At 38.7% G+C, this 118,259-nt stretch overlaps 6 protein-coding genes across 14 annotated transcripts in view; 5 read left to right on the forward strand and 1 right to left on the reverse strand.

Annotated features, from left to right (window-relative positions):
- Positions 1-9,459: 9,459 nt before the first annotated feature.
- LOC121962122 (RNA polymerase II elongation factor ELL2-like) lies at positions 9,460-40,948 on the forward strand. Its single transcript, XM_042512350.1, has 12 exons — positions 9,460-9,624; positions 10,176-10,223; positions 25,662-25,789; positions 26,920-27,083; positions 29,921-30,165; positions 32,313-32,437; positions 32,790-32,904; positions 33,224-33,707; positions 34,990-35,041; positions 35,512-35,683; positions 35,814-35,858; positions 37,105-40,948. Exons 1-12 carry the CDS (start codon positions 9,487-9,489, stop codon positions 37,207-37,209), a joined length of 1,821 nt encoding a protein of 606 aa, XP_042368284.1. The 5' UTR covers positions 9,460-9,486; the 3' UTR covers positions 37,210-40,948.
- A 1,425-nt stretch (positions 40,949-42,373) lies between these two features.
- On the forward strand, positions 42,374-47,765 carry LOC121945452. Of its 2 annotated transcripts, none has more exons than XM_042489624.1 (7): positions 42,374-42,670; positions 44,193-44,315; positions 44,509-44,619; positions 44,786-44,842; positions 45,626-45,790; positions 47,190-47,303; positions 47,484-47,765. In XM_042489624.1, the coding sequence occupies exons 2-7, from the start codon at positions 44,193-44,195 to the stop codon at positions 47,532-47,534; spliced, it is 621 nt and encodes a 206-aa protein (XP_042345558.1). In that variant the 5' UTR covers positions 42,374-42,670; the 3' UTR covers positions 47,535-47,765. The 2 variants fall into 2 exon arrangements, with proteins under 2 accessions (XP_042345558.1, XP_042345568.1); XM_042489634.1 differs by having other exon boundaries at positions 42,374-42,536.
- Positions 47,766-51,534: 3,769 nt separating this feature from the next.
- wdr93 (WD repeat domain 93) lies at positions 51,535-57,578 on the forward strand. Its single transcript, XM_042487876.1, is given in 16 exon segments — positions 51,535-51,545; positions 51,734-51,845; positions 52,118-52,319; positions 52,574-52,638; positions 53,332-53,410; positions 53,504-53,589; positions 53,774-53,858; positions 54,108-54,264; positions 54,533-54,603; positions 55,368-55,454; positions 55,591-55,722; positions 56,140-56,350; positions 56,458-56,518; positions 56,646-56,802; positions 56,908-57,094; positions 57,273-57,578. Coding segments are annotated over 16 exon segments (1,803 nt in total). The 3' UTR covers positions 57,373-57,578.
- Positions 57,579-60,910: 3,332 nt separating this feature from the next.
- Positions 60,911-67,715, reverse strand: LOC121942778 (putative gonadotropin-releasing hormone II receptor). The gene is made up of 4 exons (XM_042486032.1): positions 67,617-67,715; positions 63,815-64,418; positions 62,083-62,287; positions 60,911-61,437 (listed from the first exon to the last, which is right to left on the reverse strand). Exons 2-4 carry the CDS (start codon positions 64,361-64,363, stop codon positions 60,911-60,913), a joined length of 1,281 nt encoding a protein of 426 aa, XP_042341966.1. The 5' UTR covers positions 64,364-64,418; positions 67,617-67,715.
- Positions 67,716-76,598: 8,883 nt separating this feature from the next.
- zgc:123258 (uncharacterized protein LOC641502 homolog) lies at positions 76,599-89,607 on the forward strand. Of its 4 annotated transcripts, XM_042512605.1 has the most exons (17): positions 76,599-76,791; positions 78,481-78,591; positions 79,009-79,191; positions 79,651-79,740; positions 79,876-80,009; positions 80,946-81,100; positions 81,201-81,297; positions 81,701-81,802; positions 82,722-82,803; positions 83,145-83,219; positions 83,508-83,564; positions 84,073-84,126; positions 85,244-85,343; positions 85,583-85,663; positions 86,125-86,285; positions 88,386-88,419; positions 89,118-89,607. In XM_042512605.1, the coding sequence occupies exons 1-17, from the start codon at positions 76,738-76,740 to the stop codon at positions 89,156-89,158; spliced, it is 1,611 nt and encodes a 536-aa protein (XP_042368539.1). In that variant the 5' UTR covers positions 76,599-76,737; the 3' UTR covers positions 89,159-89,607. The 4 variants fall into 4 exon arrangements, with proteins under 4 accessions (XP_042368539.1, XP_042368607.1, XP_042368400.1 ...); XM_042512673.1 differs by lacking the exon at positions 88,386-88,419; XM_042512466.1 differs by lacking the exon at positions 89,118-89,607 and having other exon boundaries at positions 88,386-89,094.
- Positions 89,608-91,683: 2,076 nt separating this feature from the next.
- The window catches only part of trpm7 (transient receptor potential cation channel, subfamily M, member 7), a 62,697-nt gene continuing 36,121 nt past the window's right edge, over positions 91,684-118,259 (forward strand). For 4 of the 5 annotated variants that reach the window (XM_042512780.1, XM_042512971.1, XM_042512817.1 and 1 more), the window contains exons 1-7: positions 99,869-99,998; positions 101,034-101,113; positions 103,499-103,537; positions 104,459-104,666; positions 105,795-106,008; positions 107,889-108,013; positions 108,227-108,398. In XM_042512780.1, coding sequence (XP_042368714.1) covers positions 99,948-99,998; positions 101,034-101,113; positions 103,499-103,537; positions 104,459-104,666; positions 105,795-106,008; positions 107,889-108,013; positions 108,227-108,398 — 889 coding nt within the window. In that variant the 5' untranslated portion in view covers positions 99,869-99,947. Of the gene's footprint in view, positions 91,834-99,868; positions 99,999-101,033; positions 101,114-103,498; positions 103,538-104,458; positions 104,667-105,794; positions 106,009-107,888; positions 108,014-108,226; positions 108,399-118,259 lie in introns of those variants that run through there. The other variant, XM_042512896.1, reaches the window with a different exon arrangement.

Consider the following 118,259-nt stretch of genomic DNA (forward strand, 5'->3'; position numbering starts at 1 on the left):
GCACCTCTGCTCAGTAGCGGCCCGGCTGCTAAGTACATAAGGCTCATAATGTAAGGATGAAATGTCCCTTTTTCGCACATGCAATCTATCCTTCATCACTTTCCTCTCTCTCACTCCTTTATGATAGTGTTGTGCGGCTGTGGCAATACAAATAAGATGATGTCTGTGGCCTGAGTGAATGTACCCCCCCCCCCAAAAGCTCAGGATGAGGCAGCTGAGATCATCCACTGGAAAAAGAGTCACAGGATGAGTCGTATTAAATTCAGAGATAAGACACTGTGCAACTCTTTTGTATGTTTCTAGTCCTTTCTCTTTCAAGAATGATTACCTGGTCGAAATACATATTACAGCTTTTGACAAGGCGACGACTTTAATCAAGCCTCAGAGGGAACAGCGTCTCACACACACACACACACACACACACACACGCACATACATACACAGACACGCACAAGATCACGCTGATCTCTTTCTTCTTGTTCTTAAAAACAGAAATGTGTGAGTCTGCCAGAAGGCTTTGCTAAGAAGTTTAACATATTGGCAGCATGCTAACACAGTTACCTAAGATGAGGACCATTGAACAAATTACCTACTAAGAATCCACATTTGAGCTTTGTCATGGTTAACTGCTTATACTCCTTTTCCACCAAAATTAGTGAATGTATGCAGGTTTTTAAAACATTAATACACCTGCTAAAGACAGGCTATAGGCTATTTTCCGATTGCCAGCAGAGCAGAGCTGTGTACACGCCTCACACAAGGCAAATAAGACTGAATTTTAGCTCAGAGCTTGCGTAAAGATTCAACCAGTTGATAACTTATTTCTGGGTTCCAATGTGTCCTGAAAAACAGGACCAATTTTCCATTCATGGAAAACATGAAAACTGAGAGAAAAAATAAAATTCACTGGAAAATCTTTTGTTGTTCCGGACAGTTATTTCAACATCAATTACATCATTATTATTTCAACATTTTCCTTCAGATGAGAGAAATCTACAAGGCTATCGATCAGAGCTCCTTAAAGGCTGCTCCCCGTTATGTCTCAATTGGTCACAATTTTTAAACACGTAAGAAATGATAGGGAAGATATAGCAATAGACTGCACATCTTTTAATTTTCTTACAGAGAGGAGCCATGGGCCCCTGGGCACAGATACGTAAAAGGCTCCACCACCTCACCACCAAGACAGACTTTGTGGTGGTATATTGTTGTCATGTTGTAATTTTTTCCTGTTTTTGTAGTGATTTTGTGTCTCTTTGCAATTCCTTTGCATTTCTTTGTAGTTGTTTTGAGCCTCTTACTGGTTAATTCATGTTAAATTGAGTGACACTGTGCAGGAAAGGGCCAGGTGGGCCCATGAAACTTTGGGTCCCTGGGCTTGTGCCCAGTAGGCCCATTCAATAATCCATCCATGAGAGGACCATATTAGTGTATGGCAGGATCTCTGTCTGTCATACCAGCTAGATCATTACTGAAAATGTCCTGTAAAAGGATCTCCAGAAAAGAGTGGAAAAACCCTGCATTTGAGACAATAAAATCCCAATAATGATATTGCAGATGTATTTTCAGGTTACGACCTAGATCCTGTTGGATTTTTAAGGCATTAGATTCATCAGAGTGTATAGTCGGGTCACTTTATTACCTTGCTCTGTCAAAACATGGTTTCAAAGACAAAGCCCCTTCCTGGTCCCTTGATATAAATGCCTCAGTAGTCTGGTGTAGTCTGATTTTTATTGGATTGCTTTGTCACTGTGCCCCTGTGGTCATGGGAAATTGGCTCCTACTCCCAATTACCCAATCCTGTTGCAGTGGTAGACGCCATTCATTGTTGTCTCTTGTGTAGTAGCAGAGCTGGTTATGCCAGACCAGACTGATATTTTTATCAGAAATTGTCCAATTATGCCAATTATGCTGTAAAGACATAGACATCAAACGTCCCGCCACTTCTGAGATTTTGCTGTAAGCAAAGTGTGGATGGTATTTCCTGCTGGAGCATTTGCACAAAACTATTTGAAGACAGGGAAGCAAAGAAAAACAAGGGATATGGATGAGAAGTTGAAGGAAGGCAATCGACAGGTAGACGTCTGTTTCGTGGCAGTTGTTCAAACCCAAACAATTAACAGCTTTATGCCAACAACTCTGTGAATACTTAAAAGCACTGACTACACAGAGACACAAAGAGCTCTTCAGAACGTTGATGTTGTAGGGATGTTTTCCACCACAGAGCAGCTCTTGTTTGACTGCTGTCTGTTCGTGCGTGGATTGATCAGTCACACCTGTACAGTCACAGTAAAAGTGGTGGCTGTAAAGGTCCTGTGATCTCAATAAAAACACCAAACACCTGGGTCTGCTTAGCAACGAGTGTGTACATGCATGTGTGTTAGTGATGGCACACACACACACGCATGCACGCACACACACACACACACACACACACACACACACACACACACACACATACACACACACACACACACACACACACACACACACTCCATTCAGAGGGAATGAAAAGCTGGATCCAGTCTTTGTGACTGTGTTTCTTTGTGGGAAAGTTTGCGCCCACCTTCACTTTGAAGACAGTGAAAACAAATATGCAAATCTCAGATGTGAACATAATCCACAGACTTTGCTGAACAAACCTCGGTCTTTGTCCTTGGACCCAAGTTGAAGAAAGCATGAAAACACAATTTTGTTATGCTTAACCAAGCAAAAGATAAAGTCTCATCACATTCCTTTAAAAAGTAGTTTGAAATTTTGGGAAGAAGGCTTATTCTCTGTCTTAGATAGATTAGAGGATCAATACCACTTTCTGTATGGTAAATATGAAGCAAAAAAAGAATAGTTGGAAAATTCTGGGAGGTACTTAATTTTATATTTGCTTTGCGAGATTTTGTGAGAAAACATAGGATTTTTATGACTAAACGGTAGCCTGAGAGAGATATTTGGTTCTGAAATACTCAGAGCGTCAGAGCGCATTTTGGCACAAACTTGACTGTTCATAAATTCGTAGCGCTGTTGGAATATACCGTTCCATTAATGAGAACACCACCCTCTCAGCTGAGCACCAAGCGGATTAATGTTTAATTAACTTAAAAGCTTATTAATTCATGTAGAAATAGTATGCTCTGTTTCTTTCAGCAACAGTGCTCTAATTTTTGTGCAGGTTGTCTGATTGGATTTACAAATGCACCTTAAATATAAAGCCAGAGAAAGAAGCTAGTTAGCTTAGCTTAGCATAAAAAGGTGGGAAACAGAGAAAAAGATAGCAAATAGCCCCTGGTAGAAATATTTTTACACTTTGGTTCATGTGAACACTAAACAAACAAAAAGTAATTGAAAAAATGAGTGATAGGTTTTAAAGCAAGTCTAGCTGCTTTTCCCTGTTTCTTGTCTTTTTTCTAAGCTAAGCTAACCGGCTGCTAGCTCCAGCTTCATATTTACTTTTTAAAAAGTACTTTCAAGTACATTCCAGAATGCAAAACTATTTTTTAAGACAACAGATTGACTATTGATTAAGTTTTTTTTTTCATTTTGTTCTGTTTACAGATTGCATAGGAAGGCACCCTGACTACTAACAGCTGCCTCAGTGAGACATGAAGACGTCCAGGGTGAGTCTGTTGCCAACATGCCTTGCAAGTAACACACAGTCTTGAAATTCCTCCACCTCTGACACACAGACGCCTTCAGTTTGGCTTTATGCAACAATGTTAGGATTCCTAACTCTTTTTATTTACTCTCGGGCTTTGCTAACACAGCCTGTTCAGGTCAAATCGATCACTATGCAGTTTATTATAACTAATTTTTTTTTTCCTACAGTCAGCCTACTTGAAAGGGGCAGTGTCACCACAGGTGCCATTTGTTACATACGTGACATTTGTTTTCTGTCTCCATCACTAGACCACAAGATAGCCTGAGGAACATTTAGTTTTGCCACTACATTTTGTTGGTCAATTTTTGGCAGTTTGTCAAATACTTAATTTTTTCATTGAGAGAAAATTTTTTTTTTTCTCTCGTCATGATTTTAATGCAGCTCAGCCACCTGGAAGCAGACAGGCTACCAAAAGGCAAAGTATTGTTTCAAAGGTTAAAAAAACAAAGAATTGCTGTGTGTTGTCATATATGAGAAGAGCCAAAGTAAATATGTTAGTGGACTACTTGATCAAGATAAACAAATTATTTAAATAGCATTTCTATCGAAAAGATTCTGTCCCAAACTTTTTGATCCTTATAAGCAGTTTATCACTGTATCCTTGATCACTGTAAGAATTTTCCACTGTATGGACCAGTGTTACAATGTTACATATAGCACAGTTACCAGTCACCTTTTTTTACTTGCTCAGTGAAAATTAAATATATATTTTATTTTTGTTTTTTGCTGATATTTTAACATATTTTTCTTATTGTGGAATTGCAACTCACCCTAAAACATTGGATGAGACCTGTGATATATTTTTTCTTTTCTAATGTTGAAAATGTATTTTTTTATATAAAATTTAGTGCACATACATTCTGGAAAAAGTAGTAATCAGCAAATCAGTAAACTCAAAGGATAGTAGTAGTTTTAAACGCATCAGAGGCAATGGCTTATTACCCTGTCCCCCATTACAAAATTCTGACTAAAATGTGGTGTTAAATACACAGTACACAAATGGGTGTGTCACATGTCTTGACACATTTGATAATGTTTGTCAGCTTTTTTGCCCGCATCTTAGTCCTTCATGTTTATATTCAGATAGTGAAAAGAAATCGAGTGTGTCCGCAGGACACATTTAAATGTCTCAAATGTCAAGTTTCAGAGTACACAATGACCTTTCTATTACAGCTCAGTCAGCACCTACATCTCCCATAGTGTTTGTGTTTTAAGCAGGGAGAAGCAAAAGCACGTCAACATTTCAGAAAGTGTCTGAACTGAAATCTAATTCACTGAAAGAACATGCTAACTCTGCTGCCTCTTTACATCAATATTCAAGAAGTCATAAAAATAAATGATTGCTCTATAGGATTTTATAAATTGAACAATATATTGACTTTATGCATGTTTCCTGGACTTTTTTATGTTGGCCCTCATGATGCACAACTCAAAACAATGGTTAATTCTCACCACCCCCACCCCACCCCAAAATCTAAATTTTCAGCCTGTGAAAGTGTTAGCGTTAGTCTCACACAAAAGGCGTTAGTGTGTCTAACCCGATACCTTTCCCAAATTCATAAGCACTTCCTCACTCTGCCAGATACACCATCTCCAGCTGAAATAACAGTGTGTGTGTGTGTGTGTGTGTGTGTGTGTGTGTGTGTGTGTGTGTGTGTGTGTGTGTGTGTGTGTGTTTGTGTGTATGTGTGTGTGTGTGTGTGTGTGTGTGTGTGTGTGTGTACACACACACTGGAATATAAATGTGCACATGACACATCCACTCAAAGCCTCAGCCTTTGAGTCATTTGCACCAACTTTGTGAAAATCGAACTGTTTTCACAGTAAAATTTGCAGTGCTGCATATTTCAAGCATCCTGTGTGTGCATGTGTGTTTTTTATGTGTATCATTTAATTCAGAAAAACACGTCATCTGTTTTTACATTAGTATGTGTGTGAAGTCAGCCTATTTTATAATATAAATGTACACTTCAGATATAAAGTTCTTGAGCTGAAATCTGTGACATTTCTAGTGAATACAGTACACCTCTGTGCATTTGGAGGTGAGCGATGGGGACCGCACATTTACTTTGCGCTCCACACTGTCAGCTAATAAGGATTGCTGATCAGGTTTTTCAGGTCAAACCTATCTGGCAGACAATGCCTTTTAATTTATCACTTCATGAAATGATACATTTGCACACACTTTACATACTTTTTTACTCTGTGCTTTTGCTTCAGTTCAATCTGTACCAGTCATCACGGAATATGTGTACCTTAGATAAAGCTGCCAATGTGTTACAGCCGTCTGTTAAACTTTGGACAACTAACATATTAATTGTGCAAAAACTTGGTGATGTTCAGTGTCTTAATCTTTTAAGGCCTGGATTAAAATCAGTTTTCTTGTGCTGCACTCAGACACCCTTACTAGCATGCAGACCTCTAAAACATGAGAAAATTGGTTTGACTTCTTTCAAAAACACAGGAAAAAAACAAACCAAGCAACTTGACAAGAAATATCCTGCAAATGCCTTGCAAAAATAGTAAAAGGTGAGAAGGAAAAGGTCTGAAAATTAGCTGGGAGGTTATTAGTTATCAAAAAACTAGGAAAAAAAATTACAGAATTAATTATATATTTAAAATGATGTTGCATAAATAAATATATTTTTCGTACTTTCTTGAGGCTATTTTCCTTTGGTTTTTTTTACTTTTTCTCACTAATTTCTTGCAATTTTTTTGCCATTGCTTGTTAAGTTGCTTAACCTCCTCTTCCCGTCTTTGAAAGAAATCAAGCCAATTTGCAAAGCAAAGCATGCTGCTAACAACCATCTCCAGATGTGACCTGGACATGGTGATGGGCTGAAACTATAACATAGACTACAGCAGCTTTCACTGGAATTGTTTTATTTTACTACTGACAAAAATTAATCTACTCATCCTACACATAAGGGCTTTACAGTTACAAAAAACTGCCGCTTGTTTTATCCAGTTTTTGTTTATTAAGAACACCTGAGTAGATGAACCTCACTTGGAACTCCCTTGAATAAACTCCATTGTGTCTGTGATTCAGAGATACACTATAAAATACCGCACGTTCTCTGTTCCAAACTAAACCCAAAATTAATGGATGTAACATATCGAGTAATAAATAAGGAGTTCTGTATGCACACTAATTGCATTTACGCTGACTCTGCATGTCATAAAACTAATAATGGACCTCACATTTTCTTCACAAAGGTGTTTTATCTTTCCCATACAAAGCCTAATGCATACAAAATGTCTTGGTAGATCTCAATGTTTTATTTTACATCTGTTCTCTCTCCCACTCAAAACAGAGCTACATGTAGACGTGTACGTACATATCATGTTTCATAGACCATTATATTCTCCTCCTGAGACTGTGATGTAACCTTTATGTATTTCACCCTGATGTTATGGAACGGTTGCAGTTTGACCCACGCAGCTCTGAACTAAAAGAGAGGAAACATGAGGGACAATAGCACAATATCAACAAGCTGCATCCTACAGGTGCAGGTGTCCTGGGAGTCACTGACCTCAGGTGTGAAACGTCACTCCCAGGGGATCGCTGTGCATTAGCGGTCTCACATGCAGCAGATGGCAAGTCACAGACAATGAGTGGATGAGACAGATGAGGCAGGTAAAGAAGAGGGAGGGGCTGACAGGGGTTAATCTCGCACTGCTTGGCTGCTGAAGAAGCGACTTCAAACCTACAGGCATGGGTGGGGGACAGGACTGTTGTTTTAGGTATGCAGTGACTTATGGAGCCAGATTTTCATATTTAGTTTCATAATAGTTATTACAAAGGGTTTATTGGATTGTATAGAACTATGTGTTCAGAAAATACAGAGTTTTTCCAAATCTCTGATTCAGCACCACCTGTTGTCTGTTGACCTCCAGTAACCCTCCCCCTCCTGTTATGTACTTTCATTCAGGGAGAGGCTAAGCAATTTAACTAAATAGGCTTACATGTCAGACTCATCTGCTTTGCCAACCTCCACCATCACTTGTGCGCTCTTTCACAGTTATGCAAACACTTAAGTTGCTTAGATTTGCCGCCATTCAGCTCAGTCATGCTGGCTGAGCTGTTAGACACATAAATTCAACATGTGGATTTTCTTAACAGATAACAGGTCCAGCCCTGCATTTGATTCAGTTTCAGTTTTACTGTTTCTGTTGGTTCACTGTTGGGCTTTAAGCCAACAAGAGAAATGAAAGTTGGACACTGCCAAAAATGACGATAACTAAGCCCATTAACTCATCAGGATAAGCTTCTTTCCTGTCAAGGATTATTTGCAAACTGACCCACATTGTGATTGACACTTGGTTTGCTTTTCTCTCCTTTTAATTTTATTTTTTTTCACAATGTATATTTGCTGCAATAATGCATCTCTTAAAAATATTATTTAATATTATTATTTCATGGCTGCTCCCATAAGCTCCTCTGTAAAATCAGTTCACCTTTTACATTTGGTGATCACTGTTAACTCAGTAAGACTTCTAACACTCATCATACTAGGTTTAAATAATGTCTCTTTTTTTCCCTGGGATCCAGTATTTGATAAGGTTTACAGGCAGTGTGGCCTATGGCAGTAAATGTCTTTCACTTTGTGATTGATGCACATTGTTGTAAAGCACGTGCATGACAACTAAAGGTAATGAACTCGACACCTTTAAAGCTACAAACAAACCTTGCCAACATCCGAATAAAGTTATGGCCGATAGATGTCTCTGCTTTGAGAGAAAGGTTACGTGAAAATGGTCATAGAAATATAAGAACTTTTTACTCTGTGGTGTCTGAAAATAAGCTAAATTCTACTTTTATAAATTGGATGGATGTGTTGGCATAGCCCACATATTTGGCCACACTGTCTTAATTATAATTGCAGAATTGATTTTTACTACTTAATGTTCTATTTAACATTGAGTGGTAAAAAGTAAATCTAACCAATTAAACCACTGTTTGTAAATCCACAGTGTAGTAAAACTGCATGGTTTGTAATTAGTGGTTAGCACTTTAACTGGCCCAACCTGCAGTTTTTTAGGATTTTTATTTAACCTATGTCAAAAAAAATAATTTCATACTGATAGAGGGTAACATTTACTAAATATAACTTTTGTGCTATGACTATAAGATAAAAACAGCCTCTTGAACCAGGCTGTAAACATGTTTTTTATTGCTGAAAAGTTGAGCATTTTAACGTGGTGGTATAGGGATTGAACCACTTCAATCGAGCCAGCTTCAAGTGGCCTTTAGAGGAACTGCAGTTTTTGGCACTTCCACACTAGCTACTTTTTTCTGCCTCCAAGGCTGCCACTTTGTGTTCAAATTTTGAAAAATAATAGTAACAGTGCAGCTTTAACGTCAAAGAAAGTTGGTATAAATCCAGTACACTAACCCTACAGATGATCTCTCATTTGACTTATTTTGGATTTCATGTAGTGTGCATGCCCTAACGTGCATGCAGCCTGTTACAGTTGCTCCTGTTCATTTTCTTACTTTTTGCTGCTTGTAGTTTGTTTTTTTTTTTCTTCTTTTTATTACAAAACTTTCCCCTGGGGATCAATAAAGTATTTCTGTTTCTGATTTGTTTGGGGACGAATAAAACGATCTGATAAACAAGTTGGAATTATCATTATTTTTCTAGGCTTATAAAGAAAAAACACCGAAAACACTTAATATGCAATTATACAAATAAAAGTAAATCTTGTGTAGAAATGCAATGTCTGCAGGGCTCACGAGCCTGCAGCTCCGCCCACACAGTGACGTATCGGGGAGAGTGTTGAGCAGACAGAGGAAAGCAGCTTTAATTGCAGGGCAGAGAGAAAAGCCAGCGATGGCTTCGCTCAGGCAGGAGCACCACTACGGGCTCTCCTGTGGAAAAAATAACAAAAACAGCCCCAACAGGACGCTGTACCATGTCAAGCTCACGGACACGGCTATCAGGGCGTTGGAGGCTTACCAAAACCTCAAGGTACCTTTTCCTCGTGTGTTTTAAATGTGTGCGCGTGTAGATGAATGGACTCTTGTCAAAGTTGTCGGCTGGGTTGACTGTGTTTTCAAAATTGTTTCACAGTCTCGTTTCGCTTAATTAGTTTTCTTGTGTTCAGCTTACCCTGTTTTGTTTTTTTGTTTTTTTTAAATAACGTGTATTTTGTAGTTTAAATAAACAAGTCAATTAGAGTCGTGCAAACTAATGTCCAGTCCCCTCTGAGCAACACAACAGCAGGACTCAATCCTGTGATTGTCGGGAAAGACGAGCCTGTCAGCTGTTTGCTGGGAAACCTTCCTTTTGTTTCAAAGTAAAGCAGAGACAGCCCGCAGTCTGCCAAGTTATCTAGTTGACAAGTAGCCTAGGTTCATAATTAGCTACAGAGGAGGCCATTAACAGCACATAGGCATTATTGATTGTGTAACTTTACTTGCATGTAAACACATTACAGCATCATTGTGTTTACTGGACTAGAGCTCTCTGATATGTGCAGCTATGTCACATTAAATGCTCTTGTCTTTCTCTCACCTCAGGGGTCTTTACCAAGTGAACCATCAATTTGCTTCAAAGGAAACCAAGGGGTAAGTTTGTTACTTTTCTTTAAGAAGTTTAGCACATTGGCTGCATAATATCGTGTTATAAAAAAAAATCTATATCAATAAGGAATAAACTTGCACATCACTTTTTATACCATGATACTCATATGCATAACTTAGCTCTGATGATTTTGTCAGGAAAGCAACATACCACTGTGACATTTTTATTTTTATTTCAAAATAAGAATGTATGCCAATTTCATTTCTTAGACTCTATAACCTCAATGAAGCTTTTGTTTGTCACACATTGCTGTTGACTCACACGGCCCACCATACTGCAGCAGCGGGAGCGCTCAGATGGGAGCTTATAACTGGACGTCTCTAGCAGATAGGAGGCATGCAGGTTACTGGGTCAGGCTGGTGACTGTGGAGAGGCTTTGTTAGGTCAGTGAGCGGCGCTGGGGAAAGTATGGGAGGGAGGGAGAAGTGTGTGCACACACACTGTCAGAGTCAGTCTTTGGGAAAATACACTTTATTACTACATATATAAGTGTGTCTTCACTTCATGTGATACAATTAGACGCTCATACATCAGTAATACTCTTGTGCTCTTGAAACCAAACCATAATCTGCAGTATGTCGCCTGAACTATGTGTGTTTTGACTAAAGTCATTCGAAGTCGTGTCCTTGGGAAATACTCTACTTCTCAGTCTATTCTAATTGCATGTGCTGCTTGGAAAGAGTTTCAACCCCCTTCCTGTCATGACAAGATGAGCTGAGTGGTGAGTTTTGTTAGGGGGGTTTCTGTGGTTGACGGACTGGATTAAAAGCTAGAGTGTGTGTTGCTCCTTATTTTTGAGGTACTGAAGTACATTTAAAAGTTAGTTTTAACTTAAGGGGAGTTGTGCACAAATATCTTTATTCTGTCCTAAAAGGTTTGAGGGCAGCCAAATTCATTTTTAGTTTGTCATTCCCAGCATTAGTATTATGATCTGGTGGGTTGGGCTTCCAGGTAAGTCTCGTGCACAAACTGTCAAAATTCCACAGTACTGTCTGGTTGGTTTTTTTTTGTTTTTTTTTTCTGACTCTGTAGATCCCAACTGCAAAGGCACGAGGCCTTGACCGAATATGTGTGGCATTAAATTAGAAGAAAAGCTGCAAATCTAATCCACAGCTTCACGGCTCACACTCTAAACTGTTGGACTGAGTTTGTGCTGCAAAGTCGTCAGCCATAAAACTTAGCTTCATAATTGGATTCATTCCCATTTTGTAAGAGAAACTAATGTAATGTACCTACACAGTACTGTGCTAATGTCTTAGGCCACATTAAACAATGTTATTTTAGTAAGGTTACAATGATCACACATATTTATTTCTCAGTAGTCTCTTTACTAAAATACAGCCGGAACATACAGGAAATATGCACACATATTAAAAACACAAATATTTCAGAATAAAACAACTTCAACAGACTAAAGTTGCAAGTATTTAGTGTGACCTCCCTTTCCACTTAGTATTTCTTGAACTCTCTTGAGCAGACAATGTAAGATTTGCAATACTAATCTTCTGGTGTATTTCAACCAGGTTGCATTCGGTTGCAAGAAATGCCCAAAGCTCAATATTGATTGTTTAAGCTACCTTTTGTTATGGTTGTATGATTCCATGTTTCACACTAAATATTGACTTCAGTCTGAAGAAGCCATTTTGTTCTGACTTTTTTGGTATTATAATGCATTGTACATGTTCTTTGTATATTTTGTTTGTATTTTAATATAGAAACTGAGAAATAAATACTTATATATCCTCATTAAAACTTTGCTAAAACAACAAATCTGTGGTGGCGTAAGACTTTTGCACAGTACTGTTCCTGTAAAATAAACAAATATGAAGGCATCCATGCACCCACAAGAGTGAAGCGCCTCCTATTAGAATGAAAGACAGGACATTTTTGTCAACAAGGATTCATGCTAGTGAAATAAAAAGTAGCACATTGCTGTATTAAATACTGTAAAAAAAATAAAAAAAACATCTCTGGAGACCGGAGCGAGGCCTTGGCTCATATCTGAGGTTTTCACAACCTAACAGTTCATCTTTGCACCAATGCTGTCAGTGTCATGGCTGAAGGATTGCAGGGAATTTCACACCGCTCCCTGTATGTGGCATTGAGAGCTAAAGTTATTAGCCAAATGAATGTTTAGAGGTAATTACAGGAGCCATAATGCTCCTGATTACAGCATGAGGCATCATGACTTCAGTTTGCATTAGCTTTCCCCGTCTGCCTGACTCAGACAGTCATGAATGTGTGTTTTTGTACGTGTGTAGTGTTGGCACACTTTTGCTGCAGTACTAGCCAGACAGATGACATGAACTCTCTGCCCTGCTAATTTTCCTGCCCTATTCCCAGGATGGAGTCCCACTTTTTCTCTGTGTGTTATGAAAAGAGAGAGAGAACCTTGTATGCTGAAGTGGTGTGTGTAAAGATGCATCTTTATGTTAATTGCTTGTTTGCTATGATGCGGGTGTGGCGGGTTGCTTTTTTAATGTGTGTGTGTGTGTGTGTGTGTGTGTGTGTTTATGCTGTACCCTGTGTGGCCTAAAGGCATGATTTATTCATGGCCCACCTCCCTTTTTCCTGTCCTGCCCCCTCTGCCCATTGTGCAGTAGTCTTTAGCCTGGCAGGACCAGAGTGGATCCCCCGAGGACCCTCTGTGTGTGGTGTGTGTTTGTTTTTTTGGTTTGCCTGTGTGTATGAAAGAGATGGGGAATTTTTGGCACTTGCTTTTCCATGAGTATCTCTAAAGGTTTTTGTGTGTTTACGCTGCTTATGCTGAGATCCCCAGAGGCTCCTCTCTGTGTGTTGTATCCTCTGATTTGAATAACAATGAATGGGGGAATGCAGCCTGTGTGTTGTCACCCTCTTTGGATCACCCAAATTGAGTTGAGTACAGTCAGCCCTGATGTGTTGTGGCCTGCCCTCAGGGTTTGTTTGTGCCCAACATGATAGAAACCTCCCTGCTGTGGATGTAATGGAGTGGAGACTAAAATTGAGAACAGTGCAAACATCCTCCATCATAAACATTTAGTTATTTACCCATGACCAAAGTTTGAAGTTCAGACTTTAATCTGACTCCTGTGGGGAGTTGGAACATATAAACACTGATGTTATACTAACCCCTTTTCCACTGCTTGTTCAAGACGGGAAGATGCCATATAATAGGCTTGGTAAATGATTGTTATTGTCATGTTGACCCATTATTATGTTTCATGTAGTGCTGCAGACATGGATGTTATATGTCACATTTGAAGCAGATGGCGTTGTTAAATGTCATTCCTCTCGCGCCTCATGTGCTTCCACGATGCCGGCATGTTGTCTATAAACAAACACAGATGCGGCATTATGCTGCTGTTTGATTCTGTAAAAGAATGCAAAAGTGATGTTTGGGGACTTTGTAGCAGCCCTGTTGCACACTCTCTGTGTAAAAAGGGCTTTTAATTGCTTTAGAAGCTGAATTATCAAAGACATAAGACATGACTACAATATAAAGTAATGTAAAAATGCACTCTTAAGTCATGCATAAATAATCTTGAAACATAACATTTAAAAAAGTAGTTAACACACTGATGATATGTGGGGCAATAAAGAATTTACTTTCACATTTCAAACAAGCTTTCACTGCATTTAAGTAATCTCTTCAGTGTACCGTACATGTCACTTGTTATTAATGCGTGTTGGTTTCTTCAGATCACGTTAATCAGTTTGTGCCCACAAAGGGATAAATTGTTGAGGAAGTATGCTTTTTAAAACACTGGTGGTTATTAGTTGCTACTTTGTATTAAAAGCCAAGAATGAAAATCTTGTGCATGGACTGGATTACATGTTTATTTAGCCAGCAAGTGTATGCGAGGAGGAGACAAGAAGCCCTCTGAGATTCAGCAGCAGTGGCTCTCGAAAAATGCGCTCTCTGTCCGATTAAGCAGCTTGGAGATATGGAGCACATCTTGGCTCGCAGAGGAACGTGTCCCGTCTATTTCCCTCATGTGAAAATCCACACCATGAGTAAATGAGGCATAAAAGAGCACTTGTTTCTCCCCCCCACACACGTGTCGTGGTATGGCCTGGCATGGATAGAAGCATTCTGTGGAAGAGCCCACCTAGCTTTGCAGGAGTGAAGGAGGGGCTTTTGTCAGACACAGTGACCCACAATTTGTTGAAGTTGACAGTTTGGCCCTCAGGAACCTGCCAAAGATGTATCGTTCTTGGCATTGGAGGGGAGACCTCGGGGGGGATGCTTGTGCCACAGCACCCGTAATTCCCCCACCCCCACCCCCCCACCCCTTTCATGCCCGACCTCCTCTCCCCCCAAATGCTGGAGCTTGCAGCTCTGGCAGCAGCTCTGCCCCTCTGTGAAATTGCAAATGAAAAGGAATGGAAGGCGATTACAGGCTTGGGCTTGATTACATGCAGTGTCTCCCACTCAAGGCAGCCACATTAATCACCCAGTGCCAGCATGTGGAACTCAGCTAGAGAGAAGACACTGCGTAGCTCCGAGCATTGACTGATTGACTTTGGGATCGTAAACACGCGAAAACAGGCTAAATCTCTAGTTTGTCTCTTTGTATGTCCTTCTCTGCTGCCCTCCGTCCCTTGTTCCTCCACTCAGCCAGAGACACAGACGCACATTGTGTTTTGTATCGCCGTCCTCCATTGTGGAGGGGACTCTTCTTAAATGGCATGTGTCAACTTGTGGCCCTGGGAACAATTCGTCTCTTTTGTTTGTGATGAGATGATGAGACGTAGTGTTTAGTAAGGATGAGGGTGGTGGCTGGCTGGCTGGCTGGCTGAGTGTGTGTGTGTGTGTGTGTGTGTGTGTGTGTGTGTGTGTGTGTTTGTGTTTGTCTCTGTGTGTCTCTAAGCCAGTTGCGGAGATGTTTGGCTGATAGCTAGACTTTGGCCTTTCTCCCTCCTCAGCCTTATGAGTGGCAGTAATACTGATTACACCCTGATGAGAGGAGCTGGAGCTGAGCCTCTCTTTGCTCACGCTGGATTAACACACACACACACACACACACACAGACACACATACACACACACACACACACACACACACACACACACACACACACACACACACACACAGAGTTTGCATTAGCACCGGGGCCCAGAGTGACTTGCCTCCTGCTGATAACAGACAGCGGTGGTGGCGACAGGTTTCACTCCCTCCTCCTCCCCCTGCACCTCCTCCCTCTCCTCCTATCAACCAGAAAGGGGAAGCAGTGCCATGGCATCCCATTCTGGAGCCGAGGAGGCCAGAACAAAAGACGGCCTGTTTTCAGAAGGCCATTACTCAGGCTGCAGAGGATGTGGAAACAATAGCCTGCATGAGATCTAGACCCAGACCCCACATTCAACCAAAAGCTAGCAGGAAACATAAGCCCTGCACACCGACAGCAGTCTCTCTCAGTTTTTGTTCAATCGACTTTATAGTTTGATAAAGCCAGGAAAATGAGCCTCCCCCGTCCTGCATCTTCAACGTGTGGAGAAATTTATGACAGCCGAGAGTGAACTGTGGCTCATTATGATAACACACATACTGACTGTCTTTTATTGTGTCAAAAATTTCACTGTGGATTTGTTTTTATAGCAATGGCAGTATGTTTTTCTGTGTTTGGATGTTGGAAATTTCAAATGTGATGCAGGTCAGTGGAGTAGTCTTGTGATTACAGACCACAGGAAATCACAGGTTATCTCAACAGGCTTGTGTAAAACAATGATAACAAAATACCAAATAATGAAAGATAAGAGTCAGAAAAGAAACAGTCACCCAAAATATGATCAGAAGAATGAAAGATATAAATGTTATAATACTTATTGTTCAAACTTACTGTTGAGTAAGACATAATGGTGTGTGTCAACATGCAAACTAATAATTAGATTTTAACCATATTAAGGCAATACTTGATCAAGGTTTTTCTAATTGAAGTAACCATAACCCAGTTAACAATTAGCCAGTTAAATGATTATTTGTCAGTCCCTGATTATTGTGGCACCTTTAGGCTGCTTTCTGGTGCTTTCATTAAATGTCACAGAGGTCAGAGTGAGACAGATTCAAGTAGTAGCTTGTAATGGTGGGAAAAAAAAGCAACTTAACATCAAAGAATTAACCAAGTTTCATCAACCCTCTTTTTTATATGTTGTGTTGATGTTTCCTGTAGATTAACACACAGCTTTCAGAAAACCAAGGTAAACGTATTGGGGATGTCAAAGGAAAATGAAACTATCATATTAAAATTATTTAAGATGAAAACATACGATTTATCATCTTCTCAGTACCTTAAAGGGAACCTATTATGCTCATTTTCATGTACATACTTGTTTTTTGGCTTTCTATGAGAACATGTTTATATGTTGTAATGTTGAGAAAATATCTTATTTTTCTCACACTGTCTGCCAGAATATACCTGTGGTCACCCTCTGACTGAAACTCTCCATTTTAGCTTCTGTCTCTTTAAGACTCCCTTCTGAAAACGTCCAGTCTGCTCTGATTGGTCAGTATTTTCAGGTCTTCTACATCTGCGCTCTCCAAGCCCCCAGAAACAGCGCCGGGCTTTGAAGGCAATTTGACATTGTGGCCAAACCATGGAATTACAACTTCTGAGTCGGTCATTTAATGCTATGGGGCCCAAAAACACTTTTTTCAGTAGATGAATTTTTTAGCAACACAGCCCCTGCAAAAACACAGGTTTGGCTCCATTCAGTCCAATAACATTTCCAAAGTCTTGAATAGCCACACAATTATCATTTTATTTTAAAGTTAGCGCAGTGCTAAACCAGAAATTAGCCACTCGGCCAATAAAGTTTCTAGGCTTTTTGCTCTGTGTGCCTAATGGTGCAGAAGATCTGGGGAATTTTATACCCGGAAAGTATAACTTTTTTGGCATCATGCACTACTGATCAACTTTCATAGGAACAAACAGGGCCCCGCCTGCTACGCTGTATCCAGTTTCTTTAGACCTCCATGGCGCACTCGGCATCTCTGTACCAGTACTGCGCTATGGGAATGAATGTAATGAAGTATAGCAACACTTTCTAGCATGAAACATCACTAATAAAGGCTTCTAAACTCTAATCTCAGAAATCTGATCTGAAATCAGGGGAAAAATGAACAACAATGGCAGGTTACACAATGTAACACTTTCAGTAGCATGCCCAGAGCAGATGACCATATAAAGAAATCTGTCTTGAGCTTTTATCATGTTGTAGCAGAAACACGTTGTACGTAGTAATGTGAATGGTCTGAGGTTTTTTTCTGACAGGGATTTCTTTAACATGGGTTTATCTCATTATTTGAAACTTAAGCCTCTTATGAACATCTGAGGTTGCGACATTATATCATAAGGAAAAGCATAACAGGTCCCCTTTTGTCCTTTATCTTATAATAGATTCCATTATTATGTTGTGTATAGTGCAGTGACATGAATACCTCAGAAATCTTTTAGAAAATCAAGCCTTGACGTGATTTTACAGGAAACAAATGAAAAAGCATTCACAACACCACAGACACGCCCACAGTTGCAGAATTAAGTGTAAACCCACAATCGCAGATATCACTGTACATACTTGTATTTCTGGTTTTCATACAGAGGTGCCATTTAGAAGTGCACAAAGCAACTCACTAAACTTCAAACTGCTGCTGCTTCATTCTGTTACATAAGGTGATGGGGTTAAAAGTTTAACGTTCTCCACATTTGTTTTCTACTTTCCAAAATGATTCATATAGCAAGATTATGACCCAAAATGTCAGCTGGTACAGAGAAATAAAGAAGTTCAGAAAATCCCAGCCTGTGTGTTATGGCAGTGAGGTTATTTTATTATTATTATTATTTTTTGCCTCTGCGGACTGAGGACAGTTAATGAGAGAGAGTCGGCCTCCTCACAGGACTGTGTTTGATTAATTGACATCTCTCTACTGTAAGCTTGCTCACACCAGCATTTTAAATAAAACTATTTCATTACATATGCTTACATTTTATGTGCACCACCAACATCTGCACATAGAATCAGCCCTCAGCTAATTTTCCCTTGCACTTATGGCTGATGTTGACGGAAATTCGCAAAAAATTAAAGGAGTCTGTCAGACACGCAGAAACAAATAAACAGCTGTTTCAAAGCAAAAAGTTGTGAAGCTCACAGACGGAGAAAACAGATGGACACACAGCCATAGGCCAAGAGTAACGCCTTCGAAAGAGATTGATGGCACAGAACAAAACTGGGAAAGGCTCAATATTTTCTGTTGACGAAGGCAGAGAAGGAAATATTGGAAAGACAGACCAACCAGGACAAGACCGACCAAGCTGTGGTAATTAAAATTAACATCTAAAGAGTGACACTTAGGATTAGGGATAAATCTGGTTTGTCTGGGGGTGAATATTTGAAGTTAGTCGGCATCAGGGGCCATAGTTTGGATTAAAAGAATGCATTATATGTTGAAACACTTGTCAGATTCAGGCTGGTCTCGGTTCGCTTCTTTGTCTTTTGGCCTCTCGGGGTCACTGAGCATTACTGAGGTCGGAAGTCGCTCCCAAGTCTAGGGCAATTTTTATATGCATTTCTTAAGCATGGAGCCTTGGGAACCCACACATTCCCTGAATATTTTACTTGAAAGGAAGACAATAAATATTTCATTATTCATGGTCAGTTGAATTCTTTAAGTGCCGTGTCCTTTTGTAAGAGCACGTCTCTGTGTTTGAATTGCCATGTGTGCCTCTCAGGAGAATGCAGCAGGCTTTGGTGCGGCCCCCAGCGGCTGGGAACGAGAGTGCTTGTTGTAGTTTGCACTGCGGGGGTCTTGAAGTCTGCCAGCTGAGGTCATCTGAGCAGGCAGTACTGGATTAATGCCAGTCAGTGCTCCTGGGTACGACGCTGTGCATGAACGGGCATTGGCAACAGCTGGAATCCTGTGACAGTACAATCAAATGAAAACAGGACCCCATAAACTATTAATTACTGTAGTGGAAGATTGGAGGATGATCTGATAAATGACAGAGTTGCACAAGCTTTGTGAAATGTGATTTTGCCATGATAAGCATAACAGTTCAGTTCAAAACTTATTTAAAACATTTAATTTTCACCTTCAAGTGCTTTGCATCTGCAGCTCCTCCAGGCGTCCTCAAACAGGGATGTGTGAGCTCAGACTCTTCAGCTCTGAGAAAAACTGATGCTTTTTTTTTTTAAAAAAAAAAAAGCTCAGTTCTTATATTTTACAGATTGGCTATGTTCCTGTGAAATGGCAAGTGCCCAGATTACTCAGCTATACTTAACCTTTCTGCTGTCCCAGTAATACTTCTCAGGAAATGCTAATCGCACTTACAGTGAAAGTTGGATTCCACTGGAAGTGGAATTCAAACAAGTAACAAGGCTCTTCACCATCTGTGTGGCCTGTTTCAAGTACTTAATGTGAGCAGCATTGCCAGGTGGATGGTGAACTTTTCATTTAAGAAATTATGCTTTCTCAGAACAGCTTAACTGACACCAACCTTTGCCTGTTCTTCTTCATGAGATTCTGTCCTTTTTGTTTGGTGATGAGAGCTGCAACCAACATATATTATAGATAAAGAGTAAAGGTGCCATCAGTTTGACATCTGCTTATATGACCTACAGTCCAGATATTCAACTATAATGAACATGAAACAATACAAGGTAATAGGTTCCGTCATTTCACAAGTTGGAGTGAGCAGTGGTTTGAAATTTTTGCTTTTTATAAATTACTTAAACCTGCATATAGAAAATCTTTGCCCACTTTAGGGAACAACAAGCTGTATACACAACTGACCAGGGCAAAGTGTTGTCAAACAGTACACAAAAAGCAATTTAAGCATTCATTCTGAGTCATATTTGAGTTCATCCGACAAATGTAAGTTTAATATTCACTCTCCTTTTAGCATTATTTTTGGTCTCCACCATCTCACTAGTAAATGCTCCATATGTTCACAAGCTAGTCGCTAACTTATACCTGTCTACACAGACGGCATCTTTGTAGTGTGTATTATTGCAAGCTTTACTTTGTGCAAATTGAGTTAAGCCAAGTGATAATACAGTTGGTTATGCAGCGTTTGAAAGGGTTGGCTATGTTAACTGGTACTTAATTATTTAAATGGATCTTGTTTAACAACATGCATTGCAGGATGCATTGCTTTGATTGATCATGGTAATCTGAATTGTAAAAACACCCGCAAGGTTGCTGGCCTGCATCCTGTTAGTGGGCCGTGGAGCCACGAGGAGAGGGAAGAAAACTAGATAAGCCGTTTAAAAGTAGTGAACGGCAGAACGATGTCCGTGCTGGTGCACGCAGATTCTGTGGTCAGTTTAGAAGCTTCAGTTGATCTTAATCCCATGCTCCATGGCTGTATTTGGGTTTACATAACATGCTCACAATGAATATGCTAACTTGCTAATGTTCAACAGGTATATTTATAATGCTCAATATTTTAGTTTACCTTGTTTGCATTCTAACATTATGATGAAAATTGTGGGTCTATCAATACGAGCATCATCTTACACATTACATGCAGTCAGTTGGGCAACTTTAAAGGATTAATTGATTATGAACATGGTTTATGATTAATTTTCTGGAGAAAGTGTAACTGATTTATTCGCTCATCATTTCAGCATGCATTACGATTTGATTATCTCAGACCTCATTTTACACAGAAGCACAACTCCTGTTTTATGAAGCTCTTGACTACCAGCTCTTTCTCTGTTTTTTACAAGTAATTCAGAGTTTCACAATCAAAGGAGGGAGATGAACCGGTTTTCAGGTGTAAGATAGCTTGGAATAACAGAGAGTTACAGAATGACATTTGTTTATGTATTGCCATCTTTGTTTGTATCACCACACTGGTTGCTGAAATAACAAGGCTTTAAACTTTATTACACTATAGTTTAATGGCTTAGGCTAAGTGGTCATTAAGTACTTTTATCATCTTGTAAAAATGCTAACAAAACTGTCTCATGGTGAGAAATAATCCTCTGGTGAGCTCTGCAGTGTGATCACAACATGTTTTTCTGACCTCCGTCTCAAACAACCAATGAGACACACACAGTTCAGTCTTTAAGTGTGTTTCATTGAAGGGATTCCCCACAGGCAGCTATTACATAATCCCAAACTAGACACACTGAAACAGAAGTTATGTCAGACACGCTGAAAACAAGCTGGTCTATATCATACAGTGCAATGAGAGCTCAGTGTCATACAGTTTGTATAAATTCCTTTGGTGAAAGCCTGCGTGTACAGACATGTGCAGCGAGCTGATAAGAGAAAAAGAGCCAACGTCTTTGCTGCTCTGTTGCATTCTTGCGTCATCTGATGTGACGCCACAGAGGCCCTGCTGAATGTGGGCTGCACAGCACTTACTAAATCATTAGTTCTGATTGAGTTCACAACCTTTGAACAAATATGTTCTCATATTGCTGTGTCGAGTTTAAAGTACCTTTTTTGTAACCCAAAACTGAATTGTTTAAAGTGACCACTTATTCACCTGTCGTTTCAAAAGATAAACTTTAAGTCAAACAAATTATTAATTATTCAAATTTAATAAGCCAAAAGCTCTTAACAACAACTTAATTGTCAGTTGGTGTGAGTGTTCAGTGTGCATACACAAAAAAACCCAAACATTAAAACATTGCAAAATGTGGATTATTGACAAATGTCCTATTTTACGGCCATTAAAGTGTTGTTTTCATATATAAAGTCGGGGTCAGAAACCTCCCAGCTCTGACTTAAATGCAGATTGACTGATGTACATTATAGTTTGAAAAAAATGTCAGTTTAATCAGGAGTCATAAAATTTCCTCAGTAAAAAATGCTGTAATCACTTAAATGAAAAGAGCTGAGAAGTGTTTCCTGTAGGGGTGGTCTCAACAGCCCATTCTGGTACCCTAACAGAGATACAGAATGGGCTGTGGTATGAAATAGAGCACAGAGTAAAGCTGAATTCATCCATTTGTGCAACTTTCTTCGCAGTAACAGTACACCTGTTGATCGAGGCACTTTTATGCTAAGAATAATGCACATATGCATGCTAGTAAACATGCTAGGCACTGCAGCACGGTAGAGAAAGGACAAAATAAACACCTCATAAACATCTCATCAAAAGTTTGAACATTGCACAGAATTATCTGCAGGCTACACAGGGCAACATATTTGTTTTACCATTTGGGGCAGAAGGAACAAATTTTGCATATTTTAATGTGATATGACAAACATGTTGGTTCTCACATCCAGCAGACATGGACCAACAAAAGCATTCATTTGGAGCTGTGTTTGTGTTTACCTGAATATAAGTCAACGTGTACTCTCCTTTTCTTTGAGACTGAAAACCAGAACAGTAAACCTTGGTGCCAAAAACAATGCATTGAAAGACATTAAAATGCTCAGTAGAGCTGAAGTGAACTGCACAGATGGGTGATAGAAATCTGTGGGTTTGTGGCTGCTTTTATATGACATATTTGTAATTTGATCAATTGTTGAAACACGAATATTGATTATAGCAGCTTTTAGAAAAGCTAGTGGTGGAATAATTTTCAATTGTACATGACAGAAATAAATATCCACCATTTTAGCCTTTAGGCTTTATTCGACCTCCATTGTATTTACATTACATGGGAAAAAACATCCGCTCAAATCTAATGTAATGTCAGGCTGTATACAGGAAAGTCATAAATCTACTTACCCGATGTAAATTTTCACTTGCCAGTATACAACTAAAGACTTAAACTGAATGACTTTGAAAAAAAGATGCCATTTTCTTAGCCATTCCCTCAAACGTGTGGCAAATTTTGCAATAAATAGCTGGAGTTTTGCCCACATCCTCTATTGCCACCTGTACTCCAGTTTCCAGGATAACTGAAATGCTCACTTGTGCTTTAGTTCACAAACCTTGTCTTTACATGCCGCCATTCTCTCATGAGCGCCTGATTGGTGCTGTGCTGTTGCAAGTTTCAACAGTGATGAGAGAGAAGCAAGATGGTTTACTCCTTAGCTTCTTCTATCATCAGCCTTAAAAAAAAAGAATCTGTTTTTTCCCTTGGAAAGTGAGTTGCTAGCCTGACGTGGCGTTTTACTCACCCCAGGTGATATTTATACTGAGCCTGCCAGCAAATTTTAGATCATTAGATTTAGATTTACTGCCCAGCTCCTGTAGATTCTGTAGATACCAGTGTCACATGCACAGGTGGGAAACCCTGAGCAGAAACTGGTTGACTGTTTACAAAAAATGAGGAGACTTGAGGGACACGACAGGAGAAAGTGGAGGAAATCCCTCATGATCCTAACACTTAAAGCTGCTCCCCACCCAGAAAAGATGGCACAGCTGTCTACAGCATGAAGAATGGGATTGATGGGAAACTGCTGACATGCCACCACAGTTAGGAGGCAGTGAAGAATACTTGTGATGACAGTGTGGATCTCCACTTCAAGGGGACCTTTTACTCTGAGATTTAACTTGCTACATATACACTGTGGCTCCAGACCTGTCTCTCGCTGTATCCATTTCCCTCTTACACTCGCTCATGTACCTCCAAAACTCCCGTAGAGCTTCTGTATGTTAGTGCTTCTAAGATACAAAAGCTCAATGAAAATGCCTGTAAAGTATTTCAGAATTTGCTCTCACAAACATGCAATTATATCTTTTTCAGTGGTCAAATCAGGGCAGATTCTTACTTTTTTTCGGATCCTCATTTTTCCTGATCTGTTATTATATGTCTCCGTGTGTGTTCGTGTGTGCGTTTGTCTGCCCTGGAGGTTGCAGCCTTGGCTCTGCTGCGCTCCACTGAGTCTGCCAGGAGATCTCATGGACGCCTCAGTGGAGCGGACTCTTAAAAACACTGTTTACCCAAGGAGATTTATTTAAAGTTACAGAGCGGCACAAAGTCTCACTCTCGGTCCTGTGTGTGTGTGTGTGTGTGTGTGTGTGTGTGTGTTCGTTCTTTATCACATGCAAGTCTGCATTGAAGATGCCATAAAAACAAGATGTGCAAGTGGTGCCATTGCCGTCACACGCATATATGAAATTTCATTTAATCAAAGTGTTTCTCCACAGTTCATCCATAGTAAACCAAGTGCTTTGCAGTCAAAAGCTGTACTCTGCGCTCACAGGTTCCTATTATCTCCCAGATTTTCTGCAGTGACAGTGATCAGGTCATGCGTGTACTGTGTTCCTGTACTCTGACAAAGACTCAACATGTGTGTCATCTGGTTTCAATACTCTTCTCCCAATCTCTGAGGAGGAGCCTTTATCAGACCATATTTGTCTTTGATGAACAAAAAATATATTGTATAATAATGATTGAATGATGTGTCAGCACAGTGTTGATTATCATGAATATTTCTGAAGGTTTCAACTATAGATGCAGTTTTTATGGGAGAAGAATCCTTATGTTTTAAAACTCGGAGCTTTCCTCTTGTGCTGTCATCAGGTCAGAATATAAGACTGACACACATTTGGCTGCAGTTGCATTGCAGATGCAGATCATGCAGAAATGCTGATCAATCAGAGAAGACTGAAATTTTTTGGGAGGGGGCTTAGAGAGACGAGTGCTAAAACTGAGTGTTTCAGACAGAAGGTGAATACAGGTGGTCAAGCAGTGTGAGGAAAATGTGTGTGTGTTTTTGGGTTTTTGTAAGCATTAAAACATCTAGACATATTCTAGTTGAAATCCAAAATTAAAGTATGAACTTAAGATGAGCATAAAAGGTCTTAAAATTTGTTGAGTACATTCACGCTCCCAAGAGGATAAATCTGTTCAATTTAAACAGCTGTGTAAACTTCCATTTTTCTATCACCTATGTGTATATTTGTAGCCCCACCACTGGTTCTAGAAATGTCTAAATTGTCAGTATTGAATTTGTTCTGTTCAACAATGCAGCTTCTATCAGCAGGCTTTTAGACTTTCAGTGTTGTATTGGAGTGAGCTGTTTATTCAGGACCTTTTGAAATTGTATTTGTAAGAGTCCTCTCTTTCCAGTGGGCTGTTAAGTTGTGAAAAAGAAATTTTATTGATTTATGTTGACTGCACAAACCTTAAGTTTGGATGGCTTGGTGTTCTTGGCTACAAAGTATTTGGCAGCAGGGTTTGTCTCTGAGATTCTGCTGAGTAGAGCATTTCTTTTCCCCTACAATAAGTTGAAAGATAACAAAAGATGCATGAACTCAAGAGGTCTTAGGAAACACTGACACATTAAAATAACTGGCTGTTATCAGGCCTGTGAAACAATATAACCTATCTCTTCAATGTTGTGCTGATAAGCCTTTTAAAAGGACAGGAAAACCTGGCACATGAGTGACTGTGCTGTTTAATGTGTCATGTGATTGTTTATGCAAAAATTTGCCAATCATCTGTCTGTTGGACTTTATCTGTTTAGTGAAATTTGACTGTCTTTGTGTGTGTGTGTGTGTGTGTGTGTGTGTGTGTGTGTGTGTGTGTAGTACATCAAGATCCCAGCTCCCACACCAGAGTCACCTTCTGCTCTTCGCGTCTTCTCCTTCTACTTATCCAGCGACAGCAAAGACCAACCTCAAGCAAGCTTTGACTGCATCCACCAATATGTTTCGAGGTATGGAGTTCATCAGCTAAAACTTTATATTTTGGCATACTGTATGTCCTAGCATTAAAGTATTTTCCTTTCTGTTAACTGTGCACTAAATTGTAGCTTTGTCGTGATTCACAATCCTTTTTTTAAGCTTCAGAGAAAATCCAGAAATCTTATTTACTCACAGATCACCAAAGGCAAATATTTACTTCAAACAATCAATTAAGTGCAGTTTAATAAGCTAAGGTTCCAGATCGGTCAGCCACAACAATTTTAGGTGCATGTGTTTGATCTGATTGACTGGTTGTGGAGCATGTGACCCCAGACGACACCTCTTTGTCATCTTCATAGGGCATCAGTCAGCTCTCTGAGAGCCCACGTCTCTGAGGCCATCGTGAGAAACAGTCAGCTCACTGCTCACTGTACACAGGATTTGGCAATTGTAATTTCCTGTATATTTCAGGGCTGACCCTCTCATTACTGAGACCTGCGATGCCTTGTTTATGGAGTGGATACGCTTGGAAACTGAGGGTTTTGCTCTGTTGCTGCTGCCTCCTGCTGCCAGATGGCTAACTGTGGTCTGAACACAAACTCGCCTTGGCTCCAGTCAGCCGCTGGAGCCAAGACAAACAGTGTAACAGCATGAGGGCAAGATCCTGCTCTCTCTTCACTCACATTTGTTTCAGTATGTAGAGGATAAAGAGGAGAAATTATCTGTGGTCACGTAAATAATTGTGCTGTGAAAATGAAATTGGGATTTGCAAAACATTTTTCAACATTAAAAAAACCGGGCATTAATGCAGCCCAGGTTTGTGCATTAAACTTTTTTGGTTTTGTCCAAGAAGATCTTTGTTTTGCAAGTGTTCTGGCAGGAGCCACGCTAATCCTGGTGGTTTTCCACAGGCTCTATCCTGCTTTGAACCAGGATATCTGGCTTTCTCACATGTAGCGGGCTGCAGAGCTATATCCAGCGCCTGACATAACATACAGTAACCATAGACCTGTCTTAGCCAGCTCCCACCACAAAGCCACTTTATGCTTCATGGCGTCCATGTTGGTATGCTGCTATAAGATAGCTTATAGGCCTCTGTCTTTACTCTGCACAGCCAGCAGAAAGCTCTGCGGTTCAGTGACTCTGTGCTTTTGTTTTGCAGTGACGGCCGCGAGCAGCTGGAAGGTCAAGGTATCATCCAGGACAAGATCACGGTGTGCGCCACCGATGACTCCTACCAGATGACCCGTGAGAGGATGTCTCAGGTGGAGAAGGACAGCTGGAGCCGCTCTGCCATTGAGATCAAACCTGGAGCCACACATCCGAGTAAGAATAGACCAGAGGTCTCTGTGAAGCAAGAAAAAGAGGATCAGAGGATGATACATGGGCAGATTTTCATGGGGAAAGGCCAAACGGATTAAAGCTTGGAGAGGGATCAGCAAATTGAATGTGATGGCATATAAAAACAAAAAATAGAAATATAATAGCACCAATAAAAGGAAAAGGAATATTAACCTCACATGAGAAAATATTGCTTTGAGCTGAAAAACAGATATTTTCCCTTTTTGGTGTGTAATGAAACCAGATGTGCAGCCTGCATAAGACTAAAAGTCTCTTGTCTTCCACATTTATTATTTTGCACCGTTTCTGGCTTTTGGTTGTCAGTTTGTTGTTAGGTTCAATTTCGTCTTTCCCCTAAAATCTGGCTTTGAAAGCCAAATGGAAGTTTGGTACTGGTCAAAATCAAAATCAGTTCAGAGGTAGAAAGCCAATTCAAAGATTCAGAGCCAGGTTCTTCCTGTTTTCACTGTTGAAATGTGTAGTTTTTTTTGACGAAGTTATGGCAGCGTATCTCTTAATTTGGCTTATGAAGATGAAATATTCACTCCACAGGGCTGTAACTAGCTTAGTTTCTTCAACAAGAGCTTAATTCTCCTGCAGTGTGGTGCCGCAGGGGCTTGTGCAGAAATGTCTCACTGTTTTTGCAAACAACAGTGTGGCCTCCAACATTAAAGATTTGACAGACACACAGTTTGTGTGTGTGTGTGTTTTCAGATGTGAATCATCAATTATAACTTACAAAATATTGATAGTACGAGAAGAAACATAAACTGGCAAGCTACTTTCTTTTTTTTTTTTTTTAACTTTTACTGTTGTTATGCAATATTTCTTCCTGGCATGATTCTGGACCCCCGTATCAGTGCTGGGGCTCTTGGGAAGCTGAAGCCTTGGGTGGTTTCGACCAAATTTAGACTCTGTGGATTGTGTAACATCAGGCCTTAAATTGAGGGTGACTAAGCAACATATATGCTTGTAGGGAAATATTTAATAACTGCAGTCTGCATTCTCCTTTCAGCCTCAGGAGGTAGTCATGAACACAGTGCGAATTATCAGGCATGTCAAAACATATAGAGCGTGTATATTGACACTCCGTACATCCCATAATATATGACATAACTGTTACATAATTCTGTGTATTTTTACTAAGATTAATGGCTGCTGGTAGACTAATGATCATCCTCAAAGTTATATTTTGGCAGGACATATGTTTGCGGCTGAAGGGAAAGCCCTCTCTTCCTGTACCTCTGCCCCTCTCTGACCTTCAAAGCGCAGATTAACCTGTAATGGGATTAGCACAGAGAGATAGCTTTCACTGCCCCGTCTGTCTGCAGCAGAGATGTAAGCAATGATCAATGTGGGGGGTTTACATCTGAGGACAAATAGCTGCAGGCCAACGAGGACATGTGAGCCAGAGAAAAAGGGTATTTTAATGAATGTAACTCCATTAGACAACCAGCTGTTGCGACAGTGCAACCCAGAGAGCATGTAAAATACGTTGAACAGGTAAAGGCTTTGGTAAGATTTGTAAAATCTTGCTGCCTTAAGTTCTTATCTGTTAGATTTTGATGATTTTGGGTTTGTTTTTTTTAACTAAGTAAGACTGTGAAATATTTGGTTTTTGTTAATGATTGCATGATACATTTTACTGAGGTCCTCCTGTAGATCTTCTTTGCGCTGGGTTTACAAATTAGATTCAGTGAGTTTAAGATTAAGTCTCTCTAAATGTCAGGAAATTCCTAAAATTAGATTTCTTGTGTCTTACTGGGCAGAGAATTGTTTTTGACGTAAAATGCTTAGCAACAATTATTTTTATGTCTCTGTGTTGGCGATAGCTGTGGCCAAAGGCATGATGTTTTCAGGTTGTTTCTACATACATCCTGTTCTTATGAACACAATATCTCAATAACGCCTTGAGGGCATTTCTTCAAATTAGGCATAAACTTCCACTTGGACTCAAAGATGAACAGATTATGATCTGGTGGTCTGTGACCTCAGAAAACATGTTTTTGGCCATAACTCAAGATTGAATATGCTAATTTTACCAAAATTTCTCACAAATGTCTTAAGTAATGACATTTTGTATTGAAAAGGTCAAAGACACTGTGACATCGGAAAGTTCTGCAAAAACACTTTTCTGGCCTCATAACTCAGGAACGGATGCTGAATGTGGCAACACTAATGTTTAGCGTCCAATCAGGGATGTAAACTGTAACTGCATCTTGACTGATTTGGGGAGGCATACAACCGCAAGGAGATCACTTAACATTTTTCTTAGATTGTGTAGAGTTTGGGGGAAATGTAATACAAATGCAACCAAAAGGAGTGTGCGACATTCATATATGTGATTCAGAGTTTGGGGCAGGATTGTCTGCACACCGTTCTCAACATGGAGGCAGCAGAGCCAGTGGCTAACAGTTGACAGCACCTACTCCATAAACAGCGTTAGCAGTGACAACAGAGCTAACAGTGTTACCTGGGCTGGATCTGGCAACAGCATCCAATTTCAGCAGTAGGTCTGACTGCTGTATGAGCACTTTCAAGAGCAGAGGGATTGAGCTAGCCAGTGGTCCACACTTACAGGAATGCAAATGCTCGTGCGGCGAGACCCCATTACCACAACAAAAAACACAGAAACTCGGATTACAACACACGCAGAGGGAGCAAGACTTCAGTCTCTGCTCAGGATACCATCATCCACAATATCTTCACATAATAAATAGTGGTTAGCTGTTATATTAATGCTCTGAATGTCGCAAAAATGTATGATTAAGTATCACTTTTACATAATTCTTTTTTTTCTGTCTACTTTTTTGTTTGTTCAGATAAATGTGTGAAGTACCACAAGAGACCGGCTCCTCAGTCTGCATCAGACAGCAGCTTCTATAAACAGTCTACAAGCAACAGGAGGAACGGCGGTATGGCCACCCCAACACAGAAGCCCTTGAGGGAGCGCATCATCCACCTCCTAGCTCTCAAATCCTACAGGAAACCAGAACTGCTGCTTTGGCTGGAAAGAGAAAGAGCCAGTCCCAAGGACAAGGCCGAGCTGGGTGCCATACTTGAAGAGGTACACAGAAATAAGTGTGTGTGTGTGTGTGTGTGTGTGTGTGTGTGTGTGTGTGTGTGTGTGTGTGTGTGTGTGTGTGTGTGTGTGTGTGTGTGTGTTTTTCTGCATGCATGCATCCATACATACAGTATAAAGACATAAACATTTACATGCATATATATATATGATTTCTATAATCCTAAACACAATCTAAAAACAACCGTTGTGGATACATGTGCACACTGCCTACATGTATCATGCATGTAAACACTACAGTATAGCAGCCAGACATTAACTCAATGTAAAATGCATTTAACACCATTAAAATTGTTTCAATTTAAAAAAGCTACATTTGGCAGTATGGAATATGATCTTTTTCTAAGTGTATGTGACCCAGAATGTGAACAGTAGAGATCTGTATTTCAGCTAGCAAATCTATAATTATGTATTGAAAGAAACCAGGGGCCAGCTGTGCTTTAATTGAACTTGAGATCTAATTTACAAATGGTTACTTTGCGTGACTTTCCTGTATACATTTTTGAGAGGTTTCTAAATGATGTCTGTGTGTTTGTACCGTCATCACTGGTGTGTGTGTGTGTGCGTGTCTGTGTTTTTACTGCCCTTGTGTTTGTCGATTTGTGTGCATGCATGTGGTTTTTGTGTCTGAGCATGTGTGTAATTAGGTCGATGCTGTAATTGTCTGTGCAGAGATTGTGTTTGCAGAAGGGCGGGCTGCTCTGTCAGGAGGCCCCAGAAAGATAGATGTCCTCTGAGAAAGTCAGTCTGATGAGATTAGAGAGGAGGTTAAAGCCTGAGACTCTCAGATGGGAAAAGAATGGCAGAAAAAGAGTTTCTGATTTTCAGGAACGTGGATGTGCCACTTTCAGCACATCCAGGACTCAAGTTAGTGACCGTGTTTCCATTTGACTCTCCAATACAAATAACTGTTAAATGGTTAAACAAAAAAAGACAGCTATAATTTCTGTTTTTGAAGAGATCTTTTTTTTTTTTTTTTTAATTCTCCCAATAGTATGGAACAAGCCCAAATGTGATAGCTGATAGCTGCTTCAAGTATAATACATGCAGTGCGGGCTGTGCGGCACTTCTTCTGCCACTAGGCGGCAATACCTGTGACCAATCACACCTGAAGCACTTTCTGCACTTACTAAGGGTTTTTTTCCTTAAGTCTAAATTCTTGCTTGTGTTGTACGTCGCTTTGGATAAAAGCGTCTGCTAAATGAAATTGTAGAATTGTAGAATTTCACAGTACATTAGCTTTAATTTTAAATTAAGAAAGGGAATAGGATTTAATATATTTCAAAACTGATTATTTTTTAATTCATTTAACTTGCCTTTGCATATTTGTTTTGTTACAATATACAATTGTGCCACACAATGATTTTTTGTCTGTAACAGCATATCCACATAGAGAGGTAATCAAATGAAAAAAAATCAATTATTGACAAACGTAGACAAATATTAAATTGTACATGTTTTTGATTTGAATACCATTGTTGATGTAAATATCTGAAAAATGTTGCAAAATAGTTTCAGTAAATATCTGAAAAATGTTTAAAAAAAATGTTGCAAAATGGTGAACAGTATACTGTGGGCATGGCATACTCTGCAGAGTCATAATACCCTAATTGTATGCATGATCAATAATGATGAAGATACAGAACAATAGTAATGCACTGCAAAAATAGAATATTGTCAATATTCTAGAGTCCTCCCTAAAATCACAAATCATGTTATCAGGTCTGCCTGTCTCTCCCATAGTTCACATCCAGGTTTGAGCTCATTGTTTAGCTGTACAGCTTTGGTTCACTTTCACAGCTCTCATTGTGGTGTTTTTTCCACAGCAGACAGCTGTTTTAAGGAAAAAGTTCTGAAAACCTACTGCACACTAAACAGCAGGCAGACACAGTTAGAAAACAGCTGGGGGACAACACGTTCCCTGTGAGGAAAATATGTGTATGACTGGATTTTTTTTTTTGTGATAGACACTGAAAAATCCCAGGACATTATTTCACATCATCCGACGTCAAAGAAAAAGTTTTTAATTGTTTCGTCACACAAATGCATCATCTCATATAAAATATGTTCAGATCTGAATTAAGACTTTATTGGGAGTTCAAAATAACATCCTGTGGTATTTTGTATTTTAGGTGGCAAAAGTGAATCCCAAGGACAGCAGTTACCTGCTGAGGGACGACTTCTACAAGCACGTTCAGAGGGACTGGCCGGGCTACAGCGAGGAGGAGAGGCAGCAGATCAGCAGGCTGCTCTCCAGGTGAGTCAGAGGCACGAGCGAAACCAAACGGAGAATCAACTCTGCTGTTACAATAAACTGATGATTATATCTGCTTTTCATCATACAACCTGTTTCTTTTTTATTTAATCTGTGCTTTTTGGTATAGACTGTAAACAAAACAATAAGTGGACATGATGATTTTTTACCACTATAACTGTTTCCTACAGCTCAATGCTGTAGTCTGATTCATTGTCTAAGTCAACTGAGTTCTCCTGTAGATTTGCATAAACTTTGCTGTGACGTCTGTTTAAGTTGAGTGGTTCTACATAGTACGTTGTTTAAAAAAAGTTCTTAAATGCAAATTTTCTTATTCTTTCTTTCTGTTTAACAGGAAGTTGCAGGTGCACATCAGCCACCAATCAAGGAATCTTCAAGCAAATGTGTCGATGCTTAAGACCTCAGAGGATACAACACTTCATCAGAATACAGCGAAAAGTTCTGCAGTGGTATGTAGTAGTCAGTAAACTTTGAACACGTGTGAAAGTGACCAATCTGTTCTTAGCAATGCTTTTTTAATGATACCCTGTGGAATCCATGTTTTTCATGTATGTATAGGTAAATAAGTTTATATTATACACTGTCTTTGGCTTGTTGGATATTGATGACTGTCAGTTCAAGTAAAGTAAAGGTTGTAAAAGGTATTTTGTGTGTAGATGGACAGTCAGAGTTTGACATCATATTGATAAGCTGTGGTGCAGGTTGTTTTTGTGGTTTTGTAAGAAAATATTAAGGTTGATTTCTCTCTTTTTCTCCTTCCTGTCCCAGAAACGTCCCGTGCCTTCTGAGTCAGTGGACAGGCTAGCTGTTAAGAGACAAAGACTTGTGGACCAGAGGTTGCAGCAGCAGCCCACAGTAAATGGACTCATTATGAGTAAAAGACATGAAATCGCAGCTCCTACCCTCAGCCCCAGTTTCCACACAAAGACCGAGTTTCAACGGACAAGTAACCATACTGGTAACCAAAATGTCTTACCAGGGGGCCACAGCGGCTCTCCTCTAATCCACAAACTGTCAAGCACCTCGGACACACGCGTCTCAGAGAGCAGAGAGAAAGAATCCAAAGTAAGCAGCCACCAGCCGCCACAGGGTGACTCTGACTGCTCTTACCAGCAGCTCAGCAGCAGCCAGCACAAGAAGAAGAAGTCTAAAAAGCACAAAGACAAGGACCGAGAGTGGATAAAAGACAAGAAGGGGAGTGAATGGTCAGAGATGAGTCCTGATCTCAAAAAGAACCCAGACAAACTGGACAGTAAGTGTTTATGTACACTTCCCTTGTGACTTATAATAGCAATTCTCATATTCTGTTTGATCTGTCCAAAAAACCAACACAGGGATGAAGGAGTGTTGATAGATTTTGGCCACATTTTTATAATTCATGACAAACGTTTTCATTTTGACTTCCATGTGATGGTCTGACTTGGAGAAAGTTTGAACATCACCTAAAGGGACAGCTCATCCCAAATTAAAAAATACACATTTTTCTTCTTACCTGCAGTGCTGTTTATCAATCTAGATTGTGTTGTTGTGAGTTGCCAAGTGCTGAGATGTTGGTCCTAGAGATGTCTGCCTTCTCTCCAACATAATTGGAAAGGGTGGCACTCAGCTTGTGCTAAAAAAATACATTAAAAAACTAAACAGCAATGTGACTTGGTTACTCCAGATAATCCACAGACCTTGTTGTGGCCAGTCTCATGTAGGAGCTATTTTCTTTCTTAGGCTTAGGCTCATGACAGTGCTAGACAATAATGACTCCCTCCTTGGCTGAGCTGTAACTAGTAACCAGTTAGTTAGCTCAGTGGTGCTAGGTGAGCGTGCGGTATATGCACATGTGATATGGTTGGCTGATGTAATTCGATAGAAACATAAAAATGCTATTGTAGTAAACTTTAGTTTTTTGTTATTTTTCATTCTTTTAAAAATGTTTTCCTCATTTTGAGTTCTCAATTTTGGCACATATGTGTTCACACCAGAAAAAATCTAGATCAATAAATGGCACTACAGGTAAGGGGGGGGTGTGTGTCTTTGATTTTTGTTGATTTGCTTTTCTAACTTTTTTTTGTTTGAATATTACATCTATTATCCGTTAGTGGCCCCGTCTGTAAAATACTGTTGAGCTGTTGTTTCCGCTCTACATTTGCCTCCAAAATAGCAGGTTAACCACACGGACTTTGAGCTGATGACCAGCGGTGTGAGGTCTCTCTGTTTGTCTGACGGCTCACTGGTGCACTTATACAGTATTATCTCACAAGCATGACTGTGCTTGCTCCCTTAAGCTCATTCTCTTGAGTCCTCAGTGTTATGTGGCTGATTGACTCAACAACAGCCCGAGCAGTCCTTTGTGTCTCTAAGCTGACACGTCTCCTGATACCCAAAAGCTCTTAGCTCGTCCGCACAGAGCCGGGCATACAAACACACACTCGTGCTGCGTTTTGCAAAACAAAAACACATCGCTTAACATTTTAACAATGACGAAGTGTCATGTAGATGAATGTATTGACTCAGCTGGAGCTAATGTCATTTTCTTTATCCAGATCCTGACATCACAAACACTGTGGCCTCTGAGGAGAAGCCGGATTATGTGCTGTGAGTGTAAACATGTTTAAAATCATTTTTGTTGTGATTGTTCCATGTGGTAGCACTTGGCATAGTTTCCTTTTAACACATTTGAGATATATTGGCTGTAAAATATGTGTTGAGAACAAACAGCGGTTGTAAACATGCGCATGTACCAATTCTAACGATACAACTCTTTTTTTCTCCATCCACAAGAGGAATTCATTTCTGCTACCAGAATTTACCATGCTTAGTTTTGTTACAAGATAGTAGAAATTACTTTCTTTGTATTCATTGCTATTACTTACATATATAACTTCTACTGTAACATTCAATTAAGAGTTTCTTCAGTGGTGGAATACCCGTGTGTCTTTGTCCTCATCTGTTTCCTTATGCTGCTATCTTGTGTCAGAGAGAGGTACTACACAAAAGGAAAACACGAGAAAATGGCCTCATTTAGAACAAAAAAAATTAAAATGTAATTGTGTGTCTCCTTAAAGCACTTACAGCACCATCATGAGTTTGGAGCAACGTGAGAGGTACCAGGAGGATTTCTGTGCAGAGTACGATGAATACAAAGACCTCCACTCCCGGATCGCCACCATAACCCACATGTTTGTTCAGCTAGGATCCAAGATCAAGAGCTTGTCCCCCGGCACTCAAGAATATAAGGTAGACGCAATATACAACCAGATGTGACCTGATACAATAAATGCTAAAATCTGATCCTGTATAGCTAAATAATAGTGTGTATCCAGTATGCAAGTAATACAGTTAATGATTTGTGTTTTGTACTGTTTAGATAATGGAAGACCAAATACTAGAAAAGTACAACAAGTATAGAAAGGTAAGTTGTATATGTTTAGTCTGTGTTGAAAAACATGTTATTAGACCTCAAACTATTTACGCAGAAACCTTGAGGGAGTACTTTCAGCGAGACGCAAATTAATAGATGAGCCAAAGCATATTTGTACACAGCTCAAAACATCTACTGGCCCTAAATACTGCGCAAACACAACTCCTCTTTTCAGTCAGTGCTCATCAGCTGCTTAAAATGCCAGTAATGCTCAAGCGCTACTTAAAATTGATTAGAAGCACGGCAGGTTTTAAGGCAGTGGTCAGTACACTGCATCACAAAAATAAACATCCTTTTTTCTGAGAACACCAAGCTCTGATTGGTGCAGGTTTTCTTTTTCAATGTTGTGTGTGCCATGTAGCTGGAGCCTCACATTGCTCTGTGCTTTCTGCATCAGTGTGCTGCCGGTATTCCTTCAGATTTACATTCTGTTGCTTTAGTAACCAAACTTTCAAGTTGCAGAAAGTAGAGGTGTTGGAGATCAAAGCAAATGAAAGCTAGTTTTATGACGAGTAGTCTTAAAGAGTAACTTCTTAATTTTTTCCATGTTTTTGTGTCCAGTGACCAATGGGAAAAATGTTTTTCGAAATGTGTCCAGAATTGAGCTACAAGACTGCAGCCAGCAGCTGCAATATAACACTGATGGCCAATTGTGCACCGTCAGTTTATGTCCATCAGAAGTGCTAACCCTAACCCTAACCCACCAGCAGGCTCAGATTGTTTGTTTGATTGTTTTTTTTTTTTTTGTTGTCTCCATCAGTTACTTAAACAAAAAACATGGGAAAATAAGAAAAAAAAGAGGGCATTTAAATCAACTATTCAAAAATGAGCCATACAGTCACTTTAAAATGAAGAAAGTCACAACATTACTGCTCACGTATGTGAAGTCGGAACATTTCAGACTGACATAATGTAGCGATGAGGAAAGTACTGAATCGATGCCAAGTACTTAACAGTAGGAAGTTGTGGAGATACCTACTAAAAAGTCAGCAGTGAACTGATGGGCGTGCTTTATTTAAAATGTTTCTGAAAGATGACAGAAGCGTAAGGAGCATTTGTCCTACACATTGCTCCATTTATGTCCACCTCCTCAGTATTACTTTAGATATTTCCCATCCTCAGGTATCTCCAAACACTTGGCTGAGGAGAAACTTATTTGCTGTTTGAGAATAAGGGAGCATCTTTGTGCAGCTAGTGTAAAAACCTTTATTGAAACGCTCTGGCTTTCTCTCCACAGAAGTTCCCAGGCTACCGGGAAGAGAAGAAACGCTGCGAGTATCTCCATGAGAAACTGTCCTACATCAAACAGCTCATCATAGACTATGACGCTTCCTCTTCATAGCACTGGCTCCCCCCTTTATCACATTTTTTTATATGGAAAACCCTTCTTTGCACAAACACAGGTGTCAAAGCGGTTTTACATGAGAGCTGTATTAAAGATTTTGGATGAAACTGCAGATGCCAACACGGACTGCCTGCTGGGACCCTGAATGTCGCTGTGAGCACCATTGATTTATATCAGTAGCAGATTTTACTCTGGCATTTCTTTTTAAGGATTAATTTCTTACAGTATGTCTAGTTGATGTAAAAAGTCCAAGGAAAAGGCAGAAAATGAAATCGTGGAAAGCATCTGTGCACGTCAAATTCCCATGACAGACCATTTCTCTAATAGTTTTTGCCAGCTTCGTTAAAACCAGAGTCAGTGTGAGTTTTGATCGAAACGTGAAAGATAGAAAATATAACTTTAACTTATTCACTTTGTTTTTGACATTTCCGTCAACCGTTGCTCTAGGCAGGTTTCCCCTTACCTTTTTTATGAATGTTAAAATTTCAATATACAGTGAAATTTGCCTCATTTTTGATACATGATTGCCGTAACCCAGTGCAAAACAACTGGAATATTTTAAGTCATATAATCTCAGACTCAGCCTTCATGTCTTATTATATTAACGGTGTGAGATGATTCCATTTGTCCCTAGTACACTTTCACATTATGTCCTAGTAAGACCAGTTTAAAGTAGGTGCTGTGAGATATTAGAACTTGTTTTTTTAATGAAATCTTAAAAGAAGTCAATTTTGTTCAGGAAACAAGGGAAATTATCTCACCGTTTGCAAAAAAGGACTTATATATAAAGTGATGCATGAAAATGAAGGTATGTTTGCAATACAGCCAAAAGGGAGGTCATACAGTTCAACTGGATTCTGAACTGATTCCAGTGAGAAAAACTGGGAAATGCTGAAATGGGTCAAGTTAAGATTGAGGCGTATGCTTTCTACCAAATGCACTTGTGTTTAGAGTATTTATTCACCACGCCCCTTTTCTTTTGAGTGACTGGTTAAAGGATCAAAATGCTTGGCCTTAATGGCTGTCGCAATAATTTCCTCTCCAAAGCCGTTACTGACATTATGAATCAGGCACAGAGTCTAGTTTTAAAGTATTGTGTTCAACCGGAACGAAGTGTCTCACTTTTTTCTTCCTTAGAACTACTGATGTATTTATTTTTAAGCCACCTTCCTGTGTTCTGTGTTGTTGGTCTCCTCCGCTCGAAGGTCTTGTTAGACCATCATGTTTGTTCCAAGCAGCTGGGAGAGGTGGCGAGCAGATCAAAGGTTTGCGTAGCATTATGTGTTTTGTCTCTGTCTAAACTGATGCAGTTATGGAGAGTGAATGGGTTAAGGCCCTGAAGTCCTCCAAATATTTATGCTGAAATGGGAAGTTAGCAGCCACTTCAACAAGCATTTGAACTGTGGCTGAAATTGTTCACTTATGCTGTGTTTACACTACCTGTGACACATAAGCAGCACGGCCAGTTACGTTACGGCAGAGTTGTTATTGAACTCTCTGTCGCTCATTAACATAGTCATGTAGACTATGGCTGTTGTATCTCTGTGTGCACCATAAAGCTGGAATAATGTCGGCTAACTAATGCTGTATTCAAACGGGCTCGTATTTAGCCAAGCAACAACCTCCAAGGCTGAAAAAGGAAGTCGACGCTGAAGTGCCAAAACTGCAGTTTCTTGAATGGCCACTTGAGGCTGGATCCCAAAACGGAGTCAATCCCCATACACCCCCATGTTAAATGCCAAACATTACAGCATAGACAACATTTTTACAGCCTGGTCCAAAGAAAAAACGGTTTTGGTCTCTAGTGCTAATTTCAACCTTCATGACAACTGCATGGGGGTGAATGTTTTAATAACTCGCCCTTGTATATTTTATTCAGGGCCAAATTTACACACGCTTAATTTTGGGGCCGCTTGAGTGGCTGTCTGCTGATAGCGTCCCCTGCTCCCAGTCAGATCCACCGCTTGCTTCTCCACAGCGCCAGCCTCTCACTTAAATATGGTCACTTCTGGCTGCAAAAATGGCGATGGCCAAACGGCAAAATCGAGGCTTCTAAACGCAGTAGTGACGTCATGGCAGCTACGTCCATTATCTTTACAGTCCTAATGTTAACTGTGTCCACAAATAGACCAGTGCAGCATAAATAACAGAACTACAGACACAAACCATATGATAGACTTATGCTTCACCGTGTTGTTGGAGCACTGAAAAAAGTTGAGGCCAGCTCTTCTTTGATTTGTGGCCCGTCACACTAGTCCACATTTACAAGGGTTGGGCATCATGCTGCATTCAAATGGAACTCGTGAGCATATGGTAATGACAGGGGAAGCTGTGTTCACAGAGTCATCGTGAACACTGAGGTCTTTTTTAGAAATTTTTTAGAAATCTTTCACTGACGAGTTTGTGAATGCCACAAGAGGGCGTGGGTTGATATGGACTCTTCTGGTTAACACCACGCAGCATCAGTTTGTCGTTTCATGTCACTGGCTTTCACTGAAAATGGCACGTAACCTTTTGCTGTGCCGTTTGTAGTGTGAACACAGCATCAGACAGCACCACAAAATGTGGGGACAACACTGAGTTGGGAACCTTGTAGCATACAATGGATGATTTTAGAATCAGCCCTCAATATTTGGTCGTCAGGGAAATATGGAGCCATATTGGGGTTTTTAAAAAAGGGTGCATTTGCTGCATCATAACCAGCTGTGGTACAATTTTAAGCGCTAGCCTGAAAGCTTTTCCTCTTCAGTTCACAGTTAATAATCAGAGCCCATTCAGGTATTTTGCACTAAACCCATTCTGAATAAAGGGGGCAGCAGGCTAGTTAAATTTCCATTCAGATTGTAATTCCTCTCTGTGGTTACCGTTTTCGTCCCGAAATGACAAATGTTATCACACAGTCACTAATGTAGAAGCCTTAAGATCACACTTTTATACTACAAAAAATTCAAACTGCCAATATCAAAGAGGAGTCATTATCCACACACATCTGTTATCTGCCTTATGTTACTGTTAGCTGTCACATTTAAACACATCGTAGCTATTTCGCTATTCATATGGATGCCTACTGCGGTTTTCTCACATATTTTAATATCACTTTCGAGGTGAAATATTTCATAATGTAATTAAAAATGTTTCATGCACAGGTTGGGTGGCTATGATGGCATAGCTTCCTCATCAGATGCATTTATATGATTTTTCTGGTACTCTGTTTTTCTTCATCATTATTGAGATATATGGTCAGGTATTTGTCATTATGATTTTTGGTTAATACTGCAGCTCATGTTTCTGTTGAAATCCCATCTTTCATGGCTCAGAGCTGTTTGACTGGAAAACTGTCTGCAATGGTCTCTACTCTATTTTAAGCACAGCAGAAACCCATTACTAAAATAATGATCACCTTCAAGAAGTGGAGGGTAAATATTAGAAGGGGAAAAGTGTCAAGTGGTTGATTGAAGACCACGATTATCTGTGGGTTATAGAGTGTGACGAGAGTCACTGGTCTTGAAGACTAGAGTATTTATTCCAAAATCACTAAATGAATTTTATTTATCAGTCTTCATCACAAGCTACAAAAATTAAGTTCATGAGGTGTTTTTGTTTCTTTTTGACTGGTGCAGAATATTTTTGGGGCACCAGTGTGTACTGCACAGTCTGTGTTTTTATGTTCATGCCTCCTGAAGGGAAAGCCTCGTTTCTGTCACACAGGAGTCAGAGAAGAGAGTATGCATTATGAATTGCATTTTACATATGTATGCTTTCTCTTTTACTGTTGTGCAAATTTCAAAAGAATAAAAACTTCAAAGATATTTTCTGGTGTCGAATTTTCTGTACCAGTAATCTGCATCGTTTATTGATAATCATTATTCCTATTTTCTTTAACCACATTATTCAGCTGCACAGACGTCTGCAAATCCACTAGACTGCAATGTTTGCATTCACCTGTGTATTGATTGAAGTTTAAATACAGAACTCTTACTTGTTATGTGTATGTTTACACTGTGGTACATCTAATAAATACTGAAGTAAAGGATTTGGATGCTTCTCTCCCCACTGGAAGGAAAGGGGGGAGAGAGGGATGTAAAGAAGAACAAAGGAAAGTGAATTTTTATTAAGTTGTGTTGTTTAAAAGTTTCCCCCACTCCTTTTCTTTCCTATTTGCCCCCCCCCCCCCCGTCATTCTATTAATAGAGGGAGCTAAACAAAAGCACACAGCTGTGTCCAACTTGAAAAGATAGAAAAACTGAAATATTTCATCACAGTCCTCTAAGGTACTTCTCCTTTTCAGCTCTGCTTCCATTTAACCCTGTGTGAAAAAAGCTATACCAAAACACACACACACACACACACACACACACACACACACACACACACACACACACACACACACACAGCTCATACCCCCTTGCCCATGAGTGAGGGAAAGTTTTGCTCTCTTTTAGGAGTCAAACTTTTTGGACTGCTAAAGTAAGCATTTCTTGTGTTGATTCTTTTCTTCTTTGAAATAGGCCACACAATGATTAACGTGCTTCTTGTGATGTCTGTTCTACACAATATAACAGATGAAGAATGGCATGAGCATGCGTTCAGTGAAAAAGGCCTCTATCGGCTGTGGAAGGTATGATTCTCCATTCAGTGATCTGCCCACGTACATGCCTAAATAAGTGAAAGCAAAACATTATGTGATCATTGTCTACAAACTTTCTGTCATTTTTGCAACCCACATTTTATTTGGTCACATGAAAGTCATCATAGGCTACAGAAAAAACCATAGACAAATATTTTTGCAAATGCAAATAGGATTTAATATAAACAATATAGACATTACTATTGACTTGTAAATCCATTTGCGGACTCGATGTCAAAACATCAGACAAGACTCATTATAAAAATCAGCAAATAAATAGTTTGCGCGTAGATCTTAAATTCTGTGAAAGTGACACAACCTGTCTATGCAAGACAATGTGGATTTAAAAAAGTTTATGACGACTAATGATTTAAAGTTAATGATCTTTCTATGAGTGCAATATATATATATATATATCAAATAACCCAGACATTGTTTTATCAATAATATAACTAAACCCTTTAAATCGTGAGCTACAAAAAGCTCATTTGACAGAGTCCTCCCTGTGTTCAAAATGAACCGATCGTCCACTATCGCCCCGTGAGTGTTTCCTGCCGCGGTCCGGATCTTTGAATCCGCCCCTGAGTCCGAACTGAGGGAATCTGGATGGAAACTGAGTGAAACAATTTGAAAAATTAGTCTGACATCAGGCAAAGTGTTTAAAAAAGCTACCGCAGTGACCACAGGACAACCCAAGGTCTGCCTCTCCTTTGTTCTCTAACATCTGAAGCATGTTTGCATTGAGCTTTTTAACAGGAAAAGCTCGACTCTTTGTCCCTGCCACGCACACGTTTTGGATTTACTGACTGCCAGCTTTGCGTGAACATCAGGGTGAGCAGCCTATAACATGTTGAAAAAATCTAACATATAGAAAGTTTAAGTCCTGAACATTTACATATATATTGCTGCACGGGACGTTTGTTGTAATTGTTTGTTATTTTGAAGTTATTTTGAAGTTAAAGTGGAATATTTAGCTTTTTAACGGCAGACATTTTGACATGGTCACAGTGGGAAAAGCGCAGCTGTGTTTAATAACATGAATGATGGCTGCATTCCATTTAGGGGAGGCGCTGACATCTGCATGCACGCTCACTGCAACAGCTTACTGGGACACTTATTGGAACTGAGCCATGATGTTGACGCTAAATCATCAATTTCACCTTCGGTTTTTCTACAAAAAATAGTCAAAATGTCTGTTTTGAAAACGTTTTTTTTTTTTAAATCGATTAAAGTGAGTACCTTTGAGATGTTGACACTTTAATGTGTGTAGGCCTATTACACACTAACAATGTTTTGGCTTTCATTTGGATTTTTTTTAGCATAAAGAAATGAAAACAATTTTCAATATAAACCTAATTATAAAATAAACAGGTTTGCTATCCAATTTGAGTCAGAATTGAGAGGCAGTTTGGTTGATTTAAATGAAAAATTAAAACAGTACGTGTCAGTATGAAAATTATTCTTCAACGGCAAATTCTTGGACATTCTGGGGCTTCTGGGTCATAAAAAGGTAACTGAACCTTTGCAAAGTGAACCTGTGATACAACAAAATGTGACTGCTGCACAATAATAATAATAATATTAATAATAATAAATGCATTTCTACAGCACCTTTGAAAACAATTGTTTACAAAGTGCTTTGACCAACAATGGAAATGGAAGAACTCGGAGAAAAATCGAAATTAATACCAGCAGAATATGCCAAACAGAGAAAGGCTCTTGAAGCGTTAAACAAAAAGACCTGAACAAAATGTATATACAAAAGAATAAAGATGATAAAAATAACACAAGAAGTTATAAACCAAGACGACGTCACATCAGTGGGGATAAACAAAGATGCGATGATAAGAATAGATGAATAAGATGTAGATGACCAATGTAGATGATGACAAGAACAGGACATAAGAAGGATAAGGTACAGGTAAATAGAGCAGCAAAATAAGTAAAAAGATTAAAAAAAAAATAAAAAAAGTAAAAAATAAAATAAATATAAAGGTGACAGAAGAAGTCTGTAAAAGTGAGTTTTAAGAAGTGAAGTCGCTGATTCTGAGCGCCTGATCTCCTCAGGCAGGTCGTTCCAAAGTTGAGGGGCCGTAATGGCAAAAGCACGGTCTCCTAAAATGATTTTTATTGGCATCTGAAAAATGATATTCTCAAATCATGCAGTCAGTGTACAGTGTTCTTGATATCCAGGCATAATGTCCCAGACAATCAGGCTCAGTTTAAAAAGCAGGCGTCAAACGTGTGCCCACAAAGATATGATGTGATTTCTTCTTTACCAAAAGCAGACAAAGAAAGATAAAGATAGCCTTTGTGACCCCCTTTAATGTAATATATTAATATTTTCAACTAGATGTCTGCTGAGCTCTACCGTGTGAGCGAGCCGGGAGGAAACGATGCAAGTCTGCAAGGCACCACAGTGGGAGGCAGCAAACCGTTACACCGCTTCTCTAAGGGCCAACCAAAGCTTACTGGGGTGAGACTCACAAACACACTAATGCTCAAATATCTATTTATCATATTAATATCTCTTTTAAAAATTGCAGTATTTTTCCTGGTCACAAATTTAAGAGTGACAATTAATGCTTCTTTTGTCACATACAGCAAAGATGAAAAGAAAACAGAGGGGAGGAGGTCATGCCTGAAGGTGTTTTTTACTGTTCTCTTAGATCACTGTGCTGATCCTGGGCTCGTCTTTCCTCATCGTTTTCATTGCGATCGCGCCAAACGTTCAGTTTTCATGGACAGCCATCCCATCGGGTTTCTTGCTGGGAGTACTGGTTGGTAGATCAACAAGAAAGCTATTCATCAGCGGATCATTAATTCATTGATTTACTAGTAATATGTGTTTGTTTTTCCATCCTTTTTTACTGATTACAATCAGATCAAGTACTGTGCTAAATTTGAGGGATGTGTAATAAAAAGTGTTTTTTTTCCTTCTTGTAGTTCATCATATGTGGCGTTCTGTATATTCTGACAGAGCACAACCTCACCAAGAGAACAGTAAGCTTTACCGTCATGTTTGAAAGTAATACCGACAAATGGAAGAACTGCACATAAAACCTTTCAAGTAAAAATGTATCAAAGATCCCCTCCAAACACGTTTTTAAGATCAGATAAAATGAAAATCATGCTTGGGATAATAATTTGTGTCTGATATGGTTTTCTTTGTTTTTAATGAAAGTCCATAGACTGTATTTAAAGATGAATAACACGCCCCTTTGCTCCCCCGCTATGCTTAAGTGAGGTTAAAATTTCCCAGATATGGCGTTGCCATCTTAAGATGGTGATGTCATTGAGAGCTGGAGTCTGCACAGTAACCACAGGAGTTCCCGCCAAGACGCCTCCATTTAATGCAAGCGCACAGATTGGCACACACAGCTGTCAATCATGGCGTGAAATCCCCTTTTTGTAGAACTGAATAGCTCATAAAAACTGAACTCATCATAAAAACAATGACTTGAACAAACATCAGGGTGATGGGAACTACCTTCACTGACAGAAACCATCTTTGGGAAAAATGATTTGGTGTGTACTTTGAGTTTTTTGTTTGGCCCATGTCCCACGCACTAACATGGAGGGGCGGGCTTCATGACTTTGGGGGGAACTGTCATGTTGTCCATCTGTGTATACAGTCTATGCGACAGCCTAACATAATTACATTTGTTGATTTATGGTCATTTTCAGATCTCTCCATGTTGTCCACATACTGTATGAACTATTACCAACATTTGTGAGTTCCTGTGTGTTTGTCCCTCCTCTCCCTCTGTTGGTGTCTGCATGTAGGTAACTATATCGTTGGCTCTGAGTATCGTGACCATACTGTCGGCGTGTTGGACTGCCCTGCACACCATTCCCAACATTATTAGCCACCAATACTTCCCAGGCTATGAGCATCTTGAAGACAATATGACAGAGATTGATGATTATCCTTTAGCATCAGTATATGAGGTGATTACTGTTCTCATCATGATTTGTTTGTGGTGTCCATCACAATATTAATCAAAAATGTAAAGCATGTTATATTATGTGTAAAATGAAGACTTCACCCTCAGATGGTTAGCTTTTTGTAACTCTTGGAGATAAACATTACATAATACATTTTAAATTTTTGATTTATTATTTGGATCTTATCACTTATGACCTGGGTCTTCAAAAGAGGGTCTGTGAACCTGGGGGGGGCAGAGTAATGGCAAAGGGGTCACTAAATTGTTATTCTTATTATATCTTATTGTTTGATAATTTAGTTTAACTTTTAAGTTGTTTTTGTTGTTGTTTTCAGAAACTGAAATATATCTAAAAATACACAATGTGAATGTATCATATTATTAGCAAAAACAAATTGCCCTATTCATAAAAAATAATAATAATTCTGAGTTCTAAACATAAATGATAGGTTAAGTGTTACCCATAAATCACTGTCCAATCATGTGAGCTAGCTAATACGAAATCCCTGAGCAGTACTCATCTGTAATGGCGAGGTGAACTCATGAGCTGACGTTTACGTACTATTGAAGCATATCATTGGCCAATTGGCCGTATTATTATTTCTCGTGTATGGATGTTTTTGTCAGCCATAATGGATCGTTTTGTAACTTTTGAGCAAGAAACTCTGAAACAACCACCAGCAAAAGTGCAGAGGCTGATGTTAATGCACCTAACCGTGCTACAACTGCTGCTGACTCAACAGCTACAGGCGAGAGCAAAGCAGAGAAGACCCCAAATATTCGGAGAATTTTCTCAAGTGCAGTTCAATTTTCTATAAAACAAGGTCCCTTCTCTGTCTATCTTTGAGCTAAGGGGTCCTTGGCCTGAAAAAAACCTGACTAATTATATAAAAGAGAAATATTCAGAGCACACATCTATAGCACTGTGCAGTGCAGCCTACTGTTACCACAATAAACATATGAACTATTGCTTTTATTATTTTCTTCACTGAAGACATACCCTAATTGGCATCTAGTTTTGGCATCACGTCAAGAAAAAAATAATTTTGCCACAATGGTTTTATTTTAAGATACCACTTTTAATCTCACAGTCGTTGTCTGAGGCAGGATCATACATGGCTCTGCCCTGTTTGTCCTGATTGACAGGCAAAGACTCTCTGATGATTAAACAAAGAATTGTGAAATTAAAACAAAGATTTAAACAGGAACTAAAATACAAAAGCAGAATGATAAAATAATAATAATAATAATAATAATAATAATAATAATAATGAGCTCAAAAATGGACACCCTACAAACTCTTACTAATGTATAACCATCTTAATGGGTAATATAATACAGTACAGTTCAATCTGGTCCATGTCATGGACCTCAGTGGTGTGTTTCTTCATGTGTTTGTCCAGGACATGGGAGTGACTTTGGAACAGATCATCCTGTTCTACAGCATTGCGGGTGCAGTCGTTGTCATTGTAATGTCATGTCTGGCTGGAAGTGCCCTGCGTTCCACTAAGAGCCAGGTAAAAGAAAAAAAAAAAGACGATCATGTCCACACACATCACAGACTGTGCTGAGAGCTGTGCATGTGTCCAGTCACTAAAAGATTGTCTCACAATATTTCCTGAGCTTAAACATGGCTGCAACCTGAGTGAGGACCACTTAAATCAAGCATTAAAGTTCTCATTTTCTCTCCTCTTCAGGCCGTTATAGTGATGACTACTTCACCGACTGAATCGCCTGCTGATAAATGAGCACAGGAGGAAGCCCTGAAGTGTGATATTGGAAATTGAGCAGAGAGAAGAAATATGAACCAAAGAAAGCAAAGTATTTCTCTTTTTGGACACAAAAGAGTGTGAATAACAAACAATGACCACTTCCCACTTGTATTCTTGGGTTGACACAGTACAGATAATATGTACGTAAGTATTGCCTTTTGAGATGTATTTTATATTATACATAATGTAATATTTTAACCCTCATGCAGCTATTGGTACATATTTTTTCTTTCATTTTTGGATCATGTTGGCTGTGTTAATGCATATTGCATATTTTGGTAAAAGTTTTTGTTTTTCTTCTTCAGATTTCAGTCTCAGTTCATATAATATGTCTATAATTCACTGTATAAATGAAAAACTCCCTTTTAATACCATTGGATCATTCTTTTTATACCATTAAAACTCATTCAAACTACTTTTTTATCCCATAGTCATTCTAGCAGTCCTGGATGAGTTTTTCGTAACTTTGACTATTTTTTACCGGATTGGGCAATTTACCTGTATTTTTTTTATTCCTAAAAATGAATTAATATTTGGTAGTTGTTATCAGGACTGATGTTGGTTGACAAATGTAATGCAGTGAAAGCTGAAAAAATATTTATATATAGTATTTTGATTGCACTGTTTCACATGGTATGTTTTTCGTGTTCCAAACATGTTAAGAGTGAAGTTTTTGTTTTTTTAAACTGACATAACACAAAAAATATGAATGCAAAAAAAAATCAATATTGCTACTAATCATTGACCTATCTGAGACTGTGATAACAACAACAACAAAAAATATCATCAAGTATATGGAAAATAACCACTTTATAGTGTTTTGTTGTTTTTTTTTTCCTTTAAAAAACAGTGGCATCACAGCGTGGTTAGCACTGTTGCCTCACAGCAAGAGGGTCTATGGTTCGAACCCGGGTTGTAGTCTGGCTTTGGCTGACCTGTCAGCACATTATGTTTGCACTTCTACACCGCAGGGGAAAATCTCTGGGCAAAATCAATGTCCCTCTGAGATACTTAAAGAAAACTTGTATAGGCTGTATTTATTTGATCAAAAACATTCAGATTAGTCAGAGGAGGTCTTAAACTGAGATAATTCTGCTGACACTCTTGTCACAGCACCGCCTGGGTCCAGAGGCTGTTTTCCTCCACCAGCCATGACATTATTTGCCGTATCATTTTAGCTTTAATTCATGATGTAATTTAGCATCTGTTTGTCTTACCTTTTGGAAAAGTGTTGCAGATCATTTGGACCAGAATTCAGTATAACTGCCAACTTTAATTATGAACTATTAATTCCTTTTTAACACTTATGTCCAGATGAGTTACAAACTAAATCTTATATGGGTGAGAAATCTGGATTCTTTATCGATACTTATTCTTTATTGGAACTGCAAACATGACAAGTTATGAGAAGGTTGATAATGGTTGGCATGTAGAACAGCATTTTAATCAAATGGAAACACACAAAGTCATGTTGATGCTGAAACATTTAGTCAGTGTGTTTTTATTCAAACAACGAAGTGGGAACATCTGAACATGAGAATGTAAATGTCAACAACTCCAATCATAAACATGTCACCTTTTGTAAACCGCTCTCTGTTTTCAGTGTCTGAGGTGTTGAACACAGAATCACGTGGTCCTTTCACACCTTCCAGTCCCTTTCATTTAGCGTAGATAAAACACAACATACACAGATAATGGCAAAGTGTTTTAACATGTAATTCTTCCTAGTCAAAATGAACATTTTACATATCCATTCTGCCGTCACTTTTTTTCCATACAGGTTATTGTACTTTTAATTTCAGATATAGTAGATACACAGAATGACCAGTCCAGATATCTGCAATAGAATTCTTAATAGGAAAATCTCTTATTTCAGATATCTACTGTTCCTTTATTAAACTCCAGTTGTGGATATCCATAATTGCATATTTACTGGTCAAAATGTATTGAGGCTTTCCCAATTAGTGGTTATCTGGAACAGTTTTTAATTTTGGATATCTGATATTAAAATTATGACTGGGAATGCAATTGAAAATATCCACAGATGTATCATGGATTTCTGTTAAAATTACATTATGGATACCTGGAATTCTATTTCGAATATCTGGACTGTTTTTTCTGGATATCTAAAATGATGTTGTGGACATCTGAACTCGAAAGCCTAATACACATGCCTGGCAAAAGTGAAGTCATTTTTCAGACTCGGAAGAATGTGATTAAAGATATCTGCAATACATATCCACTCTATATATGTCATGATAAACTAGCCACTTCTAATTTTTAGGATTTAAGGAGATCTTGAATTGACTTTTTACTAGCAGAAGGTTTTAGATATGTTGAAATGCAGTTTCCAGCAGTACATGTTATTTTGTAAATAAATAAGAATAAGAATTTATTTTGACTAGAAGAAATTCTTATATGGATATATAAAATACAATTGGGGATAGTCAACGAACCCTTGTTATGTTATAATTGCATCCTATCTGGTCCTAAGCAGACGTCCGTTTGTGGATATCTGCCTTTGCATCCTATCCGCAGGCTGTAGATGTCTAAGTAATAATAGCAGTTGTGGATACCCATAATGGCTTTTTTACTTGTCAGACTGTATTTTGGATGTTCAAAATTACATAGGCCAATGGACATTATAGCCTACAAGTCTGGAAAATGTTTAAAAGCCTAAATATAGCTTCAAAGTGTTTCAGCGTACTTGGATAGCAATTTGAATCTTAACAGGAGCTCTAAGACATCACATCATCATGTTCTCTGTAGCATCCACGTTGTTCCATGTTTTTCCCAGCCCACCCCATTTATAATTGTTATTATTATTATTATTATATTATTATTATTATTATTATTATTATTATTATTATTATTATTATTATTATTATTATTATTATCATCATCATCATCATCATCATATTTTTTCAGCGCTGTTTCCAGGTCATTTTCTTGTTGTTCTTGTTTTTTAAAACTTTTGCTTATTTTTATTTGGGGGGTTTTTTTTTGTGTGTATTTTGCATGTGTGTTGGGTTTTTGTTTTTTTGTTTTTTTTTACTAATTTTCAGGAAATTTGCCAGTAATTTGTTGGGAGGACATGTCTTCTTTCGTTGCTCATTACATTCTTAACGTTTTTTTGAAAGAAATCAAGCTTATTTGCTCGGGTTTCAAAGGTTTAGATGCACATGAATACACCGGAGTCAGAGGAAAGACCTCTCAGCTAAGGAAACGAGACATCCGAGCAGCGCGTGAAAGCAGCACGTGTTTATTGGGTACTCCCTCCACGGATATGGCAACAGTTGTCATGACGACCATGATACACTTTGCGCCCTCCTCGGCTGCTCTGTGTGTTGAGGTAAGAGTATTGTTGTGAAATAAAATGACATGTCGCGGTGATATATGTTAGGTCAGCATCAGCTCCTCCGCACTGTGGACACTGGAGCTCATTAGCAGCAGCTGCGCAGTGTTAGCGGAAACTGTGCTGAGCTAACACGCCTCACCATGCCTCAAAGTCAGACACGTTTTTGTAAAGCACTGAAATGGATTTATACCTTGCATCTGAGTTTATCGTTACTTTGTGTGCTAGCTATGTTTTACAGTGAAGTTGTAGGCCTAATGCTGCTGTGTATCTGAGTAACGTGAACTTTTAGTCGAGTAGATGGGCCTATAGTCTGCTTACCGGCAAAGTCAACCCCGGAGCACCCCAAAGTTTTATCTTATACATGCATAGCATGGGTCCCCAACATTAGGAAAGTGCCGGATGCTAACTTGCATATGTTGGGCATTTTGCATAATTTACCTTGTTTATATAAGTGTGCATAATCACATATACTGACATTATTTCAGCCACTGCTTGGCCAATTTGGACCTCTTCTTCTTCTTCTAATGATTAATATAATAAAAATTAATATTTCACCATGTGGAACTGATCCTCCACTTAGGTTAAAGAGCACAGTACTTTGGTACCACTGCATATAGTATGTCTTCCTGGTTAGACTTGTTACATGCAGGAACGTGTGCACGATTTTTAAACAACATGACAAAAAAGACAATATTAATGGTAATTCATTTAGATTAACTGTCCATCATCTCTTGCTCAATTACTGTAAATGCAACGGTTTACAAACAACAAAATACTTTATGCAAAATCAATTTTATTACTATTATTTTATTCCTAGGATTTCCAAGTACACCTGAGAACGAACCCCAAACTCAGATATGGAAGCAGCTTGCAAAACAGAGACATCCAAAAAGAAAGCACCTACCTTGGAACCATCCAGTGCAGCACAGGTAGGCCCACAGCTGTGGAATGTAAAGTTATTGGGTTATTTCTGGAGATTAATTAAACATCACATTCTTGACAACCCATCTGGCAAAACCCTTGATAAACTATTATTTTAACCCCTAGATGAATAGAAGATGTGTCCAAGGGCTCAGGCACACAGAGCCCTTGCTTTTTATATAATTAGTGAAGATAAAGAGGTTATTAAATAAAAAAAAAGATGATTGTTGTCTAAAAGTAATGTGGGTATTTATTTTTTCTGGTATGATTTATCTGTAAGCTTCCTCTGAGCACCAACTGTCTGGCATGCTCAGACGACGGCAGTTACCTCAGCCTGGGTCACTCGCAGGGCTTGTCTGTGTGGTGCGCATCTTCTCTGATCTGTGCTGCTGAGTGGCTGCACGACACACTGGAAATTACATCTATTCAAATGACCAGAATGGGTGAGACGGCCTATCTGCTCGGCACTGTTGATGATATGGGTGAGTAGCATGCCTCTCTCATCCTCATAAAACATGGAAACAATCAGATTTTTACAATTGGAATCATTTAGATTGACATTTAGTTGTACAGTTGAAATGCTGAAGTCATAAAATCATTTCTGCGCTGAAGTGAGACAGTAACAACTGTGAGTTAGAGAAACAAAAAGTTATAACTGGAAACCCAAAGAGGTTTTCAAAAAGTGTCAAAAATGTGTCGTCATACTGACATGAGCAGCTTTCATCTTCCACTACAGGTGTTGCCCGAGTCTTTGCATATCACTGTGACAGCATTCACCTCCTCACTGTTATTAACATCATGGTGCGTATAGTCAGTCTCATTTCTTCAGATATATCTTGTCATAATTGCTTCTTCACCACCAATATTTTTTGTATTTTTAAAGAAAAAATATGCATTCATTGAATTTTTTACAAAACATATAAAAACATACACTTCCCATTGAACATAAAGGCACACAAAATGGCATTCCTAAAAAACACAAATACGCTTTCAATAAATGGAAATAAGGCACATGCTGCTGTACTCATGACAAACAAAGCATATAACAAAGCTGCTCAAAAAGTGAAAAATAAAAAAATAACAGTAGTTCACTGCAAGGTCTTTGCAAAATCTTTCTCCTCCACAAATGTCATAACTGAGTCCAAATCTTATCCACCACATTGCAACAATCCATCAAAGAGACTTTTCTTGCTCGATCTGTTAATGGATTTCCATAACACATCAATTTTATGTTTTAGCTTCAAGTAAAACATGTTTATTATTTGTTTTGTTAAGTCTACAGTTTACTGAGAAGCATAAAAAACTTTTTATTTGTTGTTGATAAGGGTAGTTAATGAAATACGTGAAAAATCAAGCTGTTCTTTTTTGATGATTGTTTTTCAAAATGTCATGTATATTTATGACATAATTTCATTTTTTTAAAAAAGTTAATATAAATCCTTCTAAGAAAATATGTTTTAAAATAAAAGATTCAAAAATGTCATCCACTACCAGGAAAATGTCAACAAAAGGAGCATTTGCTTGACATTTGAATTGTGTGAGGGTGGAGATTATGGAGCCGTGTCACTCAGATGTGAGTCACTTCCTGTTTGCACTGTTTTTATTATAGGATTATAAAAACTGTAAATCCAAATATTGATTCAAGAGATTTTCACGTCTCTGGCAGGTAATGGTGCAGCTTGGCTTGAGGTTTATAACTTCCCCACAGAAGCATGGCTGAAAGAGTTAGAGGCGGCGCAATCACAAAATCAGGTATAGTTCTGAAATTTGATTGCTATACTGGTTTGTCCATGATTGTCTCTTTACTGGTTTTATATATAATGTGTAAAATGTTAACTACTTTAATTCTGCTGTTGTCATTGAATTACAACTACAGTAACTTTATTTTTATTTTATTTATTTTTTAAATGTGTATTCATTCATTTATTATCCTCAGGATCCAGATTCATCTGGAGATGTGGACCTGAAATGGTCTCCAGTTGCAGTGGTAATTAAAGTAAAGGCACCTAAAATTTCAGCAGGTATAGTATAATTTTATTTATCGCTAGAATGTATTTTGTATTCTGTTATCTGTTGTATAACTTTAATATTCATTAGATATTTATCGTTTGTAGTATGTGTAAGTGATGGTGTAGATGTATGTGTCCGTGTGTATTTCAATACACAGTTATTCATGTTTTTGTGCTTTTATGAATAGACGTAAAAGAATAAGTACGAGCACACATTTCAATTAAGAATCAATACAGCAGCACGTTTCTGCTGCTTTGCAGGGGCTGCATTGGATGGTCCCCCTGATGTGTTGCAGATGACAGACTTTTTTACACAATGTTTGGCTCTGGACGTAGAAACCAGCAGCAGTCAACAATGGGAGGAGCAGTCTTCTGATACAGACGCAGAAAAAACGAAGGAAACGAATGAAAGCCTGAGGTACGATAAAGTTTACACAAATATAAGCAGCTGAACTGTTATTGATTGCTCTGTTGCACAGCTAACACATGAAATACATACATGATGTTTGCATGAAATATTTTTCAGCCTTATAATTATTTTTTTTCTGTTTTGGTCGTGCTGAATCCCTGATTGCATCCGCAATTCTGAAACCAAAATTGTGCCATTGATAACACGACTAACCAACTCTAGATGCAGAAGCTCAGCGTTTTCCTGCTCAATATCAGTTACATGAAATGTTTTTCAGATGTTGTACCCAGCACTTCCTTCTGCCTTGTGGACAGTTTCCTGGTGGCAGTAAAGCAAAGTCTCAGCCAGGTTTGTAATGAAGAGGGGGTGGGGATGTTGAATATCTGATCTTTTGTGATTTGCCAGTGTTTCAAAGAATTTTCAACTAAAAAAGATATTTGTCAGTCTCCAGAATAATGGGTCATAATTGTTGTTGTTGTGTTTTAATGAATAGTCCTCATTAAAAGCAAATTGATGGGCAAAATGGTCCTTATAGATTTCATCCCTCATATTAATCCCACCCCTTTATTGAGGCATGTTTAAGTCTGTAGCGGCAAGCCACACTCCTATTAATCATTTTAAACCTGAAGCAACATCGGTTTTCTTGTCCTGCGTTCAGACACCTTTCACAAGCATTTTCAGCTTTGAAACCTGAGCACACTGGTTTGATTTCTTTTGAAACATGATTAAAAAAGCACTGAGCAATTTGGCAAGAGATGTTGCAAGAAATTAGGAAAAGGTGACAAAGAAAGTGCCATAAAATTTATTTGGAAAAAAAAGAGTTAGATACAGATGGAGAAAATATTAGAAATTAACAATAATTTAAAATAGGGAATGTTTCCAGAAAATATTATTAATTATTATTTTTATTTATTATATTATAATTATTATTATTATTATTTCCTGTATATTATGTGTGGGATTTTTTTGTTTTGTTTTGTTGCCTTTTTTCCTTTTTTTAATAATTTTTTTTTACATTATTTCTTTTCTTTTTTTTCTGCTAAATTTCAGGTAATCAAGTCAATCTGCTCAGACTTGCTAATGTCTTCTTTAATCTAACCTTTTCTCAGCAGGGTTGCCTGTTGCTATCTGTGTGTGGTGGAGTGGCAGCCATAATCTTCTTCAATATTTGCTGCAAAAAGCACCAAAGAACAAACCAGGTAAGATACTCATTTTTCACATCTTTAAAATGTGTTGCCTGTTGTTAAAAGCTCTCGTCGACTGTGCTTCTTTCTTCGTACGAGAGTGGGTAATAGGCATATGTTTCTGGTTTTGACCCTTCTGTTTTTGAAGCAGATGTGGAGCCCACGCCAGATGTGTTGTGGCCAAATGCAAAGGAAATCCTCTGCTCTGCTGTCAGTAGATGCACCCGTTTCGTAGCTCTTGGCCTTGACGGTGCTTTGGTGTGTGTGTGGGACAGGCAAACCGGTGAGCAAATCTCATGGTGAGGTATCTCACCCTAAATCCTACTCCGTGTCATTTAGCTACAGCAGTGCAGTTTATCAGATTTCTCTTAATTCATAGATGCCATCTATGGGGGGGCATTAGATTTTATGACCATGTTCTTGCCTAAAGTGTATCCACTTCAATGACTCAGTGAATTCGATTGAATTATTCGTCTCAGTTAGCTGTGAGATATATTTAGAATTTCTCTGAAAGGAACTTCACTGAAAAGCGATAATGAGGTCGGTTCACTTTTTGGAAAAAAACAAAGTGACAATTTATGTGTTTTTGTTCTTGTGTGTGTGTGTGCGTGTGTGTGTGTGTGTGTGTGTGTGTGGTTTTGTTGTAATATAAACAAGGCTACGGTCCGGTTGATTCTCATTTGTCTCTTCTGTCCCTCAGGGTCTCCTTTGTCTGTTATCTGCATGTCAGCAGCAACACACAGTGCCTTCTTCAGGATGTTATTTGTGAATTCCTGGCCACAGTCTGCTGATGACTTCCAGACTTTTACCCCAGCAAACATCCATCTTTTGGTGTTGTGTAAAAGTGGAGCAATTCATACAGTCACAGCGGGACGAGGGACACAGTCCTGCACTGTGCAGCTCACCGAAAGGTTACCTGAGTTTTACATTTCTCTATATTCAACGTAGGTATTTAACTCTTTACTGTCGAAAGCATTATTATTATTGCTTATTGTTATTATTTTCTTTATCTCTATAGGCCTAAAGATAACGGGGAACTACCAACTGTCACTGCACCAATACCATTTCTGCAGAGTTTGGTAGAAACACTGAAGTTGCTACGAAAAAGCTGAAAGCTGTTAGAACAAAAGGAATATCTTAAAACATATGGTATAATAAATTTAAACTCTTTGGGTCCTGCTGTCATGTTTTTCTTGTCTTCACTAGTTGCTCATGGTGCAGAGAAATGGGAAAATGTTCCTTCAAGATGTCATCAACAAAACCATTGTTTGCTTCTTGATTCCTCCCACAACTCATGTGATCGCCACTCCCTGCAATCCTGTCTATGCTCTGAACATCAAACAGCAGACAATGTTCATTAAAGGTAAACAAAAGCCACATTTTTGTTTCGTTTTGCATTGCACCATAGCAGAAGAAAAGACTTAATGAAGGAATCGCTGGTGAAGTACTAAAGGCTTTCATTACACAGGTGACCAGGACCCGAGCTGCAGTGGGTCTCCTGAAGAAGGAACCCACAGTAAGCTTTTCATGTTCTATTTTGGAGAGCATGACATCATCAAGCCGAATATCATTTTCCTTCAAGATTCACCACGGCAACAAAACACACCGAGCCGTGTCATTCTCGAAGACACCTGCAATCTCTACCTCCAGCACAGGTGACTCTCTTTGTGCCATCATGTAGGTATAATCTGCATGTGGTATGCACTTATTTTTGAAAGTGTATTCCTAAAAATGAATCCGATGATATGAAGACTACTGAGGACAAAGTAATAATAATTCGTAGTTAATCATTAAAGTCGTATCTTGTTTGTTTTTTTCTGTTTTCGTGTGAAGAGCACTCTCAGTCGATGAAAGGAACAAAATCATAATGCAGACATGGAAGCAGCTTCAGGAAAGTGCAGAGCAGAGACACAGCAGAGCTGCAGCCAGCTGAGAACAGCAACAGATCTTTATTGCACAGAGGTACTTTTGTATTAATGTGCATTTTAAATTTATTGTGCATTTTATATTTATTTTATGGTGGTTCGAAGCGTCTACTAAACCCTTTTAAACATTGACTGCACTATTCTCCTCGACACACAGTGCCTATTTATACAGTTTTTTTCTGTGTGAAACTTCTGTAATTAGTGCAGTATAGTATTCCAGCTCTATTTCTGTACATTTTTAAAGCAAATGTGTAAGTGGAAAAAATATATTTAAATGCTTCTAAATCATCCTAAAACATTGCATTGAAGCCAGTTTTCAAGGCAGCATTTTCTGTTTATTAACATTTTTGATGAATTAGAATTTCAGGCAGGCATACAGTATTTATATAAAAAAAAAAAACCACAGATGGAATAGCTTTTAATCTAGTAAGTAATTTTTATCTTGCTGTTATGTAAATTCTGTAATATAGTATTTTGTGCAAGGATTTAAATTACAAGAGCATATTGTAGCAAATGATGCAATTCAGGAAAATTAATAAAACCACAGCTAATGTAGACAAAGCTCAGAGGAATCAGTAAATGCCATGGTGCCAAGGTTATAGGATTGTGTTCATTCCTTATGATGAATCTTCATATGTATGAGTAAGAATATGCTGTAAGTATTTCTTTTTAATTATTGTTAGTTGAGACAGTTTGGTGCAACAGATTTAAGGCTGATCCCGAATTTGTCTTAGTGTACAAAATGGAATGACTGTTTTTTGTGTTGATGTGGGCAAAATGTTTATATCTGTGGATCTGGAACGCCGTCTGTGAATTTCAGAAGGATGAGTGTGTTCATGCTGATTATGACTGGGCTGTATTTAGTCATGGCACGTTGGCATTTTGTTGCCGTTGGGGTCCATGGATGTTTCATCTGTCATGGTTTTAATGTCAGAAGACAAAACATTCAGATCAGAGTGCAGAGATTTTGTTAAATTGAGTTAATTGATTAAATTGTAGAATCTGTCATTCAGTGGTTCATTTAGGGCTTTGACTGTGTTTGCTGTGGAAGTTTATGTTAAGTTTTGTTTGGGTATAATAGGCAGCAACAAAAGAAAGCGGATGTTGTGTGTAGCTAAGCAGTCTCATGCCACTAATGACAGTTTTTGATGTAATGGAAAGAAAAACAAAAGTAGCATAATGTAAGGTGGAAATAGTGACTCAATTTCAGCTTTAAAGGCATTTCTTTGTAATAAACCAAAGACAGAAACCCTGCTTTACAGGCTCATGCACACATAAGAAAGAGTGGTTTGCAGTGTAGGAGCATGAGTTTTAGTTTTATGTGTGCCAGTCTGACACATTCACCTTCAACGGCGGCATTAATTAGCAACTCAATAACAAGTATCAAGGTAATGGCAGAAAGGATGAAAACACGTGAGACGTGCTCACCCATTCAGAAAATCTCAATCTATCAGAGAGCTTCTTTATCTACAACCAATCAGTATGTGTGGCTGTTTAATTGTTACTAATCGGCTCTCTGTATTAGTTTAGATAGGAAATAATGGAAATTCTTGTGGCAGAATGTACTCATGGTGTTCATTTGAACCGATGGAGAGCTTTCTGGATCATTTGTATGGCATCGCTGAATCATTTGTACTCAAACTGCACCAGTCAAAGGAAACGGTACTGATACAGATTTTAATATGTGCTTGAAAGCCTAATTTGAATTTCTAAAAGCTTCCTGAATGTTGATGCGAAACGGCCAAACATCATCGAGACCACAATGAAAGCACAGGTTCAGAGCTCTGTTCAAAGAGCCTGGCCTGTGTTGTCGTCAACATCAGATTTTCTACCCGTTAAAAAAAAAGATCAGATAATGCCGCAATAGCCTATTAAATTAAACAAAGCACTTTCAACGTGGCAGAGACTTTAATCCTTGTCACTGCTTGCTGTTGGTTTGATGTTCTCTTGTAAGTTTATTATTATATTATTTCACTATAACATAAAAAACAAACTTGCTGTCAGCACTCCCAGCTTCAAAGCCACTTAAAGAAGACATCATATTAAATATAAAATTAGCCTTTTTATACGTGTTTTTTCTCTCTGACATAAACACTCATTAGTAAAAGCTAAGGTACAAACAAAACATATAAATGACAGTGACACTGATTCCTTTGTCAGAAAATTGTTTTTCTTCTTATGCTAAATAATAATTATCATAATAAATCCTAAAATAGCTAAATGATAAATGATTGTAAAAGGTGTGTGGAATATGCCTTTTTGCCTTCTTGAAGGGTGTTATACATGAGCATAATCTACAGTATACATCTTACATGTTGGTGTGATACATATAAGCTGAACTCAGTGAAAATGTATTCTCGGAGGTTATATTTAAAATACGGACCATTTTCCTGATTGCATGTCAAACTGTATTTATATTTTTAGAAATGAAATTATTTAATGCACTCATTCAGGAAGAGGAAATGCATGAAGAAATGCAAGCAGAAAGTTAATGAAAGCTGGGTGATATGTAGGTATCAATTTAAAGAATGTTATCTATATTTTCAAAATTATTACAGCTTGTAGCTAAATTAGAAAGTGATAAATCCTCCACATAAGGCCTGAAATGCACCTCTGTGCCCAGATTAAATTCTTTTTCTAGATACATAATTTCTATTTTTAAACATGGAAGTAGCATAAATTGCTGCAATGTCCAGTAATTCAGATTTCCCCACCAGATGTAATAAATGTTGGTCAGCAAATCACGTTAGATCATTAATTAAAAAAACTGCATTTTAATGCACTACTTGTAAAATTATGTCAATCTTCCACTTGCATTTGCATTTGAGGTTAGGAGAGTCATAGCACCTCAACATATACGTGTCTCATTTCTTGTTGTGAACAACAGAGGAAAATTGCAAAAATGCATGCTTTTCTCCATAGAGCTAAGGATTATTTTAAAGCCATCTCTGCCACATAACAAGTTGTCACAATTAAAGCGTAGAAATGGCCTTTCCATTTGGGCTCAATGACTCATCACTGATTAGCAGCAGCATTCCCCTCAGGGATCCTGCAACTACACATCACCACAGACAGAGATATGTGTTTGCATAAGACATCTGCACAGAAATTGCGTGGTATTGCGGTGTTACAGCTATTTGCATGCTCAAAATTTCGGCTATATTTGAGAATTATTCCTCTCAGTCTCAACACAGTTCATTGTAATTTCACCTCTGAAAATTGGCAATGTTTCAATGGACTCACAATAGACTAAATTCCAGTGAATACATTTAATTCAAGATGACCACAAGTTACAGTGTACAGAGCACTAAACATTCCTTTATAACAGAAGATTGTTACAATTGTGTTTTGAAATCTGTGCATTTAATGAATACGCTTCCCCTCCTCAAGGGTTTTTTTGTGTTTTATACAGAAGCTTTTCATGATTCATGATGTCAAAATGACATACATTTCAAGTAATTCTGCACCTAACACAAGACACTGACTTAATTGGAATAAATAAAGCAGTCTCAGACATGATGAGGGAGCTTCCACTCTGTACTGTCCTCATATGATGCTCTGAGGGCTGGATGGGTTTGAATCTCTCTCTGCATTGTTGTCTGCTATTAAAAAGCTGCTTCTTCTTGATGCTGACTCTGCTGTGCTGTGGTTATCACAGCACAGCATGAATCTCTCCTGACTGACAGTGCTCACATCTTTTTTTAGTGGAAAAGTGTTGGCAGCACAACTGAAAGATCCAGTTAATACCGTGTTGTTGTCGTGATCGGACATTGCGGTGGCATTGCAGTTAAACCTCCGTAGCCCCTTTCGAAAGTGAATGGTAAACAGGCCGTAGATGACTGGGTCCAGGCAGGCGTTGACGAGCCCAAAGATGAACAGGATGTGGGTCAGTGATTGGGAGACCTTCCCCTCCAGGTCATCAGGGAAGAACCAGTACCACAGGCCCAGCAGGTAGTATGGCGTCCAGCAGATTATGAAAGACGAGACGATCACGATGCTCATTTTCAGCGTTCTCATCCGGGCTTTGGGGATGTTATTCTTCGAACACCGCAACTGCACTTCGTTGGAGGACACTGAGAGCAGAACACATGACGGACACAAAACATGGCACACGTTACAGGGCGCAACACTAACTCTTAAAAGTAGCAACCAGGCATCAGCTTTTGTTTGCCAAAACTGAAAATATGGTCTCCATTTATAGTCACCTTATTTTGAGTAAACACGAAACTGTGCATATATTCGTCTGCTTAAAATTGAAAATGTGATATAAAAGAATATTTGAAAGCTTTACAACGGTAACCAAGCAAAATTCGATGTAGTTTATGCTTTATCTGACACTGGAACACATCTGTACACACCTATGCACGTGCAGTGCTGGTCATGGTTTACGGCAATATATACTGCCAATGCAACAAATAATGATCTATTAATTTTGGGGTACACATTTTGCTGTTTTATTTCCCTAGTTTTTTACACCAAAGCTCAAAATGGCCTTGAGGCCATTTTTGTTGAGTCATGCATTGTAAAGCCTTTAGTCGTATTGCCTGCAAGTATTGCCTTCTCATTCAGATTTAGATTTCAGGTGTAGGCATGGTGCAATAACTGCTTTGTAGTGCATCTTAAAACGTCAAAGCCCAACATCAAACACAGCAGCAATTCTGTTTTATAAAAGCTAATCACTTTAGTGAACTGATCCACAGAGCTTCATTTGTACTCACAGTTGTCCGTTTTCAGTCGTTTGGAAATCTCACAGAAGATTCTGGTGTAACAGGTGATCATGATGACCAGAGGCAGCAGGAACAGGCAGGAAAAAGTGAACATGTTGTAGGCTGTTTCATGCCAGTGAGTGACAAAACTTCCACGTGTGGTGCACTGAGTGAAGTCCTTGGGGTAGATGATGGTGACATTGTGAAACAGGAACATCTGAGGAGGGAAAAGAGCAATAATCAGACAGGCCTAGAGATAATATCCATGTGTTTGGTGATCGTATTATTATTCAGTGATAACTTTCCATGCTCTGGTTGACCTGTCTCAGGATATGAAATGCATTAAGCCGTCTAGTGAAAAACATTTTTTTCCCTCCACCTTATAGAGCTTTTCAGACATGCAGATATTTTTTGTTTCATTTGCCCAAGTTTGTTAATAGAGCTCTCTGAGATTGGGTAGGATAGTTCAGGTGTAGACCTGTTTTGTGGCTGATCTAGACAAAACACGGACAAAAATATATCTCAATCAATAACTAATCAGTCAACGTCAGTTTTAAGAATCCAGCCTATTGGGAAAGGAGCAAAATGGCTCAGATACAAAAGACTTCTTCCATGTTCACTGTAAAGATTGAGACACTTTTTGGATAACAATGGAGGCATCAGGCTGATTTTCTGACATATCAGTGAATGCTAGTGTTAGCTGTCTGAACTTTTGATATGATGTTGATAACTAGCACAGGAGTCCAAAGTGTGTCTGCTCCTCATGGATGGTTAGGACAGTCACTTGGGTGCGGCTGGGGCATTACTGCTTCAAATTCCGTATCTCAGTAATTTATGAAAATATAATAATGGTAAGTGTTTTCTTTTTCATAACAAAATGTGTGAACATGTTACATTTTAAATATTAATATATATACAATTTCATTTGAATTATATATTTAGTTCAATTTTATTTATTTAAATTTAAAAAGAAAAAAAATGCGAGAATGCGTTTTAAACCTCCCTGAGTGGGTCGCACACATAACATGCTATCCAGTGTCACACCCATCCTGCCAGCTTACCCTTTCCCTCAGACACCGTTTCGGCTTTGTTAATACCTCCCTTGCTGGCTCAAAGGCGGGACAACTCTGCCACCCCATACAATGTTCGTATCTTTCAGAAAGAATGGTGAGACGGTGATATGGTGACGCAAACTTTTCCCAACTGACCTGTTCTCCCCCTGTTAGCAGGAGAAATGAACAGTTGGATTTGGTCTCCTCGTGGGAATTGATGGAAATTAACAGATTCTTTAAGGTTATGTGGGCCTGTACGCTCACAGGACATCCCGTTGTGGAGCCTGAGGACGCATCTTGATGGGTGTCACATTTCTTTGTGTAAATTTACCTTTAATATTGTTTCACATTGGTCCTCGCCTGCACAGCCTCCCTCATGGTGATGATTACAGTTTCATGTAAACAAAACATTTTGGCAAGAAACTCTTCTTGCTGATGGGATTGCCGTTTATTTCAGACTTATGTTGAGAGGGGAACGTGCAGTGGCACATTTATATTTTTTAATACTTTTACAGATTACAGATTTACAGATTGTAAATCAGTGGAGACAAAATATTCATGTCAACAACTTAAACCAAAGAAATAATTACTACATCAGAGTACAACAGGTGGCCATGTCCCTCTGTGCATGTGAACGCAGACACTTTTTAGACGGCTCATGTATGAATGAAAACCGGTCCTGACCTCCTTACCTGAGGGACTGACAGCACTATGCTCATGCCCCACGCCACAGTCAGCATAACTCTGTTCCTCTTTCTGGCTTTACTGATAGCCAGAGGGTTGAGGATGGCTGACTGCCTATCCAGACTAATCACCATGGTGACAAAGGCGCAGGAGTACATCGCCTGCAGCTTCAGAAACATCAGTAGCCTGCAGGCAAAGTCCCCAGCAAGCCACTGGACTGTGATGTTCCACACGGCATCCACAGGCATCACGATGAAGGTCACCAGCAGATCAGCCACCGTCAGGTTGATTATAAGCACCCTGACGTGGGATTTCCGTTTCCCATCGCTGTGCGCCGCCCACAGTACTGCCAGGTTGCAAAAGGCCGATATGCCACAGAGAATACAGGTGATAATCACTCTGACTTTGGCTGCTGTGGTGAACGTGGGCAGCTCCAGGTCTTCATCCCCTGCAGTCCGGTTGGAAGAGGGCGAGGAGCAGTTGCAGCTGGAGTTAAGTTGGTGGTCTGTTGTCAGGTCATACATGGTCGCTGCAGAGTCACACAGAGTGGTGTTCATTTTCTGAGGATCGCAGAGGAAGCAACATTCTGCTCATCCAACATGAAGATCAGTGCTGGAAACAAGAGTAAAGCAAAAAGAGGCAGTCAGCAAGGTTCAAGATGGATGAGTCAGAGGCCATTAAGTTGACGAACGTCATCCAAACAAATCTGTGTAACAAAAGAAACAAACAACTCATGAATGAACTACGACCGCCACCAACGCCAACAGTCCAGTCTTAGTCTCATCTGTAAGGTCAGCCACTTTATATGTCTAATATTTATTTCCAAAAATATTAGAAATATGTCAAAATATGGTTTTGTCTAACTTAAACCTCATCATCGCAGCTGTGCATATATTATCTATTTCTAATTGATAAATATTTTGCATACTTGACATAAATTTGTGAAATACAAAAAAACATGTTTCTGTCATGTACATATATATAAATATGAAATGAATAAACTGAAATAACTACATGAAATGAATGTGGCAGCTTTTTATTGCAAACATTTGTTACGAATGTCTGTATGTATGTTCATAAGGGAGATATTTTTACTTGAGTGTTTTTTTTTTTTTAAATTAAAAACCTAAGTACACTAACTAATATGATTTAGCAACTTACTATTTGCACACATGGTTTTAAAATCGTACTGGTTCTCCCATGAAACCACTGAAGAAAATCAGTGTAAGTTTGCCTATCAGAGGCACAGTTTGCAGGGTCATGCCTTCACTATCCTACGGGAGAAAAAAGTTGCATACCCAAGGCCAGATTTTTTTCCCAGAATGGCAAAGGCATATTAGGATTTGCCCTGCTCTCCCTCTGATATTCGCTGCTTTCGTTGGGTTGAATTGTTTTGGTTTAAGCATGAGGAGTGAGATTGGTTAGGGTAAGGGTAGGTATCAGGGTGAGCCAAAGCAGAGCAGCACAGGTCATGCCTTTGTCATTGTAGCAAAAGAAAAAAATCCCAGGTGCTCCAAAATGACTGCTTCCTGTATGAAGTTTGAGTAACTTCATGTGTAGGCTACGCAGAAGATTAGTCATCGTACTTCTGTTGTTGACTAGGTTTTGTCACAATTGCACTGTAGATCTACTGGATTGTAAGATGTATTGTATGTATTCCACCAAGGCCAAATGGCTTACCTCGCAATGTAAAAGCCCTGGGAGATAACTTTTTGGTTAAAAACATTCAATTCTGAATTTAATGTTAATTGCACAATGCACTGGCTATCGAACAATAATTTAAATTTAAAAAATGTAAAATTTGTTTGCTCTAAGCCTAACGTTCACTATGAAATTCTGCCTGCCTGTGGGTACGATCTCCCGGGAAAAATGAAGGATGGATTTAAGGCACTAAGGGAGGACTTCAACCAGTGTGCAACAAAAGCAAGAAGATAACTGTGCTGTTTGTTTTACCAGATCCAGTGCTTGCCATCTTCAGCAAAGGAGTAATTTGGAAGTGAAAGAGAGATTTTGCAGTTGTCATTGCTGTCCACAGTGGTGGTTGAAATGGCAGAGGGAGGAACAAGTAAAGTAATAACAGAAATTCTCTCTCCAATGTTGTGTATGTTGATGACGTTGTTTAGTGTCGCGTATGTGTATAGTTGCTAAGCTCTGAAGAAAATGAAAAGTGATCTTGCTAGTCTTAGCAACAGTTGCATCAACAGTAATACCACTTGGAGGCGCTAGGTGGGTATACAATTCAAATGTTGAAAACATCTTTTTTTCCACTCTAACTAAAATAAAAAATAATTTGTGTATGTGCCTTGTGAGTCAGATTTGCTCATTGGCTGATACTTCGCCCTTCAACCCAAGAGTTATGAAATTCTGGTCCCTAGTTTTTCAATAATCCTGCTGACAAACAAACCAAACAGAAAAAAATTGAATGAATAATTCATGCCTCAAATACATCTCATCAGGAGGAAGTAATATGCATACATGGAGAGTATCATTCACAGTGGAAATCGGTTAGATGGAAAGATGATGCTCACAAACTGTGAGGGACATGGCAAGTATGAATATAGTACATTTAGCTAATCGTACATGGTATGTGCTTCTCGACAAGTCCATGTTTTTCTAAAGTGCATGTTGTCATGCTAATATGCAACTGCAATTTACAAATGGCTTCCTTAGTAATCATAACAACATGGGAACAGGGAAGATGTAAATACATTTTAATGGATTCATTAAAAGTTTTAATAAAGATTATTATAATGACAACAGTATCAGCCACAGTTTGGAAACTAAAACGAAGTAGTCACACTTTAATTAATCTTTGTTGTGCAGTGAGCCCTGACAAAAAATGTTTCCCAGTATATTGCAACAAGAAAAACAGTCTTTATGTGTTTGACTTGACTTAAAGTCAAATGAACTCTTGTTTAGTGTCTCCATGCATTTAATAAGTGCCTGGAAATCTCTTTGTTATCTGTGACAGTGGTGCCCACACCTGCACAGCACAACAGCTGCATCACTGACTGATGCAGACTGACGCTGTGAATACAAATATCACACCATGGACTGTTGGTTGTTAGTATTTCAGAGTGATTCTTAATAAAATGTACTTTTTGAATCCATTAATTTGTTACAAAAAAAAAAAGTGATGTCCCACCTATGTTTACAGTAATGTGACTAACATGTTTTTTTTATTTTCTCCTCATAATAAATTTCATAACAGATGAGCTTTCATCATAGACATGGTGGTAGAATAGATGACACATAATGTCAAATAATCATAATGTAATCATGTAAATGTATTAAATGTGATATGCAAAGTACTGGTCTGTTAAGCAAAATTACGCACACGCGCTGTATGCACGCGCTTCTCGTTGATCCAGTCTCTCTTTCTCTCTGTCTGTCTGTCTGTCTGAAGATTAATATAAGTAATCGATGAAACCAAATATTTTCTGATAGTTAATAAACAATCCCAAAATATTTCTTAACTCGTTCTGATATTCAAATGTCACGAATATGTGGGTGATGGAACCAAACATGAATTATTTAAGTCAGATCATACTATATATCCCCCCAATTTAAAACTGATACTGGCATTTATCCGCACACAGAGGACTTAAGTCACTAATTTGAGAAAAAAAGTAAAGAAATGTTACTTAAGGCGTGAGGATGCGCACAGATTTTTGTTATTCCCACATTTGACTTAGTACACGTGTTGCTCTTAACCACATTATAAACAAAACTATAATTCATCCACTGTATCGAGTTCCATCTCTGTAACCTCAAACTACAGAGAGATTATTATGCGAAAAGTAAACTTACGTTCATGAGCAGCGGGGAGGACTGTTGGTATAGCCTTTTGCGTAAATCTGGGACCTCAGATATTTTAAAATGACCGCAGGACGGAAGCTTCTTCGGTGTTAGTGTCCGTTTGTTTTTAGTAAGGCTGCTGTAAGTTTCCCAGCTGACACAACAACACCTAATACAGCTGCAGCTCCTCTGATGTCCAATGCGTAAACCGCTCCACCTTTATCCACATATACCAATCAGAGTCGTGCAACAAACTCCCCAGGGTGGGGCCCCTCATCTCAACATTCACTGGCATAACCTATAGTAAAAAATGTCGGTCAGTCTTACGAAAACAAAATTGAAAAATATCAGTGTGTATATGTTGTGTGAAATCCTGCAGTAAAAGCTGCTGCACCATTATGTAAGACGTGATTCATGAGATAAGACACAAGCAGCTGAGACTTTGCTGCATGAAAAACAAAATATTCTCTATGACTATGAGAAACATATCTGCAAATAGCAAAAAGATTCAAGTCTGCATCTGAAGATTAAAGAGATTGTGGTGGACCTACTCATAAAGACCTTAAAGCTAAGCAAATCATCATCACAAATTAGTCACAAACGACGCATATGAGGTCTTATCATCCCTCTGACCTCTTGCTTTATGGGGTCATCTTCCTGCTTTAGGCTGACCTCTGTCACCCCAAAATTCACCTCTAAAATTCAGTTCTTGACACATTTTATCTCATTTGTTTGATCTTTGTTAAACAAGATAACAGAATTAGCAAATGAGATATAACATGTTAAAGGTCCAGTTTGTAGTAATTGGGTTCATCTGTTGGTAGAAAGGTTATATATCGTTCAAAACTATGTTTTCATTAAGTTACAATAATTTTAAAATAAGAATTGTTGTGATATTGTTACCTTCAAATTAGCTATTTGCATCTATATAAAAGAGAGATAAAGAAAACTAGATACAGCTGCGGAGGAGGAGCCCATTCATTCCTATGAAAATTGCTCAGTGGCACATGAGACCAAAAAGTTTAACTGCCAAAAAATATGTAATTTCTTGGATCTGACATATCGCTACAAATGTGTTTCACAGGCAGATGTTTGCCTTCTGAGAGCAATCTACTTTTTCTAATAAAATGATAACAGAGATTTAATAAATATGTCAGAGTACATCTAAGTGCTGGGCTCTGTTTCCATGGTAATGTCTCAGTGAAAGTTTAGCACAGGTCGAGCAAAGGAAGAGGGGTGATGAGGATTAATTATAACTCACATTCCTTCTCTTTATATATTTTAAAAACTGTCACTAAAGGTCCGTTATATGGTGGTGCCATGTGAGAAATTGAAATAAAGTGATTAACATTTCACATTTATTCACATTTATTCCCTGCAAGGGTGATAAATGCGTCTCATGTTATTATGTTATTATTAATATTATGTTATTAGGATGTCTCATGTAAGCATTTGTAAACTTACTTCAGCTGCAAGTAAACCTCCACGTGTACAAAGAAAATACCATAAAAAGTGATTTTAGTGCAACCACAACAATATTTTATTAACATCTCATCCTAAATCTGCATAATTTAGAAGCTACATTTAATCATAGTGAGAATAGCTGCAGTCTTTTGGGTGTGTGGGTTTTGATATCATTTGGATGACTGTTATTTTCCTTTAGGTTAGGTGGTCTGCACATTCATTAATGTCTATATTTATCTTCATCTCAATGCATACAGTACAAATTCGGTGCCAGATGAAGTTCACATTCTGTCCAGTCAGTAACAGGTTGTGAAGGATCCATCACTGCAACTTTTGCTGCCAGTGGAACAATGATATAACAGTTTTCTGTGAAAAATCGCAGTCAGTGGCAGCTGAAACATGCTCTCACTGATTACACTGTAAGGGACAATCATCCACGTTGTTCTATTCAAACGAAGGTCAGCCGTTTTATCACTGATTGGTATTGTGTGATAGTGATTACAGAAGTGGTTTAAATGTGCTGTTAACCACACTTTAAGAAATCAGGATAGGAGATGAGTGCAGGTAAACCCAGCTTTATGTTGGTTGCATAAATGTATTTTTTATGCTTTCCTACCATAATTATCATCTCTTGGCACATCACAATGCTGTTTGTTCAACTGAGTAACAGTTATTCTTGGTTATCCGCATCAGCCATTTGCTTAAAATTTTATTTTATACATAAGATGCTGTCAGCGTGAAACCCTTTTTTTCCCAGCAGCTCTTGACTAGTATACTTGAATGTGTGACTGTGGATTTGATTCTGGTTTTTGCTGACTTATTAGTTCATTAACTTATAATTTTAAATCTTAATATTTGGTTCTCTTATTTTGTATTTTATAACATTATAACATATTTTGTATTCTTATTTTATATTTTTCATTTATGTATTTATGATCATTTTTATACCCTTATATCTATGTAATGATATGTACACCTGACATCTAATCTTTTTCCTATTTGTACAAACTCATTACTAATGTAATGTTTCCTTGTGAAATGTGCTACATAAAGTATGTCTAACAGTTTCCTTTTTAAACCTGCTGATGTGTGTCTCTCTTGTACTAATTTACCACATGATAAGAAAATAAATTAAATCTGGTGACCTTTTTCCAATGAAGAGGCAACATCCTCTGAATTATACACAGAGCTGTACTTATACAGTGACCTTTTTCTGTACGTTGAAAGGAAAATTTCAACATAATTAAAATGCTCTGGTTGAAAGTATCTGTGGTCGATAGTACCGAGCAACTAAATCCCCAAACCACATTTTTCAGTTGAAAAGCAATATATTATTAATGATGTTGTTGACTGATTCAGGTCCAACTCTTGACATTTGAGTGCAAAGAATTAAAATTCCACATATTGTGCTATGAATATGCATAGCGACTTCCTTGTAAAGGTTAAAACCTGGCTATTGCAATTGAACTTTGGTATTGGCTGAACCTGGTAGCAGGAGCCTGCTTTCATCACCAACCAAGCCTCCTGTCCATGCCCCATCCCCACCCTCTCACTAACAGACTATTTTGTGTTTGTGCAGGGTGCAGGGAGGTGCTGTGGATCGAGAGGCTGCACGATTGGGTTACTGTGCGTGTCATAGCCCCCTTCCCAGCCCATTTTTGAGACTTTTTTCACATTCATGGAGGAGGCACTCAAGTCAAAAGTGGAGGGTTTAGTTCATCTTTAAGTATAGCACCCATTGAGTGGAGTCCTTTGAGATACTTTGATACCTATATTCACAACTGGCATTTTATTGAATATTAACTTTCTAACTATTGGTTAATAACAACTGCACAGGTCAAATTTAAAACTGCATAGAAAACAACATTATGATAATAAGAAACTGACAAGTCCAATTTATTCTACCTACAAATAATGATAAATTAGTGTATGGTCCTCTTCCTTTGTGATGTCCTTGTATGCATGTTGCAGGATTTGTTTTGATTCATTGAGATGGATTAATTTCCCCTTGTTCCATTTATGAAAAGATAGTTATGTGGTGTTTAAATCACAGCCAGGAAGGAAAGGAACATGCTGACCTAAAACATGTTGTTATTTGTCACCCCGGTCTTCTGGCCTCGTTCAAGTCGTGTCACACAATGCTCTCCATTTACACTAAACTGTGTCTTTAAGCCTCAAAAAGAGAAGAGATCCATTGAAATATTTGTTAATTAAAGTTAGAAGAAAAGCAAAAACGCCCCAAATAAAGTGATGTTAAATGGTCATTTGGAAGGTGTTTATTTTAATATGCAATGTTATAACTCAAATACTATTGTTCCTAATGGTAACATGACCACCACTGTATATACTCATATAATTATATTACCAACATTACTGGTCAGTCACAATTTTGTACACAACCAAAACACAGTGTTTAAATTTGAACCTCGAGATTTATGTTTTCTTGCAACTTATAAACAGATATTGATGCCAAATCCCTTACAGAAGATCAGTTGTGCTCTTATGTCACCATCCTAAATTCTTCATATCTTTCATGATATTATATACGACATAGAGGGGGACTATACAGTGAGAAAGGAGCACATTTTTGTCTCAGGTGAGGAGAAATACCCACTTTCAGATTAAAGTGACTGAAGTGGGATTACATAAAAGGCCACATTCAGGCTTTTTAGCTAATTAATGTTTCTATGTTTCTGATGTATTGCAGAATAGTAATTAGGTCTGCCCTTGATGTACCATGTTTTGTTGGTAATGAAATTCAGTCTCAAGTGAAAAGAGCTCTTAGGCTCAGTTGCCCTGATGTAGGTTTATTCTGCATGTAGGTATGAGTCTGCTGATAAGCACAGAAGTTCAAGAGAGATACTGTATGTCAATATGTTAGAATTCTTACATTTACTGCTCACATTTTGCTACAACACAATGCATTTGAATAGGACATAACCTGACAGATTACCTTGTGTCATAAACACCTTAGTTTTAACCTCACAGTGGTTGAGATGGAGACAGACTTTCCCGAGCTGTAATATCCTGTTTTAGAGTATTTAAAACCACTGCTGGTTTATGACGAGCCCTCAAGCACAAATATGTTTTACAGATGCTGAAACACATGTTGTTTGTTAGATGGTCTACACAACATGCTAGGCTTTATGCCCTGGGAGCATGAATTATCTTCTGAATGCTAATGTCCTCATTAGTTCATTATAGACAGACAAGGTTGACTTCTTGGCATGAGGAAACCTTACAATAGCCGTGTCCCATTTCAGGGGGCTGCTTCCTTTGTGTTCTGCATTTCAAGATTGAATATGGTAATAATAATAATAATAATAATAATAATAATGGTTTAACACGGTTTACTGCTTTTTAAATGTGGTCAGGTGTGTTTTACTTTCTGCTAATTTACAACTCTTTCATCGATTTTTCAAAATCCACAGAGCCCAGGATAGTCAGGTCTTTGCCACTTTAATTGACACTCACTTGACATTAAAACAATCTGAATTGTTGACATTTAATACTGTCATGTCCCCGAGGCTCCAACATAGTGATTGATTATCCAAGTTGACTCATAGTTTGTGTTCTGTGAAACACTTGTTTTTCAAATGACCTGTTCGAGATACAAGACAACATAAACACAAAAATCATCTCTTTGACCCTTTTACATTGTTTAGTCTGCTGCTTTCTTACTGTCTTTAGATTTGGTTTTTACTTAAGATTATTGTCCTACATTTTCCAAAATGAATCAAAAATTTGCATTAGGTTTTGTTTTCTAACTTTGGTTGCCAACTCTCAGATCCTATGTGTTTTACACAGAACACTAAGACATTTCAAATGTACCCACTGCATGCGTTACCACATGACAGTCATGTAAACTTAAATAAGTGTAGCTAAACATGTTCACAACAAATTCAAAGCAAGTTTAATGTCCCTCCTATATTCTAACAAATGTCAGAGCTGCAGTGTTTTATTATTTTCGTTTAAAGCATTCCCCAAAATATGGACACTACTGGTGGAAAGTAACAGGAAAACAAGAGAGGTGTGTCAATATTGAAGACTGATTTTATGAGCATAACATGAACATAACATAACATAACATGAACTGATGCAAAATCTGGATGGAAATAGGGTTCTCTCTGTATGTAGCTTGGTTTAATTTCTTTCTTTTGTCTATTTTCATGATATATTTCAGAAGAGAGTCCAATGTGAGCAGCTGAGCTGCATGTCTTTGGACTGTGGGAGGAAGCTGGAGACCCTGGAAAGAACCCATGCAGACATGGGGAGAACATGCAAACTCTGCACAGAAGGGCCCCTGTGGCCCAATGGACTGAACCCTGTTCCTACTGGGCTTTGAACCAGGGACTCTCTTGCTGTGAGGCAACAGCGCTAACCACAATGCCACCATGCTGCCCCTCTCCTCAGTTGTAACTGTAGAATTCTGATCTTAATCATAGCTCAGAACAAAATCATTTCAAATGGATATAAATATTATCGGATGGAATATTGGATATGAATATTCCATATTGGATGGAAATATTATCAATTGTGGATGAATTTGTATCAAATTGGGGGGCCCTTAATATGAAAAAGGTTGTGAACCCGTGGACGAACACATGCAGGAAAGCACACTGGCCAAGCTGACACTGAACCATCTCGACTGGAGTGCATGAAATTTCTCCTTCATCACAGTCTTCTCAACTTCAAACGCTTGTCCTTTCCTTTCATGTGGAAAGCACACAGCAGACGATGGTTTGGCCATTAGCCTAAAAGGAACATTTATTTGATTTTCTTTCAGCGGAGAGTTCGACAAAAGGGAGAAAACTCTGGCAGGCTCCAATTCATGGCTAGTAGGGGTTTAATGTTCCCTGTGTGTGTTATACGAGGTTGGGGATACCATTCAGCTGTCAGTGGGTAAACTGCTAACGTTAATATATTTTCACACTGAAAAGAGCAATATCATAAGCAAAGTGGTAATTGGCCCTCCCCAATTAAAAAAACATGAAGGAAAAGCATGCTTTTAGGAGATTTCAGTGTTTCCATGTTGCTAATCATTGAAAAAAAGCTTTTGTAAATTCAAAATTTGACGGTGTGTAAATAGTTATTTGATAGAAAAATAATTATTTGATTTCAGCAGCATTTCTCTGTGACAACTGGTTGTCCTTAGTCTAAATTTCAGCTGTTTCTTCCACCAAGCAGAGGCATGGTGAATGGTGTGTTCACTACTGCAACATATTTTTTTTTCTTCTGTAAATTTTTTTAAGACACTCTAAAAATGTGACACAAAGAAATAAACATATATACTCGGGTTCTGTGTGTGTGTGTGTGTGTGTGTGTGTGTGTGTGTGTGTGTGTGTGTGTGTGTGATTGTGTGTGTGTGATTTGCATACATATAGAGTTGTGTAAATGGACATCTTAAAATGCTCAACCATTGTGGCTTCTCAAATCTGAAACACTGACCACTCAAAATGCATTGAAAGCAACATGACTGTCATCATCCAGCAGCAGTTGCCATGCAATTAGAGTTTGTCTTTACAGCTTTAGCCATGCAAAAGCAGATTTTAGAGTGGTACATTTAAAGTAAAAACCCCAGCAGCAGCCTTGTGCAGGTCAGGGTCACATGAGACGCTGCAGCTGCTGTGTTTATCTCAAGTATTGGTGCTGTGGAGCTTCAGCCTTGAGCCAGGAAGTCTCCATGTACGCTTAGAAATCCAGTTAGTTTTAGCCTCTCAGCCATGCAGTGATGGTCTTTGAGATCACATTACGAATGCGTATTGCCCACTAATTCATAAATAGTGTGGAAAAATTGAAATAGACACAGATAATATTCAAATCAAGAGGAAATGTAAATTACTGCTGCCCATTAATGTGAGATGTCTACATTGAGTAATTTTTTGCAGCGCACACATATCCACATACATACTCGTTGGTGTGGTTACTTAAATGGCATGCGTACTATGTACTTATTCTTGCCGTAACATACATCCTGACCCAAATGATATTTTAAAACAAAACCTTACAGCTCTGCCAGGAATGGTCAAAATGATCTGCACTTGAGCTAACTGTCCATCTGTCTCTGAGGACAGATTATGCTTGTCTGTGTGCAGAATATCAGGTTCAGCATCTGATTACATCTTGGATGAGTGAGCACACTTTCTATTAGCTAATTGGTGCCGGGGAGAGAATGGGTGATTTGCATGAGTCATATATGAACAGGCAACTCAAGCAAAGTTAAAGCGACACCGGGCAGAATATGGAGTATTCAGTGAGAAATCCTACGCAGTGTCATGAGCATACAGAGCGAAAAACAAGTCATCCAAATAATAGTCAGCACCCCATGAAGTAATTTATATAATTATATCATGAAATCCTGAACAGCCCTACTGGGCACAGGCCCACGGGCCTAAAGCGTTAGGGGCTCATCTGGCCTTCCTCTGCAAAATGTCGCTCAATTTAACACATACTGACCAGGAGGAGACTCAAACTGACCAAAATTAGATGCAAAGAAAACTGCAAAAAGATGCAGAATAACTACAAAAAATAGGCAGAACTACCAAGAAGAGACTGAAACCAACTAAAAAAGACACAAAGTTACCTCATAGGACACAAAATTATGTCAGAAAGACAGAAAATGATTACAAGAAGAATCAAAACAACCAAAAAAAGAGAAATGATTAAAAAATACAACCATTCATAAAGAGGACAAGGGTGCATTGACAGTAGCAATGAAAACTGTATGGCACAAAGTGCGTGTTATAAATTGCCTGCTGCAATGTGCCTTATTTATGTGCAAGGTGCAAAGTTCAACACATGGAGGACAAAAGACACAAAACAACAACAACAAACAACAACAACAAAAGTCCTGTAAAGAGACACTATACGAACAGAGGGTGTGTCGGTCTTGCTCCTACATGAGGGAGGTGGTGGGGTATTTGCATATCTGTGCTCAGGGGCCTATTGTCTCAAAATCCCTTATGGTCATAGCCTACATCATGATATCAGAGTCTTTGTGACACACACATAAAATAACTTCGATGTTGAAATGTTATTGTTTTCTCTGTATATTTGGTTCGTTCTTTTAGGGGACATACATTTTAGAAAATATTTATGTGAAATGAAAACTGGCAATGTAGGCTTCTCGAGAAAAAAAAAATATGTGTACCAGCAGAAAAATGATGCTAATGATTTTGAGTGAATGATACATATTTGTATTCAGGGCCAAACATAAGATCAAGCAATAAAGGTGCCACCACCACGGGTCAATAACTAGCACCAGGTGATACTGTGAAATGAACAGAAAAAAATGTAGGTTATTCTTCTGTATGTGAGATTACACATTGAGAACTTAGATTTATGCCCAAATACTTTAAGTACATTGTGTCAAAAGCATTCGATGTGATTTAACATGTAGACTTGTATTGCAGCTTCCACCTCTTTATTATTTTAAGTCGTTAATGGAGCGCGTGTTTGTTGTTGAGACGCTGCGGGGTGAAACAGAAACCAGTGGGTCAGCGTGTCATGTGTCACGAGCCAATACAGGAAGTACCTGGCAGCTACTGGCAAGCTAAACAATAGCAATGAAGATACGAGTAACTTAGCGAATAAAAAGTATCTCCGTGCCATAGATAAGTCAATTAATGTGGATGCCACCGGACTCCGTGAAAAAGCGAATGTGGCCAAAATGGAAAGTGCTGTCAGGATCATAATTTTGTCGCTCATTTTCTTGGCATCGAAGGTAAGTTTATGAACGATTATAAGAGAAACTGCACTGGTTTGCGTCAGCGCTAACCGGGCCCGATATCTGGACTTACCCCGTCGATAAGCTCGACAACTATACTGTTAATTTTCTAAATCATATTCTTATAATGTAGTCGACACATTGTGAGGATATGTTTAATAGAGGTAAAGTGTCGTCAGGTAAACAACGACACAGATGACTGCTGTCAGTGAGCTAGCGTTAGCTCGATCAGTTAGCCTCAGCTAGTGTGGTTCAAGCTAGAAGAATTGATGTGGTATTAATGTTACGTGATGGAGAGGACGTTGATGTAGGTAATAGTTTACAAAACTGACAATTTATTACACACTAATCGTTGGCAGTTAAAATCTAATTTGGCTCATTTAACGTAGAAGTGAAGCTCAAACGTTGGCGGAGGGTGATTTCCCATCTCACTGACGACGTCCACAACGTCACTAACAAGGAAATGTTTATTTCAAGAATGAGGACAGATTTATTGATGACTCAGGCATTTAATGATCACGGGGGCATTTTATGATCACTGAGTCATTTAAAGATCGCAGTGAAGTCCTTGAACAGTAATTGTCCCTGTTTTAGCATGCCAGTGTTTAGTTACCACAGGGAGTTTCAACTACCATGGAAACAAATCCAATGAAGGAAAACCAAATTCTACTGAAAGCCTACAGGCGGCTTCAAGTCATTTTGATCTATAACATTTCAGTAGGCATGGATTGGTTGATTTGCAAGTGAAATGACTGCAATGAAATTTTTTTTCTATCTAGGGTAGGTCCCAGCTTTGCATAAAATGTAGCCATGGGAATTAATGATGTTAAAGCAATATCAGTATGAAACTCAGCATAGTTTCACAATATTTTGTATGGCAATGATGTATCCATATATAGACACCAAGTATCATTTTTTATTTCATAAATTGTTAACATTCTATATACAAATTAAACTGTTGGTATCCTACTAGATCTTTTTTAAATCATTGATTATTCAGTCCAGTGGATATTTTTTTACAAGTAAAATAACAGAAGAAAGATGAACTGGCTGAAAACGACTTTAATAACTTAAAACAGATGTTGACAAAGTCTGACATAATTAGCTATTGAAAAAAAAACAAGTAATAACTTTCAGTGTATCGCAATAAATGTTATCACAATACTTCATATTGCAAAACGTTTAAAGTAAATAATATCGTATTGTGACCAAAGTATTGTGATAATATCATATCAACAGGCCTCTGGTGATTCCTACTCTCACTCAGAAGTCTAAAAATATTTGACATTGATTAAATTTAGCCTGGTATCAACCTAGATTCATGGTTTCCGGTCTTGTTAATTGGCTTGAGACCCCTAAGCAATATCTATTAGTGACACACCATCACACCTTGAGGTCTTTTGGACATATGTTGTAAACATTTCAACCAACAAAATATTTTTTTCTTCTTCATATATGGTTAAACTAGAGTGATTTTTCAACATGCAAAGCTCCAGATACATACCTATGAGGGAATTAGGTTTATACCAGCTACAATTAATCTGCTTTCTGTACTGTACTTTGGCTAGCATAGTATGTTAGTTTGAGTCATTAATTTTGTCTCACATGGCAGGGTTTGGTTAAGATATTTTCTTCAACACTTTTTTTGTGTGGAACTTAAAATAATACATTTTTTCCCCCCAACAGATAAACTGCCAAGAAGCGATCTTGCACATTTCAAATGGAAGTACAGATAGGGAGTACTGCATTGTCCACAATCATTCCTGGACCCCCTTGTCACAAACCCTTGATGCTGCCGTAAGTTTTTCCAAAGTTTCTAGTCTTTTTTTTCTATTTGGATTTATGAGTATCAGAACAGAAAAGTAACTGTGACTTTTATTGACTTCTTAAGACATTGGCTCTATTTTCTATCTTTTTTAAAAAAAAATGCATTTGCCTATGTTTGTGACATCAGAACAGAAATAGACCATGAGTGGTTACAAAATGTACCTTATTATCATCTCTGAGCCCGCATTTACAACCTGGTGGCTGCTGGTCGTTCACCGCTCTGATTACTGTGGTAACCAGAAATATTTACTGTTAGGTAGTATTGATGATGACAGGAGATTTAATTACTTCCTTGTATTTAGTGTGTCTTTCCTAAAAATTTATGATAGGAAGTTATATGAATGTTCTTCCTATCCTAATTTGAAATCACTGTCTTCACTTTTCCAGTTGCAGTATCCACTCGTGAACATGACGTCCACTCTGCTGTGTAACAGCTCTGGTGTCAGTCCAGATGTGGTGAAGGGCAAAGCGTTGGTGGTGATGAGGGGGGACTGTGACTTCAGCCAGAAGGCTGTGGTTGCTCAAAGTCTTGGAGCTACAACTTTGCTCATTGCCAGCAAACAATTATTGGTAGGAAATTTAAATCAATCTGTAGGATTTCAGATACTTTCTATATATTTTTTTTATTTTGTATTTATTTTTTATTATATTTATATTTTATTTTGTTAAACAACTTCTATGGAGGACCCATAATCTTTTCTTTTTCTGTACCTGATCATAACACTAGTGTTAGCGTGTATGAATGTGACTTTTAAGATGCACATGCAGAAGTGATTCATAAAAAAAGGAAGTGACCTACCAGTGGTTTGGATGTGGGGACTTCCATCTAAGTATATATATTTTCTATGTAAAAACAAATGTTCTTGTTTCCCGTCATGTTATCAGAGTCAAATCACTGAGTCATCTTTTATATGTCATCTTGATAATATATCATGCAGTACATTACTCCCCAAAAGCCAGATAAGACTTTTTCTCAAGTCTTACCAAATTAATTTTTAAAAATCTTTTTTGTATTTTTTGTCTCTTCAGATTACACCATCAGCCAATGACTCTGACTATGCAAAAGTCCATATTCCTCTGGCTCTCATGAGGTACAGGGACTTCATTGAAGCACACAAGGTCAGACAGCCCTTTTGTTCACTGTTTCTACTGAACTTGGTGTTTCCACCCCTCGTATAAAGATCAAATTGATGAAGAAGGTCAAACTGGATGCAAAGTTTCTCATTATTTTTTTTCCTATGTGTATGTCCTCAGGAGTTTGGTGAAGAGATGCAGGTAAAGCTTTATGCTCCACCTCACTCGAAGATTGATGCAAGCATTGCAGTCATGCTACTGATCGCCATTGTCACAGTTGCCTTGGGGGGCTACTGGAGCGGAGCCTGTGAGAGGTGTGATAGTACAGCTTCACAATCACATACAGAGCAGTATTTGTAAATTGTAATTAAATCAGACTAGGGAACATATGAGAATTACATGTAATTGTTGCAAAGCAGTCCCTCCAGGATTTTGCAGGCTATTTCTGGAATTGTTCTTTCGTTTGTGCTCCACAACAACACTGCACACGGTGCAAAATAGTTTATCCCCACTTTCATGCAGAACACCTGGGAACTGCCTTGCACGGTCTTTAGCAGGAACTTTTTTTTCCTGTTACACATGTCTGCATCCTGACAAACAGAAACAAGACATTGTTTTTGGGGAGATTATACAGGAGACTGCTGTGATTGGTGAAACTACAACTACAATGATTGGTCAAATTTGTGGAAAAAGTTTCTGTGATTCGACTAAATTTCCAGGTCCTGCAGACTTTAAGGGGATTGGTTGAATTTGTGTTAATAGTTCCAGTTCAACACTTCAACATCATGAAGGGGCTGGTTGTTATTATGCAATGATGATTAAATTTAGTGTCATTGTGAGATTTGTTGAACATAGAGTAGATAGCATTGTCAACAAGCAAAAAAGCATAGTTGTCATGCACATCTAAAAACCATTTAAGGCAGGTGCTGGACCACTAAAGGACAGCAATAAACAACATGAAGAAGGATACACTCACTGTAGCTCCCTTAAGTGCAATGTTAATAAATTGCACTTAAGGGAGCTGCAGCATGTGGACCTTTATTATGTGCACCTTTATTCATGTATTTATTGTCAACAAACCATAGACAGTTTCCAAAGGTCGTATTTATTACTGCACTATTATATCATATTGAATTATATTGTATGGTCCGCAATCTGTGTATGCTATTCTGTATCTGTTTTTCCCCAAGAACCACCAGTTTAGGCCTGAAATACACAAAAAACTTCTCATGTTTTTTTGTTTGTGGCAGAGACCGGTTAAGTTGTGGTGCGGCAGGGGGAGGCGGGGGAGAGAGCAAAGCAGACAGCGGAGAACTTTTCCTATATTCTCCTCTTAAAGTGGTCTTCTTTGTCGCCCTGATGTGTGGGATGCTGGTCCTTATGTACTTCTTCTACAGCGTCCTGGGTAAATGAGACAAAAAAAGAAATGCACTTGTGTTCTCCAAATGATTAATGATATCTGGATTTCTGTGAATGTGATTTGTATTTCTTTTTTTTCTCCCAAGTTTACGTCATTATTGTGATATTCTGCCTGGCATCTGCGTCTGCGCTGTTCAGCTGTCTCGATGCAGTGATGGAAAAAATTGGTTGTGCTGCTGGGAGGTAAAGGCAATAGTCTTTCAAAAAATATTTAAATATACAAACACACGCACACACGCATTTCACTAATTTTAAGCAAATATATAATAGATAATGATGTGATGTTAGGTGTGCAGATGGTGTTATTGCTTTACAAAAATGAAAAATGTACAAATGACAATTTAAGAACAGATGTGAAGGAACAGCTCAGTATGAGTGAATATATGTGAATGTTTCACTACTTTTCTTAGTCTCCTAGTTTTTCTAAGTTGGTAACTTTTTCCAGTCTAAACAAGACAGACGTTGTGGTCACAGTGGGAGGATGTGAAACAAAACTCTGTGTGTTTGTCTCTGAATCACACCTTGGCAGGAAAGCCTGAAGTGCTGAAAGTCGTCGTTTATTATGATTGTCTGTGTCTTTTTCTAGATTCTCTGTCCGAAATTATAACTTCTCAGTGAGGTCTCTCATACTGGCCGCTGTGTGCATTAGCATTGCTGTGGTCTGGGGGGTCTACAGGAATGAAGACAGGTACTATGAAGAGTCGTGCACACAAAACACACAGCCACAATGTTGCTATCTGTTTCACTCTCACACTCAGACATGGCTGCGCTTCCTCCACAGTGGACTGTGTTGGTGGTGAAGCAGGAAATGCTTATTGGTTAAAAGATAACTGACAAAGATACTTTAACCATTGCATCAGCCTAGTTGGTGTTATTTGTTGAAACTTTAATCATACACATTAAAAAGTATGTCTTGATGGTGGCATGGTGACATAATACATTTGAGTGCAATAACTGAATAAAAGTAGGAATGTGTTGCTGTGTGAATATTGCTGAAAAAATATTTTCTTGCAAAATGATACAATTTTTAAAGATAAAGAATATATATGTGTTCTGTGAGACATAAAGGATGGCTTTAGTTTTAGTAGGATTAGTATTGTCTAACATCTATCTATCTATCTATCTATCTATCTATCTGTCTGTCTGTCTATCTGTCTATATCTGTGTTGGCATGTTTATTGCAGCTCAAATGTCTCATTATGTTTAGAGGGTCATTATGTTTTAAGGACTGGTCAGAGTTTCTTGAATAGTAGATTTTATTTCAGCTACCTTCTTGTCACAGTATGACTTGTACATGTTACTTTTATGATCTTATGAAGAATTTGTGAATATTAAAGTCCAAAACATCAGAAGCCAAATTCTTGTGGCGAATTATCAAACAACTGGCTACAAAATCAATTTTTATTCTTTCATGTTGCTTTATGTTTTGTATCATGAAATTTAGCAGAAGTTGCTTTAGTTGGGTGTTATTTTTTAGCAGTGTGTAACTTGATGCATTTCCCTTTTGTGCTGTATCCTTAAGTAGAGCCAGACTGCTTTGGTCAAAGTTCAAACCACAAATGCTAAGGTGAAAACGTAACGTAAAAGAGCATTTTGTTTCCTCATAGATGGATCTGGATCTTGCAGGACCTTCTTGGCATTGCTTTCTGCCTCAACTTCATGAAGACCATATCACTGTCCAACTTCAAGGTACTTCCTAACAGCCCCTCTTCTCTGAGATTCACTCTCTTGCATTTCTTTTTTACTTTGGCAGACACAATGCTTACCTGTACTCTCATTGTTATAGTTATTAAAGCATACATATTGTAGCATATATATTTTTTATATGTATTGTCCTCTGCCAAAACTATATTTCACACAGTCCCATTGTCCAATATCTTGTTGCCTTTGCACCAATAAGACAGGATTCTGCACATGCACCACCACTGGCATTTAAGGAAATCCTGATAAAGCAGTGTAATGTTAAAATATTTCCTTAGTTTTATGAGACTTAGAATCAACCTGTGATCTTTTTTTCCATTTGGGCGTAGATCTGTGTGATTCTGCTGAGCCTCCTTCTCGTGTATGATGTCTTCTTTGTTTTCATCACTCCTTTCCTCACCAAGGTACGAGTACATTTATTTATCTTGTTTTATTTTCCTGCTTTTTTGTCCAACCCTTTGTTGCCCTTAAATGTGTCCGCATCCAGTTATGATATTTCACTGATGCACAAAAGCTTAATTCAAGTGAAGAAGTGATGCTTTGCAAAGGGAACTATGTATACAACTACATACAGAAACCCAATATCATTGACTAGGAGATGTTTTTGCAGCTCTGGTGTTTCAGTGTGATGCATGATGGTTTTACAAATGGATGAATAACATAATATATGGTGTCTCTTTCTCTGTCAACAGAATGGAGTCAGCATTATGGTACAGGTTGCCCTGGGCCCAGATGCTTCTGGAGAGAAGGTAAGTCCCCCTGCATTACTTCCTCCCTTAAAGGGGAATTCCACCAAATTGTCTCTCTAGGCTTTCTCAAAACACTTTTCAAAATATACTATAATTAATAAATAAATATAAGAATGCTTTATATTTGAGGAGTGTCACTTTTTATTAGCCAACTCAGGCACTTTATACTGTCCTGGAATCATTTTTGATTTCTTATAGCTCAAAATTGTTTACTTTATTGGGAGGCTGAAGACTGAAGCATTGTTCTGTGAATACATAAATTAAAGGAATACATTTGTGTTTAAAAAGAGCAGTTTGCAGGAGTTTGTGATCTTAGAAGTGGAGGAGTCTTATCACCTAAGTCCTGGACAACGATCCAAATGCTAATCATGGTGGAATTCCCCTTCAACTTTTGGACTGGCTTCATTAACATCCTGGCTGATCTGCACTGCTTGTTGTTTGATGCCCTAAGGGATATGGTAGACCGATTGACTAACTGTGCGTTGGGGTTGGGTGGGCTCTGTCGTAGACACAAGGTAACATGGTGGAGGTCCCCGCTGAACCCCAGGCTCCCTCTGAGAAAGTAAGGCTTTGAATTGTTAACCACCCACTTCCTTTTCTTAGTACTGCATCCTGAGGTGTGTGGGAAGGGATTGGGTTTGTAGATGTTTGGTAGATTCTCATGTGTAGAATCCCACTTTCATTAAGGCTCTCAAATAATTTGATAAAAACATGATGAGTAAAGTAAAGAAAAAAAACTCTAAATGTATATAATAATGTTCTGGACCTTTTCTTTTTTTCCCTTTGGCTTTTAGCCTCCTCATGAAAACAAGGCACTTGCTGGATACACATATGCTTTTACTAAAGCCTTTCACAAAGGGGAAATGTGAAGCAAGGGAAAGAAATGCACATGTCAACTCTCACATGACTGTCAGCTGATGTGTGCCGATAAGTCACTTGAGTTTGTCTTGTGAACACAGAAGTTCTACTCAAGCTGAATACATTTATGAATAGTGTTTTTAGTGGATTTGGTCTTCGGGGGGGGGTCTACATTTTGTTTTGTTTTTTTTTGTATAGAAAAGTTTCTATATTCATAATTGATTTGACTAAAACATTGTTTTGGAATGAATATTGTAAATGTTTTTGCTTCTTGGTTAGAGGTACCTGGAGGTTTCAGGAAGGAATGTTAATCCTCTGATGGATAACTGAAGCAGGGAGTTTCTCCCAGCCAGGATTCCTCTTGGATTTTATTTCATTTTTGTGGGAAAATTTTACTCTCGAAGCACCTGTGTACTCTCAGCAAAGTAATGTTCAGCAGGATATTTTGTGAAAGTGTGCATAGTATGTTTGTGAGCACTTGTGGTGCTGAGCACTAGCAGCACCTGTGGCAGAAAGTCAGAGGGAAAATCTCTTGGTATCATATGAACTATATAAATAACATCAAGACAGATCATACATGTTATGTAAAATTGGGGAAGCCAAGGTGTAGATAGGATTGCAACCAGGTGGGAGTTTGAAAATATTGCAAGAGATTCTAAAGCAATATAAACCAAAAGCTTTGAGAAATAAATATAACGTAGAGAGTCACATTGAATCAGTATAACACAGTGTAAACCTTGCTGTATTTGGTTGCATACACCACGATAATCCTGCTGTCACGCCCTCTGTCATTAAACAGATAAAATGTCTTATTTTCTCAGCTGCCAGTGGTGATGCGAGTCCCACGGTTCTCAGCCTGGGCTCAGAATCTGTGCGGGATGCAGTTCTCCATTCTGGGTTACGGAGACATCATCGTTCCAGGTGAGTTTCAAGTGTCACTGTCAGTGTTTAAACTGTCCCTAGTAGATATTTTGAATACAGAAAACAGTGGCAGCTGGTTGCTTGTCAGTTAAACTACAATATATAAACCCATAGAGTCCATAGAAGAAAGAGAAGGAAAACCTAAATGCATGATGTGTACAGTTCAGTACAAACAAAGCTTTTCAAGTATTTACATTGTGATGTATCCCCCAACCTCTGCATCCTCATTGGTCCAACAGGTCTCCTGGTTGCCTACTGCAGCAGATTTGATGTTTGGATCAACAGCAGCAAGAAGATCTACTTCATCAGCTGCTGTATAGGTAAATCACAACTTAACACCAGTTTGTAGTCCAGTTAACTGTCGGGTTACAGTCTTAATAAGTGCTGAATTTACAGCGTTGTTGACGTTGTTAAAATAAGTGTACAGTTTGTTACTATCATATTACAGAATACTGTACATTTCATATTAGATTTGCTGTTCTTTGCTGCTCTGCTGTACACACTCTTCTAGCTGAGCTCCATACATTTAAGGACTGTATTTCATGACATTTCCTCATGGTAATATTTGTTGTATATGTATAAATGCGCACATGTATATGTATGTGCGTGTATCTGACATTGATTTCGCTTACCACTGAATGTCTCTGATCTTTTCTCTTTCCCATGTGAAGCAGTTTACTGATGTTCACTGGAAGATCTGATTGTATCTTTGTGTGGTGCAGTTTCGAGGGTTTTTACCTTGATCTGTCTCTCTCTCTGTGTCCATCTTTATTCCTTGTAGCCTATCTGCTGGGAATGATAGTGACATTTGCTGTGATGCTGCTGTCAGGGATGGGCCAGCCCGCCCTGCTCTACCTGGTGCCCTTCACCCTGATAACCTCTGCCATAGTGGCTGGGTGCCGGGGAGAGATGAGGCAGTTCTGGAAAGGAACTACCTATGAGGTGAGAGTACAAAGTGGTTTGATACAGCTTTGGTACAGTACTGGTATTTCCTGTTGGTATTTCCTGCATTTTAACAGCTTTTATTGTATCTCTGAAGAACGTAGCTCCTACTACCAGTTTATAAAACCAAAGTCAACACAGCACTTTTCCAAACACTGAAGTGCACGGCAAGGCTTACTGCCAAGATGTTTGCTCTTAATATTTACTAATACGAACAAGGCTTATGTGCTTTAGTGCCAAGCTACCTGTGCAATAACATAATAAAAACAAGCATCTTACCTGTTCAGCCATTTCCTGGTCAGCTTTGAGGATTTGCTATTTCATTATAGCAGACTTTCTGCAGAGCGAAATTTTTCCTAGTCTGCTGTTGGTTTTTAAACAGAGCACTTATTTAAAAAGTATAAAATTGCAGCTTCGTTGTTTGCATCTGTTCCAGTTTGCTATGCAACTGTCTTGTAATGCGAGTAAAGTTAGAGGACGCTGGCCGCACCAGTACACCTGAGGCTCTGCAAGACAAAGTTGGTCTGTTTATTGAATAGCAGCCTCAAGGGAAATGATCTCAAGCAATTTTCCCCAATTCTGTACTGTTTGTTCTGATGTTGAAAATGATATGAACTAAGTTGTGAAATCTTGGATGATGCTTTTATTAACAGCATGTTCCACAGCATAATGTTTTAAATATTTTGAGGCATCAAAAGCTAACGTGGAGTAGACGTCAAGTGTATTTTCTGACTTTTATTACTAAGGCCTTAGGTTGTGGTTCAACCCCTTTTGACTCTAACCTTCATTTACATCACTCAGCTCTCTGCAGCTAGAGGTACTGAGTCAACACTACAGCATCACTACACTGTCATTGCACTTAATTCAGGCTTGCACTTCAGAAATCGCTTAGTCACCAACTTGTAGTATATCGACTGACTCTATTTCAGGATGTTGTGGTGTCTTTGATGAACTGAATGTACAGTAATGGACATCTGTTACTTACACACTTATCGGCCTGGCATGTGGCAGCGTGTTACACCCAGTCATCACTACTCAGTGACATGTCTCACAATGAGTTAAGACCATGTTGTGATATTTAAGATTAGAATTCCTAGATTAGACAACCCGGGGCGGGTTGTTAAAATTGTAATTATAATGATCGTCAAAATTTTTTGGCAATATTTTTTTTTGGTTTTGGTAATTTAAAAAAGCAATTTTATTTGTCTCTTAAATTGTTGCTAATTTTTTTAATCTTTTAAATTATTTGTTATTTTCAAAGAAAACATCCTTTCCAAACCCACAGGCCTGCCAAAATAAAAATCACCAAAAATGACACCATTTATCACAACCAAAAACTTCAAATTAAAAATAAATAAATAAATTAGTATTGGATTTCCACATTTCTGGTGGTCCTTGAACACATCGTGTGGGACATAAACTGTTTTTTCCCTGAGTCACTCAGGGAGGCTCAAAGGAAAAATACTTGTATGGAGGGTAAAAAAAAACCCAACCACTTCCTCACATTCCTATTTTTGAAAAAACAAACAAAAAGTAGAATGAAACAAGGAAAACCCAAAACAAAACAAAAACAAACAAAGAAAAATAACAGGACACATAATAACAAGAATGGGGCAATGGCATAGTTAATGTTCTGGGAAAACAAAAAACTACAAAAACACTTACTCTATATCCAGAAACTGCACTTCAAAATGAAAGCTCTGTGCTGAGAATTCACTGTACTTCAAATTAAAGTGTGTTTTTCACAAACTTGACATGGTGCCATGACCCACTTTTGGACCGCAACAAACGGGAACCACTGCATTATGTCACATTTAGGATATGGGCTTGGTATACATCTGCTACTGGCATGAACTGAATCAAAGGCTGCCTGGAGGTTATGAAATTATTTATAGTATATTTTTAAGTGACAAACAAGAAAAACACAAAAATACTTTGATGTTCCTGACAGTTGTCACCCTGAGGTCCCAGGTTAAATTAGGAGTTCTGAGAAAAGGTTGGATGGATGTGTATGGATGTGCAAATATGCTTGTTTTTGTAAGTGAGAGACAATAAAGTGGAGAAAAGGACACAATTCTGACCTGGCTTCATCTTCACCAGGTCTTGGACTCATCCAGGGAACCTTTGTTGCCAGGTGTGCTTCCCTCCAACCCCAAAACCTCACCTCTGCATCCCTCCTGCCATTTTATAGTTTTGCTTACTGCAGTGCGTTATCTTTTCTTGCCAGCTTCTTTTGGTTGCCCCTTCTTTTGACATTTTAACCCCTGATTTCCAGGGTCAATGTGATATTCAAAGACACAACAGATGTCATACCTTTTAAAACACACTTGGAGGACCTGCTTTTGGACAGTACAGAGTTTTGTATTAACTGACCACTAGGTGTCTCTGGTTGATTGAAAATAATCCGAGGAGCTTCTCACCTTCACTTCTTGTGCTAAAGACGTGGCCCTGGAATACCATTAACTTCATCTCTTTATTTCTGCAGTTTGTTTTATCATTCTCTTTCTCCACTCATCAATCTTTTCCATCCAATGGGAATTAATACTTGCATCACTCCATCCTTCATGCAGCAACTTTTCAACTCAGCAATTCATCCACCAACATGTTCATGTTGCCCTCTGCATGTTGTTGCTTGCAGTAACTGGGTTTGGGAGGTGTTATCTCTGGGGTGTGGTATTCGTAGAACGTGGCGCTCGTCTGCTGTTGTATATGCAATACGCATTACAAATTAAAAGCCCATCTAAATAACTGTCTTTCTTTTTCAAATATTTGTATTTCATTAACCATAACATTGATATCAAAAATTAACTTTTCCTTTCCACTTTTCTTTAGAGGGAAGAACTGACTGCTCCGTAGAAGGAGAAAGATGCTGACTTACAGTGTTGAGAATGGACCCTACTGCTGGATGCTTTTTTTTCCCCATTTTTTTTTTTTTTACATTTTAATATTCCATTTGCAAAGCAAGGGAACATGTGTAATTGATCAACAGATCCTTAAAACAGTAAGGGTTCATTTGACTGCTGCGAATAGTTAGAGAGCTAATAAATATTGTGTAGGCTTGTTTAGTGCCTGAAAGTTCAGTTAGGTACATGTTGAGAAAATTGTAATGACTTTGCCTTGGTGATGATTGCATACAACAAAATAAGAAAGCACTTTATAATATTCAGCTTGACGAGTTGTTTCATCGGGGGTGGGGTGGTTTTTAAATTACTTGTAGCCACAATATGAGACATTTTGATAACTGTTTTGGGGGGTTCTGTGTAACCTGTTTGTATGATGTGATTTCTTTAATTGCCTTATATTAAAACAATCTTATATTTAATGTTCTTGAATGTGTGTTTCATTCATTGTTGAAACAAAATCTTCCTGTAAATCACACATGAAGCAGTGACTTGTGGAGGGGATCCATGCTCTTTTTATTGAGTGTATGAACTCAGAGTAAAGACAAGTTTTTAAAGGACTTATTAGGACTTTTATGTTCTGTGAGGAAGCCAGGGGCCAGATTGTGCCAAGCACTGATCAATAAGCTCTTAAAATTAGTTCTGCAGCAAAGGAGGTTGCCAGTGTGAGGAAGAGAAAACAGCTGGCACAATTCCATCTCTGAAAGACTGAAGAATTAAATGACGTACTTAAATGTAGGGTGTCAGATCAGTATTTGTGTCTCAGAGGTAAGGACCATGTAAAAAAAAAGAAACAAATAAATCACACTGAATGTAAATTGATAATGGCTGGCTGTTATCATCCTGAGTTGGAGCACAACACTTCCAACAGTGCTCATAAAAATTTGATTTCTGAGATCTTTGAAATATACAGTCCAGTTAGTGGGTTTATAATGCACATATTGCCCTTGTATTTTTAGATCTTGTACCACTACTTAAGTCCTAATACATTTCACTTAGGTACTCTCTAAATCATGCAGTTATGTTGTTATACATGTTTTTTTTTATCATCAATTCAGTCTGCAAATTCAAAAGTTAGCACATGGATTTTGGTCTAGGTGCTCTGCAAATCTTTTATCAGAGAGCAAGAGTCCAAACTGTAGGATGGGTCTGGCTGATTAAGTTATCAAAAAAATAAAATTGTGGTTGAGGATTAACACCACCCACAGGTTTTTTGGTTGTTTTTTTTTTTTTACAAGGAGGGGAGGTGGCAACAGCGGAGGCCGCTAATATAATTAAGGCATCCATTGGTGCCAACTGTGTAGGCATAGCTTGTTGGGAGGAGGACTAGACAACACTCAAAAGTTATGGCAGATCTTGTCGAAGAACTAACATGGCCATTTTCAAAGGGGTCATCTTGAAGTCTCACCTCAAGATATCTAAATGAAAATGGGTTCTGCTGGCACCTGTTTTTTTTTTTTTTTTTTTTTTTAATTATCTTTGCATTTTTTTATTGCAATTTTTTCTTGAGTTCTTGAGTTTTGCAGTAATTTTCCTTTATATGGTTATTGTATATTTAATGTATGCACCAAAAAACAAACTGTTCAGTGTATAACAGTGTATAATTGCCATATTGAAATGGTTTTCAACAAGTCTACTGTTGTTTATATATATATATATATATATATATATATATATATATTAGAGAGAGAGAGAGAGAGAGAGAGAGAGAGAAAAGCCTCAACAACAGTCAAAAGTTGGTTTACAGTATTTATGTTAAACAGTGCTTTTTTTCTATGTAATATTTAAGTATTGTTCCACTGTTTACCATTGTGAGGAGGGTAACTAAACTAGTGCCCAACACAGTAATTTTTGCTGATGAAAGTTTGCCAATGTTGTTGTTGAAATAATGTTAGCCTATCTTTGTGCTGGCTGTTCATACTGTATAGTCATTAGTTATTATAATTATTATCTTTGTTGACACAAGACACAATCAAAAAGGCTACAAATCACATAAAGACATATACAGTGCACAAAGACATATACAGTACAATACAATAACACCAAGCCAAGGGGTTCTGGCTGGAAAATAAGGTTAACAAGGCTTCAATAGAAAATAAATCTAAGCGTCAACTCCAGTCAAGGGTGCTCAAGCATCTACTGCGAGGTCACAAAGGTTTCATATAATAGTACAGTCCTCATAGCTTAAGAGCTCTCCAAAGATTTAATAGAGTCCATACAGTCATGGAGTTCACTCTTGAATGCAGAAAATTATGGGTTTTTTTATGGTAACTACTGAATTTGCACTCGTGGTTGTGGCATTCAGCAAGTTAAAACATAAGCTTTATTATCAAAAATGTTACAAAAAAATCTTACATTTTCTTCGTACTGTATAGTATGCGTAGGAAGTAAAACAAAGCGCACATGTGGCCGCTGGCTCCGCCTCAGCCATGTGACAGTGTGCTGCTGGCTGAGTCAGCCGGCTCGTCATGCAGCGTCAGTCTGGAGTCGCACAATTATGAAAAAGCAACCTTCCGTTGGAGCTGCAGCCGAAGCGGATCTCTCCAACGTCCACCGGGCTTTCCTTCCAAGGCTAACCGAGAGCACCGCCGATAGATGGATAAAAGCCACGACACAGCTCTTCCTGAGTCTCAACGGTGAAGAGAATGGTACGTGTTCCTCTGTGAGCTTTCTCTGGGTTTTATACTGGTGTCAAATTGGCGCTGAGGATCGTCGTGACTGATCGGGGGTTTTGAGTGGCAGGTCCCCCCATGCATGCTGCCTCCTGCCTGTCAGGTACCCAGCCGAGCTCCCGCTGGCGTTTGCTGTGTTTGCTGAGTGTGTGGCCGTAGTGCTAAAACACTGTGACACGCACGTAATAAGTGAAGTGTACACGGTGACACATCGTCTAGCAAGAAAACCCCCAAATCACACACGGGCGTAACGTTAGCAGGCTAAATAGCTAGCTCGCTAGCGCTAAATGCTAGGTACTTAACCTAAGCTAACTAGCTGCAGTAGCTGGCTGATGTTAGCAGCGGTTTCTTCGAAGTGAGACAACGGAGACAGAGCGTCTCTTCACCAGACAAAAACAGATAAAAGAGTGCACTTCAGAGCGGCTGGCACTTGGTTGAGACACATTTCTACCAGCTGTCTCAGATGTCGGACAAGACTCGCTGTCATTGCCAGTAACAAGTCAATGCCACCTTGAGTGTCTGCCAAGTCCGCTGAATGCCTTTATTCCGCCAGCGCCGGGGAAAGTTAAGTGATGTTGAAACAGTGCATTTATTATCTCAGACTTTTGGTGGATCTCTGAACGCTCGCTCATGACTGTTTGTTATTTGGCGAGAGTTAATTGTTTTAGGCCTGCTGCAGACACTGCTAAAGAGTCGTCTCGACATTAGTGTTTGTGGAGTTGTAACTTTTCCCTTTTCCTCTTTGGGACGAGCACGGCCTCCTCTTTTCTCAAGGATTTCCTGTCTAGTCTGATCTGGTCTAGCAGCTCAGAGTGAATGGAGAGAAGATGACATGTAGCCGTGGTTGTGAGTCATTATTGACCAAACAGTGTTATTATAACAGTGTGTGAGAGCTGGCTAACACTGACAATATCAGCTTTCATCCACTACTTCTAACAATGCGACGGTAGTTAAGATTATTTCTAGATTTCTAGAAATTCGATTGTGGATTTAAAGAAAACAACAAAAAACTAGATGAAAAGACCTGTCAAATAACCGCCCTTCAAATCAATGCATCTCCAACAATGTTTAGTAATTTGCAGACCCACCACATGCTATTCTCTGATAATTTCATGTGTGATCCACACCTTGAAGGGGATTTTTAATGTGAGCCGAGTTATCCGAGTTAATCAACTTGAAACATTTAATAAAGAAGTTTCATGTTAAGAAATTTACTCTGTTACTCCGGTGCTGCTCATTGCAGAAGGGCTTCTTACTATTTTGGCAGATATGAAACCATGAATGGCCGTATCTGGAGCCAGTATTTAGTTTGTCCATTCTGGGCTACTATAGGAACATGGCTGTGTGAAACAAGGCGATTTCAGTGGAAAACGACCTGCTGCCAATGTAGATATAAACAGCTCAGTCTAAGGTAACAAAAACACCACAATCCTTATTTTGGGGTGATTTTACACCAAAGAAAACATACTGATTTTTATTATATATTACAGTTCTGCCAATATATCCCCATGTAATTGTACACATAGGACCTTTAATCTGCCAGTTATTCTCTCGATCAATTGATCTGTCAGTAAAATATCAGAAAATAGTGAAACATGCACTTTGTAATTTCCCAGACCCCAAGGTGCCAACTTCAAATGGTACATTTTATCCAACCAACTATCCAAAAATCCCAAACTATTCAGATTATTATCATGTTTGGCAAAGACAGACATTGCATAGTCACATCAAGAGGCATTAATCCAGAAAATGTTTGAGTTTTTTAGCTTAATATATATTTATAAATGATATCTGATATCACAATACGGGTCGTGATCTATGTCCTTTATTTGCTGAGATGCTAGAGCAGCTGGTGCCTGTGTTTTGCTTCAGTGCAAAGCTGTCTTATTTCCCACAGTGCCGGCCTGAGCCGGTCACATGCATCAGCTTTTATAAGAGACAACCCTGTGCTGCTGCTCTTAGCAGTCTGATAGTCTGATAGCAGTCTAATGAGCTAATGCTGATCAGACGATGCTTGTCTGGTTCATCAGAGCAGTCAGCATGATTTGATCTATATCACCAATCTGTAATACGGCTTTATGATTGCAGGTCACAGTCTCTTATGTAATGGTGGATGGTTGAACTGGTCATCAGCTTCAGTGCTCTGTGAGCTTGTAGAAAATGGTCTTGCATCATTTGTTGTACCACAGAATAGCTTCTAGCACTACAAGTAGTGTGTGTGAGTTTTTGTGTACTGAGTGTGAGTGTGTATGTGACGGCTTGCCGTGTTTCAGCCTGCAGAGTGACTGCACCATGCCTCTCTGAGCTCTGTTATCTCACTCTTTAATCCATTTGCTCCCCACACACACACAAACACACAAGCCCATTTGAAGATGACTGATAAAAGTTTTTCCAGCCGCTCTGTACTGGGTTTTCAAAACAAAAAAGGTCACAGTCTCAGTTATTTGATTTTTATGAATGTAGTGCTCTCCTGGACACCCCCCACCACCACCACACACACACACACACACACACACACACACACACACACACACACACGAGCACACACACACACACACACACACACACTGCATGCTCTCTCGCTGCAGAGCTGTAGCTCCCGGTCAGACACGCAGCTGACTTGCATGCGTTTAAAGAGCACTGGAGGAAGTACCAGCTTCCTATATGCCTTGCTTTGCATGTGTTGTATAATTCATACAGGAGAAGAATAAAATGTTATGTTGTTCCTTTCTTTGTTGCTAGTTTAGCAGCATTAACTTGCCCTGATGTCCTGTCCTGAGATGGATTTAACCCGGGTTTTCATAGGCTCACATAACCATGAGCACCAGATGTTGAGAAGACTAGCCATCACATGCTTTGCATTATACTAGGTTATACAGCTGCTCGGAGGTAGGACTCAGGGTGGCATGCCAGCATGGTATCAGCTCGTGCTGTGTAGCCTTTCAGAGCTATGCCCAGGGGGCACAAGGGTGAGAGCTGGAGAGCTGTCACACTTCAGTCTCATGACTGTATGAACTAACTTTACTTCCTTCCAGGAAGCCTATCTGGAGGTTATAATGGGATAACAGGAATGTGTTGTCAAGATTTTCACTTTCTATGCATAAATTCAGTGTTTATTAATTTAGTGTATTTTAATACATACATGTAAGGGGATATGGATACAAATATGCAGAGTGATATGCTTTAGAGAAAAATATTGTAAGTTATACTTTCTTATTTAAATGTGTGATATCTCAAGAACACCCTGAGGGAATTTACAAAAAATTGTCACAAATGTCCACTTGGATGAAAGAGTGAACTGATCAGAAACTTGGTCGTCATATCAATTCAAGAATTCTTACACTAATTATGATAGAAATTTGCACATGTCTAATAAAATGATCAAGTGAAGACATTTTATATCCAAACAATCAAAATTCATCTTCACTGTGACATCATAATATTTGACAAAAACACTTTTCTGTACATTACTTATTTGGTCAGGTACTGAATTGTTGAGACAAGTCTTGGGTGTCCACCTTGAAACTGCACTGATTGTATCGTAGCTCTTCTGTGTGTGTGTGTGGGGGGGGGGGTTACATCCTTGTAGACATGGATGTAAACTGTAACTGCACCTTGAATGGTTCTCAAAGGAAGTCAACTGTGAGGCGGTAATTCTAGTTTATGTTTTGAGTGGACCCCAGGAAGAGTAGCTGATTTTCTGCATAAACTAATGGGGATCTTAACAAAATCCTATTTCCTAAACACCTAAGATTTGGCAAAGATTACAAGTTGATAATGCTTTTCTGTGTCAAACTGTCTCATAATATGATATATATTGTATTTTAATGGATCCAATTTAAAGGTTTTTTTTGATCCTGCTGTAGAGTAGAAGAGTAATATACAACATAAAACAGACGGAAAAAAAACGAAAATCAAATGTCCGGAGAACAGACCGAAGAGCTAGTCCCTTTCTAGGATCATCTTCCATTGTTTGAATATTTTGGATTTTGTTTATTTAAATGTCAAAGTGCAATTATTTTGTCCATAAAATCATTGAAAGATCATAATAAACAATTGTGATTTCAGTATTGTTAAAAAATAGTTGTGATTATCATTTTGGCCAAAATCTCAACTGATTGCACTTCCAAAATGTATGATGCCAGCTGTGTCTATATCTGTGGGTCCTGTGGTACAACTGCCGCTCTCCTGTGATGTGACTTAATGCAAAGAGAAACAGCAGTGAGGAATCAAGGTTATGGTGGGGAAAAACTTTATGACAGGAGCCTCGGCTCACTGTACCGTGGAGGATGCCCTTGTTCTGCGTCCATGCTTATAGCCATATACCAGTGCCTCAGATGTGATTGTTGTCAGAAAAATCTATAATAATAATCAAATATTTATCAGAAATGTGAGGCAGTTGGACAATTTTGTTGCTTAACATTATTTAATTTTTAAATACTAACTCCAAACCTTATTGCTTCAAACCCAAACCTTATTTCTCTGAGAAACTCTCTTCTCTTTGGCTAGTGCTGACACCAAAGTGCTGACCCCATATCCTCCACTTTCTAAATGGGTAATAGAATTGCCAAGCCAGATGTTATCTCAGCCCGTATTACGTCATGCAGGGCCAGAGGAATGATGGGTCGACCAGCCAGCCTTGTTACATTGTTGGGAAAAAGAAGAAGGAGGGGGAAGGAAGAGCTTAGTTGGCAAGGTTGCTGTGAATGTGTGTGTGTGCGTGTGTGTGCACGCACATTTGTGTGAGTTTTGGAAGATAGACGGAGAAAGCGACAGTATGTGATCAGATATGTGTCTCCCATACAAAAATATTCACTTCCATGTCTGTTTTTTTGCAGATGAATATGACCACATACACACACACACACACACACACACACACACACGGTTGTCCATAAACAAAAGTCAGCAGCCTACATTGTTGAACCCAGAGGGATGGAAAGGTGCTGGGTTATATTTCCTACAGGAACAAAGTAATCATAAAAGCTGGAGCTCTGAGAGGAAGAGGGAGGGAGCGAGGAAGTGGGAGAGTGAGAGTGTGTGTGTGTGTGATTTTGGCAGTGGCTCTGATGTGTTCGAGTCTTTTGTTGCCTGACATTCTCAGGTACCATGGTTACAGGTTAGTGGAGTACAGTCCTGCTTCATCTGTCTCATTAACACGTTGTTAGATCAAGATGTCTCCAGCGTTGTTGTTAAAAGCATTCTTCCACAGCACAGACACTGATTAGGTCATTGGAGGCGCTGAGGAGTCAGTGACCGGCAGTATGTACAAGGCAGTAGAGCTTTGATTCTCTGCTCGGACCCGATTAGGCCTGACGCGACCTGGGCTTCCCGCAGACTTGAATGGGGTCAGGTTCTTGTCAAATTAACGTTTATTTGTTTAATTTTTTTGAAAATAAACTGTTGTGAATTGTCTCATTCTTAAATGGCACTTTGGCAGGAGTTTTAATGGACTGAATCACGAGGGAAAGAGAGAGAAAGAGGGTGGAGAGAGAGGGAAAGTGACAAACATGTAGAGGAGAGAGCGAGAGAGAGCGAGAGCGCAGGCGAGAGAGGGATGGAAAAGGAGAGGGAGAGAGAGAAAGAGGGGCTGCAAGGCGATTTGGTTGTCAGTTTTTGCTTCTCCCTCCCCAGCAGTAGAAGAGATGTGCATAACACGCAGTGGAGAATGGTGATCTACGCACTGCATTGCCATCGCCGTGCATACTAGATGCACCAAAGGGTGCTGCCTGCTTTTCAGAACCTGTCACACACAAGATGACAGACTAACAGAAGGAAGAGGAGAAGGAGAAGTGGTGCGAGGAAACACTCCACCCTTAGATTGTATTGCATGTTTTAATATTAAGAAAATATTTATTTTAAAATATATTAAATGTAATATACTATAAGCCTATTTTTACAGTACAAATTCAGGTTCTTAATTGGACTCAGCCCCAAAACTGCTGCTGTGAGTTGGGCACGGGTCAGGCTTGGACAGAAACTGCAGGTTCATGCAGAGTCGGGCCTGATTTTTTGGGCCTACAAGAGCTCAGAGCTCTACAAGGCAGTGCGTGATACTGACATCACAACAACAACATAACTCACAAATGTTAAACAGGCTACAGAGTAAAATTAATGAACACATTTGCAGCTCATAAGATTGGTAGCTAAGGGTAATTAAGGTAAGAATCAAGCAACAAGTATTGCTATTAGCACACGCTAATTGGCACTCCACAATCAAACCTACCACTTAACATTACTGGATGAAGCATCGTTGTCCTGCTTTGACACGGGCTGGATCCTAATAACATGCTTTATACCAGTAAAGTTAACACTAAAAATCTTCATACTTTATTGTTGACTGTAATGACAGTATAGAAATCAATGTAATGTACCACTTTTGGGGTTGACAGGAAATGATCATGTACAAGAGGTGCAGACACAATGCAATTCAATCCAATTTCGAATACAGAACCTTAAAGGAATAGTTTAAGATCATTAGCCATATCGCAATAAATGTAACATTTCAGACGTCAACTGCTAGCAAGAATTTCACAAAACAGTTTTTGGTCTAATAATTTGAACACAGCGAATAACATTATTTGTTAACATGGAACTAATGTTGAACGACGGTTGTATGATTTCAGAATTGGTCATTGTCAAGTGGTTTCAGCTACAAAACTGTATAATATTCAAAACTGTGCAATATGCAATACTGACTTGAAGCCCTCTACACTTTTCAGTTTGCCTTTGTTAATTTTGATTGCTAGAATCAAAGCAAAACTTGTTTAATGTATTTGTAGTAGAAAAAAAATTAAAATAATAAATTGAGTTTGGTGTGAAAAATCTGAGATTTTACTTTTAGGGCATATCACCCAGCCGTAGCTAAAACCTTACTATTTAAAATGTATAGGGTTTGGTAAACCCAAAAAACCCATCTGTTTTCATTCCTTTAAGGGTCATTGTAACAGATAATAATACCAGCAGTGTGTAGTACCATATACCTACATAAATGTGATATTTTCTGTTATTGTTTTGTGAAAATCTCATACCTTGCAACCCTAGAGCAGTGTGCAAATGCATGCACTTGCCAAGGTGCACTACTTGTTACCAAGAGTTTTACTTAGTAAAGTTTTAGGAAAAATGCATGTGACTGGGAAATAAAGCGCATGCATACGATGGATTACAATGCACGAGTTGACATGTAGGCCAACAAGAAAAACTTAAATAGTTTTCTTCACAAATTCAATATAACATGGTGTGAGTAATTGATATACAAATGACCACTTTAATGGGTGAGGTATTTCTTAAAAGCAACCTTTGTTGACATTTGCCACGTGTGTTTGATGTCATTATTCCCTCAATTTATACACTGTTTCCACTAGAACTCTGAGAAGAAACAAGTGTAATCTATCAGGGTTATTTTGTGTGGACACACCCAGTGTACAAATTTCCCATACAGGAGAGTCAATATGAACATCAAAACCACTGCCATACGTAGGTATGTGAAGCCATGTTTTGGGTCAGTTTTACTTTAGTTAAATACAAAAAGTACACAGGATTAACATTAGTTTGCTGCTCTCGATTTGATCTGGATTACGTTTGTTTTAGTGCTGCTCTCTTGAAAATGAGTTCAAAATAAAGGAGGCCGCTTAAAGTGTTAGGGCAGGGCCTGTGTTGTTTGGAGAGGTTTTGTGTGCATGAATCACAGTTGGTGGTGTGTCCTCAGTAGGCAACTAAGGTATATATCATTGAGGCCTCTGCCCATCCACTAATCCTCTCCCACACCCCCGCCTCCCTCGTCTTTCTCCCCAGCCTAAGTATAATATCTAGTTGGTCTCAGACACATTCATCTGCCCCCTGAGTGGCTTCTTACAGATTAACCGTGGATGGAGTTTGAAAGCTGCAACCTCTCAGTGATCACTCAGCTTTTAACTCGGGCCGGATCTGTATGGTAACAGCATCGCTGTAGACTTTGAGACCTGTATGGAAATTTCTCTTGAGAGACGAAGACGGAGAGAAGTAAAGTGATTTTGTCGCTGATGATCCAGAGCTCAGGGGAGGCTGTGGTGACTGTGGTTTGTCCAGGAGATGCATGAAGGAGCCTTGGCATGTTCCTGTACAAAGCCCTTAAACACAGAGATGAAGAGGAGTACATCCAGGTACACACTCAGTGGCTCAGTGTCACTGGTCAAGCGGCTGGCTGACCGGTTTGTTTAGATGTTTCTGTAAAACCGCCATTTGTTGTCGGCAGCATAGAACCTGAGGCACTATGGATGGGACTCTTGCACCAGAGATAAGCAGCTTTTGGGAAAGATAGATTCATTGACTGAAGTTTAGACATAGAGCTTTGGCGGAGGGGCACAACTACTTTATGTTAAGTCACTTCTGTTTCTACACAGTATATGTGCAACTAAATAGAAACATTTACTGCTGAGGATCATTTGCTCCAGCAGAAAATGACTTGCTGGTAACTGCCTGGTTAGCAACATTTCCATCCCAGGTTGTTGAAATACTATTGTTTGAGTTTCAGAAATAGTTGAAACGCTTTGGTGTAAAGCAGGTGACGGTGCTTGCAGGTTTCCCTCTTTGTGCTGGGAAGGATTAATGGTGCTAATCGCTCTGAGCTGTACTGGGGGAACAATAAGGCATGTGGCATTTAATTGAAAATTCCTGCGATATAAATCCTTGTTTTAAAGGAATAGTGATACAGAATGAGATAGTTTTATTGCAGTTTGGTAGGCACTTGTGGCTGGTGTGCCTCCTGAACTCAAGTTGTCCTAATTTTGTATAGTAAATTTGTATTTTTTTATTTATTAAAACATCTAATCTCTTTTATTTTCATAGAGTAAATCCTGGATTAAAGGGTTATAAGCCCCCTTTTAGGATGTTCTGTTATTTTCTGAGAAAATTTCTCTAACTAAAGTAAAACAGACAGCTTACCACTTTTGATTCATCCCCGTGTTCTTTTTTCCTTGTCTTTGAGAAACTACAGTGGATATAATGTCAACATTGTTTGTACAAGCACTCAATAAATTGCTACACAGAGAAGCATTGTTTTCCACATCCACAGGGGACAGTTTTCTTAGCAGCTTGAATTCTTTAAATGCAAACATAATAAAGCCATAAACACAAACCAGGAACATCAACTGCTGTCCGCTGCTTGCAACATGCATCTGTTTCTCTTTTGTTTACAGTCCCAGAAACCCTGGATAGAAAGCACTTTCACCAAGCGGGAATGTGTCTACATACTTCCAGTGTCAAAGGACCCCCACAGGTATGTGCTGAGACGTACTGTAGTGTGCCTTGTGGTGATTGCCATGGAAACGGTGTAATTGCATGGTGTGTGTTAAAGAAGGCCCAAACCCTAACCACTACTCTCCAAGGAGTAAATGAGTCTGTTTCCACATAATTTTGATGTTTATGTCTGTCACTATTATTACAGTGTTAAGTGAGGGGGGAAGACCAGTGATGAACCTGTGCATCAGCTTCTTAGGGAAGGATTTTTTTTTGTTTATTTGGGTATTCATAACAGGGCCATACATTCATGACACTATCATGAAAAAGTTTAAGTATAAGTTTAAGACAAAGAATGACAATATTTTAACACAGATTCAGTTTTTTGAGTGTCCTGAAGTTTGTTAATTATATCAATCATAGTGTTAGTCTCAGAACAGTTAAAAGGACAACTCGCAAAACAACTGGTAATATTTCAACTCCTTTAAGTGTAATACATTTCACGCTTCAAAGGTGGTCACTCCCTTTTCCACTTATTCATTCTAGCCTTTCTCGCTAAAACATACACAATAAAACTGTCTATAACTGGCATTTATTTGCTTTATGTAATGTGGCATCTGTCATTCCTATCAATGAATCCAGCTTCATTTTGGCAGCTTGAGCTTCGGACAAAAATTCAGATATATTCCTCTAAAATGGCTGAATTTCTGGGCATGATTATAGAGAGTGGAACAAAGTGCCCTGATATGCTTTTCATTTATTACAGGTACGACATACCTCAAGGTATCTTGTGTAATCTGTATTTTGTACAATGAGGTCTATGGATAACCTTCAACTGGTTTAATATGTGTCTAACATTTATAGAGCATTTATTAATATTGCCAAGAAACTCCTCCCAAACTTCCTGTTATTTTGTTAGAGAATTCTCTCTCCCATACCTTTATGATATTATTTGTGCTCATATAACCTTTTTTGCCATTGTAATACAATGAAAGGAGGTTGGTTCTCTGGTTTTCATGGGCTGGTTCCTTCAATGACTGAATAAAGGTCTTTTCAAATTCATGGATGTACCTCCTAGTGAACGCCTTGACTTGTAAGTAAATGAAGAAGTCAGAGGAGAATATTTCATACCTCTGCCGACTTTGAGTAAATGACCCGAAATTGTTGTCAAAAACCTGTATGGTGACCTGACCTCTCTGTTTCAATTGAGTGAAAAACCTATTCTAGGCTGTTTTGAGTTATATAGTATCAAACAATTTTGTTTTTTGTTGGTAGCCTGTGTATGTTAAAGGTTTCCAGCATGTTTAATAAAAGTGGAATTAATTGTCTTTGGTTTAGCTAAATATGTAAGTATATTGTTGGCATATAGCCCAGATTTGTTGGGGTCGTCCTGCAGTAATGATGGAGATTATCTCAGTGTTCTGCCTTATACTGGTGGCATGTTGTAACACAGCTATTGCAAATAAATAAGGGAACAGAGGGCATCCCTGGTCCCATGGTGTAATGCAAAAAGAGTTGACAATGCCTGATTGTAAAGGGATGGATTCTTTATTTACTAATTTACTATCAGTCTGCTATTTTGGAAGTTTGAATTTCATCATTTTGATGACTTATTAGATCTAATGAAATCTGGATGTCATTTTAATAACTTATTTTCCTGTGTACTGTTATGTAAAAAAAAAAAACCCTGATGATTTATTGTGTGTGTAATGTGAAGTGGGATTTTCCTGCAGACTTACTGGAATCTTACAAGGCAGTGTTAAAATTGTTTGGAAGGCCTCTTATTGGTCTGGCATGCAGCCCATCCATTCACAATGTACCATGTGCATGAGAGGCACACACGGAATAGCTCAATTAAAGTTACAGCAGCTGTTTTAAAAGTCATAGAAACAGACAATGAAACAAAATGTAGAATTCTGCTTTTTCCCACTGTCATGTGTATTTACTATTTAACCACCTCCTTTGTGTGTAAGCCATTTCTGTTTTTAGTTATACTTTCAAGAGGTTGTATTCCATCTTTTCGTCTCGTGAACTCGCAATGATACTGGGTTACTCTTTTCTTTGTGTTTTCTTTTGCATCAATAATTTGCTAAGTACGTGCTGCTGCTGCTCGAAGATGTTTCAGTGGTGTTAGGGGACATAGGCCCACTTAATGTTGGGCCAAAGGCCTGCATGTGAGTGTGATCAAAGTGAGAGTCCCCTTGGCAGGTTTCACAATGCTCTCTTGGGTAAAGGCCAATGGAACTGGGCTGCCTGCCCAGCAGACAGATAACCTTCCTTAATGTCCTCACACTTTGACTACCAAGAGCTTCATTCTCACTAGGAGAGATCCCACCATTTTTAGTGTCTTTGTAAATATACTGTTAGTAGTTCGTATTTATTTCAATTGAAATCAGTAATTATATTGCTGTGAAATTCCTTCCAGATGCCTTCCAGGATGCCAGATTTGCCAACAGCTAGTACGGTAAGTATTTGTTTGGTCTTTGTTCCCCTCGGTCTTTGTTACCTGACAGGATTATCCTAAGAGAATACAGTTACTTTACAGCAGAAAAGGCCTGCAGGCAAATTCTTTTACAGTGTAATTCCACTGAAGAGTAGCTCAGGAAACCATTAACCTGCAGGCTTTATGTGTCAGGATACTCATTCTCACCTAAGGCGTAAAGGAGGTGTAAAACAATGTTAATAATGATACATTGGTTAGGCACATTAAAGGAAGAATTCTTCTAAGTCTGTCAAACCTTGTCACCATGGTTGTTTGTTTGGATGAAAGTTTTATTTTGTTCTGTATATTGTAGTGTTGGAATATATTATGAGGAGGAAAATCAGGATTTGGATGTTTTGGATGTTAATGTTGAGCCCCCAAGCGCATGTCACATCTGTAGTTTGTGGTGATGGGGGGAAAAAAAACTTTTTCAAATTCTTACCAATTCTTGAAAGAATTTCACAGAGAGGTTGACAAGAACCATGTTCTCATTTCAAGCAAGTGACTGTCGATTTTGTCAGCTGAAATAAGAACAATTACTAGCTGATTAAACTAAAGTTAGGTTGATGAGTTGGCTGAAAATGTCATCTCCAATTGACTTTTTGATGTTTTCAGTGGAGAACCATGTAAAATGGTAAATTATGATCTGTACTTGATGGCTACATACGTGACAGTGTAGTAATAGACAAGCTAGAGCTGCATGTCCCAGACAAAAAGTTATTTTTGATCAATTTCCCCTCAATATTCCCTATACTACAGCTATTATAAATGCATCATAATTTAACTGTGTTATTGTAAGTATTCTATTTTATGTTCTGTGTTCTTCAACATTACAGCTACTAAGCGTAGAATTAAACATGGGTATTATTTTATCAATTAAAAGTGATTTTGTTCACCTTCAAGATGCTGCTGTGGGCGGCTGGTGCGGCAGCATGTTGGCTTTACAGCCAGCTTGGCCACGAAGTACTCGGACGTGAAGTTGGGTGAAAACCCCAACCTGTCCATGCCAGAGCTGGAGGAGTGGTCGGTGGAAAAACACACAGAGGCGAGCCCCACTGACGCCTATGGTGTCATCAATTTCCAGGGAGGGTCTCACTCGTACAGAGCCAAGGTGAGGGCAAATTCTTCTCTGCTGGAGGGTATGCTGTTCACGTCAAAAGACAGCATATGAGTCTTTTGTCTAGCAACAACTGTGATTATGGATTGTAGAAACATGGTCTTACACAGCATTTTAAGGTGTTTTCTTCAATGTAGATGTATGCAGTGCAGTCCCATTGTCAACATTTATTTATATACATTTATGCCTGTTTATAATTGGCAGGATTTCTCAAATTACTTCAAAAATCATAAATAAAAATAAGTTGGTATGCCATGGCTAACCAACTAACAAAAAAATGGAAAAAGGAAAATGAAAGGATCATGATAGAATCTATCCGAACTCTTTATTACTGGTTATTATTAATTATAGATAGATAGATAGATAGATAGATAGATAGATAGATAGATAGATACTTAATTGATCCTCGCAGGGAAATTCATGTATCCAGCAGCTCAAAAAACACATAACAGGTAATAAAAAAAATAAAATCAGAGATTATAAAACAAAACAAAACAAAACAAAACACAAGATCAAGTTAAGAGCAGAATACATCATAAAAAGCAGCACAATTATTGCACTCGACCCAGTGCTGATGGGGATGGGGGGCTTCTGGAGTGGTTATAATCTAGTGATCTGATGATGAATTGACCAATCAATTAATAACAGGGTTCTCACGAGAAACCTGGAAAAGTAAATGGATTTCTAAATCTAATTTTCCAAGCTGCAGATGTCGTAGTATAAATAAAATCCTTTAAATTGTGGAAAAATCATGGATTTTATTTTGTTAAATGGAATTATTACATTAATCTTCAGTAGATAACCTTTAATGTAATTGAACATGACAACAAATTCAACAACAACAACAGCTTTTTAGCCGATGTAGCTCAAATATGTGTCCAAATGGATGTTTTGTTTACTATATACATAAATTATATTTCTGTCCAGAAACGTATAGTTGTAATTGGTCAGGTAAATTTTATTATGGCTCCTTCAAAAGTCATGGAAAAGTTTAGAATTTCTCCCATTGTAGTATTTTTTCAGCCAAACATTTGCTGGATCCATCTTCTTAGATGTGATGTTAAGCTGTTTTATGTGCTCATGTGAATGTGCTTTTCCTGTGTCTGTGCAAAACGTGGGCAGTATGTGCGTTTGTCCCACGACTCACGGCCAGAGAGCATCCTGCGGCTGATGCTGAAGGAGTGGCATATGGAGCTTCCTAAGATCCTCATCTCTGTCCATGGAGGAGTTCAGAACTTTGAGCTGCACCCACGCATCAAGCAAGTGGTGGGCAAGGGCCTCATCAAGGCTGCGGTCACCACCGGGGCCTGGATCCTCACCGGAGGGGTCAACACAGGTTTGTTGTCAGAGAAATATTTTAGTTGTGACTGACAAAAAACAAACAAACAAACAAGAAAGGGATACATATTAGGGTCTTGGGAAAATAATGCAGCAAACAGAGAATGCTAAACTGCCTTCTGAATGTAATTAAGAATTGGTATCATTGTCATTGAATAGATATAGCAGCTGAATAACTCTTACTTTCCGCCTTGGCTTCTTTACATATTCTCTAAATGAACACATATATTGTACTCAGACCTGCACAAACACACAGCCACCATCAGTGTGTGATGCGCTGATGTAGCAGAAGTTGTAATACTGGGCTCTAAGCGTGTCATTTGGCTGTGTGTCGTGGCCGAGGTGTGTCTGCAGCCACAGCGCGATGTTAAGATGGTGTGGTCTGATCATAGTGTTTAAATCATTACTCACAGGGTCAATTACCCAGACCAGTGATTACTTTTAATGCTTCTGGCACCCTGACCAGTTGGGATGGTCTCCTGCATCACAAATTACTGCTGAATCCATGAGATCCATTAGCTGAGGATTGTGGTTCACAAACAACCCAAAGACTAATGTCCTTGTTGTGGACTTGCCCTTCATGCGGCATTTTGGTCACAGAAGCTTGGATGTTTTTGCTATTATCTTTTCACATGCATGGATAATGGCATCGACACTAACTAGTGCACTTTTACTGGTCACTTATACTGGTTTATATGGAAATATATGCATGTTAAGGGGAATTTTAAGTGAGGTATGGCCAAAGAGAAAGGGCCACTAAAACGCTGAGGTTGTTATTCTAACTGTCTGACAACATTATGGAAAGGATCCCTACAGAAATTGGCCTTTTTTGTTAAAACAGAGGTGAGGGACTCAAGTCAAATGACTTGCCTTCAGTCAGGCTAACATCACAAATTTTAGGACTTGAGACTTGCTGGAATAACACTGAGAAAGACTCAGCTTGACTTTGGCATGGTATTTATGATTTAGACTTCAGACAGATTAATTGAAATGACTTTTTTTTTATATTTGCATTTTGCTAGACATTGCAAGGTTACATTTTGTTTTTGAAACATGATTGGGCGACTACTACTGCAGTGCATGCAAACCTGGCAACCAACGAGACACAGGCCAATGCACGAGGCAGCTATCGTGGAGGGGGCTAGTCGAAAAAATAGTAGATTTTGGATTCAAGGATTATGTTGTCAATGATGGTAGTAAAAAGAGAACAGTCAAATTCAACATCGTGACACGAGCACTACAACGTCCAACTCACTTTGTCTTTTTAAGAACTTGTTAGCTTATTTAATCATCATAATTTCGTATGACTTGTCTTGTGAGTTTCTTAACCCAGAGCAATTATTTGACATTTCTCGCTTGACTTACAGCAGAGACTCGACTTGACTTGCTGATTCTTACCACAGTTACTTGAGACTTAAAACGTTAAGACTTGAGACACTGCTTGTTACTTGCACATGTGTGACTTAGCCCCACTTCTACTTGAAAGCCCCCAAAGCAACCAGACGCCATTTAAATATATCATCATACAACACACTTAATTCCAAAACATTAAAAAAAGACAAAATATAACCCACAAAAACTGTCTTGGTTCATCTTTCCACTGTTCAGCAATCACCAACGCTGGTTCGGTCAAATTAAACCCTTACTTTCTCACTTAAAAAAAACATGCTGGCTCTATAACACGCTATCCCCCCCCCCCCCCCCCCCACCCCCCTCAACCCCCCTCCCCACCCCCCCTGCTTATGTGATTACCAACCTCCCTTTTGCTCCTTGTCCAATAATTTAAAAAAAATCAACAACAATGTTTTCAATAAAAACCCTACACTCTTGTAGTGACAAAATAAAAGTTTATGATTGTTTGATATGTTCTTCCTAAAGGTGTGGCAAAGCATGTGGGAGATGCTCTTAAAGAGCACTGTTCAAGATCATCAAAGAAAATTTGCACTATTGGGATTGCACCCTGGGGAGTCATTGAGAACAGGAACGATCTCATCGGCAGAGACGTAAGATGCGACTCTTACTATCTCATTTGTTCAAGATCATCACTTGATACTTTGAGTGCTGAGATACCTGATAACCTCGATGTCTGTTTAATGTTGATGACCGCATGATTGAGTCATAGTGCGATTGTTTTGCTAAAGCACAGAATACTTTATTCTTTTTTCCCTCACTATCTTATCCTTTTCCAACACTGCCTTCTTATTTCCACACTGCAGATTATTGCTCCATATCAGACGCTGCTGAATCCTCTCAGCAAACTAAATGTTCTCAACAATCTGCATTCCCATTTCCTCCTGGTGGATGATGGGACAGTGGGCAAATACGGTGCTGAGGTTAAACTGCGGCGGGACCTGGAGAAGCACATCAACCTCCAAAGAATACACGCACGTAAGAAAAACCAAAACTTCAGTCCCACAGTTTCCATTACTTAAACTTTGACAAAGAAGAGATTGTTCAGGATCACTTTAGATCTGTAAAAGTTGTCTGGGGCTCTGCTTCTGAGATAATCCAGTGATACTGTTTGCGTATCTGGAGAGCCAAAAATGTAGTTGTGCATCAGAAAGATTCACCTCCACAAATCCTCCAGCGCCTCAAATCTGAGCTAATAAAGTGCCCTCCTTCTTACAAGGAAAAAACAATCTACTTTTGTGCTTTCTCTTTTACTTGCTCATGATGATCGATAAACATAAAAAAAAAAATTCCTGAAAATTTCCCCAATGCTCAGAAGTGGCTACCACAAACTGGCATTGAACTCTTGCACTCCTTTCATTTTGACTACACATCATCTGCATCATTGACAACAGACGAGGAAATTATTATTATTATTATTATTATTATTATTATTATTATTATTATTATTATTATTATTATTATTATTATATTCATTATTATTTATCACTAAAAATGCAAATTCTAGTGTGCGTCTATAGTTCCCTTGAATTAAAATGCCTGCTTCTCTCCAGCTTATCTTTTTCCTCATCAAGACAGTCAGTGAGCTGGTGAGAATGTGCATCTACATAAACACACAGCTCACAAGCAACCTTTTTATGCCTTTTTCAGAAGTGAGATTTCACTGAAGGAGCATAAAATTAACATCAAATGACTCCAAAAAGCATCTCATAATCATTAAACCAAAGCAGAATAGTTTTTAGTGATTTTTTTTATTTGTGACATTTTCTGCTGGCTGTTAAGTGTTACTGGACAAATTAGGGCTTGTTGAAAGAGACGAACATGATTATCTTCCAGAAAAAGAAAAAAAAAAACAAATTATCTGCCTGTTTTATGCATTAAGCTGGTTAACACTGCAGTGAAATGACATTTCCTGGAAATAACTGATTAGCAATATGAAGCATCAGATAAGCTGTTTAGTTGTTTAAGACTTAACAATCTAACATTTCTGAAAGCCATACATCACATTTTTTTTAATCAAGTTATGATAAATCCAAAATAATAATTTGTATAACACTGTCATCAGTGAAGTATTATGTTCAGTTGGGCTGAATTATGTACAGGAATTATAACTAGTTCAAACTTGAGACAGATTGGAGGGAACAACCAACACATGGACTGATTATTTAGCATTATATTAACTATGTTAGACAGTACAGTACATACCCTTCAGATGGGTCTACACTGCAAGGTGTAATCATTTAAAAGTCAGTTTTGCCTGATGAAAACAAAGTGATAACAGTGAGCTGGTTATTATCTTCACTGCCTCTCACAAACTGTCACTTGGGTGGAGCTGTGTTAGGTGGTGAATGAGATTGGAGCTGAAGGCAGGCAAATTTATTTATACAGCAGAGTGCTTTGCATGTTACAAAGGTAAAAGCACAAGAAGCAAAGGATAAAAACAATAAAAACCAATAAAATAGGCAAAAGCACAGAGTAAAACAGTAAAACAAAGTAAAGATTAATTTGATTTAAAAGAAAATTTAATTTAATTAATAATTTTAAAAACATTGGTAAACAGGTCGCTCTTTTGCTTGAATTTAAAATGAGTCGGCTTTGTGTCAGTCTCAGTTCTTCTGGTAATTTCTTCCACATTTGAACTACAAAGAAGCTGAAGACAGCTTCACCATGTTTAGTTTTGACTCTGGAAACAACCATTAATCCAAAACCAGTCAACCTGAAAGGTCTGCAAGGCTCAGACTGCGTCAGGAAATCTGATAATTATCTTGAACCAAACTGTTCGGGGATTTATGGGAAAGAAATAAAATGTTGTCATTGATTCTGTGAGAACCTGTGAACTTATGAAGTGATCTGAAAACTGGAGTAATATTTTGAGCTCTTTGGTTTTGCTCTCCTGAAGGGAAAAATGTAACCCAAACCAAGACTTTAAGCTCGGTCTTTATCTTCTTTGTCGTAGGAATTGGTCAGGGTGTTCCTTGTGGCTCTGATCTTTGAGGGGGGTCCCAATGTGATCCTCACTGTGCTGGAGTACCTTCAGGAGAGCCCTCCTGTCCCTGTGGTGGTGTGTGAGGGGACTGGCCGTGCTGCTGACATTCTTGCCTACATCCACAAGCAGACCGAGGAGGGAGGGTAGGACACACCCCCACACACACAACCAAAGGACAGACACGGGTGGGCGGGGGAAAGACGGCTGCGGTTGCCGTGCCACAGCTAACTCTGTCTGTAAACTGTTTTACTGATGCCCCCACAGAGAATGAATGAAAATCAAGGTTTCAGCAAGTGCTTCATTAAATATTAAGATTTATGTTTAAAAATAGTTGTAAAAGTTTGAGGATTAGTGATGAATCATTTACTGTGTTGTAGACGGTGATGTTCCTTTTTTTTGCAGTTCCTTTGATGGCAGCATTGTTGGTGACACTTATCTATTTCTGTCCCAGAAGCATTTTGAACAAGTCAGCCACAGCCCAGTCTGTAATAAAAGAGTTAAAAATAGTTGAACCTGGGACAGAGTGCCATTAAAATCTGCTTACAGGCGTGAATTAGCAAAGAAATTTGCACGCACTTCTGAGAAAGGTTGTGAGACAATCATAGATGACCACCATGCATGTCTTAAACCTAAGTGTGTCCATGAACTCAAACTAGTTGTGTAGTTGAGGATTTGTTGATATCAATCAATTAATCAAGTTTAACTTTTAATCTCAGAGTTGCTTTTATGGAAAAAGTGTCTTTTTGTTGGTTGACATGCATAAAGTATTTGTCCACTCCTGGCCATGTTCATACAAAAAGGTTGGGAATTTTTACAGCCTGTCACAGGAGACGTGCACAGATCCAGAGCAGACATGATGAAGGTTTTGTCCATTCCTCTAAAGTTGTCTTAATAGGAAAAGGCTGATGGAATGTAGATGTGGTAAATAAAAGTAGTATACGGAAAATTGCATAATAGAACAAAGAAAACACTTTAATACACTTTGAGTGATCGTGAGACTCCACAATGCTGCTGACGATTTATAATGTATACTGCAGGAGGAGATTATTCAGCAATGAAATCCAATTTGTACGTGCTTCTTTCCAAGACATAAAATCAAAATAAATGAATGCAAGTGATTGAAGGCTGTTCATGCACTGCACGCTGCCCAGGTGCGGTCTTTTACAATTGTCTTTGAATCCTGTTGAAAAGGTTCTCAAAACGTGTTCTCTGTGTGCTCAGGGTTTTTTCTGGCTAAGTGGAGACTGAGGTTGCATCATGTGCACACACTTGCATGTTTACCGTGTCTTCAGCTGGCCTAAGCAAACACTTTGTAGAAGCAACAATTTGAAGAGTTATAATAATTCTATGATAAAAACATTACAACTTTTTGTACGGGATCCCTTTAGATCTGGCCCGATTGTTACATAGATAATCAGTGGTGTCTTCAATGTGAATCCAGGGAAAATACATTTTTATCTGAAATTTCCGTAGTGCTCCCAGTAATATTTGTTCCTAAAGAGTACTGAAGTAGTAGATGACATGACCTGGTTAAACTATGTTTTAAGAAAGAGAACATGACTACTGAGTACTGATCTACTGAATCTTGTAAAACAATTTAATTCTTTTGGCAAAATACTATTTCCACAAAGCTAGATGTCCTCCTGTTGAGTAATCCTGTCTCACACTCTTTTCATAAGGCGGTCTAGCCTTTATTTTTAATATTTTTTATTTCTAATTTAATTAATTGGCTTTTTTCAGTATTTGTGGCAGATGTGTTTCTCAGATGTGTTGTAATTAACTGATATTATGTTTTACAAATGTCTATTTGAACTTTATCGATAAAACGTGAAAAACGTTGATATAAAAAGAGCTACTTTATTTCCTATTCATTCTTTTCACTGGTACAAATGTTTTAGTCCCTGCATTCAGGCACACATTGCAACAGCGTTTATAAATGCTATGTGGTGATTTAAATTATATTAAAACATCAAACAGCAGGGAAAATGAGTTATTTATTTATATATATATATATTTTTAGTGATTTGTTTGCTTTAGTGAAAAAGACGTTATTAGTGTCAACCCTGTTGCTTTGTTGATGTCAAGCTGTAAACAAAAATGGACAGCTCTTTCCTCCCTCTTCGGCAGTTTTGGCAGCGCCTTTCTCTGTGCATTGTGCTGATTAGGATATAGCACCGCCACATCAGCTTTCTGTTACAAAGGACAGATCCAATAAGTGCACTGCTAGTTAGAAAGAAAGTATTTTTCATGAAGACACCCATGAGAATTTTTTCGAGAGCTGGAGATTTGACGGAGGCAGCCTCCGCATAGTTCTCCGTGCAGGAAAAAACCCTGGCGCTGGAATTAAACCTGTGTTTTAAGCGTTTAACAGCTGTGTGGGGGTTTGAGTCGTGTAACCGTTTTATAATGTATTTCCTTTACAGTCGTCTTCCTGATGGAGTGGAGACTGACATCATCGCAACCATCAAGAAAACGTTCAACTTCAGTCAGAGCGAAGCCATCCATCTCTTTCAGACTCTGATGGAGTGCATGAAGAGCAAAGAATTGGTACATTCATACAAACTTTTAATTGCATATTTTAATCCCTTTCATACACTTGTAATTATTCATGTTCATCTTTTATTTAACTCTTCCCAATATAATGAGTGCAGCAGTAAAATAAACTTGCAAAGAGAGTTTTTTTGATAACATTTCTGGTAACAGAACACAAAAGCTTCTGGAGAATTGAAAGAAACTAGAGAAGCTTTAGACTAAATGAACAATTTGAAGCCACAGAGACAACTGTGATGGCCCCACTGTTAGTTTTTATAAAGTCATATATCACATATCACATACTCTTGAAACATCTGGATAACGTCTGTGGGAACATGTTGATAAGTGCTATCTTGTTTCTTGAAAAACAGATCACTGTGTTTCACATCAGCTCAGAGGAAACCCAGGACATTGATGTAGCCATTCTGAGGGCTTTACTCCAAGGTTAGTGCATGACTTCTCTCTGAACCTTTTTTCCCCCAAACAATTTCTTTAATAAAGGAACTGAGTCACAAAAGTCACATAAAGTTGACTCAGACTATTCATACGCTGAGGCTGTTGGCATTGGGAAATAAAGATTTCGAGACTTTGTAATGTTTTCATTCTGATATCGATATGCTTTGAGAACAGCGTTCCCCCCCGTGTGCCCTTCTCTTTGTGTTCCTGAGGAGATCATGTTGCCCACATTCACAGGGCCTCTTAATACCAACACTGTCAGTCACTTTGCTGAATGTCTCAGTCCAATTCCTCTCTTTTTGGAGTCTGTTAGAGAAAGAGAAAAAGTTGGACATTCACCTGAGTGAGTCTCACTTTTTCTTTCATAATGCTGTAGAGGATCTTTGTCTTTAAAAAATGATAATGCACTTGAAATAAAAAGAAGAAAAATACCCACTTAATGATATTTTGAAACTAACTGTTGTATGAACATTGGCATGCTTCCGCTCAAGTATTTAAAAAATTATTCACCTGAAAGAGGGGTGTTTGTGCTTACTGAATGTAGAAGGGCGCAGCAGCTTTGATAATTCAAGCTTATTTAGACAAAAGCAAGGAATTTGTGAGTGACTCCAGCTGATCGATAGTCTGGTGGAACAGGTTTAGACACTCAAAAGACAAACGATCTGTGAATGAAAATGTCCGCTCAGTAAATATTTATCCTCCTAAGGCGCAGTCATCCTGGTCAAACAGTAACTCATCCTCAAAAGGACCCTGGAGTACAAAAGCTCTCAGGCCTCCTTAATGATATTGAGTGCTGCTTAAAGATCTTTCTCTCTGCTTCTGTGATTCAATTCACTTAGCAGGTGGAATATATTAAATGTGAAGTTTTAAGAAGTTACCAGAAATGTCAGCGCTGTTTGTTAAAGGAATACTTCACCCCCCAAATAAATAGTTGTATATCAATTAATCACCCCTCTGTAACTTTTAATTTGTGAAGAACACTTTGTTTTTCTTGTGTGGTGAACAAATAATCCAAGAACAGTGAAAAGTCTTGATAAATTGAAGTCATGGGGTCTGCCTTTAAAAACAGCAAGTTGAATGAACTCAAAACTTATCTATGTTATCTTTTAAGTCAGACTCCATTAAAAAAAACAGTAATTTTACCTCTCTGAACACAGAAGTTTTTTGATCAACCCACTACCTCAATCCTCAATCAATTAGTTTGGGGTATTGTGTGACTTTGGTAAATCTGAACTAACCCTTAAAAAACGCCAAAGTCACACAATAACCGAAGCAAACTAACTGACTTAGGCAGCAGCAGACTACCAGCTCATGTGCTTAGTGAGGTAAAATTGTTGTTTTTTTCAATGAAATCTGGCTCTGAAGAGAGCGCATGAGCATACAACTTCATAAATGAGACTTGGATTATAATGCCCGAGTTGTGTGAGAGTTTGTAAACTGATGTTTGGATGTAGGGTTGCTGTTATTTTACACAGGCCCCTATGAATGAAAATGAATCAAGAATTTTATGAGTTTTTGGATTCTTTGTTTGCCGTGGAGGCATGCGTGAAAAAAGTATTTTCCCATGAATTCACTAACTTGGGATATGTACTAATGGTCATTTGAGGTTGAAGTATTCCTTTTAAAGCTGAATACATCCTCTTTTTCTCGTGTGTAAGATAATGCAGACAGACCACCTGAAAACTCAGGTTATTTTGAATTCAGTCGAGTGAATTTATTCCAATCAGATTGCCACTGAGATTCTTATTTGTCATCTGCACAATCAGTTCTGCGCCCAGTGATTATGATCATTTGATTCAGATGGCTCCTAGAGGACAATAAAGCAGATTAGTGTGGAAGAGAGCCGTACACTGAACAGGGATTCACTTTGTAGTCTAATCTGCTGCGTTGCTGTATTAGTGTGTAATTGACTGTATTACTGCCCTGGCCCTGCTCTACTAACCCCCTCTAATCCTGCTAGCTGGCTAACAGGAAATACACAGTTAATAAGGCTTTACTCGCCTGGCAATTAATATCTTTGTATATGTTTACACGTGGCTGTACTTGTGTATTTCAGGCACAAACGAGTCTGCCTTCGATCAGCTGGTCCTGACTCTGGCCTGGGACCGCGTAGACATTGCCAAGAATCATGTGTTTGTGTATGGACAGCAGCTCCTGGTATGTATGTGTGTTTGTTTATCTGTGTGTGTGAGCCACAACTTTCAGGGATGTTTGCTTAGCTCAGCATTAGCTCCAAACCTTTGGACTCGCCCAAAGTGACCCCAGAATCTCTGCTAACCACAATCGACTGGACTTGGGCAGGCTGCCACGAACTGCTTGTCTTGACTGTAACATGAACCATATTACAGTTGTCTTCATAAGCTGCCCTCACTGCTTTTGTTTATTTTGAAACTTGGGAGAATCCTGGCTTTTGAGAGAGGATAGATGATATTTATTTATGTTTCCTCTGTGTGTGTGTGTGTGTGTGTTGTTTTTTTTCTCAATGTATTTTTTATTTTTTTATGCAGACATATTTTTGGTCTGCTTTCTCACTGTATTTGTTTTATAAATAATCATTTGGTTCATAAAAGTATGTTTATCTTTGTTTCTGTGTGTAGGTGAGCTCTCTGGAGCAAGCAATGCTGGATGCACTCGTGATGGACAGGGTGGATTTTGTCAAGTTACTCATCGAAAACGGTGTCAGCATGCACCGTTTCCTGACAATCAGTCGGCTGGAGGAGCTCTACAACACGGTAACATTATAAAACACATACCAGGGCTGTTTGTAAAGAGTATTTCCTTTTTTTTCTTTTAGTGTTGTAAATCTTTTTTCATATTTCTATTTTAGAAACAACCTCCCAACAACCCAGGTCTTCTCCACCTGGTTCGAGATGTTAAACAGGTGAAGTTCGTCCAGTTTTTATCGTCTGATGTTAACTAGAGTCTGGTCACTCTCACTCACCACTTTGTTTCTGTACCTTTTTGCAGAGTCATCTGCCTCCAAATTATAAGATCACGTTGATTGATGTGGGCCTGGTTATTGAGTACCTGATGGGCGGGACTTACAGGTGCAACTACACCAGGAAACGCTTCAGAATCATTTACAACAATCTCCATGGCAACAATAGGGTGAGTTAGAACTGTTGCAACGAGCCAAGATCGCATTACATCACCTACCATGGGGAGTGTTTATTGTTCTGCTGCAGCGCTGTGCTTTCTGGTAGCTGTATGTTTTCTAACTATTGAGCAAAAGTGAATGCCAAAGACCTTTTTATCTGTTTTCTCTGGTCATGTCACATCACGAAAAATATTCAAAAATATTTGCGTGTTTTCACTGCACACACACAGCCCAGTTTTACAAAAAGACCATCTTTCTAGTGGTGTAATTGGTTGTGTGGATGTATTAAAAAATTTGCAGTAACATTTCATACATTGTACTACTGATGTTAGACCACAAACCTGTTGAATGAATTGTGAACTGTAGTAAAAGTCAGTGGCAGTTTACTAATTTGAAATTGTTTTTTTATGTTCTGGGCAGAGGTCAGGTCGCCACACAGCAGGTCCTGGTTCTCATTTGAGGAAAAGTCACGAGTCTTTTAGCATGCAGGCTGACAAGAAGGAGAAGACAAGGCACAACCACTTCATCAAAACTGCACAGCCATACAAACCTAAGGTAAGTGTTCAATAGAAAGAGCAAGTCTTCTTCAGACTAGAGCATCCCACACATGCCTTAAAACAAAAAAGTCTAGAGAGAAAGATCTTTCTCTGCATCTAAGTGTCATCCAAGTGTTTCTGCTTCTACCTTTCTCACTGCTCCTTCTCTCTCTTCGTAGCTTGAGTCTTCCACTGAGCAGAACAAAAAGAGAATCAAAGAAGAGATCGTGGACATAGATGACCCAGAGACGCGGCGCTTTCCCTACCCTTTCAATGAGCTTTTGGTGTGGGCAGTGCTGATGAAGAGGCAGAAAATGTCGCTCTTCTTCTGGCAGCATGGAGAGGAGAACATGGCGAAGGCACTGGTGGCCTGTAAGCTTTGCCGATCGATGGGCTACGAGGCCAAGAAGAGCGACGTGGTGGACGACACCTCAGAGGAGCTGAAGGAGTACTCAAAGTAAGTTTTCCTCTGGCTGTAAATCATGTCAGGTAGATATGAAATTCTCACATTTTTTTCATAAAAGTAATGGTATGAATTCAAAAAACTGTGCTGGTGTGTTTGGGTGTGTTTGTTTTCAGTGAGTTTGGGACATTAGCAGTGGACCTGCTGGAGGAGTCGTTCAGGCAGGATGAGACTATGGCCATGAAGCTGCTCACCTACGAGCTAAAGAACTGGAGCAACTCCACCTGTTTGAAGCTGGCTGTCTCCTCCCACCTGCGGCCCTTTGTGGCTCATACCTGCACCCAGTTGCTGCTGTCAGACATGTGGATGGGACGGCTGAACATGCGCAAGAACTCCTGGTACAAGGTTCATGTTCCATCTAGATTTTTATTTTTGGTAACAAATGGAAAAACAAGGACTGGAGGCAGTGCTTTGCTTTTCAGTGGCTGCAAAGGTTTGACAGTGTGAATTATTAGTCTAATACAAACATTAAACCATCCTGTAGTGGTTTAATATTTGTATTTGGTGAAGTTTTGCCAACAGGTGCAGTGTTCCAGAACCCTGAACAAAGGTCTGTTTTCATATCTAATCCCAATCTCACTTAAAGTACTTCGAGGTGTTAAAATGCCACTGTGTTGAATGATTCACGGTGATACAGGGAACAAACTGTTTATTAAAACTCTTTATCTCAAGTGTTGACCACGATTGCCAGTTCAGGATAACTACGTTGTTGACTAATTGAGGTCAGAATGGTCAAGGTCACACACACACACACACACACACACACACA

This window comes from Plectropomus leopardus, chromosome 1, assembly GCF_008729295.1.
Source record: "Plectropomus leopardus isolate mb chromosome 1, YSFRI_Pleo_2.0, whole genome shotgun sequence".
NCBI lineage: Eukaryota > Metazoa > Chordata > Actinopteri > Perciformes > Serranidae > Plectropomus > Plectropomus leopardus.

Bases quoted from the DNA above. Each gene is read 5' to 3' on its own strand.
- zgc:123258 (XM_042512466.1), top strand. From the start codon at position 76,738: ATGGAAAGTGCTGTCAGGATCATAATTTTGTCGCTCATTTTCTTGGCA. The intron at 80,010-80,945 runs GTGTGATAGTAC...TGTTTGTGGCAG, and splicing joins TGGAGCGGAGCCTGTGAGAG to AGACCGGTTAAGTTGTGGTG. The intron at 86,286-88,385 runs GTGAGAGTACAA...CATCTTCACCAG, and splicing joins GGAAAGGAACTACCTATGAG to GTCTTGGACTCATCCAGGGA.
- LOC121942778 (XM_042486032.1), bottom strand. From the start codon at position 64,363: ATGAACACCACTCTGTGTGACTCTGCAGCGACCATGTATGACCTGACA. The intron at 62,288-63,814 runs GTAAGGAGGTCA...TTCCCTCCTCAG, and splicing joins TAGTGCTGTCAGTCCCTCAG to ATGTTCCTGTTTCACAATGT. The intron at 61,438-62,082 runs GTGAGTACAAAT...TTCTGCTCTCAG, and splicing joins ACGACTGAAAACGGACAACT to TGTCCTCCAACGAAGTGCAG.
- LOC121945452 (XM_042489624.1), top strand. From the start codon at position 44,193: ATGTCTGCTGAGCTCTACCGTGTGAGCGAGCCGGGAGGAAACGATGCA. The intron at 45,791-47,189 runs GTGATTACTGTT...GTGTTTGTCCAG, and splicing joins CTTTAGCATCAGTATATGAG to GACATGGGAGTGACTTTGGA. The intron at 47,304-47,483 runs GTAAAAGAAAAA...TCTCCTCTTCAG, and splicing joins TGCGTTCCACTAAGAGCCAG to GCCGTTATAGTGATGACTAC.
- LOC121962122 (XM_042512350.1), top strand. From the start codon at position 9,487: ATGGCTTCGCTCAGGCAGGAGCACCACTACGGGCTCTCCTGTGGAAAA. The intron at 25,790-26,919 runs GTATGGAGTTCA...TTTGTTTTGCAG, and splicing joins ATCCACCAATATGTTTCGAG to TGACGGCCGCGAGCAGCTGG. The intron at 27,084-29,920 runs GTAAGAATAGAC...TTGTTTGTTCAG, and splicing joins ACCTGGAGCCACACATCCGA to ATAAATGTGTGAAGTACCAC.